General features: G+C 44.5%; 2 protein-coding genes across 2 annotated transcripts in view; both read left to right on the forward strand.

The window, feature by feature from the left end:
- Nucleotides 1-33,225: 33,225 nt before the first annotated feature.
- Gabra5 (gamma-aminobutyric acid type A receptor subunit alpha5) lies at nt 33,226-117,141 on the forward strand. Its single transcript, XM_050140339.1, has 9 exons — nt 33,226-33,311; nt 49,158-49,279; nt 50,878-50,945; nt 51,051-51,271; nt 81,881-81,963; nt 96,922-97,065; nt 100,593-100,745; nt 105,966-106,177; nt 116,842-117,141. The coding sequence occupies exons 1-9, from the start codon at nt 33,226-33,228 to the stop codon at nt 117,139-117,141; spliced, it is 1,389 nt and encodes a 462-aa protein (XP_049996296.1).
- A 23,539-nt stretch (nt 117,142-140,680) lies between these two features.
- Gabrg3 (gamma-aminobutyric acid type A receptor subunit gamma3) overlaps nt 140,681-144,179 on the forward strand; it is a 478,787-nt gene continuing 475,288 nt past the window's right edge. The window contains exon 1 of the mRNA XM_050140520.1: nt 140,681-140,919. Coding sequence (XP_049996477.1) covers nt 140,867-140,919 — 53 coding nt within the window. The 5' untranslated portion in view covers nt 140,681-140,866. The remainder of the gene's footprint in view (nt 140,920-144,179) is intronic.

Below are 144,179 nucleotides of genomic sequence, written 5' to 3' on the forward strand. Positions count from 1 at the left end.
GCTAGCAGACGGACTTACTTACTCTCGCGTACGTCAGTGAGGCTGTCTCTCTTCCCCACCTCATCTCATTACCTCGCTCTCTTGATTGGCATCCATCAGAGTTATTACTTTCACAAGCCAGTAACGTAACCATTCAGTGTTACTCTACCCGTTTTTAATGTGGTAGCTTTGATGTATTTACAAGTTGCTAGGATTCTTTCCATTTTAGAACAACATTCATATTTGATTTTTATTGCCCATTTTAGCCCAAAAGGAGATTGTGTGAGCTTGCAAGCGTGCGTGATTATGTGGGTATCTCTGTGTGTTCACTGCTGTCTCACCAAAGGCTACGAGGTTTACCTAGTTTCACGTTTTTTTACACAGTAAGTTTTGCTGTAGTCAACTCTTTCCTCTGTTGTCTTCCGAGGCGGCCTGTTTTGTGTGCTGTTGGGTGAGCTCGCCTCTGCCAGGACGGCCATCAGGATCTGTCCATCTTTGTACTGTGTTTTCGTTCCGCAGCACAATTTTCTCCCGTTTCATCTGCATTCATCCTGTCTGCTGATTCTGTGCGGGTGTGGGGAGTTTCAGAAGCGCTGTTCCTCATCTGCAGCCAATTGTCACAGCAACAGGCATTGGCCAGGCCAAGGGGCTTGTCTGGAAACACTGTCCCTTTCTGACATGGCCAAGGATCCCCCACACTTCGCTCTTAGTATCCCTAGCCTGGCCCCTCGGCTCCTGAAGTTTTACCTACTTCCGTTCTGATACAGCACCTAAAACTTGGCAGAGGGGCCTCTCCTTCAGGCCTCTCTTTAGCTCAAGGGTTCAACTATAGTCTTCAGTTGTGCAAAGGACCCTTGTAATATAATCCTTGGTGGGGTTTGGGTTTTGGTAAACCATGGTTGTTTTGTATTATATCCTTGGCTTAGCTGTCTGTGCAGGATTTGGCACTCTAGATTCCTGCCCTGGACACTGGTGCTGCCGTCCTTGCTGTGGGGCATCAAAGAGAGTCACAGCCTGAGTCCACCTTTTCATCTTACATCCTTTCTCTTTAACGTCTTCCCACCATCTTCCCACTCCAACTACGACAGCAGGATTTGCGGACTTAAAGGCAACAAATCTAATATTTCCTGTCACCTCTGTGTGTGGAGGAGATACAGTGGGGTTCTAGAGTTTGAACAGACATCTATCTTATATTGATGAATTGATGGTTGGATTTTTTTTGCCTTTTAATAAGCAAGCATATTGCGCGCGCGCGCACACACACACACACACACACACACCCCACCACCACCACCACCACCACACCACACCACATGCTTAGTGCCAGGACTAAGACTATGGTTTTGTGCACTCCAAATAAGGAAATACCCCGCCACTGAGATATAATCTGAGCCTCTTATAGTTTAACATTTTTAAATGACGTTTGACATTTATTGAGTTATACTTTACAGTGGCAAGTAACAGATTGTCAACTCTGTGAGGCGTTCACATTGCCTGTTTTTTTGTGGGGGGTGGCTGTACAAAGTTTGAACCTAGAGCATCACACTTGCTAAGCGTGTGTCCTTCCTCTGAGCTAGTCTACCTGCCAATTTTACCTTGCTGAGACGTGGCTTGGATGTGTTCAAACTGCATTTTGTGGCCATGATTGATGCTTTTGAATGTTGTTTCAGGCTCTTTTTTTTTCTCTCTCAGAGCTGGGGGATTTCCTTCCAGTGTTAACTTAGCTCCTAAAAATCCTCTTTGCAGAGTCCACTGAATATTGGACAGTTTCAAGTTTTCTCTACCAGGAATCTTACAGTTGCCAATAGTGGACATATTCTTTTTTCTTATCAATTCCCCTGTTTGTTTTCCTTATTCAAAGTTTTCTTTGCCTTGCCATACCAAGCTTTATCCAAAGTAAGTGCAGACTTAAATTCAGATAGATAGAGCCTGCGCCGAGCCCCATATCTGAGTCTTCTGGTCTGTAAACAGGATCTGGTAAACCGCCGCTCTCACCCCCCTCCGAACCTCCGTTCCTGTGCTCAATGTCATGAGGCTGCTGCCTTCCCTGCCCCTGCCTCTCAGTCTGGTTGGTCCTAGGCTGCTGGTCCCTCCCTCTGAACTACTGGGCCCTGAAGCTGTTTCATTTCTTCCTCCAGGAAGCTCTTGAGATCCACCAATTTCTGCCAGACCTTTTAGCAAAGCATTTCCATCAAGGGCACTAGTGTAGACACTGTACCCTAAGGTCAGATAATCCTGGTCCCTCCTGTTATACAACTCCATCCTATGATGCAGCTAGTCTGTGCCTTTGGCCAGGAAGTGACCTTAGGACAGAAATTTCTGTGGCCTCAGGGTTCATGGGGCTGGCTTGAATTCCAGAGAACACAGTTCGGTGCCCATCAAAGCCCTCGACGGAGGGGTGGCTGCCAGGCTGCTCAGCAGATCCCCAACTTCAATGTGTTCCATCACAATTTTTTTGCTGAGGAAGGATCCGATATCACAAAGCGACCCAAGATAGAATGTCCAAGCATTTTGTGTTTGGGGAATATTCTTGGTGTCTGTCCTTAAGCATTTGGTTTATGGAGAACTCTTACTTTCACACTTCCAACACAAAATGTACAGTTGGGCAAGAAGTGGGGGGAAATAAAGATGCCAAAGTTGTTATAATCATGATTCTTTTAGCTAATCTAGAAACGCATGCACGCATATTGGGAAGTGGGGTATGGGAGGCACACACCCCTCCTAGACAGAACACTCTCTGTGGGTAGTGCCATAATGTGTCAGACCTACACAGCTACTAAGGGAGCACAGAGCACAGTCTCAAGACTCAGCGCTCCATTTGGGCTTGATCATGGATTTTCTCATCCAGGGTCTCAGAGCAGCCAAACTGCGGGAGGTTGACATTAACCAGAAAGTGCCAATAATGAAGGTAAGGCAGAAGGTGCCAGATGCTGCCCATTTCCCTGACAGAGTCAAGCAGAAGTGGCAGGGGGCTTTGCTAGGTATCGCATACATGTGGATATTGAAAAGAAACATTGGCTCTGTTTCCTCCTACGCGAGACAGTGTGTTGGGTTCTGCCTGTGGTCCTTAAGAGTCCAACTGCTATGGCCTTTCAGAGTGTAAGGATGGTCACTGTTGCCGCTAGGCCTAGATGACACAAGACGAACTGGACGGGAGCAGCACCAATAAGAAGCTGCTCTGGGAATGTGTTAGGAGGATTTGTAAGTATCCTGCATGGGTTTATTTTTCCTCTCAATTTAACACGAGCAGCCAGAGCCAATATTAGATTTTGGCTCATTTAGCACAGCCATTGTCAGATAAAAATTCTGTGGACTTCATTTCTGCTGTCAGTAACATTAGATAGGATTACATCCCGATAAATACAGAGGACACGTTTGTGCCCTTAGGTGTCGGACAACTGATAAGCCTGTCTGCAGAGTCAAAGACGTGCTGTCCTGCCTGAGGTTTAGAAGGCAGAGAAATCCAGCACAGGCGAGGCTCTGTCTTCTCTGCTCACTGCAAACACTCCTTCAAACAACCCACTTCAGGTCAAAGCAGCTCATTGCTCTGCTGAGTTAAGCATCTCTGAAAGTCCCTCCTGTCCTCAGGGAGGGCAGCTCCACCTGTCCCGAAGAACTGCTGCCCACATTGGTCTCTTCCGCGGTACTCACATTATTGCTGCCGTTGCAATCTCTTCTACTAGCGGTGCCCTTCGGGTCACTGATGCGGCTGGCTTCCCTTCTTTGGATTGTTCTTTCCACGAGAATTCCACAGAGTGGTCCCCTGCACGGAGGGAACTGGAATGCTCCCCTGATATTAAAACATTAAATCCTATCTGTGTGAATGTCTTCAGGAAGAAAAGACTACATGATGGAGTTATCACGGTCAGAAAAACGTGGTGACATCTGGGTCGTCAAATCCCTTTTCTGGAGCTCAGGTCATCCTAAGAATGCCTCCTTGCTGAAGTCTACAGAAAGTGCTATCCCTCCTCAGTTTCCTCCATTGCTGTGCACATTCTGAGCTCCCACTGGCAGCCCAGCTGGAAGCCGCAGGAAAGCTAAGTGGGGCATTCGGGGGACTCCTGGGAAAATGCATATGGACACCTCTCACTCAGATGCTTCAGCACAGATGTGCGCACTGACATCAGCATCTGTGCCGAAGAGGGAAACTGAGCTCACAGCAAGCTGGGCACCAGGATCTTCCAATAGGCCACTACCTCCGGCTGGAGTCCAAGCCAAGAACATGGAAAGTCTGCAGGGGTAAGTAAACAGTTCAGCCCAGGCCAGACCATCTTGTTGGCACACTGCATCTTATCCTCGAAGCTGCTCCCGCAGTGAGCATCTGCTGGCCAAGAGCTGCTCTCTTTCTTCAGCTTCTCATTTGAAAAAAAAAATCACAGCCAGTATGGCATCTCAGACCTGGACTTCTAGTGTGCAAGAGACTGAAGGCAGGAGGATTGCTGTGAGTTCCAAACTAACCGTGACTTGCATAGTGAGTTCCAAGCCAGCCAGAGCTACCCTCTTTCTCTGAAAATATAAAATAACACTTCTCCTCTCAAAATATAAAATAAAGTAAAAATAAAAGGAACAGAAATGAAAACTGAAACAAATTGGGAGACCCTTCACTGAAAAGAGCACACACTAAACAGGAAGCGAGTTTGTAGCAAATGCGTGCCTGTCAAAAATTGCTTATGGTCTCCCAAAACGTCTAAATTTAACCGGAACTAACTGAATAACAGCTATCTAAATTTCAAATCAATAAAGTGATATTTTGGTGTCCAGACACATAAATCATTCAGTAAATTACTTTTAGAATCCAGAGTATAATGATCTAGATTTTTACTGTCAGCTCTGGCTGACAAGCTTTCTGGGGGGCGGGGAGCAATCTTTCTGCTTAGAATGTGTGTGTGCAGTATGGGAGGGTGCAGGGAGACATGAAGGTATTTGGGGCTATAGTCCTGGAAAGCAGGCAGGGCAGACTCCCTGTGTGGAATGCGACTTTCCATGCTAGGCTTGCTCTGCTCCAACTTCCAGGTCCACATTCTACTGAAGCAGACTTGAAGCAACCAGCATGTGAAACCAGGTGTCTAACACAGAGCTGATGTGGAAATCCCTTCTGTGTGTTGTCATTACCATTAATGAATAAGAATTAAAAAAAAACTATCTTGGCCTGTTGATAGGGCAGAACTTAGGTAGGCAGGGAAGACAGAACTGAATGCTGGGAGAAAGAAGGGCAGAGCCAGAGGGACGCCATGGATCCACCACCAGAGATAGATGTGCTGGAACTTTGCTAGTAGGCCATGACCTTGTGGTGATATGCAGATTAATAGAAATGGGTTAAATGAATATAAGAGTTAGCCAGTAAGAAGCTAGAGCTAATGGGCTAAGCAGTGTTTTTAATGAATATGGTTTCTGTGTGATTATTTTGGTTCTGGGCAGCCGGGACAAACAAGCGGCCTTCCTGTTACACAAAGCTGTGGGAACTTAGTCAGCTGCTGTTAGTGGAAGCAGATTCTATGCAGGGTGAGAGCACATGGAACACCAGCCATGCTTTTCTATCAAGTTTGCATTGAAAATTGATATGAAAATATAGTTAATGTCACAACTACTGAGCTTGATGCATCTTAAGGGTATGTTTGTACCAGTGCTCTATCAGAGGACTCAGTTCCAGGTGCTACTACAGTAACTTCCCTAATGATAAAACTTTTACTAGCTCCTTGCCCTTCTCTGTCCTGTCTCCCCGTGCCATACCACTGGCCCCTGGCATCCCCCCAAAAATACGTTTTTTTCCTAGTATTTATCTTAAGGTCTATGCTAAGGTGACCCTGCTGATGATATCAGCATAGTGTGGGCAGGGGAAGAACAAAAGGTAGCTGGTAAGGGGCAGAGAGGCTGGGAGACACATTTTAACATCTCACAGGACTGATCGACTAGCTGCAAACTGAGGTCCAAACCACCAGTCAGTATCTGAGGGGTCAGGGTTCCCGAGAATGGGACTGCACACAAAAATGAATCTAGATGTTTGTCCACGATTCATTTGTCCATTGCTAAGGTGCATGGGTCATGGGGCCGGAATGCTAAGTACACAGTGGACAATAACAGGTCTAAGACTAAGTAGTGAAAGCTCTCAAGAGATGACAGCTATCTTTATAAATACACTGGGTTTTAATTTGCAATCCTGGGAGGATAAAAATTAAGAGAAAGATGAAACAGAAGAAGAAGAGGAGGACACTTTTCATGCTGACAGCATCAAAATGAGCTCCTGCTTGGCTGCTTGCTAAGAGCTTAGAACCAAAAGAAAGCAAGGAGACCTACATTAATAAAATGAGACATATACAGGAAAAGGCGGCTCAGAGACACTAGAGAAATGCAGAACATCATTAGGGAATACTTTTAAAACCAGTAAGTTGAGAAAGCTAAAAGAAATGGATGCATTTGGGGATACATCGAAACCACCAAAATTAAACCAAGAAGAGCCAACCACTTAAACAGACCCATAATAAATAAAGAGATTGAAACTCGGGGTTATGAGGTGGCTTCTGACTAAAAACTGCCGAGGCCCAGGTAGATTCAAAGCAGGAATCTACCAAGCATGCAAAAATAGTACTGCAACCAATTCTGCTCAGACAAGCTCTTCCAAATCCTTACAAAGCCAGTATAATACCAAATGTGGGTAAAGACACAACCAAAAAAGAGAATGATAGGCCAATATTCCTGGTGGGCATGGATCCAAAGGTTGTTGATAGAATGCTTGCAAACCTAAGGCAGACATGTATCAAAAAGATCATCTGCCACCATACCGTTGACTTTAGCCTGCCCAAGCAGGGTTGTTGCAATATTCATAACTTGATAAATGTAATAAATCATATAAATGTACATAAAGACAAAAACCATATAATTAGCTCAGAAGCTGCAGGCAAGGACCCTGAGAAATCCCAAATATCCATCTTCTGTTGAAACTACTGTTAAATGTACATTTGTATTGTCCTAATACGAAATTCTCAAAAATTTTCAAAACACAGTATAATGTAGGAGTAATAGATAAAGACATAGGAAACAGAATAGGAGCTCTTGATTAGGACAATAAAAATGTGCATTTTTAAATAGTAGTCAATACATCTTTAGAGGGGGAGCAAAGAAGATTCAAGGATGAAAAGACTTTAACAGAAGATGCCAAAGCAATTGTTATCCAAAACAGGAAGGATACTAAACCCAAACAGAAAGGATGCTAAACCCAAGCAGAGGTCTTACTCTTTTCCAAATATGTCTCAAAATGAATTGTAGAGCTACACATAAAACAAAATGCATAAACCAAGAATATATTGTTTAGAAAAATATGTATGACTTTGAACCTGGTGTTGACATCTTAGAAATCACACAAAAAGCATAGGCTAAGAAAGAAATGATTTCTGCAGTGGGTTTCATTAAAATTAAAAGATTTCATCCAGGGGCTGGAGAGATGGCTCAGAGGTTAAGAGCACTGGCTGCTCTTCCAGAGGTCCTAAGTTCAATTCCCAGCAACCACATGGTGGCTCAGAACCATCTGTATTGAGATCTTGCGCCCTTCTCTGGCAAGCGGGCATACATCGAGGCAGAATGTTGTATACATAATAACTAAATAAATCTTAAAAAAAGATTTTGTCCAATGGAAAAGTTAATATAATTTAAAAAGACACAAACTAGAGCCCACGCCTTTCTTTACACAGATGTGTCTGATAATAGTATTACTGGAAATACCCCAAATGGTTCTTTAAGCTTAAGGGCAAGGAAACAACCCCAATAGAAACAACCACAAGTCTCTGTGTGCCTAGAATGGGCAGACCCACACGAAAGGGCCCTAGGAAAGTTTCTGTATTGCTATTATGGGATGGCCCACACAGGAAGATCTTCAATGGCATATAGATCTATAGGAGCTCCCCCTGCTCCTTGCAGATTCAAACCATTAAACAAGGCACTTTGATTTTTTTTTGCAAGCTAAACACTCTGTTAAATCCAATCACTGTGATTTGTAGCACTTGATGTTCTAACATTATGTCTATGTAATGTCTGTACTAAAATATTTATAGGAGGTTCAACTGTAATTGTCAAACTTAAGAACAGATGAAAGTTACTTCTGCACATAGTCATAAACTCTTATGCATCCATTCAATGGAAGACTGTTCAGATGAGTAAAGGGATGAACTATTAAGTCAAAAAGAGGTGGAATGTGAACATGGCGGCACAAGCCTTTAATCCCATTGTATGGGAGTGTGAGGCAGTGATGGAGGAGGGTCATTTGTCTATATGTTACTTTCATTGGTTAATAAAGAAACTGCCTTGGATTTTGATAGGACAGGAGCTTAGATAGGCAGAGTAGACAGAACAGAATGCTGGGAGAAAGAAGGCAGTGGGGCAGCCACCATGGAGCCAGCCGCCAGGTCAGACATGCTGAGTCTTTCCGGGTAAGCCACCACCTTGTGGTGCTACACAGATTATTAAAAATGGGTTAATCAATATGTAAGAATTAGTCAGTAAGAAGCTAGAGCTAATGGGTCAGGCAGTGTTTAAAAGAATACAGTTTCCGTATAATTATTTTGGGTAAAGCTAGTTGTGCGGGAGCCGGGCGGGACAAAAAGCAGGTCTGCTCACTTCATTACTACAAGGCAGATGAGTGTTTCCTGAGCTTCAGGTCAGCCTACTGTGTGTCAAGACCCTGTCTCAAAAACCACACCAGCATAGCACAGAACTTAAGTTCATCCTGATAAACCCATCATTCACGGTGAAAAGGCTCTCTCATGTAAAAGTCCAGAGGAAGACACGCAACCACCTGGAAGAGGTAAAATGATGGAAACATACAAGGTGGAGTAGGGGGAGGAAGAGAGCTGTGGTGGGGAGACCAGAGAGGCTTCTCCATAAGGTACTTCCATGCTATCTGTAGCTTGAATGCCGATGTGCCTTTGCCAAAGGACATAGAATGTGCAGCATATGGAGCAAACGTTAGCGGAGGCAAAGGACTTTAGGAATGAGCAACACGAAACATAGAAATAAGTCTGGGCAGAGCTGACTGAGGAGGCACCAGCGAAGTGACCCACGGAGGAAGGCAATGCTTGCGGCATTAATAAAAAGCAAGCACCTTTAAATAATGAAATGAGGTCTCTAAAACTTACCTGGTTTCATAAATGGCATAAAGCTTTCCATGTTCTTTAACTGCATTCCTGAAAAAGACAAAAAGAGGAACATGGTGTAAGATTTTTTTTTTGTTTTGTTTTGTTTTGTTTTGTTGTGGTGGTGGTTTTTCGAGACAGGGTTTCTCTGTAGCTTTGGAGACTGTTCTGGAACTCACTCTTGTAGACCAGGCTGGCCTTGAACTCACAGAGATTCACCTGCCTCTGCCTCCTGAGTGCTGGAATTAAAGGTGTGCACCACCACCGCACGGCTATGATGTAGATTTTATACTCTTTAAGTTCGAGAATTTCTCTCAACAGACATGTGTCAGTTTGCCACTACTTGGCGAAATAGTCCAACTGGCTTCTTGCAAAATTTGAAAAATACCAGAAGGCACCCTCTAAGCTTCAAGAGGAGGGAGGCAACACACAGTCTTGTTCTGCTATGACACCTATGAACCATATCTATGACCAGGATGGCACAATAACCCTATGGGCGCGGTCGTGGCACACATACCTTGGCAGTAACCAATAATTCTGTAATGGGACTTAAGGCCCACTCAGTAAGAGCAACACCATGCCTGGTACTGAAAACCTAGCTAAATGCTCAGTGCTAGTAAAGTCATAGTTTCTAGAGGAGAATCTACAACCTCTAATTTCCTAAAACAGCATAGTCCTCACCCCGCATCAAGAACCTTCTATTTGCAACACATGGAGATCACTACCGAAAACCGCAACCCATCAAAACTCAAAGTGTGAGCCCAAGACTTAACGGGTAAATCTACAAAACACGTTCCACATCTCAGGGTCGGAGAGCTTTGCAGAAGGGGAGGAAGAAAGGTAGGAAGAGCCACAGAGCAGAGAATTTTCTGTGAGACTGTGTCTCGCAGTAACATGAGGAGCTGTGTCCTCTACGTCTCACCTTGACTTCCCACGTGTGAGCTGAACAGCGACAACACCCGTGGACGTGTGGGACTGAATGGGGAAACCCCCACAGGGCCTCAGTTCCAACACAATTATTACAGAGGGCTGAGTAACACTGAGAGCGGAAGATATGGTCCTACCTGGTGAAGAACACACCAAGTGGTTGACCAGTGCCTAAGAGCCAGCCCGGAAAACATGCATGCAAGGAATATATGGACTGAGCAAGTTATATTTGAGAATGAATATGTACACATACTCTCTCTCTCTCTTTCTCTCTCTCTCTCTCTCTCTCTCTCTCTCTCACACACACACACACACACACACACACACACACACACACGAAGAATGAGTCCATGAATTTGCAGGAAAGTGGGGAAGGGTCTGTGGAAGGTTTTGGAGGGAGGAGAGTAAAAGGTGAAATATTGTAATTATATTATCAATCTCAAGAAAGAGAATGTAGATATGTGGGTGTGATTTTTATTTATATGGAATAAAGTTCAATGATTTACATACAAGAAAATAGCTGCAAATTAAACTGGTCATAGACAAGTATTTTTCCTTCATGTGTAGTTACTATATTTTACATAGACACAGAAAACATCCGTGCTACATGGCATTAAAGCAGAAGTGTACAGAGGGGAAGGAGAGGCAGGAGGGGGAAAGGGAAGGTGTGGAGGAAGGAAGGCAATGTGCCTGACAGGGGTAAGGTATTTTTGCATACAAATCGTAATAAGGATATTTCTGACTCATCTAAGCAGAGACAGAGCCTTTGACACATCGTCTTTGGGATTAGATGTATCACTCATTGTTTTATCTATGACCATGACTATGGTACACACAGATGTATACCTTTACTTCTGTCGCTCTTGTCTTATTGGCGTCCTTGGAGTTTCCAGTACAGAATGACACCATCTCAAAGAGGGAAGCCCCAGGATGCTTTGGTGGTGATACAGAGCTGGTACCCCACTGCTGCTCACATCCACTGAAGGCAGCCTGCATCTCTCCCTTGCCTTCCCTTCCCGGAGCTGGTACCCACTGCTGCTCACACCCACTGAAGGCAGCCTGCATCTCTCTCTCCCTTGCCGTCCCTCCCCATCGTCTTTGGATCCTCGCTCCATCTCAGTGCAGGTCAGTCTCTGTCCATCTGCCGTCCATCTCCATCCCCTGTCCATTCTGCTGCAGACTGCACCGTGTTCACACAGCCTTTCTCCAACCCCTCTAGGAGGGTTGCAGCATTAGAGTAACAGGCGGTTACTCTATTCTGTTTCTTTGTTTCCTCAGACTGCTTTTCTTATGCCCTCTTTAGTGACACTTAGATGTCTTGTAGAATAACTGCACAGAGGTAAATAACTTTTATTCTGGGAGGGGTACAGCCTGGTTTCCTGGGGCTTTACTCTAATTTGAGTCACCTAGATAGGCACTAAGCTGAACGAGGTGACAAGTCGATTGTGTGGCTTATGTCTGTGAATGAAACCAAGAGATGCTACCATTTGAATGTTCCTTCAAAACCTCATGTCCAAATTCCCTTCCTGCCAGGACAGCATTAGGAGGTGAGACTAAGGTGTGTCCAGCTGTGAGGGCTGTCCCCTTGTAACTGGACCATCACCTCTACCCTGTGGTAAGTTTCACAGGAGCAGGTTTTTCTCCTTCTTGCTCCCTTCTCTCCCCCCTTTGCCCTTGGCCATGCAATACTGTTGTGCCCAGCAACGATGCTGCCTGAGGCCTTGGGTTACCAGCCTCCAAAATTGTGAGGAATCTCATGGGCTGTGGTCACCTAATATAGTAACAGAAAATAGACCAAGCCAATCTTTAAATTTACCTAGGATATCTAGTTGGGGTTTGGGCTAGACAGATAAGCTCCCCCAACCTCCTGTCCCCTCCTCCGAGTCCCCCATCCTTGGTAAATGCACTTTCTATACTGGGCCATAGCAAGGACCTGCCTTTTTCAAGTTGCTTATTAGAGATGCATATTTTCTTGAGTTGAAGAGGAAGGGGTTCTCAGTTGTTCTGCTTAAAGATGATTGTTTATTCTTGTGTGTTTTTATTATACTTCAAGTGTAATACTTCTTTAACCTTTTCCCCCAGTTGCTGGTCCATAACCATCACCAGCCTTCAGTGCATCGGCTTTTGGAAAGACGTTCAGTCTCTGTTACCTGTGTCCTTGACTGTGGTCATCCCTCCCCACTAGTCCTCTCTGAGATTCACTGGTCATTTTTTCCTCTGACACACGGCTACATATTCTGGACTGTGACAGGCAGTGCTCTATGCACATGTGGGCCCCTGTTGTCACTTTTCGTGGACTCTGATGCATCACCCCGACATCTCTAACTGCTTCTGCTATAAATTCCCGAGCTTTGTGGCCTGAAGAACGGCCAATTTTAGCAAACTCGTATTTATGCTTTAAACAAATCTATAGCTGGTGTCTGTGTCTGTTTGTTTTCGTCACAATGGTGTTCTCCCTCTATAAAGCAAAAAAAAAAAAGTGTCGTTTTGGATCACTTCGTTTTCACTCTGCAGATCTCTCAATTTCTATGCTGGGCCTCCTGGCTTCCTGTGATTCAAGATTTCCTGAGATGGTCATTGGGCTTTCTTGGTTTGCTCTGAGAAACAGACCTTCTAGGAGCCAAGCCACGCTCTGTCATTAAGGCCTCTGGCTTGCTCAGCAAGGAGTTAACAATTCACAAAACGTCTGAGGAGCAGAGCACAGCTCTAAATTGGTTGATTGGCAGTTCGCTTGATCAACTGCTGGCCCCTAGCCATTTGGGGAAATTCTTCATATAGCCACAAGATGGCGCAATGAGATGGAGCCATTACCTTCCGGGAAGAACCGGGCCATTTTGCACCTCAGGTGGAGCTGGAATGAGGAACAGATGCAGTGGTGGCTGGAGATGGAGAGATGGAGATGGGGAGGTTGCCAAGAGGGCGGCAGACAGGCTAGGTTATGGAATTTCATTTTATTCTCTGTGTGAGGGAGAATAATTGCTTTGATTTTGAAAAGTGTGTATTGGCTTCCTCAAGGAGGAGAGATCGGGAGTGGACTAGTTAGCGAGGTGATGAGGAAACCTGGGGGGTGGGCAGGACCACGTTAGGACCGGCTGTTCTCAGCCTCTCAGTGTAGCTAAATTACAATACAGGAAGTTAATTCACCCTTGAGAAGAACAATGAGAAGAAGAAAGTCTACGGGAATTTTCTCCTACCTGCCTTCCTTCTTAGGTTGTTGCAATAAATGGCAAAAAGCAGGAAGCAGTATAAAGACACGCTTATGTGTATTTATACACACTCTTAGTGCCGCCACTGGACATTTCGGTATACAGCAAATTAAAGGCAGCTCTCTTCCTCCAGGGAATGACCTGTTTAACGTGGAGTACATGACTCCATGCGGGTACGGCACACCGTTTCCGGATGACAGCAGACAGGGCGTGCTGCAAGGAATATGGTGCCGTTAGCCAGTGCCCGCTCTTCCATTTGGACACGGCAAAATAGAAGTTATGAAAAATTTGATATAACCTAATATTTTTCCTCCATTAAAAAACATGCCATTTCTTCTTTCATTTGGTTCTTTTCTTATACCATCCAACAAAATTCTGTGATCTCATTCACTAAGATTCTTATGCTTTCAAAATACCTCCATTTAAATGCCACAGTATTCTCCAGTCTGTTTGTGTGAAGATTATCCTCTTGTTTGTGTTTTGAGACAGGGGCTTACTCAAGCTCAAGCTGGCCCTGACGTCATACCAATCCTCTTGCCTCAGCCTCCACAGTTCAAGATTAGAGGGTTAGGTCATAGGTATATTTTCACCTTGACAGACTCATCAGTGTTTCCCTTGGAACACACACTTAGGAAGTATCTAGATACTTCATTGCAATGTTTATGCTTGTAAGTCGATTCAAGCAAATTCCAGTGTTTTTTTTTTCCAGTTTATTCTTTTGGGCTTTCTATAACTATAACTACAGCATTTAAAATAGGTAGCTATACTACGTAAAAATACAATTCTCATTTGAGAGGAGTGAGCCACTTTCTCTTCTTCCCTTTCTTGACTGTCTTGGAGGTAGTATTAACTTTAATACTAAAAAAAGGTGGTTGTATTTTTAATAGGAATATGTGAAAAGGAAATTGCATACGCCTCTGTGTTAAATGCAAATTTTCCATGATGCGTAGTAACAGTTCACACAGAATAAAGCCATTTCCGTATTGATTTTTAAAAACATAAATACAAATTTCAACCATATGGTATCTATACAAGATTCACTGATTTCCAACGCGGATCCTCTTTCACCAACATAAACATCACTATTTGGTCATCACGCGATATACACATTTTAAAACATCACACTATACCCCATAAGTATCCAAAATTATATATCAATTAAAAATAAAGCAAAAATTTCAAAGTGGAAATTTCATTTTTTTTAAAAAAGAATCCGTGAAAATAAACAGGGAATTACTGAGGATGTGGAAGGAGAAAATAAGAGGGGGGAATATGAACGAAATTAATCAAATGTATAAAATAATTACTTCATTCAATGACTATTTGTCAATAAAGAGAAAAGGTGTCCACATCAAACACAAACTAACTCAGCAGCAAGGTTGAAGTCACAAACACGGATAACTGTGTCACCTTTAACCACGAGAACTTACATGGGCATATTTGAATCACACTGAACAAATTAAGGCTGATACCCAGAGCAAAGAAATATTTGAAAAAGCAAAATCATCTAATTGACTGTAAAGAAACTACTTGGAAATTTCCTTTCTTAAAGCAGTGTGAGTTAAAAGACTCAAAGCAAGCTTTTGCAGAAACAGGAAAAGAGGTTAATATGTGATAATACTCATAGAGCCTCTACACCTTCTCTATAGCTATCCACAGAAGCAGACAGATTGGCTAAGGACTACAGGAAATTTGATACGGTGATGAGAAGAGCTTATTTCGCACAGGACACGGAATACAGGAATACAGGACACACTCACTGCAGAGGCACACCGAAGATCTATTGACTTGGTGTTACGCTGTCAGCCGGAATTCATCTCAACCAGTTTCCAGCAAGGACACCAGATACACCCCCCACCTCCACCCCCCCCCCACCCCCACAAGAGGCAATTCATTTCAAAATCACTGGCAAAAGGCACAGGAAAATTTCAATCTGATGAGAAATTAACCCATGGATCAAAGAAGAAATGTGGCCTTACAAATCAGGAAATACACACACACACACACACACACACACACTCACACACATGATTAAGCTTTGGGAATGTGGTTGAAATCATTAGAAAATGTATGGCCACACATTTATATTGGAGAAAAAACTAACTAAAAAAAGATGAACTGAATATAATCTACGTGAAACCAGACCCAAAAGTATTTTTCAAAGGAGCCAAGAATAAGAAGTAAATATAACAGCAAATATTGGGTAAATATAATCAAAACACAAAATTGAAAGAAACAGAGCCAAAATTTGGTTCTTTTGTGAGACAAAAATGGAGCCATTTCTGGCAAGATTTTCGCAAGGCTAAGATAAAATAACTAAATTGTAGCAATGCACACGGGGGCAAACTCTACTGCGGGGCTGGCAGAACTATCGAGAAAAACTCCGAGGAGCTGTGTCCTAATAGTTTATAAATTTCTGGAACAAAAGAAACCGTAGGAAAGCAGCCCTAGAATGAAACAGGGAAGAACGTGACTGGCAACTTCACCAGTTCATCCTCCTCCTTTTACGTCTCCTTCTGCATTTGACATCCCTAAGGACAGCCAGGAAAGGCAGAGCAACACAGAGGGTGCAGAGAAGCTGTGGGGGTGTGCACCAAGGCTGCAGAAGGACCTGACCGTACCTGTAGGGCTGTGGGTCTGGGACCAACAGTCGCTCAGGACCGGCAAAATTAAGTTCACTCACAAAATGTTGGTTGTCCCGGAGCAGACACAACCTTAAGTTTTCTGACCTGCTAACCCCACAAAGAAAGTTGCAATGAGCCAAACCTAATAATAATTGTCTGAAAATGCATGCCACTCAGGAAAGCCCCAGAAGGCTCTAAGTTATGGGAAGTGTGATTGATGGGACACATCAATGGGGACAGTATCCTGAAAAGACCAATGAAGCATTTCCTTTGCATAGGCTACAGGTTCACCCCAGGGATTCAAAACTCCCCCTAGGCTTGAGGGAGCTCTTGGGCGTAGGGCAGTGCTTGGTCCCCAGGGACAGAGGGACAAGCACCTCAGTCACACACCTCTGACACACAAGGAGCACTTGAGCTTCCTGACAGGGGCCTGGTGAAGATTTGCACACGCTAAATAGCATTCAACAGAGGACACAACCACCTGAAGAAACGCAACAAGGAAAAGCATTGCACCTGGGAACCCCAATGTGCACCTGGGAACCCCAATGCACACCTGCGAGCTCCTGCCACATGGCTGCTGCTGGGCCGTGATTGCTCTACTCCTGGGAGTGGAAGTAACTGGATGACCCTGTCACTTCCCCTGTCTCTTTTTTTACACCCTCCCCCTTCAAAAGGACCCTGGACGCAACTTGACTTGCGATTAGCTTCTCTAGATAAATCGTTGCAAGTTGAAAGTATTATTAGTCAAGGAGCGTGGAAGCACCCTTGGCCGCAAGGGGGAGGGGTGCATCCGTCTAGGACACGCCCCACTGGAGGATCCTGATGTAGCCAACAGAGGAAGATGCGTGAATTCAAAGTGTGCTGCAGCCTGGGGAACAGTGTTGCAGAATGCACGGGTCAGGACCCTAAGAAACCATGGTCCGTCATTTCAACTCAAACAAACACAATTCTAATAGTATCTGAGAGTGTTTCAGAACGAGAAACCATGTACCTGGGTGGATGCTGTGGAGAACACTGGAGAAGGAAGAGTGTCAGTGGACAGAGGGTAGGAAGCACAGGAGACGATGATTACAAACTGTCTGTGGTGGATGGGCTCCTCGAATTTCCAAGGATGACCAAGGAAACATTCATGCAGCCCAGGTACTTCAGTCCTCTTGTTGAAAACACACTGTAGCGTAATTAGTAAGATCCCAGAGATAGACAGTGGGGCTCAACCTGAAGACAAGAAAAGTCAAACAGCCAGGCACTGGCTCTTACCCCTACTCAGTCTGAAATGGCGATCATACCTCCAAGAATCTCAGAATGAGACTGAGTCTGAGAGCTGTCGCCTCCCACTTTATATTCCTCGCTAGTTCTGGGATTAAAGGCGTGCACCACTACTGCCTGGTTTCTATGGCAAACTTTTATGGCTACTGGGATTAAAGGTGTGTGTCCTCACTGCCTGGTCTATAAAGCTGACCAGTGCAGCTGTTTTACTCTCTAATCTTCGGGCAAGCTTTATTTATTAAAATACCAACAACATATCACTACAACACACTGCATACCTCAAAGAAACCAGTCTGGAAGGCTCACCGTGATGTTGTGGAAAGGCAGACGATGGAGACCCCACAAAGGTGAGCAGTAGCCAAAGACTGGGAGGTGGAGGAGGGCAATAATTTGTAACTAAAGCACAGGAGACTTTAGGTCGATGAGACTGTTTGGCATGTGGTTTCAATGGCGTGCAGCTGACATTTACCAGTAGTCAGGATGCCTACCTCGCACCAGCTGCTAGCAATAGGGAAGCCATTACTGGGGAACCAGCGCGGGTGATCCATTTTCCTCAGTGGTCTTAAAAACACATCGTGACTCTTAAAGATTGGAGGAGTTGGAATTTTGGTCCCAGGGCCTGTATACAATCTAATAAAAAGTACCGAATGAGACAATGAAGATCATTTTGGTATAAAAGGCTACATTCCTCCAAGAAATAAAGTAGCTATTTGTATCGGTGCATGGATTCAAGTAAAATTGTTCAGCACTGAACGTTCCAGGTCCTCATGTTAATAGAAACAGACTCTGGACACATTAACACATCGTGCTCAGGCAAAACCAGAATAAAAACCATGACAGTAGTTAAGATAGAGACTGTGGGCTGGAGGGATGGCTCAGTGCAGCGCTTTCAGAGGCACCCGAGCACAGATGACTTCACCATTGTGTGGGGCATGGCATACCAGCACAGCTGACTTCACCATTGCGTGGGCCATGGCACCTGAGCACAGCTGACTTTCACTTTTAAAACGTCTTCCCTGAATGAAAAATTCAGAGAACTCTGTTTTCTAGGTACAAATGAAAGCTACACTGTAGGGGTTAGATGTTGTAAACAACATACAGGGCTACTAGGTTGAAATAGCTGGATCTGAGTGATGATTTCACTAGTTCAAGTGTCTTTCTCTCCCTTCCTCCCTCCCTCCCTTCCTTCTTTTCCTTCCTTCCTTCTTTCCTTCCTTTCTTTTCTCTTTTCTTACAGAAATATAGATACTGAGATGAGACTCTTGTAGCTCTGCAGCAAGGGACATTGCTTTTTAGGTTCATTTAAAGATCACATGCTTTGGGAGATGGTGGCATGAATTGTTCGTTGCAGCTCAACACGTACCCCTCTCCCTCTATGTTTAAATGGATTGGATATCTAGATGAGCCTGAAGCACCAAGCAATAGAAGGGTGGCCCATGAGGTGGAGAGGCTCAGCAGGCAAATCAAAGGTGTTGCACCTGTGTGGACTTGAGATGAGGTCTTCAGAAGTCAAATCAAGGCAGTTGGGAAAGCACAACCAGGGTTCATTCCTTCAGCAAGGGAGGAGGTGGTGGAAGCATGATCCCCAAGGCTGCAGGCTGAGCAGCCTGGCATGTTCAGCAGGGAACAGAAGACTTAGTCTTAAGTCAAGTGCAAGTCCAGGGCCAGCACCCAAGTTCATTGTCTGAACTTCTCTCTCTCTCTCTCTCTCTCTCTCTCTCTCTCTCTCTCTCTCTCTCTCTCACACACACACACACACACACACACACGTATGCACACACATACACACATGTATGCATGCATACACACACATACACACATGAGTGCATGCACACACACGCACATATGCACACACATATGCACACGCACACACATACACGCATGCACACACATACATGCATGCACATACACATGCATGCATGCACACATATGCACATGCACACACATATACACATGCACACAAGAACACATGCACATACGCATGCACACATGCATGCACGCACACAGGCACACACACATACATACACACAGAAGGGAGACAGAGAAGGAGTGAGGCAGTCATTGCAGCAGTTAGCGCTAACCATCAATAGGTCACGGGACCACACTCTCTCTACACCCATCATTTCCTCCTCACCTCTCCCAGGAGGTTCCCATCACCAACCATGTAAATAAATTCACAAGGCCCGAGTCACCTGTCTGTCACTAGGCTACCAAGAGAAGTGGCAGTGTCAGCCCCTGGCCTCGAACCACTCTAACCCCAAACCCATCTCATGTCCTTCTCCATGGCTGAGTCAATCCAGTTTCTGCAGGCGCACACACTCCCTCCCCAGGAGTTTGGGTTCCGAGGGTGTTATCCCAGGCATGGCGAGGCAACTTCATATGGAAGGAGATTTTTCAAGGCTTCTTTACTGGAGTTAAGAGAAACCATGGTTTCTTTGTGACGGTTGGGTCTTTGGTGTTAATTTCTTCTAAGCACTTAAGTACCTTAATTTATGTTCCAATTAGCAGAGCCTTATTTCCAAAGATTGCAGTAATTCAGAATTCTGAAGCCTGGAAGACGTGCTATCTAAGCAGACTGGTAAGCACACAGAGGTACCGCTGCTGTGTGGTACCTTTCCTCTGCAGGCACACAGACTCCACAGACTCCCTCCCATCTGAAAAGGGAAGATTTTAGCATCTAGCAACTATGGTGATAGAGCCTGAGAGTGAAGGTGGTAACTAAGAACAAGGGAGTTTGGTGAGGGACCATGCTCTTGGGAATTTGACATATATGCTGTCTAGCCCAGCCGGTTTAGAGCAGAGCTAAATTTACATCCTAACACATGGCTGCCGAGGATGATCAAGCACCAGATCTTTCTTTGATCAAAGAAACTCTATTTTTTAAATGTCACAGACTAGGATAGAGAGATGTCTCTGTGGTTAAAGAACTTGCTGGGCAATCAGGAGGACCTGAGTTCAAATTCTGAGCTCCCAGGTAAATATGATCCCAGCTTCAGAAGGCACAGACAAAGGATCCCCATGGTGACATGGTTAGCTCTAACTATGTGGAATTAAGAGACTCCCCACATCAGTGTGTAAGAGGAAAGAGTCATCGAGGATGGTTTACAGCATCCACCTCTGTCTGCGCCATACATGTGCAACTGCACCCACCCTTACACACTTCTAAAAATGGAAAGGAAAGAGATGCCATAGACCTTGGGTACCATCCAGTGTCTTGTGCCTGTGACGTAACAGCTCATGTGTCTTATCCGACTTTCTCTAAAAAAACACAAATCGTTCCAAATTTTCTGGTAGTTTTCTTCTTTAAAAACATGGCTAACTGAATCAATCTGCCTGAATTTGATGTCATTTAATTCTGGAATAAACCCTTTTTTAAATTATGGGCAACATTTGCTCTCTTTCAAACCCTATAGACGTATTTTTCAGCTAAGAAATTGTGGATGTGAGAAATATATCGTTTCAACCTTGAGTGGACCATGAATTTAAGTCCACCTCATCTTGCATCAGAGGGTCCAGAAACGTACTTGCTCAAATTTGGTCCATGACAATATTGAGCAGAAATGAAGACTAATTACATTCTTCAGTAGCTGCCCAGAGCTACTGAAGTTCTTGTAGGGATGATAAATTCTACCTGATGTGACTAAGGGGCTCTGCAGAGCTCCTCATGAATCCTTCATAAAATGGGTGCCCATTAAGAGGAATGCTATTGTATCCTAAGATGCCTGCTCTGTAGTGGCTGAGATATATTGTCACTAACCAGATGCTGCAGGGAAGAAGAGCAACCCAGTTGTTTTCATTGTCTTCTTCTTCTTCTTCTTCTTCTTCTTCTTCTTCTTCTTCTTCTTCTTCTTCTTCTTCTTCTTCTTCTTCTTCTTCTTCTTCTTCTTCTTCTTCTTCTTCTTCTTCTTCTTCTTCTTCTTCTCCTCCTCCTCCTCCTTCTTCCTTTTTCCTCTTTTTCTTCTTTCTCTTCCCTCTTCTTTGTATTCTTCTTCCTCTATTCCTCCCTTCTTTTTTGCTTTTCTTTTTTCTCCCTTTTCCTTTCTTTTCTTCTTTTTGGGTTAGCCTCAAGAACTGGCTGGTTTTGTTGTCAACTTGACACAAGCTAGAGCCATCAGAGGAAGGAGCCTCAGGCAAGGAAATGCCTAGGTGAGATCCAACTGTAAGGTATTTTCTCATTGAGTGATCCATGCAGGAGGGCCCAGCCTATGACAGGTGATTCATTCCTTGGGCTCTATAAGAAAGCAGGATGAGCAAACCAGGAGAAGCAAGCCAGTAAGTAGCCCCCCTTCACGGCCTCTACATCAACTCCCGCCTCTAGAATCCAACCCTCTTTGAGTTCTTGTCCTGACTTCCTTCATATAAAATGAACAGCAATCGGGAAGTGTAAGCCAAGCAACCCTTTTCCTCCCCACCTTGCTTTATGGTTATGGTGTTTCGTTGTAGTGATAGACCCTAACTAAGGCACTATATAACCCAAGCTAGCTTCACCTTGCAATCCTTCTGCTTTCATCTCCAAAGTCCTGGGATTGTATGAGCCCCCACCCCAGCTAGGTCTTTCCAATGGTGCACTCTCCACAGCAGCCTGCTTGCTGGAGCCTTGCACATATATGTGCTCCATCAAGTCACCCCGTTAGAACAGCCTCTCTCCTTACTCACATGGCGATATGAAAGTGGCTTTCCCCTCAGTGCATGTTCTAGAAGCCTGTTCCCCATTGTGGTGATGTCGAGGTGATAGATCCATCAGGTGGTGGGGCCTGGTAGAAGGCGAGTAGACCGTGTTCCTGACATCCTCCGAGGGGAGCGGTAGAGTTCTTGAAAGAACCTGCTTAGTTCCCATCAGAGCTGTCATGAAGAGAGAAACCCACCCTCAAACCCGAACCCCTCTCTGGCTTCTTCTCTTCTCCCATGACTTCCTGTTCCCTTTTCCCACACTTCCACCACGACACTCCTGCCACTGTGTAAGAGGCCAAAACACAGGTCGACAAGTCAACGCCATCTTGGACTCATAACTTGCCAAACAATGAGCTAAATAAATTTCTTTTCTTTATGAAGTACATAGTCCTGTGCATTTTGTTACAGCAACAGAAAATGGATTCAGACATCCGTGTAGCTAGAGCAAACTGTAGTGGAGATATGTGTGCATGTTGTGTGTGTTTAAGTTTCTAGACATTCAAAATTTCTTCGTACACATACCCTTTTCTTATTGCCAATACAACAAAAAAAATCTAATTTTCTCTAGGTGGGTATTAGTTTCTATTTTAAGATGCAAGCTGAAATGGCTACCAAGGAGCACAATATGCAGGACTGGAGACAGAAAACATAGTAAAACACCATATTCTGCAAACAAAACAAAGACAAAGGAAACCTTCTGTTTCTTTTACGAAAGGCAAAACATGTTTACGTCTTAACTCAATGTGTCTGTTTCCAGAACCCTTTATTTGTCTTCAACAAACACAAGTCAGGAAAGAAGCACAGTGCTGTTTAAAATGCCAGCGGAGGGCATGGAAGGTTAGTTTAGCCCTGAAGAGCACAGCTTGCATGTAGGGACCCTAGTCTATTTGGATGCACACCTTCTTAGGCCTGGAGGGAGGAGGGCCTTGGATGTCCCACAGGGCAGGGAAGCCTGCCCTCTCTTAAGGAGGTAGAGGGAGGGAGGTGGGGCAGTTGAATGTGGGAGGGGAATGGGAGGAGGGGAGGAAGTATAAATTTTTGAATGGAAAAATAAAAATAAAATAAAATAAAATATCACAGCTTACTCTTCTGGAGGACCCACGTTCCATCCCCAGCATCCACATGATACCCTGCAACAGTCTTGTGACTTGGAGATAGCATTCCTCTTTGTAGTCCTGGATAGGTAGATGAGCCAACTTCAAACTCACGCATTCTCCTGCCTCTGCCTTCCTAGTGGAGTTCTGGGATTAAAAGGATGCTCTATTATGCCTGGCTTGGAAAACCATGTTTAAAGTTAAGAAACAATACTGAGCTATACAGCAGGCTAGAGAAGAGTGCCGGTACCATAGGAGGCAGAAGAGATAAGTTAGCTCAGGAATAATCTCTCTAAAGGAATTTTAAAAGCGAGATTTAAAACTTTCTCCTCCTCCTCCTCCTCCTCCTCCTCCTCCTCCTCCTCCTCCTCCTCCTCTTCTTTTGAAGGCCACTAGGGATCACTTAGGATTCAGTTTACTGATGACAATGACTTGTAACTATGTTGGTTGGTTTTCGTCCACTTGACACAACCTAAGGCCATCTGGGAAGAGGAAACTGAAAACATTTCCATCCCAAGAGCATACAGGCAAATCTGTGTGATGTAGGAGGACTCAGTGAAATGCGGGTTGTTCAACTACTGGGCAGGTGGTCCTGTGTATTTAAGAAATCAGGCTGTACAAGCCACAGGGTGAAGCCAGTAATCAGCAACCCCTTCCGCCACAGTCTCTGTTTCAGTTAGTTCCAGCCTTCAACTCTCTACCTTGAGTTCCTATCGTGACTTTCCTCAGCTGTAATTCAAATAAACCATGTGTTGCTCTTGCTTTTTGTATTTATTGCAGTAATAGACAACAAACGAGGACCTTCCCTCCTTCTGTCCTTTGTTGTTTGTTTTGTTTTGAGATAGGATTTTACTGAGTGTCCTGAGCTGTCCTCCAGTGCATAGTCCTCCAGCCTTAGCTTCCTGAGTGCCTGGATTGCAGGTGCACACCTCCATGCCTGGCTTTTAAGGAGCTTTCTAATAACCAAAACTAAATAATATAATGGATGTTGATGGATGACAAAATTCCTTTTAGATACCACTGTCAGAAAGACCCACAGGAGAAAATTGCTACATGTGCTCTTCAAATGGGGTGTGTGGGTCATCGTGGAATAATTGTGATGGGATTCCTAATTGTTACCCTCACAAACACCTGGGAAAGCAGACAAAACACCTTAAATCCCTTTCCAGATGCTGGGAAATAGTCCACAGTAACAAGTTCTTGGTGAGAAAATAGACACAGAGAGCAGACACAACATCCTCCTGTTTCCTACCTGCCAGGGGACTCTCAGGACAGATCAGGCAGCAGTTAAGGTCACAAGAGAGACAGTACCGTCACTTGGAAGGTAAAGTACCAGCCAGAAGGAGAAGTAGGCAGTAGTGACTGCAGAAACCTGCGAGGTATTAGCATGCGTAGTCAGGAACACAATGGTACGTATTCATGAAGGAAATCCCAGGAAGCTGAGCGAAACAGGGTCATGAAGCAGTCAGATGAACAGCCGCCAGGAAGCACCTTTCAGTGGGACAGCCATCGGAGAGAGGCTCTGCACACCTGGGTGTTCGATGGAGGCATTGAAGGGACACACTTTAGTAAGGGACGTACTCGTCCCACCCTGAAGCTGCAGAAAATACTCTATCACAGAGCTTAGAGACGCGACCGTGTTGATCTTCAAGTGACTTAATTCCTTTCCATTTTAAAACACATAGTCTTAACGTCTAGAATGGATGTGTAGGTCCATGAATGTGGTGTGTACATATGTGTTCAGTGTCTCTGTGTGAGCATATGTGTATTGTGTGAATGTACATGACACATGCTTGCATGTATGCACATGTGTGGTACATAAGATTTGTCTGCATGTGTACTGTGTGCATATGTGTGTAATAATTGTATGTTTTCGTATGTGTACTATGTGGAATATACAAGTATGTGGGTGTGTGAATGTGCATAGGGATGTATGTTCATGCACATGTGTGTGGTATATGCATATATGTGATGTGTGCATGTATGCGTAGATGTATATTCCGATCCATGGATGTGTAGAACCGGAGGTTGATATCTTCCTCTACCATGTCCCATGTATTTTTTGAACATGGTCTGCCACTGATCCTGAAACTCGTCATTTCTGCCGTGCTGGCTTGCTAGCAAGTCACCAGGAATGCCCGTCTCCATCGCCCCAGTACTAGAGCTTTGGATGGACACCACAGTTTCCTGGCTTTTTACTGCAGATGCTTGAAGTCTACACTCAGGTCCTCCCACTTGCACAGCAAGCTTGCTACCCACTTAGCCATCTCCCCAGCCTTTGGGGACACACACTTTAAAGGAAGGCAATCAAACCAGACACTTAATTAAAAAACTCATAGACCAACAAAAAAACCCAGCAGTTGTAACATATTGCAGAAAAAAAAATATGATCCATAATCCAAAGAGCCAGTAATGCCAGCCTGGAGCATGGCATTGACGAATCCTGTTCAGGGGTGCTGACAGGGCTGGGCTTCAGTTTAAGTCAAAATTAAGGACGTAATGATAAAAAGAGAACATTCCAGAGATGAAGCATGCCATTATTGAAATAAAAGATACACGGGACAGGATCAGGGGCAATCCATGCACCTCAAAAGGAAAGATTAGTAAACTGAGGTCTGGAAATAGGAAGCATCCAGAGAAAGAAGTTAAACAAACGTTCCACGGCCAGCGGGAACAGCAGGAGACAGGAGAATGGGTACGAGTCAGTAACGCAAGACATAATGGACTTTCAGTTTTTACTTTAGGGAAAACTTTTAGATAACATAACCAAAGCTCAAGGTCCAAGTATTTTAAAAATAAAACTGATAGAAGAAGAGAGGGAAGGAAGGAGGGAGAGAGAGATTAAAAATGGGGGTAGAAGGGAATTCTGAAAGCCAGATGCTGGAAAGAGCAGATAGAGAGAAATCTAACAGAATAGCAGATGACTTCTCTTTAGGGGTGAGGTACATGCAGAGGCAGGGAGGGAAAACCCTGACAAACACAGACTCACCTGTCAGACCGGAATCCTACACAGGGAAAGGGATCTTTCAAAAGTGACCCTGAAACCAAAACTCTTCCAGGCACTACACACTCATTGAGTTTATTATAAAAGATCTGTCACATAGGAATGATACATTTTTTCCCTCTGATAATAATTAAAATGATTCTCAGTCGAATTTTTCCTTATTGAAAATCCATTAACTATTGGTTGCTAAAGTAAAAAAAAAATAATTAGTAGAATATAGAATGAATGTTATTAAGTAGGATGGGAAAGAACAGTGGATTCATATAGTCCAAGACTTGTCTCTTCATATACTACCGTCTACACTTAAATATAAGGACATCTGTCAGTTGTACCATAGCAGAAACCAAAAGGCAGAATATTACTTGAGATAAGCAGACACACCTGAAGGGTATCTGTGGTAAACCTTCCAGCCACCATTTTGTAAAAGAAAGCCAGCATCATCGCCGGGCGGTGGTGGCGCACGCCTTTAATCCCAGCACTCTGGAGGCAGAGGCAGGCGGATCTCTGTGAGTTCGAGACCAGCCTGGTCTACAGAGCTATTTCCAGGACAGGCTCCAAAACCACAGAGAAACCCTGTCTCGAAAAACAAAACAAAACAAAACAAAACAAAAAAAAAAAAAAAAAAAAAAAAAAAAAAAAAAAAAAAAAAAGAAAGAAAGCCAGCATCGCTTTGGCCCAAAATAATGGATATAAGACGGATATAAAACAGTACATGTTCCAACCCCCCAACCCCCCTCATTCTCTCTCATTCCCAAGTAACAGAAATGAGACCTGGGGGACAGAAATATAGGCAAAGTTGCTCTGAGGTACTCACCCCAAGGCAAGTGGGCAGAGGAGGGGCAAGAGTGTGGGCTGTGCTCAATGTCATCAAATCTGTGGGGTTTTCTTTTCATTTTGTAAAGGGAACCTAGAAATCCATCGACTCATTGATATAAAAATGTAGCTTTAAATACTCTCTCTATTTTAACACGATTTCGGTTAACCACGGCATGGCTCATCTATCTGTAGTTTTCAAATGACTACTTTCACAGCCCTAATTCAAATGATACCAAAACAAGAGAAACAAATACCAGATTGAAGACAGACACGGTGTGCTTTATCCCCCCCTCCCCCACCCCTGCCTCACAGTCCGTCTTCCTCTGCCTTTGCGGCCCACACTCCCTGTCAGGGTCAAATCCACTGCTGCATCCCTATACATTTTCCCGAGCCTCCTATGTCAGTCTTGTCCTTTCCGTTTCCTTAATAACCAAACCATCTTCCATCTGGTCGAAGTGTTCACATGTTGTCTGCGCAGACCTGTGGTCAGCCTCCCTGTCAGTGAAGGGGCTGCTTCAGAAGTCGCTACAGGGCTGGCGGCCTGTGCTGCCTGGGTGCACCTGCTTGCTGTTAGGCTAGATTTTCCTCTCCGTGCTTCTTCTGAGACCTTCGCCAACCAGATTCTTGCCTACTTATGACATTAGAGCTCCTTAGACGCACCCAGAACTTTCAGGAAAAAGTCATTTCCTTCCACTGTGCTTGTCTCTTACCCGGCCTCTGCACACCTAGCACCTAGCACAATGCATCTCTTGTGGCATTCACCTTGCAGTAGGTTCTTCCTAAGCGCAGAAATTACACCCAGTTCCATGAGTGGGTCTCAGTACACATATGTGGACTCTTAGCTTGTAGTCAACCACTTGCCTTGATCAAGCTCTATGTCATGGGCTTTGTGTGTGTTGTGTGTGTGTGTGTGGTATCACTGATACTTGTCATGCTATGCCTTTAAGATGGTCTACTTCACAATTTGGAATAAGTCTGCACAGCATCAGTGTATGCACTACCTCCTTCAGTCCCATCTTCTTTCCTGGGTGCGGCAAGAACACTTTCTTTTAATTTTCTTTTTACTTATTCTTTGTATCTTTTCATGCCGTGCATCTCATCCCAGGTGGTGAGAACTCTTAAAGGCCACCCCGTTAGCAAATTATAAATGTACAAAAATATTGCTGATTGATGTCACAGTGTTGTACAGTGCGTGTTTATATACTCATGCCCCCACACACATACGCATGTGCACACATGCATCCACACACACAGAATGCATGGTGCACAGACAGCATCTACAGTCCACGCTAATCAAGGCCGCCTCCACCGAGCTACTTTTCTACTTCCTCTCCTACTCTGGGTATCTATCTAAAAGAAATATCATCCCTGCTTTGTACAGATATCTGTGTCCCCATGTCCATTTTAACATTTTTTCCTAACAGTCAAGATATGGAAGGTAGCATAAATGCCTGTGGATTGTTGAAAGTATGAAGACAATGTATAAATTACATGCTATGTTGTTCCCTTGCCTGAACAAGGAAGGAAGTTCTGCTGTTTGTGACAACATGGACGGAGCTGGCAGAGATGCTAAGTAAAATGAGCCAGGCATTGAAAGACAAATGCCACTAGGCTCACTCACATGCTGCCACCTGTCATGTTGTGGGTGACTGTACTATATCCATCTACATGGATACAGCCAGTCACCCCCTTAGCCTCTGCTGAACACGCAGTGTGCACCCTGTATTTATGGGGATACAGAGTCAATGCTTCTTTTGGTAAAACATGTCCATCCATCCATTACACAGCTTCTCTCGTAGCTGCTAATTTTAGGTTTTCACATTGGAGATAAAATACCGAATGAGCCAACGCTGGGCTTAGGTGGAACTGGGGTGCCCTCTACTGTTTCCCAGACTTTAAGCTACCGTGATCAGTTTCGTTCAACAAAAGGAAAGATGCTAATGAACAAATAGGAATGTGGCCAGAAGACCCATTATTAATCAGGACGGACACTGCCTTCAAAGTTACCCCAAACCTGTTGAAAGGATAGTAACAGTACATAGACTTCTAGGATTGCAGGTTTCTCTACGTTTTGGGCTCTTGGTCATCTCCAAGTTCCTTCAGCTCCATCTGTGTTGGATCCTATAAATGTATTGATTATCATACAAACCCTGCTGGGGAATGTGACATCACTTCAGCGTAAGAAGGGAAAGGAACTTAGGCAATATGATCTCATGCAAGGATTTTGTGGCTGATGCTGGGTTTGGAGAGAGTGATGGAACCCAGGCTGACTTCGAATTCACGATTGTGCTTCGGCCCCCAAGGTCCTGGGATTATAGGTGTGTACCCCATGCTCAGTTGGAATAGTTTAAAGGACTTGATCTTATTTGCCATAATCTTTACTTTTTATGCTTAAATATGTCATTATGAAAATATGAACATTTCAAATATAGTCTGTCAGAAGAAAAGATCAGCACATATATGCTACACAGTTCATGGCAACATAATATCTGTAACTGTGATGAATACAGAAATAATCTCTGTGTACCTTCTTTTCCCCAAATAGTCCCAGCAACTTTGTTCAGCTTTCTATTCATTAATTATTTAAGCCTTCCTATGTCCATTATGTTGTTTAGTCAAGAGAATAACAGATGTAAATTTGGTGTTTGTAAATCTAGAAGTAACACACACAGTGAAAAGCATATCAAGCTAGATATAAACCGAAATTAACTCTTTTTAGTCCAGTGATTTTAATGATGCTTTTGCTTCACCAGGGGAAAAATGTCAGGAGCAAATATAACTTGCAAGTAGGAAAGGTTCACTTACGTGGGCAGAGTCCTGAAGATTTTGGTACCATTGCCTTTGAGTCTGTGGCTCTCTAGTTCTCCATGGCTGGGAGGGTAGGGTTTAGGAAGGTGCCCATCAGGGGCAAAGAGCAAGAGAAGAGGTCGGCTCCTCCAGTTCCCTTTAAGGGTGCACTTGCAATGACTCATGAGCCTTTCACAGTCCACCCCTTCTCCATTAGCCTCACTGACCAGAACTCTGCAACCCGAGCCTTCCGGGGACATTCAGAATCTTAACCACAGAATTCTCAAGAGACTTTATCGTAGTGACACATCTTCCAAGAACTCAACAAATGGAGAAAACGCTGTGTTCAATTTATCCCTGTTAGAAAAAGCCGCTAGAAGGAGCATCTTGCTTCTATTTCATGAAGAGCCTCTTGCACCAGAGTTATTCAAGCTCGTGGGTAACAGTTAGTCAAGGTAACTAATTACACACATGGAAAGGCATAACATACTGTTTCTGAAATAATTTTACAGTTTCTGGCTTGGGAAAAACCAGAATTTCTGTAATGTATAAAAGTACCAACAGGGAGCTCAGATTCACACAGTGCCCTCTCTAACATAACTGGAGACTGGGGGAGAGTCTTAGCTCAGCACTACTATGGAAGGTTCCAGCAGAGAAGGGGAGATCTGCTGCTTCTCCTTATCCCTCTTAGAAGTCACTACTCTGTGTCCACAAACTATGGGGCATGGGAACAAACCCCGGGGCTTCACTCTAAGTCTTTTTCTGGTCTTTAATTTTTAAAAGGCAGCGTCTCATGTTTCCCAGGCTGGCCTGGGACCCTCGGTGTAGTGAAGAACAACCTTAGCCTTCTGCTTCTGCCTCTTGGGTTCTGGGATTACATGCATATGCCAGTCAGGTGGCGATTACACAGTGTAGAGGATGGAACTCAGGGCTTACTGCACAGCTCAGCAAGCATTAAAAGCCCTTGCTTACCTCCAGGGGAAACACGCTGCCGCCAAGGGGAGAGCTGCCTTGGTAGTGTTTGAAAGGGTCTCCTTCTGCCCAGCGGTAGTTAGTATGGGCTGTCCGTGCCTTGCGGAAACTGTGCTACAGACATTGGGCAGACACCAATCATGTTAATCAACCCCGTGTCTCTGCTGAGAAGGCAATGTCTTTCTTCCTGGCCGCAGAGGGTCACCTGAAAGCCTGTCCCTGCCTGTGACCTACTTTTAGATCTATGACCCCATAACATGCCTCTGTACTTACCATCCCCTAGTTTATCGGGGAACAAGTCTTCAGCAAAACCCTAAACATGTCCTGCTGTTGTGAAAAGGTTTCCTTACCAGATCCAGCAGTGAATGAATTACTCTCCGTGAATTAAATAAAAAGGGTGCTATTATGTCCGTTTCTTCCCCCAAAAAGAATGGCTGGGTAAACAAACCCAAGGGGGCTACTGAGGACTGAGGAAGAATAGGAGATGCTGGCTACCCTACCTGACATAAGCAGGCCTAGCATCCGCCTAGATTACAGACGCCGCTATCAGTTCACACAGCCGTACCCCCCCCCCCCCGCCACCCGCCTAAATGGTGACCAGTGGTTATTTATTCCAGAGGGGAACAAAACCTTGTGGGCTTCTAAGGCCCACAAGAAACTTCAGCAGAAACATGGTTCACCCCCCAAAACAGCGGTCCCCATGCCCTCCCCCTAAGCTTAGTGGGGGCCGGGCATTTGGTGAGAGTCTGGCGGCCTCTACCGGGCACCTCGGCAAAGGGACGTTCCCCAAACCCAGACACGACATGTGGCGCTCTGGAGAGGTGAGAGCGAGCGCGAGTCCGCCGGGGGCGCTGGGGAATCTGCAGCGGGGCAGCGCGCGGCCTCGGGCGCGGCGTGGAGCAGAGCCGCAGGGCGGCGGCGGGAGCGCGGGGCTCCGGGTCCCTTCGGCGCCGAGCTCAGGGCGAGTTCGCGCCGGCAGCATGGGGCGGTAATTCCGCACCGGCCTGCCGCGCCCGCCGCAGGGACAGCGGGCGGCGGAGAAGCAGGATGCGCCCTCGCCGACGGCTCATCAGCCGGGGGCCGCGCGCAGGGTAAGGAGCAGAGGCCACCAGGGTGGCCGGCGCCCTGGGCTCGGGGCCGGGACGAGCGCAGAGCAGCTGGGCGCTGGCGAGCCCACAGCGCAAACTTTGCCCGGAGACTGCGGAGGCCACAGGCACGGAGGGCAGGGCAGGGGACCCGGTGGCGCGGCTGGACGGGGCTCCGGGCGCAGCGCCTCGAGGTCTAGGGTGGACACCGGGTAGCCGCTACCTGCCGCGCTCGCCGTGCTCTCCCGCCTCTAAAAGCCGCTCCCGCCCGGGAGCAGGGGCGCGCGGTGGGCGCGGGCCCCACTTGGTGTCGCGCGCCTGTCGCGCGGGCTGCTCGAGGCCGGCTCTGGCTGCGCCGCCACTGCACCGCGCGCAGCAGAGGAGGAAGGCGCTGCCTGGCGAGCGCTCAGCCGACCCTGTCCGGGGCTAAGGAGGTCCGGAGGGCTAGGCGCCAGCCCGAGGGCCGGTCCACCGGAGGTGTCCGGCGGCGCTGCGGAGCGGCAGGTGCGGGGTGGCGGAGGCTGCGGCTCCGCAGTGCTACCCCCTCGCCCACCTGCGCTGTGCGCCAGCCCTGGTGAGCTCGCACCGCGATGGGGTGGGGGTGCGCCCGGGAGAGCAGCCTAGCGGTGGGGATCGGGAAGTCGGGGGCTGAGGGGCGGCAGAAGGCTCGCCTGGGTTTCCCGCATGCGGCGCCGCGTGCTCGCCGCCTAGACTCCCAAGCCCCAGGATGCGCCCAGGCGACCACAGCATGCCAGCCTTTTCTGTTCTTGACTGGAGGCTCAGAGGGCCTTCTCCTCCGAGATGGAAGTACCTGTTGTGTGCTTTCTAGTTCTGGACTTTAGGGGGTCTCCCTGGAGAGATGTTTCTTTTGGAACTCTGGCTTGGTGGTGTACGTTGAGCACCTATTTACGTTATGCGCATGCTGAGATAGATGTGCCTTCTCTAAGGTTGTTGCTGGCCCGGGAGCAGTGCTTGCTTGGATTTCCACTGCACTAACCAGAGCCCAGATAAGAACAGAGAGATATTTGCCAAGTGTCATGATTCTAAGTCATACAGCCCTGGGGCAAGATGCCAAGCCAGAAAGTCCGACCCTCACAGACAGGTCTACCGTGGCGCTCCTCTAGAAGATGTGTTTCTGACGTATGCCTTTCCCCCTCTTCCCACACACTTTCAGCACCTTGCAGAACAAGAATCAGCTTGCTGGCTTTGAACGTGTGACAAATATTTCAGAAAGGTAAATTTATCTCACTTGTGGATTTGATAGATACAAAATGCAGTTGCCAAATAACTTTGAGCCCTATGTTAATAACTGGGTCATTTAGACCGTGCTAAAAAAAAAAAAAGTACAACAGTATTTGAGGGATGCAACGAGTCCATCGACTGTGCATTCTGTAAAACTGAAGCAAAACCCGTATTGTCACCTTTTCACACCATCTTGCTGCCCACGGAAAAGTGGTACAAACCGCCGGCCCAGTCTGCTGGTGACAAGAAATAGGTTCCAGGCTTTGTCAGCGTCTCTGTGGCAGCGGCATGCTGGGACCCACTGGAGTGGCAGGGACGTCCGTGTTCATGTGCGTTTCCCCTTTGTGTGCTTTCAGCTTCAAGATCAAGTTGGAGGAAAGAACAGTTTCTCTTCCAAATTCATCTGCTCCAACTATTATTCGTACTGGGAATGGACAATGGCATGGTGTCTAGATTTATCATGACCAAAACCCTCCTTGTCTTCTGTGTTTCCATGGCCTTATCCAGTCACTTTGGGTAAGTTCTCCCCTGTGATTTCATTGTATGGTCTTGGGGTCCTGGGCCGTTGTGAGCCCCTGTAGCGCGTAGGGCAGGACTGCCTTGGCTTGCCACCTCTGCAATCCTGCATCCATCCTTCAGTTGTGCTGAATGTGTCCTGACCCATGCTTTCTTTCCGAACAACGCTGCTCCTGGTGCAGGGTCTCTGAGATGAGTTAGACAGGAGAGAAAAGAGGTTTTTGCAAGCGGAAGCAGAAGGCGGCTTGAGAGAAGCTGTTTCCTCCCGCTCAGGTTGGACGAGATTCAGAAGTTCATGGGCGTTAAGGACGTCTGCTGCTGTTAGACGAGTGTGTAACACACTGATTCCCTCCTAGTGGCCATTAGGCTGCTGATTTTGCTTTTTTTTTTTTTTTTAAAGCCAGGCTGATGCTGTGCATGTGGCATGGAAAGAGATCCAAAATAGTCTTGGCTGAGCCAAGCGCAGAGATCAGAGACTCCACCTGGCTCACCTCCTAGACGCTGGCGATGTCGTTTCCACTGGTCTCTTCATTTGGGCCGTTAGCGTCTCTGTACCAACACTAGCCTTTCCCTAGCACACTAGTAATACCCAGTGTTCCGAATGCAAGCCATTAGGAGGCAGTCAGTGCTCTCCTTCTCTCCTGTGTCCCTCCCTGCCCTAAATTGTCCTGGCTAATCAAAAGGATTGCAAGTTGAAGTGGTCCCATTGGACAGCGCATGCTGCTTGGTTTCCTGTTTACCACTGTTCATCCCCAAGGGAGCACTTGAGCTAGTTAGAAGGACCGCAGCTCGCAACCATCCGTTTCCATTAGTACTGCTAGAGGGTACAAGCTGCTTGGCAGGGGTTCACAGGCCCACTCTGCTGGGGAAAAAAATTTCAAGGAGGGCTCACACTTGTGGCCAGGGTAAGGTACGATGTATTCCCAGCATCTGAGGAAGTCTTAATTGGCCCTCTCGCCCCTCCTCTCTTCTCCTCTCCTCCTCTTGTTTCCTCCTGTCCATCTCTCGTCTCGTCGTTCTCATCTCTACCTCTGTCCCCTCTACATTTCTAGTTGTGTCTCTGTCTCTTTCCTCTCGCCACCTCTTTTTGTTCTCCCTCTCTCTTCCTCTGCTCAAACGGGAAGGGACAGAAGAGCAGAGAGGGTCCAGAGCACAGGCAGGAAACGTCATTCTTCAGCAATGACATCCTTACTTGCCAGGAAAAATGGTGTCTTTGCAGGCTATTGCCCAGTCCTCTGCATCCGCTGTCTGTTTACGATTTACACACATGCAGAATGCACTCTGGAATCCGTTTTTACAGGTCAAATGTTTAGCGACTTTGCTTCTTAAACTGAGCAGCACACACTCTGTCTAACAGGTTGTACTTGCCATGAGGCAAAAGACACACCAGGAAAGATGTGGTAGTCCTTATTTACTGGATGACATTCTTGCCTTGCTCATAGTGACAGAACCTGCTCCCCTCGCCCTCCAGCCCTTTGATTTTCCATCTACTATGCGAGAGATTTTCCTTTGCAAGTTCTTTGTGGAATCCTATAAATTGCGTGTCTGCTGAATGGAAGGTGCGTGTGAATGAAATCCCATGAACATGCACCGGTGCAAATTCATACACTGAAATAGCTGGCTTATTTTTCTGATGTTCTATGCATTACTGAGTGATATCTTAGAACTTATGCCCATGCTGTGCTGTGCTATATTGGGAACATAAGCTTATAGGATTTGGCACAATAATTACGATTATGAATCAAATCAGGCAGGAAGCTATCACTCTCTCTGGTAGATGCAAGACAGAAGTAGGAAGGTATGTGTATGTGTGTAGCTAGTTTCTTATTTAATTCTGTAGCTTGCTAAGGTCTTCTGTGAATTATAGATGGGCTTACAAGTCTCCGGAAGGAAATGCAGATTAAGTCTGAGACTACCCCTCAATTTTTTCAGAAACACTAACTGTTGGAGATGATAGTAATTTTTAGATATGAAGGTTTTAATTGTTTTATAGTCTACCATAAAATAATACCTATAAACTGCAAAAACTACGTGAGATGCAGCTAGGTTTATTTTAAAAAGGGTGCCCTAAATTCCCAGCTCCCATGTCATCACCCTTCCCATTTTGGTTCCTAACACTGCTTGCCCCGTGCATATTTGTGTGTGTCTGGGGTCACCTTGCACGTTCAACTCTTTGTTAGTCTTTGGCCCTAAGCTTCTGCTCTTGCAAATTCTTTTGGCTAGGTGATTTCAATATGGACAGGTAGTGTAGCAGTGCCTGAGTGGGACGCCAGTAGCTACTTCCCAACCTGGGGGCGTTTACATTACTCCTGATCTTCCAGGTATCCATTCTTTTGTGTACAACATGCTTGGTTTGTAAGTTGAAGCATTTGAACTTGTTTCCATGAGAAGATATCCCTGTGAGTGATGTTTTATACACACCCCTGGGAGTGGACATACACAGCAGAGGCTGTGAGCGATGGCTTACACACCCCTGGGAGTAGACTCACACAGCAGGGGCCGTGAGCGATGGCTTACACACCCCTGGGAGTGGACATACACAGCAGGGGCCGTGAGTGATGTCTTACACACCCCTGGGAGTAGACTCACACAGCAGGGGCCGTGAGCGATGTCTTACACACCCCTGGGAGTGGACTTACACAGCAGGGGCCGTGAGCCAATGCTCGGCTTCTTTCGATGGGGTGGGGGAATGGGCGAGCAGCACATGGCGCACACAGAACACACTGGAAGACATATCAAACCCCACTTACTCCTCAGACAAGGTTCTGCTTACTTACAGATTAATTCTATGTCAGAACCACTGTGTTGAAACCCTACCAGTTCCATAAAGTTTCCGTGACTTTAAATCTTGACAGACTAATACAAACTACTACAAGGCAAAGCACCGATTTCCCCAGTGTTTTCAGCCAATCCTGAGGTCAGTGTCATTAGCCCCATCCTGCCGCTGGCAAGGTGGGGTGGCCGAGTATCTACACAGCCTTCACCTGCTGGGACCCCCCACACTGCGCTGCCCTGTGCCCTTCTGCTCACTTCTCTTCTGTGCTCCTTTCTCTGACTGCGAGTTTGCAATCTGTCAAAGCAATCGGGATGCTCGGGGGTCTGAACCTGGAATGGAGGGTGCATTTGGGGCTTTGGAAGAGTTTTCTGTACTCTGAGACTGGGGAAGGGAACGGTTTGAATACAATCTCCTTACCTCCTCCTCCCACCAAAGAAGGGATTTCTGTGATTAAGGTTCAGAGGCTGTTGAAAGGGGAAGTTGTAAAGATCTTAGTTGGATTGTGACCTGGAGCAGAGAATTACCAATGCTCCTAAATTCGCCCAGGAGACTTGTGAGCTGGCAGGGGTGAGGAGATCGATGCAGAATCAGGCAGGGGAGAGTGAGGAGAGAGGCACCATGGACGGTTCTGTACTAGTGCAAGCTGACACATGGCATTTGTAAAACTCCGTGCGTTCGGCATCAGAGGATATATGTGCGAGGAGGAAAGCGTATTTGGTGATTACATAAGGCCGTTAACGCGAACCTGCTTTGGAAATATCATGAGGACTATTTGTCTTTCTCCACGTGTCTTTCTAAATTTAGTCACCGGTAGCTCATTTTCAATCGTTTTGTAATTTTACTATCGGTTATGAGTTACAAAACAGGGCGTGAGTCAAGCATAGATCTGAGCCAGGGCCTTATAGTCAGCTGCTGCCCCGACCCAGTCAGACGTGTGAAGCTATTTAAGCCATTCTGGTTATTTTAATGAAACCGTCTGTCTAAATTACACACTGTAGAAAATTAGTACTGAAACAGGACGGGATCAAAGTGCTGCCCAAGTATATCACATTAAGTTTAAACTGGAATTAATTTGTCACCATTTAAAAACCATACTTTGTTAGACTTGACAGGCCAGTAACAGTTTCAAAACACATTTGAAGATTTTCAGTTCAGTATGGTAATGTCAGATTTCATTCGTTTACTGATATCAACAGAGATTTGTTTAGAGAAAGGGGAAATATGTCTTAATTTTTTACGTGGGAGCTGCAGTTCAAAGAGATGTTGGAAATGATATTTTTTATTGATTTTTTTTTTTGAGCTCTACATTTTTCTCTGCTCCCATCCTGGCCTCTCTCTTCCCCTCTGGCCCTCTCCCAAGGTCCCCATACTCCCAATTTAGTCAGGAGATCTTGTCTTTTTCTACTTCCCATGTAGATTGGATCTATTTATGTCTCTCTTAGGGTCCTCATTGTTGTCTAAATTCTCTGGGATTGTGATTTGTGGGCTGGTTTTCTTTGCTTTATGTTTAAAAACCACTTATGAGTGAGTACATGTGATAATCTTTCTGGATCTGGGTTACCTCACTCAAAATGATGTTTTCTAGCTCCATCCATTTGCCTGCAAATTTCAAGATGTCGCTATCTTTTTTCTGCTGTATAAATGAACCACATCATCCTTATCCATTCTTCAGTCAAGGGGCATTTAGGTTGTTTCCAGGTCTGTATGACAAACAATGCTGCTATGAATATAATTGAGAACATGTCCTTGTGGCACAATTGAGCATCCTTTGGATATATACCCATCCTTTGGATATATACTGGGTCTTGAGGAAGGTTGTTTTTTAATTTTCTGAGAAATCGCCACACTAACATCCAAAGGGGCTGTACCAGCTTGCTTTCCCACCAGCAATGCAGAAGTGTTCCCTTTACCCCACAACCTCTCCAGCATAAGTTGCCATCAGTGTTTTTGATCTTGGCCATTCTTAGAGGTAGTAAGATGGAATCTGAGAGTTGTTTTGGTTTGCAGTTCTCTGATGACTAAGGATGTTGAGCATTTCCTTAAGTGTCTTTCAGCCATCTTAGATTCCTCTGTTGGAAAACGATATTTTTAATTGCCAGTGAAAAGCGGGGTCTTTACAAACATGAAAAAAGGTCTTTTCTTTCCCTGCAAATACATGTGACAGCCTGGCCTTTGGTTCCGTAAAGAGGAATCTTTTCATCCTCATTTCCAACACGCTAGGATAGATGCCTCTCCTCGCTGCAGCAGTGAGCATGTCTGGATCTTGTCTGCACTCGCCATGTGTCCTGAGGCGGGAAGTTGTCTTGAATACCCTCAGATAACAAGTGCATCCCTCTCCAGAGATGCAGGTTCCTGAGGCCCAGGACACACGGTCCGTAGAATAGCTGGAAAAGCATGGCAGAGTGCAGCCAAAGCAGTTAGCAGGGGCAGGGTCAGTCTGATGGTGCTGTATGGAGACTGCAGAGAGGAACAGCTTAGATGAGGATTGTGGTTCCGCATAGGGCGGAGGGTCGCGTCTCAGCAGGGTGATGGAGCTATCTCTAATGTTATTTTAAAAGATATAGAGAGACTATGTTCCCAGACATTCGACACGCCAGTGCTCAGTGAGCAGCGCTCAGAGGGACGGCATGGAGCACGGCTCTTCTAAGCAGGCTGTCCCCAAGTGCCAGCATGAGTCACTAGCGGGGATCAAGGAAGGGGGAGATTTGGGGTACTTGGGTTTTTATGAAGAGTCAGTGACACAAAGCACACATTTTAACTGGTATGGAATTCAAAGGGAAGTATTATAATTAAAAGCAAAAAGATATCTTGTCTCACTGCCATAGCAACAAGATTTACCAAGAGGCCTATGGGGTGCATTGCCCGAATTTTCAGAATGCTGCTGTTAAAACAGGGTGTTTAATTTTCACTGAGTCCTCACGGGGTGCATAAGAAGAGCCAAGGCTTTAGAACTTGGGAAATCGTGCCCAGTGTTTCACTGATAAAAGAGGTAGAATCACCTCTTGCCTTGCGGATGGCTACTGTTCCCTTTACAAAGGAACCACAGAAAAGAAGACAGCAGGAGAGGGAACCTATGTGTTAGAAACAAACGAGCATCCTTGTCTAGAAGATGAATTGGGCCACTCCTGAGCAGCCCTGGCCAAACCCACTATGATGTGAGGTTTCTGGAGCCTAATGCACAGTGAAGGACCACAGGGAAGGCACAGAAAAGCTCCAACGTCGCCCTGTTTCAGAGCTGTTTCAAAAACAGACAGAACCGAAGCGTCAGCAAAACATAAGCCAGTGGTTTTCGGCTTAAAAACGAATTGACCCATCAGTTCACATCCAGTTTGGTTCTACCCCAAGATCACTAGTCTTTTGGATGGCGGGTCCAGCTCTTACCTCTGTTTTGACTCATCCTCTGAGGTCAGAAGTTCCTTAGCCAGCCTGCAGCTCAGTCGCAGAATATCGTACCTGGGAGTAATAATTGCTTCATCCTCACAAGACTGATGCATTCATCAACCCTGCGCAAAATGCTTTAGCCGATCCAGGTGTGTGTCTGTGCATTAAGACACCCTATCCATGGGGTTTAGGGGGTCCAGAGGATAATCCATGTGCCTGGGCAAAGCCTGCGTACAATGAAGACCACATCTGGGGTCATACCCATGCAGGCTTGCTTGCTTGAGTGTGGTGGCAGCCATCTTTGCTGGTTACTCAAGAGCCGGAATGGAACCAGGCTTCCGTGAGGGTGTGTCCAGATATGAAAAGACAGGTAACAAACCAGCCATGGCGATGTCATGCCGACTAAGAGTAATTCGGATGGATGACAGTAAAGGCGCAGGACGAACTGAGACTGCAGGACTGGAGGAAGTCGGGGAGCGGGGGGGGGGGGGGGTAGGAACAGCAGGATGGTGGAGAAGACCAAGCCGGCGTGGGAAACGGTGATGGGTACCACAGCAGCCGTCCCTTGAGGAGATTGGGAGCGCCCAGCGGCTAGCCTGGCATCAGAGGTACCTAGTCCACGGGAAGCACAGTCACACTATAAGGGAGAAGACCGGATTAGACCTGGAGGATCTGGAGAGTCGGGTAACTTTACTGTAAGGGTGTCTGTGGGCCAAAGAGTGGAGTGGAGTTCCTTATTATGTGTTTGTCATGGTTTTTTTTTTTTGAAAAGATCTCATATATCCCAGGTTAGTCATTCATGAACTGTGGGTGAAACCAAGAACAGACTTGCACTCCCGATCGTCTGACTTGGGAGATTACGGTGTGTGTCACCATGCCTGAAGTGTGCAGCCCTAGGCTGCGAACCCATGGCTCTGGGCAGGCTGGACAAGCACTTTACCAGCTGAGTCCAGCTTTATGTTTTGGAGAGGAGGACGTCTGGTGCCATGTGACCCTCCTACTGTAGACTAGAGATGGCTGTGCCAGGTGACCTCACTGAGTAGCCTTGAGCGAGCACGTTCCTATTTAGAGGAAGCTATGGCAGGGACCTCGGTGTCGTACCCACTGTGAGTGCGGACTGAGCAGAGTTGAGCGAGGTCTGGGGTAGGACTGGGAGAGATGCCTTTATAGGAAGAAGGGTGTGTTTTCATCGGTGGGATGTATTGAAGGGATGATGTGTGCGTGAAGGGAAGATGAAGGGTTAAGGAAGCACCATCCACTCTTCCTCTTATCAATGAGTTGGGGAAGAGAGCAGAAGAAGAAGATGTGTGTGTGTGTGTGTGTGTGTGTGTGTGTGTGTGTGTGTGTGTGTAGCTATGGCTTTGTAATCCCTTGGAGAAACCACGTCCTATCCAAGTAGCTGGGCAGGCCTTTGGACATGGGGCTGGAGTCCAGAGAAGAGCTGGGCTGCATCATGATTTAAAGGCTGCTGGGCAGGAGAACAGACAGAAGCTGAGCATGGTAAGGGTGGGAAGAGGCCCATCGATTGTGCCCTTGGACGTTATGGGACTATTAGCTTAGGAGGGGGAGAGCAGGGGCAAAACTGAAAGGGGCAGAGGAGAGGAAGAAGCAGAAAAACATAGACGGACACAGCAGCACTTAAAGGTTAAAGCGAGAAGATCTGAGCTTCCAGCTACGCAGCACAACCCTGTCTTCAAAATAATTGAGTAAGCAAGAATGCATCCAGCAGCCAGAACCTAAAGAGAAGAGTCTTTTAGAGGCCAAGAGGAGAGAGCTCTGTAGCAAGGGGGATGCAGTTGTCTTGGCTCAATGTAGCTACTGGGTCCGTGAAGTTGAACAGCTGGTCTTGACTCCTGGATCCAGCAATTCAGAGTTTACTCCTGGCCTTTTACAAAGAGAGGTCCCTGGGCTATAGGTGGCAGGAGAGAGACAGGAGCAGCGGCAAGAGAAGGGAAGGGAGGTGTGTATGTGTGCGTGGAGTGTGGGTGGGGTGGGGGTCTAATGGATGCAGCGTTCCCGGTGAATTTTCTAAGAAAAAGGGACAATGGGCCAGGGTAACGCATAGGTGCTGTGGCCTGTGGTGGCGCAGTGATAAGCTTTGGAGTCCGAGCCAGACAGCAGTGCCAAGGACACAGAGAACCTGCAGGAAGAGTGGTGAGGAAGATAGCTTTGATCCGGGCAACTGAAGGGCAATACTGGGAAGGCCTGAGGGCACAAGGAAAACTGAAAATCTCTGGCACAGTGCTTTCTGGCTAGGGCTTTAGTTTTATGAAATGTACTCCAAGTTCACAGTCCCACCTAGAGACAGGAGTGCTCTCCTGTGGGAATGAAACCATAGCTACAGCCTGCCTTGTTATTATTTAGAAGATAACTAAAGTCATAAACAATGGACAAGCGAGGAAAACATCAGTGAGCAGTGATGTTCATTTAGAGTTATAGAGAGACCTGAGCAAGCAAAGACAAGACGCGTTTCTTAGCAGTACTAAAAGTCCAAGGAAGGAAAGCAGTTTTAGAAGGTAGGGACACTGACACCAAAGTCAGTCCTGGGAAAATTCAAAAAGACATTCACATCCATACTGCCTGGAGTTATCGTTACTGACCATATATGACCATTTCTGCAAGCATAGACATTAACCACACAGAAATGTACCAGTATGTCTTCTCCAATACCATCTGTGCTAGGACAATGTTCAAATGACCTTCCCAAGGCTGGTGAGCGCATGTCCTCTTTAAAACACCATAGTAGAGGAACCTTACCCGGGTCACTTAACATGACCGAAATTCTTAATAGATTTGGATGTGTTAATAGTAAAATAGCAAAGTTATACTGATGTAAAATCCTTTAAAATTCTTCACCCATGCATGAGCATGCACGCACCAACTCATGCACACATGCACACACATGATTCTTCTAGGTCTCATTGAGAAAGTAACTCTTAGCCAACTCCCTTTCCAGAGTCCATTGTTTCTAGGCAGCTGGTTCCAGAAGCCCCTCTGGGTTTCCCGGTCCCTTATATGAAAGTGCATTTGCATATGACCTATGTACACCCTGCTATGCTACATTGTTTCCAGATTACACACAGTATAAATGGCGATTCTACTCTTTCTCCGTGGGGGAATGACAGAACAAATTCGTGTGTGTGTGTGTGTGTGTGTGTGTGTGTGTGTGTCTGTTACAGATGCTATGTTTTTCTCACATTCTCGGTCAGTGCTTGATGAAATTTCTGCACACAGAGCCTGAAGCTGTGAAAGATCATGACTGCATTCTGCGGCCATTCTAGAGTTCCTGCTGGGTGGGTTATGGTCCATCTGAAGGTGGCTTCCTCTCAATTTCCCATCCTTGATTTCACACCCCTTATTTCCCTTCAGCCTCATTCAGAAATTCTAACAAACACCAGCTAGCTGGGAATCTGCAGCAAAAAACATAACAAACAACCTGCTTTAGACCAGGAGGTCAAGGCCAACTTGTGCCCCATAGTGTGAGACCTCATTTTATAAAAACAAAGTCAAAAGAACTACATCCAGCTAATGGCTCTCGGGTGACCCACCCCTTAGCTCCACTGTTTGCTCCTTAGTCACTGGCCTGTCTATTCTCACGTCTTGCCTCTTCCAAGTCCATGATTCCGAAGAATCCAAGGGCCTTGTCAAAAGAGACATCAAGTTACCATTATCGTCAAAAAGATTTTAAAAGTATAGAGTGGCATCAAAAGTCTTTTGCGATTTTGTTTGTGACTATCTTCTCAGTTGTACATTACCATTTTGAATTTTTAAAAATTTTGTGGTGTTGATGATTAAACCCAGAGGTAGGTCCCTGGTGGTGCTCCATCCCAGTGTTACCCAGTGCCTGGCTCTTGCAGTGAGTGCTCCATTAGCCAGTGCCTGGCCCTTGCAGTGAGTGTTCCATCACCCAGTGCCTGGCCCCTGCAGTGGGTGCTCCATTACCCAGTGCCTGGTCCTTGTAGTGAGTGCTCCATTACCCAGTGCCTGGCCCTTGCAGTGAGTGCTCCATCACCCAGTGCCTGGCCCTGAGTGCTCCGTCACCAATGCCTGGCCCTTGCAGTGAGTGCTCCATCACCCAATGCCTGGCCCTTAGAGTGAGTGCTCCATCAGCCAGTGCCTGGCCCTTGCAGTGAGTGCTCCATCAGCCAGTGCCTGGCCCTTGCAGTGAGTGCTCCATCAGCCAGTGCCTGGCCCTTGCAGTGAGTGCTCCATCACCGAGTGCCTGGCCCTTGCAGTGAGTGCTTCATTACCCAGCGCCTGGCCTTGCAGTGCTCTGTCACCCAGCGCCTGGCCCTTGCAGTGCTCTGTTACTGAGGAGCAGTGCAGCCCTCACGCTGACTTTCTCCGGAGGTCTCACATTCTTTCTTCAAACACCAGTTGCCTCTTTGGAACCACTGTTCATAGTTCGATCCCATGCCCCTTTTACTGGATGAGCCAGTCTTCAATCTCAAAAATTCAGGTCTATTTTCTTCCATCCCAAACCTAGCTAGAGCCATGTTCTCTCTGTCCCTTGTGTTCCTGTCACGCCATGCTTTGTGAAGTGACACTATGGTCCTACCCCGGCTGTGCGCTTCTGAAATTCTCCAGTGCTAAAGCTTCTCATCTCTAGATGTCAGGGTCAACACTCCCTTCTATGTGACCCCAGTTCTCCCCCATTGTACCTGTCATAGGTTCAGACACTGGTCACTGGGTCCCATCCCTGGGATTCCCCGAGGAGCATTTAAAGTCTTAGAGGCTACTGGAGGCTGGAGCAGCCCATCTATCTCCAGCTTATCCTTAGAATGCCCTCTTTCTACCAGGACCACACAGGGAGATCAGCAGGTAGGACTCAGCCTCCACAAATACCGTGTCTTATTCTCTCTGAGGTCAGTTAAACCCGAGTCTCCAAGGACCAGAAATCGAGAAGAAGCTAACACCTTGGAAAGGCCAGAAATGGGACAACAGAGAGTGGGAGAGACCCCTTCACTTGCTGAAGGTGTTCACAGTTTACTTCTCTTCAAGACTATCTGGAAAGCCAGCTTCTCAGTGGGTCAGATTTTTTAAGATGCCGGTTCCTAAACTCACTTTCTCGAAATTAGAAGTTGGACCGCCATGACAGGGATTTCAGGGACATTCGGTACTTTGCAGTACCTACCAGTGTCCCTGCTTGTCCTGCAGGCTCTGTGTCCATCAGGCTGGAAAATGGGGCTCATTGTGCCATTTATCCTTCAAAACAAAATCAGCCGAGTGACTGGGTCACATCCTCGTGCCTTCCATATAAACTGGGAAAGAGAATGCAAAAGGTAGCGACTTTTAGAACAGGTTTTTTTTTTTTTTTACAGTTGGCCCAACATACCCGCAGATTCAGCATCTGTGAAGTTGACCACACATTTTCTGGTTTGGATTAAAAATCTTGGAAAAATTGACTTCTCTGTAGCCGAGTATGTGCAGACTTTTTTCTTTGTGTTTTTCTCTAAGTAATATGCTTTAATAATCATCAGCTCACACTGGGCTAGCGGTGGTTAAAGTAGGCGGGAGGCTGTGTGGAGACGCTAGGCACACCCACAGCTATTGCAAAAGGGATCTGAGCTCCCACAGATTTGGGGTTCCGTATTGAAGGGCATCTCTGTTGTCTTAAGAATCCCTTTTCTAGAAGAAACAGTAAGTGCAAAAGTTGTAGGCCTGGAGCATCGGATGAGCGTAGTACATTTTCATAAGCAATATTGAAAGCCCAATAGGAAACCATGTTTTAAGAGAAGGTAGCTATTTTAACCTCACAATTGGATTGGATTTGTCGTCAGTTATAATCGGAGTAAGTCACCAACACTTCCTTTATGCCCAAGGTGCTTGTCAGTGATAACAGATTAAGCTTCGCCTCACAAAAGACCACTCCTTCAAAGATCTTTTCTGATGCCTAAAGCAGGAGCTCACTCACAATTGTGCTAAGAGTGAGCAGATCCCTTGGCTACACTCAGCAGGGTTAATATGGATGGTGGCCAGGCCTGCCTGGGGAAGATGCGGTGACCCCACCTGAGGCTCCGGTCACCCTGTCTCCCACTGAACACAGATCCCAGTATATCCCCACTGTTTTCCTTGCCCCAACTGTTAGTTGGTCCAAACTAGAGTTTCTTTCTGACTAAGATCTTGCGGCTTGGCAGGAGCCTAAGCAAGACCCCAGATATCTGTGGGGGAAGGAGTCACTGTGCCAGGAGAACAAGTGGAACTTACATAGCCCTCAGCACTGTGGGGACAGGACATGGCACAGCCACGAATTACAGGTCATTCATTCTGGGGTTCATTATGGAAAACAAAGAAACAAAATCCCCCTAACAACAGCTGCAAAGTGTAAACCCAGCTTCTGCCCTAAGAGGCATTTCTGGGGAATTTTTTCTTAATGTCTCTTTTCTATTCCTGGTACACGACCATTTAATACAACAAAGAAACTATTTCAGACCCCCACCCCACCTCCCAGCCCTGAATGCTGTTACATGAAGATCCAAAAATTGATACAGAAGGCAATTATGGTGGGACAGGGAAGATCTGAAATTTTTCTAAGGAAAGTGTCTTTTTGGACAAGTGAAAGTATATATTTTAAAATATATGATAAAAATAGTGTCTATTCTGAGAGATGACTTGGAAATTAAGAGCATTGACTGCTCTTCCAGAGGACCTTGGTTCAGTTCCACATAGTGTTCCTAACCACCCGTAATTCCAGTTTCATAAACTCTAATACCCTCTTTGTTCCTCTGTGGGCTCCAGTCATGTACCTGTTGCACAGACGTGCATGCAGGTGAAACTCCTATGCACATAAAATAAAAATAATTAAGTATATGTCCAATAAACGGAAACAGCTCTGGAATTCATAAACATTGCATCTATCCCTGGCCTTGGGGACAACTTGGGTTGGGGTAAAGTCAGATTCAGACTCAAGAGGCACACCAGTTGCCCAAAACAATGAAACAGCGGGCATATGAAGAGAGAGAGAGAGAGAGAGAGAGAGAGAGAGAGAGAGAGAGAGAGAGAGAGAGAAGCAATATAGTGGCATGCTGTCATGAAAATAGCCAGTGACGTCACCAAATCTTTTTCTCTTGATGGCCAGGTATGTTTCTACCCAATGTGATTGAATAACATTTCGTAATTGATAATGGATCAACTTAGAAAGCCCTTGAAACATGAAATTATTGACCCTTGATTGTGGGGATATATCCCAAACCCCTGGTGGGTGCCTAAAATTTAGGGTAGTGTTAAGTCCAGTATCTGTTAAAAAAAAAAAAAAAAGAATTTCTATAGTGCACACCTGTGGTAAAGTTCAGCCTATAAATTAGGCATACTGAGAGATCAAGAGCAACAATAATAAAATCGAAAGGTTTTAACACCACACTGCAATGAAATCGCCAACATCATTACCCTTGTACTTCAGGGCCATTTATTAACTAAAATAAGTGTTCTTTGACATTGTACTTGACAATGATGTGGCAGTTCTGCTGGTAATGAAGACAGCTACTAAATGGCTAGTTGGCAGGCAACATACACTGTGTGGGTGCTCAGAAATACTATCTCCCGAGTAATAAATAGTTTATAAATCCTGAATGGCCTGCTCATGATGTTTGTATGTTTAAGACTTTTGAATGAAGTTAACTTTGGGTACTTTAAGCAGTGGGAAATGGACTCATGTATGAAAATAGTATTGTTTTTTTCCTACTTGTTGCAGGAAGGGGCTGCTTGTTGGTCCTGGCCGCCAAGCCACAAAATAATCACACAGAAACTGTATTATCTGCAATACTGTTTGGCCAATAGCTTAAGTGTATTTCTGGCTAAACTCATATCTCTATTAATCTGTATATCGCAACCTGGTTGTGGCTTTAGCAGCTAAAGTTCCCAGCGTCTGTCTCCAGTGGCTCCGTGGATTCTCTCTGACTCCGCCTTCATCTTCCCATGCTATAGGTCAAGTCAGTTCTTTATTCATCAACCAATAAAAGCAACACATAGACAGAAGGCCCTCCCACACCACCTACTGTTGAATAGTCTCACACCTTAATTGTTAAATTGAAGAGATAGTGAGGCCCTCCTAACATTAAGCAGCTGGACATTGCCTAAAATTGGATAACCAGATGGACTGAACGTCTTGAGGAGACTGTGAGACCAGATATTTTGTGCCTAGTTATTAGACAGCCAAGCAAGCCCAGAGTACAGAATTCATCTTATGCAGCCCAGATGTTTCAAGTCTTTCCACCCAGCTACTACCTACCAGGAGTGGGGAGCAGCTCCCTTGTTTCTTCCGAAGTCTGAAATTATTATGGGTGCTAGAAATAAGGGGGTACCCGAAATTTTAAAATACTAAAGAAGAGAGATAAGTACATCCATAGCCTCTGTCCTAACAGGACTGAAGTTTAGGTTGTGAGAACTTTCAGCTGTATGCATTGAAACGGTGATGTGAAAATTAGATCACGAGAATTTCATGCTTATTCAAAGTGGACTCTCTTCGAGGCCAGTGATGGGTTGATCTGCTTAGATGCGATCAATGAAAGTGCATGGTTTTCAAGAGCTGAGGGGGGAAAGGGCACACACAGTCTGGCCTCAGCCTCTCACCGAGAGACGGCAACGCTGATTTTAACAACGGCATGAAGTGCTTCTGCAGTTTCCCACAGCATCCCACAGCCAGGCTTCCCAGGGAAGGGACAGGAATCATGCGCTCTTCTTTGCAGTGTGCCAAGAGTACTGAATGTCATCCAATAGTGCGCCTTGAGTCTGTGAAGCCCAGACCAGTTTGTATGCCAAGTGCTGACTGCACCCCTGAAATCATCCGAAGGAAATGGAGGAGGGTCTGTGGTCTCCAGACGTTCTATTGTCTTCCAGGCAACTGTTAGAGACAGTCTTGGTTTTCTCAGGGTATATGCTGAGGTCAGAATTGCTGTGTGTCTAGCGCACCAACTCCTTGGGAATAATTGCTTTTATTGATCACATTTAAGTAGGTCGATTCTGGCTTTCAGCTTCAGCTCCACCAACTTTTGGAATCTAAAAAACTCCCCGCCATTGAATAAAACCAGAATACTCTTGTTCATTTCCTGTTGGCCAGTCTGCCAGTAATGGTTCTTGTCTCCTAACTTAGGTACCTTTTTTTTTTCTTTTTGAGATAGGGTCTCACTATGTAGCTTTAGTTTGTCTGGAACTCACTATGTAGACCAGGCTGCTCTTGAACTCACAGAATTCTGCTTGTCTCTAACTCCTGACTGCTGGGATTGAAAGTTTGTGCCACCACACCTTCCTTGGGTTAAAATTTTTCAGCCTCCCTGTTCTCACTGCTGACTTTGAAATTCAGTTTTTTTTTTTTTTCTGATTTACATCTTAAGCTCTGAAATCCCCTGTGATTTCATGGTCCTGCTCGTCCAGGTACAGAGGTTAATGTTGAGGGCCACATTCTGTAAGAGCAGCCCAGCCTTCAGAAAAGAAACAAGAACTTCCAGATCCTCAAAAAGAGTGTAGAACCTGAAGTTTGATGTCAGGTTGACAACCATTTCACCTAGAGCAGAAGGAAGAATATTCCAGATGAAGGGAACCTAGTAGCCAGCCAAGGCAGAGTGGCAGGCCTATTTATTAGATGCCAGTCCTCCAAGGTCAGATGCCATAGGACTACTGTATGCCTGTCTTGAAAAAGAAATATTTACAAGAAGCAATTGGAATTTTCTCTCTTTTGTTTCTCTCTTTGAAAGTTTCTCACAAATGCCAACCAGTTCTGTCCGAGAGGAGACCAATGACAACATCACGATATTCACCAGGATCTTGGACGGGCTTTTGGATGGCTATGACAACAGACTGCGGCCTGGACTGGGAGGTGAGTGTGCCTCCAGCTGAGGCCTGGGAAAATCCAGGGCGAAAGCACCCTCGGCCGTAATCACACGCTGAGTGAAATTCAGACAGTTCCAGAGAGAACTACTTGACCAGGATTTTGAGTGGAATACTTAGCTATCTTGTGTCCTGTCTTATTTTCCAGATTGGTGGGGCTGGAGGGAAGTGGTTTCCTTATCACATTGCGGAAGACTCCTTGCTTTCCAGATAATCTGACAGCTCGCTCTGGTTCCTTAGAAGGGAACCAAGTTCTTAGGTGCTGTTAAAGCTGAGCACACCGTGTGTTAGGAAGTAACCAACATGGCTCTCACTCACTTTCCTGCAAATGGTTATCAGAATTTCACTGCCCACCAAAGGTTTTCTCTGTGTCTTTGCATATTGGAAGACTGATTCATCACTGAATCCATAAAGTATTTAAAATGCCCCTGCTTATCTAAGAGTGGAGGTCTCTTCCAAACACTCTATCTGCTGCCTTGGTTCCTATACACCAAAACCGTACGGTTTAGACCCTTGGGCAGATGCACACTTGAAGTGAAATGAGTTCTCTAATGTCTGTATCATTAACAAAGATTCACGGAAAGCACATGTCTACATTCATAGTCTTTAGTTCAAGAAGAGTCCTCACAGGTCTGGCACCATCCCTTTACCCCAGGGAAAGACATTATCGGGCTCAGTGCTCAACAGTCCTGTCTCTCTGTGCACCCTCAGAGGGACCAAGCACAGATGACGGCTGAGCTGACATCAAGTCTTGCTGAATTTCGTTCAGGTCGCTTGTGTCACTCACATTCAGCAGAGAGCCTAACAGGCCGCTCCGGCTCAGAGGCACAGTAGGGCTTGTATCTGATCCAGAAGGCAGGCGCTAAAATCACACTACACGACATGGTACATATACACCATGCAGAGGAACAGCACCTCAGCAGGAGAGTTGGGGAACTGTCGCAGCCCCGCATGCCATTAGGCAGCTGGAAGTGGTTAAGTGTGGGTGGTGGTACATTCCCAATGTAGATTCTGCTCATGACCCAGGGAGAAAAAATAACTGGAGCCCCTGTCCAAGTATTATTGACCGTTTTGATACTTCTGTATACCCCATCACTTTAGTAAGTACAGTAGGACCCTGTGATGGGGGTTTCTAACAATTCACAATGCCATACAAGGAGGAGCGGGTTTTTTTTTTTCAGTCTGTACTTGTGTTGGCACGCAGCCAAGCTCTGCTCATCGCTCCTTCCCTGAGTACACCCAGTGCTTCCGATCGGTACCCACAGCAGGCCTTATGGCGCCGGGTTTAGGAGTGTCACTACTCAAGACCTGGCATCCCAGTCCACATCTATAGAAGACCTTCTCCCCAGGGAGGAGGGGTACCACGAGACCCAAACCATTTCCCTAACACGATGGGTACTCTTATTTGATTTTTAGCTTGGAACAGCCCAGCCCATTGAGTATTTTTTTCAAGTATTCCAGGTTCACAAAGCACATAAACACACCAGCTATACAGGATGGAGTTGAGTACCACACTGAGAATATCAGCACAGCGTAGAGAAGGCTCACGGGTGAGGCAGCGCAGAGCAACCTATGTCTGTGTTTCAGAGCGAATCACGCAGGTGCGAACAGACATCTACGTTACCAGCTTTGGTCCAGTGTCCGACACGGAAATGGTAGGTACCAAAGCCTGGTCAACACAGACAGTTCCCACAATGAATTGACCATGTTAAGGGGCCTCTCCTACTGAGATGCCACCCTGATGCCGTCTTCTGTATTAGGAATATACCATAGATGTGTTCTTTCGGCAAAGCTGGAAAGATGAGAGGCTGCGGTTCAAGGGGCCCATGCAACGCCTGCCTCTCAACAACCTCCTTGCCAGCAAGATCTGGACGCCAGACACGTTCTTCCACAACGGGAAGAAGTCCATCGCACACAACATGACCACACCCAACAAGCTGCTGCGGCTGGAGGATGACGGCACGCTGCTCTACACCATGCGGTGAGCAGTTGGGCAGTACTGGGGGGGGCCGGCCAGCTCCGCTGGTGGCTAACATACCTGCACCAGGCCTGGTGCCTCATGGGTATGCAGATGATTTGAAGGCTGCACATGTGTGCGGGGGCACATGTGTGTTGGGGGCATATGTGAGTGTGTACTCTGGTGCACCACATGCCGTGTGCTGGTACACTGAGGTGTGGGGGGGCACACATGTGTGTACTGTGGTGCACCTCATGGTGAGTGCTTGTGCTTGGAGAAGTGCGACGCTGAGGCTTGTTCAGATTGTTTTCCTGAGCCGGCGAGGTCTCCAGACATCGGCATTTGTACTCCTTTTTATTCTTGGTACATGCTCAAGAGCATCCTCTGAAGTAGTGGTTCAGATAACGAAAGAGGAAAATTGCCTTTTATACCAACTGAAGAGCCTAAAATGAACCCATTTTGGTTGCAATTGTACAGCTTTTTCAAGGTTTGGAAACCCATTACTTATGTTTTGGTAAGATTTAAATACTAAGAATAAGTTTTAATCGTTGCAATTCAAAATGACATTTGCCACTCTGAATGATCCATAGGCTTCAGTTAATCAGTGAATTGACCAATGAGCAAGAGTCCTTCATAGCTTTTCCGTATCCATGGTGAGTATTACTGGGATTCAGGAAATGCTTTTAAAGTTACAGGAAACAAAATTATGACTACATTACACACACAAACACACACACTCACCTCGGTATCTGTAGAATTTATTTCATAAATTTTTTGTATAAAAATAATTTCAATACAAAATCGTATTAGAAAATAATGTAGCTATTGTCATATTCAGAGGCTGTGTTTAGAACTATAAGCGCCCAGAGACACAGGGGCACGGGGTCGTGCATGTCACTGACAGGAAGACTTGTCTTGTAGCAGTGACACACACCTCGGTATTTTGTCTTCTGCCCACGCCTTTCACTATCCCTCCCACTGGCCTCAAACCTGTGCCTGTAGATGAACACAGCTATAAGAGTAAGTGTGTCTAAAGGGGAAGTTGAGAAACAGCTGCAAGGTTGAGACTGAGTCCTACAGAAAAGAGGGAGTCTGCAAGGAACTCAGGACAACAGAGAAAGGGGAGAAGACAGAGACTGAGCTTGGAGCATGCTGGGGGCACCTAGCGTTGAATGACGGAATGAGGCTATTGTGGGATTGACTTTTTCATAGAACAAAGTTACCCACCATCCCTCTAGATTATGGTCTGTGATTCTCATCACCAAGAAGCTACTTAGGTCCACAATGTGAGCCGCCCATGGTACAATGTGCAACTTTACTCGGAGCAGTGTGCAACCACACTCGGGTGCACACTTCCTATGTGACGAGTGCAGTCAGCCACGCCACGCTATGGAGAGCGGGGACCAGACGAGGTATGGGAGTCCTCACTGAGAGTCATCTTTAGGGCACAAAGCATCAAATGCTTCTGTCCTCAAAGAGTTTTGCTGGGCAGGCGGCCGGTGACACCTTCCCATTTAATGCTCAGAGCGAGCGCGGCTCTGAGGGATTTGGTAGTCACCTCAGGGTCACAGAGTGGTCCGAGAGCCAGCCACGGTTTCAGCAGTACCCTTGCTCGATGTATCGCGCTTGCGCGCTGGAGCGCAGCCGCATCCTCACTGCGTTGTCTAGGAGTCCTATTAGAATCCTCTTCGTAGTGCCTTGCCCAGAAGGAAGGGTGAGAGGGATGTGAGCCAGAGCGACTCCTGGCAGTCAGGAGCGGTTGTTTATGCAGAGCGAGCCTGGTAATGAGCTGCGAAGTTGATAATGAGTTTTCCTTCTCTCAGCCTACACCATCTGAGAAGTGGAATAGTCCTCAGGATTGCTGTGCATCTCAGTGTGCTAAAGCCGCCCCACGTAGCTGTCTGCGACTGTGTGATTATAAACATCACGACCGAAAGCAAAGGGGGGGGGGGGGGGGGGGGGGGGGGGGGGGGGGGGGGGGGGGGGGGGGGGGGTGGGGGGGGGGGGGGGGGGGGGGGGGGGGCGGGGAGGGGGTGATGGGGAGGAAAGGGTTTATTTCAGCTTATACTTCCAAGTGGCTGTTCATCACTGAGGAAGGGGGCAGGGCAGGAACTCAAGACGAGAACCCAGAGGCAGGAACTGTGTCAGGAGCCAAGGAGGAGTGTGGCTCGCGGGCTGACTATCCCCTTCTCAGTTTGCTTTCTTGACCGCTGACCACCTCCCGGGATGGCACCCCCACAGTGGGGGGCCCTCCTATGTCAATCACAGATCAAGACAGTACCCCACAGACTTGCATACAAAATAATCTCACGGAGGTATTTTCTCGGTTAAGACGGTGCCAAGTTGACAAAAACCAGCCATCTTTTGCTGATTTAACCAAGAGTGAGGTGACAGTAGAAATTACTGTCACTGCACAGGTTACATACTGACAAAGGAGGACCGGGTGCCCATCCGTCATGGGCATTCGGGGGGACAGCTCTTCTGTGCAGCACTGAGGACATTCATCAGCCTGGATCAGTGTGGATCTTGAATGTCCCTCTGTGGCCAGTACACTAAAGGCCTTACTCTCTAAGCAGCAATATTGGGAACAGATGGAACCTTTAAGAGAGTGACCTAGTTTTCAAGTCAGGGCGACAGCCTTCCTTTTCTTCACTTTGGCTTTCTAACATGAGAGGCATGGTGTGACTCTGCCATGAAGTCCTCTCCTTATGTCTGTCTTGCCAAAACTCGAAATGATGAAGCCAACAACAGGTCATTACCGCGATTTCCAAAACAATGAGCCCAAAGTCTTCTTTCTCTTTGTAAACTGATATTTTGCAGGCATCTGTTGCAGGGACAGATAGACAGTTTGCACACCATATAAAACCAGTGGCTTCGTTTCCCTGGGTGCAGTAGTTCCTTGGTGACAGCCCTACTGACGAGGTCATGAGAAACACGGTCTGGGCATCTGTACAGGCCTGTGCTTAGTGATGATATTGCTCGTGGCATCAAACCGGAGAAAAAATGCACAGATGAGTACATTGTTCAGGTAAAATTCTGTCCCTGCTCTTCTGGAAGATGTATCTAATTCAAAAGATGAAGCCTGACTGTGTGGTGAAGGCTAGTACCCGCGTGGTACCCTTTCTAGCCCAACGCATAGAAGTGTTTCAACATGGGAGCCATTGTCTGACAACGTAGCTCCCCCAGTGCAGTAAGCCCCAATCTAAACCAAAGAAGAGTTTGCATTTGGGTAGGGTGTTTATTACAATTCCCACCATGTGGAGCAAACTGGAAATCTTTCTGGTCATTGTTGATGCCAGCTCCCCAAATGACTATCACCTGAGGCTCTTACCTGAAGCTAATTGTCGGTGCTGGGCCTGAAAACCTGTTAGGATTTCTCCAATGGGCTGTTCTTCCCATGTTCTAGAGATAAGCGTCACCAGCAGCTCTAGTAAGTCTAAACAGAGCCACTGACATGTCCCACTGTCTTCAAAAAGATGTCACTCTTGGCCGGGAATGTGGCTCAGGGGTAGATTATGAGTTTAGCACGTATGAGATCCCAGTCTCCATTCCCAGTGCCAAACAATGAAACAAACAAGAAACACAAAGACACATTATAAAACTTACAACTTTTTTAGATTATATTTCAGAAAACGTACTATCAATTAATAGTGTTCTGAGTTGAAGGTACCTTTCATTCCCCCTGACTGGGGGAGCATTTTCACACAAGAATATAATGTATTTTGATTTTATGCCCTCCACCGCTGTCTTTTTTTTTTTTTTTAATCTCTCCTAATACAGGAAGAATATTAGGTCTAAGACTCATTTTGCTGAGTACTGGGTTATAGTAACTATGCACATTGGCCCAATGCCCACTAGAGGGCAGCATACTCACAAATCCAGCATACAAAGACTGCTTGTGATACTCTGTCTCTCTCCCACACCTAATTGCCCTTTCTTGTTCCCCTCCCTACCTTCCCTTTCGGAGCCCTTCTTTCTCCCTTATAGTTCCACTTCGAATAACAATCTATATTATTACACACAGGAATGGATGGACACACATGGTCTTTGTCTCTCTAACTCAGAGAAACTCAACTCACCGTATTTAACGGGGTTGTCTTTCATTCAATGTTTTTGCAAATGACGTAATTTCATTCTTCTTGATGAATGAATGAAACCACAATGCGTAGCTATACCATGTTTTCCTTTGACCCATTTATCTGTTGGTGGGCATCTAGACTGGCGCCCTATCTTGGGCATTATGAGTAGTACTTCAGTAAACAAGATGTGAACGAAGGCACAGGGTGTGCTGACTTAGAGTTCCTTGGATTTGCGTGCTGTTTTCAATTCCCCGAGGAGCCTCCTCCTGATTTCCACTGTGGCCTCGCAGATTTGCATCCTGACTGGCAGCTACTAGGAGTTCATCTTCCCTTGCATCCTTATGAATATTTCTCGTTATTTGTTTCACTTATAGCCATCTGGCTGGTGAGACATGAAATTCCAGGGCCGATTAAATTTGCATCTCCCCGGAGGCTAAGAATTTTCAACTTTTTTTCCCCCAAATATTCTGTGTCCATCTTTCATTCCTTTGAATGCTGCTGATTCAATTCATTGGCACAATTTTTTTCTAAGCTTTATGTGCATGATTGCATTACGTATCTGTATATAACATAATTTGATTATAATCTCCTCTGTCATTCAACCTTATTGACTTCTGCTTCGCACCAAACCACTATTCCCAAGAGGCCCCTGCTACTTCCTTGCCTGCACGAGCATAGGTGAGCTATGGCGATAGGGCCACCTCCACCAACCATGAATTACCTCCTAAGGGAAGAGTGACACTTATGACCTTCTCCTTGCTCCATGGCAGAATGCCGATGAGCCCAGTCCTCTGTTGCTGTGTGCTCATGGGTTCAATACCCAAGTCATGTCTATAAGACAGCATTGTGAGCACTCTTGCCCATTCTCCGGCTTTTACGTTATCTCTACGCTTCTTCTTAGCAACATTTCCTGAGCATCGGAGGGGGTGACGTAGATGTCCGATTAGGGTTGATCATTCCACGGTCTCAGCACTCTCCTCAGTTAAGAATTTCTGCATTAGCCAATGTCCACTTCAAGACTATGCTCCTTTAGCTAAGGCTATCAACCATCTATGGATGTAGATGTGAACATTGAGAAAGCAGTTTGACATTACGTCCATATAGCAAGATGACAGTAGGTTTTCCCATAGGGCCTATGACCTCCACACCCCCGGACTTTTGACCAGTTTTACAGCACCAGGCATGGGTGGCTGGAGGAGCCATAACAGCCATTTTGCGCCATTGGGCACAGCTTGCCAAAAAGTTGTCATTGAATCTCACAGGGCTCGTAGCTTGGTAAAACTGTTGATGGCATTTTTCTCCCAGCAAGTTACACAGCAACTTCCTGAACCGAGAAAGCTAACTTCCAGGGAGGAACAGCACAGCTCCAGCAACAACTTGGTTTCTGTACATTTTGCAACCAAAATACATGCTGGGTTCAGCAGTAATGTCTTATTGTTTGGTTTTGATGCTCTTTCATTAACGGATTGATTGTATGCTGTTGCTGTTTAACTTTTAGAGTTCTTCGTAAGTTCTAGATGTTAGCTCCTTGACAGAAGTAGAGTTGGGAGAGATTTTTCCCATACTTTTAGGACATCTTTTCCATATGAAATATAAGATCACTGTATTTAATTTCTGTGAATGTTGGTGAGGATCATTAAATGTATCAATTGCTTTTGGTAGCATGGCCAATTTTATAATATTGCTTCTAACAATCCATGAGCATTTGGAAGGTTTCTTTATCTCTTGATGTTTTCAGTTCGTCAGTGTTGTGGAATTTTCCTTATATAAGTCTTTCACTTCCTTTGTTCAATTTATTCCAAGATATTTTTAGGCTATTGTGAACGAAACTGTTCCTGCTATTTCTCTCATATGTTTGTCATTGATATGTAGGAAAGGTGCTGAATTCGTTAATTAATTTTGCCACTTTGCAAGGCTTGTTCATCAGCTATAGAAAATTTGTAATAGAATATTTGGGTTCTTTATGTATAAAATCATATTATCTGTCAATACAAATACTTGCTATATTTTTTCTCCTTTCAATTTTATCTTATAAAATTTCAAGTATCATTGAACTTGAGTAGGGAAAGTAACCACCCTGTTTTTGTTCTTGGGCTTAATGAAAATGCTTTGAGTTTTTTCTTCATCTAGCAAGATGTTGGACGTTGGCTTGCTGTGTATTGTCTTTCTTAGGTTGAAATAAGTCCACTGTATCTCGAATCCCTCCAGGACTTTTAGCATGCTGTAATATTGAGTTTTGTCAAAGGCTATGTTTTTTTTTTATCTAATGAGATTATCTGGTAATTTTTGTCAATGTCTCTATTCATGGGGTAGATTCAGTTCATTGATTTAATATTGTGGATCATATCTGTGTCTCTAGCATAAAGCCAACTTGTTCATGCTGTGTGATTTTTTTGATATATTCTTTGCTTCAGCTTCCAAATATTTTATTGAAAATTTTTCTGCCTGTGGTTCAGCAGGCAGATTAGTTTATAATTCTCTTTTTTTTTTAAAAAAAAAATAGGGTTTTGTCTGTCTTAGGTACCAAAATAATACTGACTTCTTAAGGAATTTGGAGACTTCCTTCCTTTTATATGTTGCAGAATCATTTGAGGAGATTAGTGCTTATTCTTCTTTGAAGAGCAAATAGAACCCTGGACCGAATTCACCCAGGTTCGTTAACTGGGAGATTTCTTTCCCAAGTTGTCATCATCACATAGTGTTAGCGAGACTGACGTCTATGTCACAAGAACTGCATTAATCCATTCACAAAAGTCAAGCTCATAGCCTACTGCACTAGCTTTAGGAAAAAAACTTAACATTACATAATATCGATTCGCCTATAGTTTTCGAAATATTGCTTTAATCTCATTGTTTGATATATCTCTACTTAAATGACCTGCTTCAGCTTGACTTACCCTTTGTGGGTGATATGTGTATAGAAGCCCAAACATTTTTTTCAGGTTTTCCAGTTTAGTGTATTTTTAGAGTATGTTTAGAGTATGTTCTTCTGATTGATTTTTTTCAGTTTCGTTAGTGTCTACGGTAATGTCTTCCTTTTTATCTCCAATTTGAGTCTTCTCTCTTTCTTTTTGCTAACTAGGCTAAAGGTTTCTCAATCTTGTCAGAGAAATGTATCTTCATGTCATTGATTTTTGTTATTGTTTCTATTTCCTTAATTCCTATTTTGAATTTCACTGTCTCTTCCTGTCTATGTTTTGAAGGTGTTATCTGTTCTTGGTTTCTATAAGGACTTCAGGTGAATGATTAAATTATTAATTTGACATATCTCATTTTTTTGGTAATAGTTCCTCTTAGGACTCTCTTCATCCCTTCCCATATAGTTTGCTATTTTGCATGCTCATTTTTATTCAGTTGGACAAAAGTTCAAATTTCCTTTTTGATTTCTTCCCTGGCCCATTCATCACTCAGTAGAAGGTTGTCTAATTTAATTAAAACTTGCCCTTGTCTTATTAGGTGGTTGCCTTTAAAAAAATGTCATGGCCTGCAGAAAATAATGTGTATTTAGTATCTGGGTAGGATGTTCTATAGACATCTGTTAGGGTCATTCGATTTATGATGTGATTTAACTCCAGAGTTTCTCTGTTAAGTTAATGTTCAGATGACCTCTATATCAGTGACCTGGGTGTTGAAGTTACCCACGGTCACTATGTTAGAGTTAATCTGTGCTTTAAAACCCACTGGGGCTGCTTGTATGGAATTGGGTGCACCTGTGTTTGGTGGCGCATATGTTTCAGATTATAATATCCTCTTCATTGATCATTCCTTCTGTGAGTATGACATTAGCCTTCGTATCTCTTCTGATTAGTTTTGCTTTGAAGTGTGTCTTTGGGTTTCTATTGCTGGGAGGAGACACCATGACCAAGGCAACTCTTAGAAAGGAAAAAAAAAATGTTTCATTGGGGTGGCTTGCATTTTCAGAGGGTTAGTCCCTTATCATCATACATGCTGGCATGTAAACAGACATCATATTAGAGGGGCTGAGAGCCCTCCATCTTGACCAGCATCCAACAGGAAGGGAACTAGGACACTAGACATGGCTTGAGAATATATGGGGCCTCCAAGCCCATCCCACAGTGGCACAATTCCTCCAGCAAGGTCATACCTATTGCAGCAAAGCCACACCTCCTAACGGTGCCTCTCCCTAAGTTCTTATGGGGCCAATTGCATTCAGTCCCCCACAATGTGTATTTTGTCGCATTAGAATAGCCATGCTCTCTGTTTCTTGGTTTCATTTGCTCAGAATCCCTTTTTTCCACGGTGCATGGGAGAGATAAATTTCCTGCTGGCAACAAAAAGATGAACCCTGTTCTCTAACGCAGTCTGCTTGTCTGTCTCTTTATTGGGGGACTGAGAGTATTAATATTAAGATTTATTGTTGAATAATGTCTCTTAATTCTTGTCATCCTTTTTTACAAGGTTTCTTAGCCCTCTTTTCTTTGACCCTTCTGGAATTATTAATTGATTATTGTGCTTTTTTTGGTTGTGTTTATCCTGGTCTTCAGACTCACGTACCTCCTCTGGTGTCTTCTACACAGATGGATCAGTAGCCATAAGTTTCTTTATTCTCTGGTTATCATAAATTTTTTTTAATTTTACCTCCAATTTTAATAGTTTCACTGAGCAAAATAGTATGAGTTCATAACTGGTCTTTCAAAACTTGGAGTACATCCTTCCTGGCCCTTCTGGCTTTATGTTTTCTGTCAATCAATTGTTATTCTGACATTATTAATCAGATTAATAACCAGGTGTTATTCTGCCATTATAAACTGAGTTGACTTTTCTCTCTTGAAGCCTTTAGTACCCTTTCTTTAGTCTTCACTTTTAATGTTTCAACTCCAATATATCATAAAGAGTTTCTATCTATTTGGACTTCTGTCTTATACCTAGATGGACATTTCTCTGTCTAAGTTTGGGGAAATTTCTCCTATGATTTCATTGAGAATATTCTCTAGGCCTTCACTGTGGCATTCTTCTCCTTCTATGCCCATCTGAAACATAGATCTTCGTGTGGTGTCCCAGAGCTCTGTCGCTTCATGCTCATGTTTCTTTTAAAACTTTTACACAACTTCAGTAAGTGACGCAGCTCCTCCACGTTCCCCTTTAGCAATCCATCCAGTTCCTCTACTTTCTCTTCCATTCCTGGCTTGCGATCCATTCTGTTGATGAGGCTTCCATTGCCATTATTATTTGGCTTATTGAGCCTTTCATATCCATGTTCATTTCAGTTTGGCTGTTATTCAACAATATCCAACTCTGCTTTCATACCGTAGACGGACTGCCTTATTTCCGTTCTGTTTCTCTCACGCACTATTCTGTGGTGGTTTGTCGAGGATAACCGTCGTTTTTCACGGTGTTCCTGTTCTGTGCTGGGATTGTGAATCTAGAGTTAGTTCGCTGGTTGAGTTCTTCTTTCTTATTCCAGTCCTGCTTTTGCTTTCAGTGGTGACCTTTAAAGTGTTGAGCGGGGGACTCAGTCCCGGTAGGAACTGATGTTCAGGGATGGAGTTTCTCTCTGCTGTCTTCCACTGAGCGGCAGGGACCGCCCTGACAGCTGGGGTCTCTCACCAACGTCTGCAGCTTTTGCTGTGAATTGTGGGCTTCACTAATGCATGTGGACCTTAATGACAGTCAGACCTGATCCCCTCCCTGGGATTGCAGCTTCCTCTGAGGCATGACAAGGTGTCAAGACTCGTCTTTCGGGGGGGGGGGATCTTTTCATTGAAAGACTTAATTCTTTAATCGGCTGCTTGCTACAGACCTATTTGAATTATCTGTAACCTCTTGATTTAATTTTGGTTCTAAGTGTGAATTTACCCATTTCTTCTAGACTTCTCTGTTGTTCTTCAAAATATTTGCTGGTGATCCTGTAGATTTCGTGGCTATCTATTGTAAAATCATAAAACACTTCATTTTTAATAATTTGGGTCTTCTCTGTCTTTTGGTTAATTTGTTTATGTTTGTGGTTATTCACTTTACTGAGTCTTTGTATTTTTCTTTTAGCCTTCATTTTACTGTTCTGTCTTCATTATTTCTCACTGTCTACTGCTCATTTTTTTCATTTGTTGGAGTCCAGGAGCGCTTTTCACATTTTGGAGGATGCATGAATGGACTTTCCCTGTTTGTCCCTGTCGCTCCTAGCCCCCCAATGCTATGGATAATCTCGGTATTAATGCGAGAGGTAGTGCTGACTCTTGTTCTTGCCTGGCTGGCATTGTGAGGTCTTTTGCCTATGAAAGACCTTCTTAAGCAGAGTCACCTATTACGGAGGGCTGCGGTCTCACCGGGTTCTAAGGACTCTCTGCTGGGAGAAGGGTGGTGGGCATTGAGTCCCAGGGTGACAAGGGTTTCAGATTCAGGTTTTCAGCCTCTGATTCCCAAGAAAATGCCCTAGCAGTCAGCTAGACTGAGGAGAAGGAACAATTTAAGGTGGTCTGCTTACCGAAACAGGTGCTTCAGAAATACAAAAATTCATGGAAGACTTTGTGACGGCATTATATCTATCTAGAGATAAGGTAAATAGGTCGAAGTGAACTACAGACATCCACTCATCCATAAAACCCAAAGCCCACCTTTCTGTTCTACATTAACAAATGCCCAAGAAACCAAAAGGTAGTGTGCTCTGTTTGGACAACGGACCGAAAATCACTGCCACTAGGTGGCGCTCCGAGTACACGCACTGAGGGAAAAGTAGGCCAGCGGCAGCGGCAGACTGCTGAGCTAGCACGTCTCTGCAGTCATGGGAGGCTTTCAAGGGAAATAAGATGCTGGGTTTTGGAGAGTACCTCCAGGAGCTCTGGTCCTCCCTGGCCAGGCTGTGCCTGTTTCCCAGGCCGTGGCAACTCCAGAGGTCTGGGTCAAGGTCAAAGGTTGCTGAAAAGTCTTTCCCTCTAGAGAAAAAGGAATAATTCGGCTCAAGAATTTAACTAATTAAAGACGGGCCTAGGCTTTCCAAGAGTTGGAAATTGATGAGTATACAACATGCATAGCTCTGTCTGCATTCCATCCGTGCCTCCCCATCCTGAGACAACTTACAAACATCAGCCAAATGATCAGAGGAGGCTTCGCAGTGAGATTTTGAAATGTACCTGAAAATGACAAGCCATGTCCCTGCCGCTCATCAAGAGATATGTTAGGGTCTGCCATACACCAGATTTCTCAAAACAAAACAAACAAATGAAAAAAAAAAAAAAACCTCCTTAATCTTGAGTTCTTTGTTTCTGCTGGTGTTCCTCACAGCAGTCCAAACCTAGCTTCTATTGCATTTAAAAACGAAAGATGGGGCTAGAGAGATGAGATGACTCAGTGTCTGGCCGAGAACCCGAGTTTAGTTCACAGTATCCACATGAGATAGTTAGCAACTTCATGTAGCTCCAGCTTTGGAGAACTGGATGCCCTCCTCTCGTGTAAAAGGGTATTTACACTCAAGAGCACAGACCCTTCCCCCTCACCCCACACCTATTTTAGAAGAATAAAATAAAATCACAAATATTTAAACTAATGTTAAGTAAAATCAGACGTTTTTCTCCCCAGATATTTACCGTATTTCAAGCAGCCGGTCCCTAGATGTGAACAGGGGTTTCTGGCCTAGACAGAACATTCAAGAAAATTAATGTCACTCCACGAAGATCCAGGGGACATTGAGGCAGATGTGAAAATGAGGCCCTGACCGTAGACTTACACACCCATCATAGACAGTAGTCCCCGTGGCTCTGTACTGGACGTATGAGGATACAAAAAGCCAAACGCCTGACAGTCAAGGGGAGTTCCAGACATCAGTGGAGTTGTAGGGGGTTTGAGGGGCATTGAAGCTTTGGTGCTACCGTTTGTTAACATGGTGGGGGTGTTCTAAAGTATTTTAAACACATCTGTGGTCCATAAACCATGAGTACACTCACAGACATCTAACATGGCTAGTGTTTATTATTGAAGTTTGCTTTTTTTCCCCCAATATAAACTGGCTTCTCCGATAGTAGCCCACAGAGTGTAAAGCCAAACAGTCCACAACTCTGTGCCTCTGAGGTGTCTGTGGGCGAGGCTGGTGAGGGAGAGCACCGGCACTCGCTGGGGTTGAAGTAAAGACGCAACGGCTTCGTGGAGATAGTGGCCTGCAGGGTCAGCATCCCAAGGGGAAGTTACCGGGATGATGTGTCCAGACAAGAGGCAAAGACAGACTCCAGGGACATGGGAGAGAGGGACCACATCTTTCTGCCTTCGGGGAGCTGACAAGATTCACTGAAGATGCCAAGCAGTCAGTGTATCAGAGGTGTCAAAAAATAATGCTGGCTTCAGAACATTTTTGTTTCCCAAGGTACTGCCTGGAAGGAGGCAAGGGACATACAGGGACATTCGGAAATGCCCAGGTTCTCACAAGAGAGTGACAGAAATGAATTCGGCTCTAAATTTTTCGTAGGCTGTCTCCGAGACAGCTAAATGAAACTGTCTAGCACAGAGAAAAGTAGACATTTGTGTCTGACTTCACAGAGAGTACACAGCAAGACCATTCTCTGAGTCCTGACCTGCAGAGACTGAGTCCCAGCAGTCTGTGCGTGCGAGGGGGAGGGTGTCACGGGCCTTTCAAATGGCTACATGTGATAAGTGACAGGTGCCAAGGTTTCCCAGAAAGGCCGAGTAATGACTCACCTCAGGAGTGTACCTGTGTGCCATCAGCCCGAAGCAAACCGCCTGCTCTGTCCAGCTAGGTAACCTCCAGGGCTCAGCACACTGGAAGGCAGCCTCTCTGCTTACTTTTCCTAGTCTGTGCTTTGATGGTGAGCAACCAAACTTGAGAACGTATCACTGAGGACGGCTAGCGTAAGAACTGGGTGAGTGTGTGAGTGTGTGTGTATAGCGGGGTGTATGGGGTATGCAGGAAAGTGAGGGCTGTGGTGTGTGGCACATGCTACATGTGGATATATGGTTCTGAGCTTGGCTGGGTATGTTGGGGCATGTAATGTATGAGGCATATAAAGAGAGGCATGTGTATATGTGTTGTATATGAGCGCAGGAAGAAGCAAAGGGTACATCAGGTGACCACTGTACATGACTTATGAAGAAGGAAATGCATGTCGACATGTGTGGTATGGATGGTTCATGACTGTACGGATGTGTGACTCTGTACGTGTGTGCACACATGCACACACATGCATGTTTGTGCACAGAGGGAATGAACCTCCGTCTCTTAGACAGATATCCATCTGGGCTGATCTGCCTGTCTGACAGTTCAGGTCAAAAACATATTAGTTCACTGGAAGACGGGTTTGCCTGCCTCTCTACCATGTTCTCGCTGCCGCAGCCCTTCACAGCCACCGTTCCTTGCTCCCTGTCCCCTGCCCCATTCATTTGGTCACATCCAGAAGTCTTACCCTGGCTCTGTCTGGGGACTTCCCGCCTGCCTGGCTGTCAGGTCACAGTGTCTGCGGGGCTTGCTGTGCTGCAGTTGGGAATGAAGGGCAGGATGAGTTCATACGGAGACATCAGGGCTGAAATGAACATTGACGTGATGGTAAAGCCACCAGGGTGTTCTGGACATAGGGACCAGAATGTCCTGAAGGGCACACAACCGCAGGAATCAATATGAAGCCACATTAGTTTTTACTTGAGGTCGTTTCTAGGAAAAAGAACGAGGAGGAGCCAGAAACGGGATACAATAGGTAGATAAAAACCACCCCAGGGAGCACGGTGTGCAAGGCAATTGCTTGGTGTGGGCCTTGGGGAAATGATGGGACATAGAGGTTCCTCCTTCGCCAGGCAGGTCCTCATACCCGGCCACTTTCCTTCAGAATTCAGTGGGGTAGCTACAATTGCGAGAGGGCAGAGGGAAGCGCTGGAAACAATGGGGACTCGTCCCTCAGACAGCCATGTGCAGGTTCTCTGAGTTTGCGGCCGGATTTGGACTTTGACCAAGCCCCTGTAGTCTTCAGGCATAGACACGATGCAAGAGTACATGCCATTGGGGAAAAAAAATCAAAGCAAAAGCTACCTGGGCTAACTATTTTACTTCTCTTTGAATGTATGAATGGTTTTGCTTCCTTTTTGTGGTGCTATGGTTGAAACTAGAGCCATAGGCATGGCCAGCCAGTGCCCTGCCCTGGAGCCTCCCCAGCCCTGCACACTGATTTCCTTAGAGTGAAGCTAGAAGGCTGTTTGGAATATAACATACACCCCCCTCTCCCGACAGCCCAGGTTGATGGTAGCTTTGTCTCAACACCACACTGCGACCTCTGCCCTGGTCTTCATTCTCATTTGTAAGACCAGGATGGCATTGGGCTGTACGGAGATGGTTCAGGGATGGCCCAGTCTCCTTCCTCTCTGGCATGCCCAGCAGCATATTCTCTTCTCAGAGCCTTGCCTCCTGGGCCTCCTTGGCAACCTGTCGCAGACGCTAGTGTCTAGTCAGGCCAAGGGCATTCCGCTTAAATTCAGCTTCCTTTTGTCTAGTCAACTCAAATCCTTGGCTCCCATTCTTTTTTTTTTTTTTTTTTTTTTTTTTTTTTTTTTTTTTTTTTTTTTTTTTTTTTTTTTTTGGTTTGGTTTTTCGAGACAGGGTTTCTCTGTGGTTTGGGAGCCTGTCCTGGAACTAGCTCTTGTAGACCAGGCTGGTCTCGAACTCACAGAGATCCGCCTGCCTCTGCCTCCCGAGTGCTGGGATTAAAGGCGTGCGCCACCACTGCCCAGCGTCTTGGCTCCCATTCTTGCAGGGGGCTTAGACCCATGTCTCCCTGGACTCTCTCATCACCAGGCCCCTTTCTTCCCTCTCTGTACCCTTTCTTGGTGCTGTTTAGCCTCCGTGTGTTCCATGTCTCCCTACAGGATCCCGGAGCATTTATTTTTGCCCCATTGTGTAGTGAACCCGAACTGTGATTTGGACTTCGTCAAAGCCCCAGTTACCAGGTCTGGCCTCTGCATGTTTTTCTTTTTCTTAGTCTCCATCTGGATTTCTTCAGCCATCACTTATTTCTACATATCCATCTCCTGCTGCCCCTGGCGTGCTTGCGAAGCAGCCTAAGCTCTGGGTGATGTCTGGTGGATTGTGGGTTACTCCCCATGTGTTCTGTGTAGACTACGCTAAACAGCCTAGAGTCCCAGCTGCTGACCGAGAGTTATATTAACCAGCCACTTCTGGTCGTCTCTAGGCCTTCACGCTCTTTTCTCTGCCACGGGGCATGCGACTCTCTTCCTTCCGCCATCTGCCAGAAAACACTCTTACTCATGGCTGATATCCATGGACATCCGCTGCCCGTGGATCATCTTGTTCTCAGCTCTGGAGGGTTCTACCTTTGCTTGGTTGATAACTTCTTTCAGCTCTTCTAGGGTTCTTTCTGAGTATAGATACCATGCCAGTTGGCAAGATCCTGAATTCCTTACGTCAGCCTTGACGTGCTTATACCCAGCCAACCAACTGGCAAACTTTTTACCCAGCACTTGTTCCTGTCCAGGATCTGAAGCTATTCTACATGAGTTGAAATCTCAGTCTGCAACTAATTGACTTCCACGTTTATCTTGCTTTCTCCTCTGTGGCTGTGAGGAAATACTACGACAAAAATGGCGTCAGGGAAGAGGAGTTTCTGTAGGCTGCGGCTCTAGGTTGCAGTCTGCTATGGGAAAGAAGCCACAGCATCAAATTTGAAGCAGCGGGCGCGTGGTGTCTGTAGCCAGAATACAACGTTAATGCATGCCTACACGCTAAAGTTCAGCACGCGTTCTGCGCTGTCATCTCTAGTCCAGGATTCCTTGCCAAGGGCACAGTGTCACTCACAGAGGGTGGGTCTTCCCAATTCAGTGGATGTGATTAAGATAATATCTCACACCGTGCTCAGTAACTTATCACCGTGGTGATTTGAGATATTACTACTCTGACAAACAACACTGACCATTATACCCTCTCTTAAGGAAGTAAATAATATCTCTGTTTCCCAGAATGATAAATACAACAGAAATGAGTGTTTTACAGTTCATAGCACAGACTTGTTGGCTATCCTGAGTGCAGAGTCTTCCAAAGAACTCACACATTCTCTCTCTTTCTCCCTCTCTGTCTCTCTCACTCTCCTTCCCTCTATCCCTCCCCCTCCCTCTTTTCCTCTCTCTCTCTCTCTCTCTTCTACCCCATGTTCCTTTTATTCTTCCCCCAGGTCAGCCCTTCCCATTGCTCCCATTCCTTCCTTTAAACTGTTGCTTGTATATGTGTGGATATCATCCTCAAAGAATCAAGTCATCCATTGGTGTCTCTTGTAAGGAAAGCAAAAGAAAGAGCTTTGTAAATAATCCCCTAAGAGCTGCACGGATAGGGCACCATTTCTCATGGGGACTAGGCTTTCACCCTTATAAAATGTTATCAGCCAATAATTGCAGTTGAACTGACTTGAGTCTATTTATTCATCGCTTCTTTTCCGGTTCCATCATTTGTCATGTCAGAGAGCAAGCAGTTCCACAGCGGAGGGAACATGGCTTAGTTACCGAGAGCAAAATTATGTCAACCAAAAATTCTCACGTGGAAGCCTAAAACCCCCTGGTACTTCAGACTGTGACTATATTTGGAAACAGTATCTTTAGCGAGAAAATGAAGGTTTAAATGGGGTCCTAACCAGTGGACCTTCATCCAGTCTGGAGGGTGTCCTTGCTGGCAAAGAAAAGGACATAGCCACACACAGAGAAAAGAGCTTTTGAGGAGATGGGAGAAGGCTGCTTCCTACAAGCAGAGGGGAAAGGCCTCAGAAGAAGCCAAATCTATGACACCTTCAACTCAGACTCGCAACCTTCAGAGTGCTGGGAACATATCTCTGTTGCTATGGCAACGCCAGCTGACTAATAGGAGCACTGGGGGAGAGTCACTGTGCTGTTCCCTGAGGAAGGGGATGGTCGTAGGGGAAGCTGCCTTCATTCGTACTGTGGTTCTTTCCCCTTCTTTGGCTGCCAGACAGAAGGACAGGTTACCCAGTGTTATAGTAAAATCTATGAATTTTTTTGGGGGGGTGGGAGTAGGCAGGACAGTTTTCTGTGCTAGGATGGAATCTCAAGCCTCCCAAACTCTCAGCTCCATATTCCTTTGACTGGCAAAGAGCTGAGTCTAATGCCTGCTGTCACGGTCCCGGTCACAGCCACAGGGCCTCCACAACACATATGTCCTCTAAGGAAACCATAGCTGTATGGTCTCTTAGGAGGTACGGCCTGTGTTAGAGGAGTGGGTTGCAAGACTGTGAAGGATCCATCTTGTCCCTGGACCCTTCCTCTCTAAGTCACCTGCTTCCTGGCTGCCCTCAGGTGAACACGTGTGACTCCAGCCTTCCACCTCAGACCAAAACAGAGGAGAGAGCCAACCATGGCTAGAAGCTCAGAAACAGTGGACCATGAGGAAATTTTCGAAATCTTTAAAAACATTTTGAAAATGTTTTTCTCTCAGCTGTTTTCTAGCACCAATAAAAGAGCGAAGTAGTGAACTTAAAAATTTAAAAACAAATAGATATATTTGCTCATATATTTTAATTATTTTGCAATTATTTCATTTATGACACATAAATATTTTTATCATATTAGTAAATACACTAACTTTTTTGGAAGGGTAAGTTGGCTTCACAAAGTAGAATTTATTTTATTTTATTTTTTAAAACAATCTTTTTTTTATTTTACATACCAATCCCAGTTCCTTTGCCCTCCCCCTTTCCCACTCCCCCTACTGTTCCCCTACACCACCCCATCCACTCCTCAGAGAGAATGAAGCCTCTCATAGGGAGTCAACAAAGTCTGCCACATCACTTGAGACAAGACCAAGGCCCTCTCCTGATGGAGGTGGGTCTTGTATCTTATCTGTTGATTTCATTGGTTAATAATAAAGAAACTGCCTCGGCCCTCATAGGACAGAAAATTAGGTAGGTGGAGTAAACAGAAGAGAATGCTGGGAAAAAGAAGCTTAGTAAAGGAGTCGCCATGATGCTCCCACGCCAGACAGATGCAGGTTAAGATCCTCCCTGGTAAGCCAGCTCGTGGGCTACACAAAATATTAGAAATGGGTTAGAACAATATGTAAGAGCTAGCCAATAAGAAGCTGGAACTAGCCGGGCCAGGCAGTGTTTAAAAAAATACAGTTTCCGTGTAATTATTTCTGGGCATAAGCTAGCCATGTGGGCGGCCGGGTGCCGGGGACGCAGCCCCGCCGCTCCTACTTCAACACTCTCCCCTGTATCTAGGCTTGGCAAAGTATCCCTCCATAGGGAATGGGCTCCAAAGAGCCAGTTAATACAGTAGGGATAAATATTGCTTCCACTGCCAGTGGTCCCACAAGTTTCCCAAGCCACACAATTATCACCCACATTTAGAGGGCCTACTTTGGTCTATGCAGGTTCCCCACTGTCAGTCTGGAGACAGTGTGCTCCCACCAGCTCAGGTCAGCTGTTTCTGTGAGTTTCCCCATCATGGTCTTGACCCCTCTACTCATATTTTTGCTCCTCCCTCTTAACAGCTGGGCTCCAGGAACTTGGCCCAGTGCTGAGCCAAGGATCTCTGCATCTGCTTCCATCAGTTACTGGATGAAGGTTCTAAGATGACAATTGAGGTAGTCGTCGATCTGATTACAAGGGAAAGGCAGTTAAGGCGTCCTCTCCACTATTGCTTCATAGCCTCTTAATGTGCATAACCCCAAGGTTCTGTCTTGGACTTACACATGTGAAAACCACATCCACCGATTAAATACAGGCTATCTTTATACACCCCCACACCCAAGCATACACCCCCACACCCAAGCATACGCCCCCACACCCAAGCATACACCCCCACAACCAAGCATACGCCCCCACAACCAAGTATACCCCTCGCAACTTCTGTTAATCACTGTAGAAGAAAATCACCTTTCAGACCAGTTTCAGGTTTACAGAGCATAGAAAAATACACAGAGATCACCAATGCTTCCTTGACTCATCCATGCACCACCTCCCCTGCCCGACCGCAGCTACAGTAGTGTAGTGCTTACAACATACGTAGCCCCAGGCCCCTGGTTCAGGACAGAGTTTATGCTTTGAACTGTCTGTTTTATGGGTTTGGATAAAGTTGTAATAACATGTATCTAATATGGTACCACCCAGAAATTCCATAGCTTAAAAATCTTATGGACTCATTTCTGTCTCCATGTATGTACCCATTTCTGTCTCCCCTTCGTTCCTGACAATTGCTTATCTTTTTATCATCTCCTTAAATTCGATTTTTCTTTTCTTTTAAAATACATTCATTAATTCTTGGAGAATTCATGCGTTGTGTCTTGACCATAGTCATCTCATTCCCCAACTTTTCCCAGGTCCAACTCCCCTTCGGTATTCATCCAACTTTGTATTAAAAAAAAAAAAACAGACAGCAAATAAACCCTCATCAAGCCCAGTCTGTGTTACCACTCTCTGCAACTTGGTAGGCCTAGCAGGCCTCACATCCTTAATGAAACTATTCTTCCAGTCCCAGGAGCTGTAAGATACCAATAGCTAGTCCCTCAGCTAAGGGTAAGACTTTCTTCCTGCCTCTCCATTCCATGGATTTTCTCTGGCTTGAGCTTGAGCAAGTCTTATGGATGCTGTCATAACTGATGTGATTTCCTGTTTTCAACGGCCTTGTTGTGTCAAGGAAACCTTTTCTTTGTCCCCATCCACTGCCTCAGGCTCTTACGATCCATCCCCTCTTCTGTGATTGTTTCTGAGCCTTGGGAGTGTGTGTATGATACAGAGACCTCATTTGGAGTTGAGAATCCTACAGATTCTCCTTGTCAACTACTACATAGGAAACTTGTCTAATGAGGCTTGAGAGATGCACTGATATATAGACAGGTCAATAAGGAAGCCAGTAGGAGTCAGTTTAATAGTATGCCCAGTTAGCCCAGCAATAGTGGCATGTTATATCCTAGGCCTATGACCTGTCTAGGCACAAGTTCTTGGTGCCAACAAAAGTGCCAGGTATGGGCTCCTCAAATCCATCCAGAAGGTGGTGAGTTACTACCATAACGTCTGTGCCATCATTGTACCAGTGGGTGTGGTGCAATGGTTAGTGGTTATTTTAGCTCACAGGGCAGCTGGCTAAGACTGGTGATTCCTTTTCTCCTCTGCTGGCATGCATAGCCTTTCCAGCACGGTGACAGATGGCCAATGGCATGACTCTTCCAGCTCAGTCCCCGCTGACTGCTCCATCTCCTATTGCTGAAGATGCCATACACTTCAGTCATAAAACATGGAGTTTTGCCTTTCCCGAGAGCGCCAAGAAGTTGGAAGCTATGGATGCAGGCTTTCCAACGGGCTGATTCTACTTAGCAGTGTGCACTTGTTCTTTTTGTTCCATGTATAATTTGTGGTATGAAAGCTCATTTCTTGATAGTGCTGAATAATGTCTGGGTAGAGTTTAGCCATTCACATATGGAAGGATGTATTTGTGGCTTCCCATCAGCAATTAGTCCTTGGTGATTAGGAGCGTAACTGTAAATGTTCCTGGGGCTATTTGTGTAGACGTGAATTTCCAGTACTTTCGGATAAAGACCGAGAAGCTCAACTCTGGGTCGTATGGTCGATTTGTTCTGTTCTGTAAACGTTGCCAAGCTGTCTTGGAAAACAGTTGGAGCATTTTGTATACACAACATTGATGAATGAGATCTCCTGCTTCCCTAGCTCTTGGTACCATAGAAACCGTGGATTCCGGTCATCTTAGTGACTGCAATGTTATCTCATTGTTCTACCTTGCTTTTCCACGATGAGATGTCATTGGGACGTCTTACGTGTGGTTGGCACCACGGCATTTTTTGGTGAGGTATGTTGAAACGTCTTCTAACACATTCTAAAATCGATTTTACTCACGTTGCCCTGCACATTCCTTATGCATCTTGAATGACAGTTTTCTTTCTTCCTTTACTTGTGCCTAGTCCTTGACTTTAATGATGTCCCGTAAGTTCCAGTATACTGGGGGACTCTATGGTCCTTGCCTCTTACAGATCTTTCTAAGCTCTTACTTTGCAAGTTTTCTTTTTATCTACTGACCGGCCACCCACCCCTAGCTTCTTCCCCTAGTCCGGGGGGGGGGCGCATTTGCACAGAAGTAAGCACTGCCCAGACTACTGTGTCAGCTCGGTATATCTCTGGTGCAGACAAAACAAAGGCAGCTCTTGAAGCCATTATCAGAGCGAGGCACGGCACCATTATTCTTTGAGAATATCAGACACTTGCTTGTGTTACCAGTCAACTGCCCTGGGAATGTGGCTCCTACTATAGCAAAGCTGGAGAACAGGGTAGGGCCAGGAAGTCTTTAAAGGCCACCGATCTTGCTTACTAAGGCCCGAGTACTTTTTGTTCATTAAGCAATCTTGCTATGGGTTGTAAGGTTTTTAATAGATTACAGAGAGGTTTTTTTCTGAAAGCCGTACTGAAAACTTTTGCTAAGCCATTGTTTTTATGAATGGACAAACTATTAGAATCCTGAATGTACAGGTTTTGTTCGTGTCATCTTCTTTTCTAGAATTTTTTTAATTTTTATTTTATGTGTATGTCTTCATGCACGGTATGCATGTTAAGTACATGCTGTGCATGTATGCAGATCAGAAGAGGGTCTCAGACCTCTGGAATTAGACTTCCATGTGGTTATGAGTCTCCATGTGGCTTGGGACTTAACCCAGATCTTCTGTAAGAGCAGTAAGCGCTCGTAACCGCTGAGCCATGGCTCTAGTGCCTTCCCTAGAGTTTTAAGACCACCTACTATGCGTCACACATAGTACTGCTCACTTTATACTGGGGCACTATAAGCAATACCGTACAACAGGCTTTGCAGTCTTCACAACGGTTTGAGCTCCGCACTTGTGAGGAGCGGAAGCTCTTCCCTCTAGCTCGTGCTTTGGGTTGTCCGTGCTTTATCTGTAGAGAAATGCAGGTTCCTAAGCTGAACTTTGAGTTGGCCTCACAGCAAGGAGCTGGTTTGCATACTTGTGCTCTGTCTGTTTTGCAAGCATTATTTACTGCCTAGGCTTCCGTTTATATCCCCACATTTCCTCGATTATGGTGTATCTATTGCTAGATGTGTAATACGCATAAAATTAAACATCTCTACGCCTTCGTTCATTATTAATGCCTTCTGGAGAATATATATTTTTTTAAAAAAAATGAAGTCACTAATTGAAATGGAGCCAGAGTGATCTTGTCCCCTTTCGTTAAGCACCGCACCGGCTTTTTTTTGAGAGGGTGACCTTTGTGCTGGTTTTCCCAACATAAACAAGAATTGCTGCCATCTTCTCCCCAGCAGCTGAGCAGGAACAAAAATACAAATAAGTGTTGCACAGCTCCACGGGTGCTTATAGCTCAGTGCAATTCTGGTCGTCGGATTCATGTGCATCCCCACTAGGCCCAGCAGACAAAAGGAGTCCGTTATCCTCAGTAAAACCCATGAACTCGGGAAGGAAGTTGTAGAATCTGATCTGGGGCATTCATTTCTAAGAATGTGAAGTTGCGCTGTCAGTAGTAAATGTTTGAGGGCAGAAGAGAGATCTTGAGACAGGATCTTGCTATTTAGCCCAGGATAGCAATGACCTCCCAATCCTCCTGCCTCCGCCTCTGGAGTGTTGGGATTATGGACTTGTCCCGCCAAGCCTGGATATAATATTTCTAGAGGATGCAATTCTACAACTGTACCAGTGAAAGCATGGATTATTTAATGTCAGAATTTAACACTGGGAGGATTTTAGATTCCCAACGACAATTTAAGATTTTTTCCCCCGAAACTTGCTTTCCACTGAGTTCAGATTTCAGCGTGTTGTGCGGTAGCTCAGTGCGCATGTCACTCCTCTAGGTCCGATCCTTTGCCCATCTGTGGGTGTGCACGAGACGTGGTTAGTTCTGAATCTGCTTCATGAGCACAAGGCTTTGGCTGGCCTCTGGTAGTTCTGGGCAAATCAAACACGGCTACAGTGTATCTACAGTAGTCACGGGATGGGATGGGAACAGTTCATGTGACCAGTGGTGAGCTGACCCAGCCAGCCATGACTTTCAGGGTTCAACAGGCACTCCTGATTCACCAGTCCTATATATGCAACACAATCAAGTTTTGCATGGCTACTGAGCGTTTGAAGATAGTTACCTCCAGCACACAATTATATATACGACAGTTCCAGGAATGTTTACAGAATCGGTAACCACGGCACACTGCACTGTGTCTGTGGTTTGTTCATGAGAAACTCATGCATTTGTGCTTTCTGCTGCTTGAAGAGGACTTGGTTTCCTTCCTCCTAATGCAGCAGTACAGGGATGCTGAGCTTCTCCTGATTTTGCATTAGGCTAGGCTCATGGAAGTGGGTGTTTACACACACATACACACACACACACACACACACACACTCACTCATAGTAGCAAAATCTCTGTGTTACTAAAGCCACTGCCCTGATCTGCTTCTGAGATTGAATACACTCCAACAGTCAGAGAACCTGATATCTGATGTATAGAAGAATAGAAAGAATCGTTTATCATTTTGGCCAAAGCTGAGAGGAAAGAAATTTTGCATTTCTCCCCATCTTGTCCATAATAATGAAACAATGTATGGTAAAGACGGGATAAAAGCCAGGATATACACAGAGGGAGACTGAGCTGCTGGTCCCGGGTGGCAGAACTGGAAGGCCATCTTTGTCCTGGTGTCAGGACTCCATGGAGGGCCATGTTAACACACACTAGCATTTCCAGCCGAGGTCAGACATATCCTGCTGCCTTGAACATTCAAGGCCTTGGTGTGTGCTGCATCCTATCTATGGCATCTTCAAATCCTGCTAGTGTTTAGATGGGTAGCATTCTGGTGAATAAAGAGTTATCTGTATATTTGGTTCATCTTTATATGGACTACCGGGGCTAGAAAATTATTATTGCCAGATTACCTTATTTCTTTTCCGTGGCAGCAATCATTAGCTATGCAGTGAAGCTTTAAAATGTCCCCAAATGTCCTATCTATTCCTCGGGAGTCACATTTGCATGGGTGGGTCATCTGCCCCTTCATAGTCCCTGCTGGTTTGTATGTCAGTAACTGACCACACACCTCTTTCAAGGCATCTGCTTATTACCAAGTTCCGAGTTTCCATTGTATTGAGGACTCTGTGCTAGGACACTTGCTTCACACTGTGCTCGGGTTGAGCTCCCAGCATAATAAGACACCAGCGTGCAGGGTCTGCTGCCCCACAAAGAGTTCAACTGGCTGTTTCTTTACTAACATCACTGATGTTTGATTTCGCGGCAGCTACTTCGTTATCCCCCTATTCTGCTTTTAAAAGTCACCTCAACCTTGGTGGCGTTTTTACATGAGTTTATGATCTCACAGCACCGGAGGCCAGAGTCAGGAGTGAGGCTTCCAGTGCCAACGTCGGGCTCCTTGGCGCATTTGCTTTCTCTTTGCATCTGTTTAAGCTTCGTGCTATCCCTTGACGCATGGCTCTAGTGCGTGCCAACTTTTGCTTATATTACTGTGCCTTTCTTTCTGACACCAATACTGTGGTCCCTTCCAAAGAGAAAGCTTATGATTGATGGGACTACACTCACCCGGATAATCCAGGCCCAAGTTCACCATACTTCAAATATCCCCACTGCTCTGTATGGAAACATACAGAAAGGAGGATTAGAGCTGAGGTCGTTAATCTGTACCCCCATTTGTTCTAAGTCATTGGTCTCTGATCTCTGCTCCTCTATTCTGATCATTTGGAGGCTCTTGCCAGAGGGCGTCCAATCACAACTTTGGGTTTTAGCTTGTACGTTCTAGGTAATGAATATATTAATTGTAGCCGAGACGAGCTAAAAGTGTCAATGCCGTCAAACGTGGCTTCATTGTTGGCAGCTTTCCCTCCATCTCTTTTCTCCTCCTGATTTACCATGAGAAGCAGGAGGAAAGGAGAGTAGGCAGCTTCTTCCAGATGAGCCCCCAGTTTCCTCATGGTATTCACATTCTGTGACTGCTCTAACAAGTCACTAAAAGCTAGATACTTAAGCCAGTCCAAGTGCATTCTCTTAAGTCTCTTAAGGCTTTAGAAACCATGAGCCAGAAATTGGTTCCGCGGGCACAAAATGAAGATGTTGGCAGGACTGTACTCCCTCTGGAGGCTCAGGTAGGCACTGCTATCATTTAGCATTTCTCAGAGCTGTGGTTTTTTTTTTTTTTTTTTTTCGTTTCTTTACCAGAGCTCCTGCCTGAGTCCTCATGCAGGCAACAGAACAACTCACAGTCTTCTCGTTTCATGTCTGCTCATCTGCATGGCCTCATCTCCCACTTCTGTTTCCCAAGAACTCCCATGATTACTTGGGGTCCTCCTTGATGGCCCCTTCATCTCAAGACAGCCTATTCCCATCCACAAAGACCCTTTCTTGCTCATGGGAGCATTTACGTGCAGTGGGCATTAAGACCTTACAATATTTAGCTCATGGCAATCCTGTACAAATTGTGCTTCCCTGTTACTGTAGATACAATTCTCCTGTGTGTTCTGCTGCCGGACAACAGGACCTGCCTTCTCAGTCCCCAGGAGCTCTGCATTTGCTTAAGCGTCTGCCCAGTGGTGCTTAGCTCTCCTGTTTCTACCCACAGTGACCACGGACAGTTCTCCACCTGCTTCTCACCGCTTGTCTCAGTTACGTCTTAATTATATGGCCAAGGCAACATAGAAAAGTTTACTTGGGGCTTACAGCTTCAAAGTGTGAGTCCGGGAACATCCTGGCATCAGGGAGGCAGGCGTGGTTCTGGATCAGAAGCTGAGAACTTACAACAGATTCACTAACAGGAGACAGAGACAGCTAACTGGGAATCATGCCCACCCCCAGTGACCCTAGTCCTCCAGCAAGACCATACTCTCGAGTCCTCCAACAGTTTCAGCAACTAGGAACCAAGTATTCAAACAGGAACTGAAGGGGGCATTCTCATCCACCACAGCACCACTGCAGAGCCATTAGCTACTCACAGTCTACCCATCTCCGAAAACCTAGTCTTTCCCTGTCAGCCCATCACCAAAGCCATTTTCATATTTTCAGAACTTTGTTACAGTACCACGTCTTGTCTGGGTACCACATTTCTGTTTCCCACTGGTACTGCCACAAATCATCACAAATGTGTGTGCTTAGACCACAACAAATTCTATCGACTCATACAGTTCTGGAGTCTGGAGTCACAAAAGTCTCACGGGGCTAAAATCAAGGTGCTGGCTGCTTTCATTGGTTCTGGCAGTTCCAGGGGAGACTCTTGTCTCATCCAGTTCCTGGAAGCTGCCTGCATCCCTGAGCTCTGGGCCTTATCCTCAACATCTGCTTCGGTCCCAGCATCTCCCTTGAGACTCTCACGCTTCCACATCCTCCTGAAAGGACCGGTGGAATTAGACCCATCTACTTGGACAGCCTAGGGCAATCTCCCCACGCTGAGAACTATAATTAATTACATCCGCATCCAGGCTTTTGCCCTATGCAGTAGGTAGTCCTCAGTCTGGGAGAGCTGTGCATCTTCTTGATGTTTGCAGTGCTGTCTGCCTCTTTGCAGCACATCTTCTGCTGCAGTATTTCCATGGAAACCAGAAAGTCTTCAGTCTGTAGTCACCTTGCTGTCATTGAAGTTCCTACCTCGGTTAACCCTTCGTTTTATTCCCATGCTTTCTCAGAGCATAAAATCAACGGTTGTTTCTTTTCCAGATGGGAAGACTGGACTAAAGAAGTTAGGCGTTTTTATAAATGTCACTCAGCGAATGATGATGCTACTCTGGGATCTGGTTGTTTAGACTAAAGCACCTTGTACATGTGAGTGACTCTCTGGCCAAACAGGAACCCAAGCTAGTGAATGTGGGGTCCCAAGCTCTCAGTTGAAACATAAAACCAATTGGGAACAACGATCTTTACCTGCAAAGTTCTCTTTCCCTCCTATTAAGATTCAGTTGTCAGGCATCGGGTCCCACTTGTTAATGCTTGCATCGCGTTAGCAGAATTTATAAATAAAACAGAAATTGGATTTCTGGAAAACAAACACCCTGTGCCTGTATCTTTCAATAATTCAGAGAATTTTGGCCAAAGGCAGGGTTCTGAACGCTTTGAGCTTCATTAACTGTAGCTAAAATCATTATGGCTTTGTATAGCTCATTTACCTGGCTCCTTTGGTCTATGACAGCCAGGCCTTCTGGAAGAAGGTCTGAGCTGAACTCCATGTGGCGGTCAGTTACCTTTCAGGGTCCTCTCTGTGTCTAAAAGCTCAGAACAGAGGAGTCCCTCTATATAGACAAACCCAAGCTATTTGTCCAGTGTGTAAAAACAGCTTTATAAATGTATTGTATTTGCTCTCGGTCTGTTGTTGCCTGTTAGCAGGTGGGAACCATTACTGGGAAAGCAGCTGCCCCAAGGCTTCCTTCCGAATGACTAGAAGGCACTTTATACAAATAAGGTATGATAGACTCATACCAGCATCTTAGACAGATGCTGGTTGTATTATACAAGCCACTGTTGCATATAGGTTTGATGGAACTGTTTATACAGAGTCTTTAAAACATACCTAATGAAGCCCTGTCTGCTGGGCTCTGCACGCATTTTTCGTATCTTCTGGCCCCTACAGTGTAGATGGGACATCTCCACTCTCCCAACATACTACAAGAAGGTTCCGGTTGAGCATCTCTTGCCAGAATAGTACTTTAAACTGTGCTAGTGCGGTGATCTCTGCAGCCAGGCAGTTCTTGGGAGCAAGCACCTTCAGTGAACCCCACAAAGGCAGCCGAAGCAGTCTGGTCCACCTTTATGGCCCTGATCTTGGCCAGCAGCAGAGAAGAAATACACCGGGGATAGACAGAGTACCCAAGGTGGGAGTCTTGTTTCTGTGGCGTCTCTTTTGAAACTGGAGACACACTGCAGAAATTCTATGTTCTAGACCCACAATGGTCATATGAACAAAGCCAGACCAGCACAGAGGGATGGGAAATGGGCCTGTAATATTTGCCACATCTAAACCAGGCTGTGGACTCCGCTTCCAGGCAGCATGCACAACACTGGGAAACCGAGTGTTTGCTGGAGGAGGAACCAGTTCAGAGAGCTGGCTGACAAGGAAATGACCAAAGAGAGAATCCGTTATTATCTTAGCTACCCCCTTGGAAAGGAAAAGGGGGCCATGAAGATATCAGTCATATTGTTCACGTTATTAAGGGGTGATAGAGATCTGGGTATGCTAATTGAAGTCTTTTGAACTGTAACTGGCTCACCTGAACCTCTCTCTCTCCTCACGCAGTTCCCAGTGATGGAACCCCAGTGTTCCTGGCATAGCAGAAGCCACAGAGACACACGACTCCCACGGTCCTCTCCTGTCCTGTGATCGCTATTGCATGGTCTTTGGTGTTCTTCCTGTGCCATGTGGCTTCTAGTTCTACTACTGAGTCTGTCTTTTCATTATTGCTTTCTGTAATACATCTCCTAAATTATGTAACCATCATGTACAGTAGCTTTATGATCGCTTGATACTGCTCTCAGTGGCTGTGCTTTTTAAGTCCTTATCTCCCTAATTTCTGGCAGGTTCATCTCTGTTTATAGCACCATTCCACAGGCCTGGACATTAGCCCCCTTTCATAGTTTGCAGCCGAAAACTTTCCTTTCAGTTAGCAATCCTGTAAAAATAAGTTTTAAAAAGGTTTAAGGACAGTCCGTTGGTTATGAGCTATGCTGACAGGCATGCGCTCCATACACATTAGAGTTTTAAAATGAGTCTCTCAAAATCAGGACTGTGAGAGGGATTGGTGATGTGGGCGATGGTTCTGCTCGAATGTGTCGAAAGATGCGGTTTGTACCAAGACATATACCAGCTGAAACATTAAGTGAAGTCTGTGGCTTTATGGGTATCCCCTGCTCTATGACCGTGTGCAGAGGGTCATCTTCTAAGTCATCTCTCCATCTGAACCTGGGAATGAGAACTGGCGGCATATCCGGCCACCCTGTACTCATGGCCCTTGGTGACTGACTCTTTCCCTGGAATTATCCTGCAGAACGGCGCCAAAGAATTTTCTCTTCTGACGGGCATCCGCTATCACCCTGCTTGCTCAGTGAATGGCTAGATTGGCTCTTCAGGCTTCAGTGGCCACCGGTGATTGATGTTACCAATTTAAAACACCAAACTAATCTGTTTTAACAAAAGGAAGTGATAAAGGCAAAAAAAAAAAAAAAAAAAGAATGTCTTTTGCATTTCATTTGCATCCTGTGAGCACGGACAGCATCTCTACTTAATTGAACAAGCAAAGTACCGCAAGAAGTTATTTGTTTTCTGTGCTAGCATTAGAATTATTAGAGTATGCATCAGAAGTCCAATGTTTCACATTTTATGTAATTAATTTAATTTTAAATAATGGAAAAGAGCACAAGAAACAGAACATAAGCTCATTAGTACAATTTAGAATTTTGCTAAAATTTTGGGTTTTTAGTAAAAACTCTGTAGAGGCATAAAAGCATGAGTATTTTTGTTTTCGTTGTATAACAAAATGCCCAATGCCAGGTCATAGACAAAGAAAAGTAGTTAGCTCTTGCTGTGGAAGCTGAAAAACCCTCAACTCTCTAGTGAGGTCTCTGTGGTGACGATATAACAATGGCAGAAGCATGTGTGGAAGAAACCCAAGGTGGGGTGGGAAACCAAAGGAAATGGGAGGCTGGCTTGGCACTCGATAGGAACCCAGTCATTCAAGAATTAAATCAATCCTTCTTAAAGCAGTCCCCTGTGTGACCTAATCTTATCCACTGGGTCTCACTAAGACACTTAGGATTTCTACCATATAAACCTCTGGGGAGCTCACTCCACCCTCTCTGGGCCTCAGCATCCACACACTGTGCCATACTGTACCTACACCATCTTACAGAGCAGAGCCTACAGTCATAGGCTAGGAGCTAGAGGCTAGAAGAGCCTCTCTGTAGGCAGGTTGCACTCCACTCATGACTCTGCCACTGAGTAGCTCTACATTATGCACCTCACTCCATCTGTGATCCCCTGGGGTAGCCATGGTGATCTCTGTAGGCTACTGTGGTGATGATAACGTGGCCAGAACACTCCCACCATGCCTGCCATGGCATGAACAGCCCTCGGCATTGTGGTCAGTGGCATTCTTAGGTGGAAGGCTAGATTTGAATTAAAATGGCAATGGCCAGGTTGTGCGAGAAAGTTGCTATTGCAATACAAGTTCCTTTGTGGCCCGTTGAGTAATGAAACAAACAGGTTCTGGTAAAGAGCTGATTGTGTATGTATTTACCTTATATTTGTAGTCTTTGAATGTGTAAATTATTTGAGAAAATAAGTGTATCTGTAGCCTTGTCGAAGCCTGTTAGATGACAATAAGGGGTAGGAAGAGGGAAACCATTAAAAAAGCACTATGGTCAGCTTTATGAGCAATGATGTGTGTAGGCACATAATCAGGCCATAGGGTTCCTGAGTGCTCTGGACCCGCCCCTTCACTCCCAATGATGCTTACTTAGAGCACAAACATGGAGTTCCGTGGGTACCGTAAGACAATTTCATAAACATATTAATTAGAATTTTAATCCAAGTGGACTTATGAGAGGCAGAGCTGGGCTGTTGATCCATCTCTTTTTTTCTTTCCAGCCTGACGATCTCTGCTGAGTGCCCCATGCAGCTTGAGGACTTCCCCATGGATGCCCACGCTTGCCCCCTGAAATTTGGCAGCTGTAAGTTACTTTTACACCTCAGAGCTGTGGGTGTGCTTTGGGGTCAACTTCACATGCATTCAGAACAGGCTCAGTCCGTGACCGCACGTGGTGAGATGCAGTTTATCTCGAGGTTCTGGGGGTCTTTTATTCTCAACGCATGGTCCACATGAGAACTGGAACGGTGAGCATCCGTCGTAGACGGAGTAAAGCGGTAATGTCTGAAGACGTGGAACAGTCTAGAATGTGTGCATCATCATATCATTGTTGACAGTCCCCTCTTCTCAGCTTTTCTTTGCAGCGGTCCCACTTCTTTGTGGTTTTCATGCCTCAGGTTATAATCCTCACAGTCTCACATACCCAACCAGTGACTTTTTTTTTTTATTATTGCATGGTGATGCTGACTCTCTTATAGACTGTTTGGTAAGTGCAGTGATCTTGTCTTTCATGGGCATGGTCTCTACTCATTCAGAACACTCAAATTATAAGCCAGTGTTATTTGAGTAACTGCTCAAATCAAAATACATTCGGTATGCACTTCTCAAATCTGGTGGACATTCCTGGGTTCCAGCCACTCTGACAGAAAGTGTAATGCCCTCACCCCCATTCCCTGTGTGTGAGTGTTGGAACTGAGCTGACCTGAACTTCCTGCCCTTTTCCCGTCTACATTCATATGGACTTGACACTCCTCTCATTTACTGTCTTCCTGCACCCCAGTGCCCTGCAGACGCTGGGCAAGTACTTTCCCATGGGATGCAAGAAACCTCTAGTTTTCTTTTTCTTTTTTCCTTTTGACACAGATCTCCACCGAGTAGCCCCGGCTGTCCTGCGTGAACTCTCTCTACAGGCTACCCTTGACCCCGTAGTTTTCCTGCTTTAGTCTTAAAAGTTCCTGGCATTAGAGGCCTGTGGGCCAGATGGTTTAAGGCTGCATTTTCAAAAACAGACTGTTCTTTTTCAGATTCAGCTTGAAAAGTAGGAGGCATTGAATCTTGGCTACTTCACCCCTTGGCCACGTACCTGTGCCATCATTCAGACTGCCAAGGTCCAGGGTCATTGCATCTATTATCCTGCCATAGGATGCAAGATTTGGACAGGAGTGTACTCAAGTCAATTTGGTTTTTGCTGCTTTCAAAGATCTCTTTGTCCTTTTACTTTTGATAGATAACTTTTGATGTGATTTTTTTGTTTTGTTTTGTTTTTTTTTTTTTTGGTGTGTGTGTGTGTGTGTGTGTGTGAATTTCTTTGTCTTTTGAGAGGCTGGGGCATCTTTTTGGCTTCCCGGGACTGTCTTTTACATCTTTTTCTCCACATGTAAGCATTTCAGAGCCCCTTCAGTCTTCTGAAGCTTCACCATGCTGGTCCACTTAATCGTGTCCAAGGAGTTTCTTATATGTCTTTCCCTCTCACTCTTTTGTGTATTTTCACTTTCGGTGGAACAATTCCCAATGACATATCTTCAACTTCAACCATTGTTTCTTGTACTTTACCCAGCCTGCTGTTGATTCACTTTATTGAATTTTCCGGTTCAATGTTGTAATCTTTCTCTCTGTTATTTCTGGGTAGTATTCTTGTACTCTCTGTCTCTGTTGAAATTTGACTTGTACATGTGTTACTTCTCTGACCTCGGTGAACACTGTAATACAGTGAATATTTCACAGACATTTACAGGTAAGCCATCAACTTCATTTCATTAGAGTATGTGTTTAATCTTGTTCCAGGCTTTGAACTTATTTCCTTATTTTCTTCATTCTTTATTGTTTCTTTATTTAATTATATTGGTGAATACTTTATACAAAGTAACAGGTTTTTTATTATTATTCTTTAGATTTCCATCTCTATACCAAAACATTTAACATAACGAACTTATAAACACATGAAGGCATATTTTGGATCACATTTTTCAAGGTTGTGTTCTGTTAGCAATTGTTTTCTTTGGATCTATAGCAAGGTGACATGTCCTACTACAGAACATGGTAAATCAGCACCGTTCATATCACAAGACAGAGAACAAAGAGAAAAGGAAGTCGGTGGATCCTTCAATTTCTTTACCATCAATGACATTTGTGCTTCACTTGTACACCTTCCCAGCACAGCACCCCAGGAACCATGCCTTTAATTCATGGGCCTTTGGAGGATATTAAAGATCTAACTAACTGTCCACCGGTCTTCCTGACCTGGCCATGTTCACCCGTCCACCTGGACACATTCTCTGAGTCTCACCACACTTGGTGCTGGTCTAAGTCACCTGCTTTGCTTTATGTAAAGGGTACCTTGAGTATGGTCGGTCCTCTTCAGACTCAGAGACAAGGAAGATCAAGCCTGCTCCTTAGGCAGCCTTTCGAAAAGAAGTTGGCTCATTGGCATCTTCACCCAGCTCCTTCATTCTCCAGGGGAAGCCAATATTTGATATTTAGACTCTGATGAGTCAGGGAGGGATCATGCTGGCCAACTGTGAGCTTCATCAAGACCCTGACTCTTTACTTCCCACAGACGCTTAAGTAACCCACCGTGTAGCCCCTAGTGGAGTCAGCATGGTGAGCCTGTGTCGTACATCACCCGGTTTGCGGACTCTCCTTTGTGCGTACATACTTGTTTCTGTTTTTGCCATCTTGAACTCAACTGAGTTGTCAGCAGCAGCAATAGCTGCTGTGGCTATGGCTGCCACCAGCCCAAGCTGCTGTTTTTGTGCTCACAGGCCCAGGACCTCCCTCTTTGCTCTGAGGTGGCTGCAGGGTTCCTAATTCCTCCTGTTCACAGCACTTAATGTCAGTTGAAACAAAAGCCTGTCCCTGGGGAAGCACATAGAAAGATCTGGATGCATGCTCTTATGAGTTACATTGCAGAGGATATGACATCTAGACTGAACACATATATTATACCTACAGTGTAAATATGATATGTATAAAAGTTATATATGTAAATATATTTTGCCTTCATATTAAAGGAGAATATGTTTTATGTTTAAAATATTACACACACACATACACATGCACATGCACACACACATTTGTATGTAGCTACTTGGCAGAATTCAGGCTTCAATCTCAGCCTTTCCTGGCTTCAGAGTCTTAGTGAGGTGGAGGTTTGGGGTGACTGTGTGCATCTGTGTACCTCACACTTCCAGCTCCTGCCTGGGGTTCTCCCAGCTATGGGGCTCTGGAGGCCGAGACGCTTCAGCAGCACAGAGGAATCCTGCCTGGATTTAGCAACCTTGCAGCACTGGCTCACAATTTCCTTCCAGGCGTCCACTCTCCTCAGATTTCCAGTGCCAGTCTCCCTCAAGTGCCCTGAGAGTGATTTCTAGTGGGGATCCAGACAATAGTAGCCGCTGTCTGATCTCTGCCCTCTGCCATTCCTGGAAGTCAGCCTTTCTGACCCAAAGGGTTTCATTACGGATTCCTCTAGGCTTCTAAAAGGAGGCCTGCTTAAGGGAGATAAGTATGTATGATAAATGAAACATTCGGTGGAAGGAAATCATTCATTTTTTTCAAACTTTTAACATTCAGTGTTATATTGCAGTAATGGTATCCATTTCCTTGGGGGAATGATATAAAGAATGGTCATCACTCTTTCTCAGAGTCACTTGCCCATGGCAGTGAACACCAGTGTTTATGATGAGGTGCCATTGAGTCTGACGTTCCCCAGGTAGGTCACCCGAGACTGCCGAGTCCCATGATTGAAGGAACAGTAATTGTTCATATCTCCAAAAGAACATTAACTGTAGTTTAAATTTATGCCGCTCTCTCCATGTGAAGATTAGGCTTTGATTTGATCAAAAAAAAAAAAAAAAACAAAACACCAAGGCTATTTTTGCCACCCTGAGAGACTGTGGTCACTGGCTAGATGAATTCAGTCCGCTGTGATCCCAGCTTAATGGCAATAGCGTTCAGGGCAGGCAACTCAAAAGCAATTCTGGATAAAGGAAAGTATGTGACAGCCTAATTTTTTTTCATCACTAAAATTATTTCATACTTGTCAGGCAGCCAGCGGCAGGGAAATCACTCACACTCAAAGAGGCATACACACCTAACAAGGGAGGCACCCCGCTCTCCACCAGGACAGTGAATTATATGAACGATGCACACCAAGCAAAGCCAGCAGGGACAATTCCTGACCCCAGCAGAAATTTCAGATTGCCTTGTCGGGTTTAACGTCCTGGATATTATGGAAATGGATCTTATTTGACTTCAGTGTTGAGTATTTATTTACATAATCTGCTATCATCGCCTCTGCCCTATGCAAACCACCACATAGCATGTTTATTTTTAATTGACTGGGCGCTAGCAACTTCTAGAAAACTTTCCATTCCTCAGCTCATAAGCTTCGCATTCAGAACACGCTCATGCTAAGAGACAAACTGCTACCCAATTAAAGGTGTTTCTATTTGTCCTTTATCTTTTAGATTTGCTAAAAAAGAATAGCTGCTTAGCCAACTTGTTCGCTTATACTGCTTATGCATGTGAGCACGCAGAAGCTAAATGCGCAAGCATAATGAGCTTAAATTACCCAACTCAACAGTTCTTCGCTATTAGGAGACAAAAGAATGCCAATGTGTGTCTCTCTGCTGCTGAGCCACATGCTCAGGTTTCTCTGGTTTGTGTAGAGCAGAAGGGAGCTAGTCACTTAGGGCTACTGCCTCTCCTGTCAGTGTGGAAATGAGTCCTGGTTTACAGACAAGGCTTCCTAGACTGTAAGGAAGTCACTTGGGGATAGTGACATGTCTTCCCTCCGCAGTGCTCCAGTGTGAAGTATTTGAAAAAGAGAAATTATCTTGTTCATTTTCTTCTTAGAATAGCGCATTAAGTACTAGCTTAAATTATGAGGATAAGAACTGGAGACCTGCACACATACTGCTAGAAGCGACTTCCGTGAGGGAACGGGCTGTGCATCTCCTGCTGTGAGCTTTTAGTGCATCCTAAACATGGATTCCTGCCTGACCCTACTCTTGCAATCCAGGATACCCCAGGCAGAGTGAGTGCACAATTTCAGTAAGCCTGGTATATATGAACATCAAAATTCATCAAATCCTAACCTGGGTGTGTCAAGTTCAGATTTGCTAAGTCGTCACGCTGACACGCTCGTTAACCTTGACGTTCAGTGTCTTCTGAATGATTATGTCTCCTTCCATTCACGAGCGGAAAGCTAATTCCCAGTGTGCCGGGTGGTGTTGGGAGGGTCTTCGGGAGGTGATTATGTCATGAGAATGGAACTTTGAGGAGTAGGATTAGGGCCCTTCATAAAAAGCTCCAGGGAAAGCGCTTATCCTTTCTGCCCCATGAGGACATAGCAAGGAAACCTAAAACACTCCTTAAAAGAGGCTTTGTATGTGACCTTAATCTGTCTGAGATTGTCACTAGTCACACTGTTGATTAACAATATTTATACTTTCAGTGTTTATGAGGGCCCTGTTACGATGAGTTGTTTCATCTCTACAAATTTGTGTATTTACTAGAAGTTTTGTTTGTTTGTTTGTTTTTATTTTACCTGTCATTTTTAAGTTTACTGCATGTGGTCAAACAGGATACAAGGAGTGAGTTCAATCCTTTTTTTATTCATAAGTGTTTGCTTTGTGTCCCTGGATGTGGGCTATTTTGAAAGCCTTCCATGTGCTGTTGTATTCTGTGTGCTCTTTGGTGTTTGAATTTGAATAGAATATTCTGTAGATATCAGCTACATCCCTTTGGCGTGTGATGTCAATCAATTCTAAAGCTTCTTTGTTTATTGTTTGATTAGACAGCCTTCCTAATAGGGAAAGGGGAGTACTATTGGATTGATATTAATCTGTGACTTTTGATTTTTTTAAGGAAGTTGCATCACTTGGGTTTGGTACATATATATTTAGAGTAGTAATATCTTCTGTATTAAGGTATTAACTGTACCTTAATTGGAATGAAGTATCCTACTTTGTCTCTTCTGTTTAGTTTTAATTTGAAGACTATTTTGCCAGATATTAGAAGATCAACATCTGCTTGCTTCCTGGTTCCATTTGATTTAAGTATTTTGTTTATTCTTTTACTCTAAGGCAATGCCTATCATTAAAACTAAGATGTGTTTCTTCAAGGCAGTAGATGGATTTTGCTTCCTTATCCAATCAGCCCTTCTATGTCTTTGGAGAATTGAACCCATTGATATTTAAAGTTTTTAAAGATTTTTGTTTGCATTAATTGGGGTCATCTTGTTGGTGACTTTTGGTGTTATTCGTTATATTGTTAATAGTCATTTTTGTTTAATAATTATGTTTTTTTATTTCCTTCCACAATCTCTCTGATATGCTCATTCTGATATGCTTCATCCTGAAATAATACACCCTGAATTTTCCTTAGGTTTGGTTTGTTGGGTACTTTTTTAGGTTGTTTATGCCATGGAAATATTTTCTTTCCCCTTCAATCATGGCAGATAGTTTTGCTGCATATATTATTTTAGGTTGACTGTCATCGTCTTTTAGAACTTAGGATATATTGCTCCAGGACCTTCTTGCTTTCCAAAGCTTCCACTGAGAAACAGAACTTATTATGATGGGTTTTCCTTTATATGACTAGGTTGCCTTTTTTTCTCTTGCAGGATTCAATGCACTTTGCTATATCTTAGTGTTTTAACTATGATATTTTGTGGGACTTTTCAGGTTTTGTCTATTTAGTGTTCTCTATGCTTCTTATATTTATATGGGTGTGTTTTCTTAATTCTCTTTTCTCATTGAAAATCTGGTATATGCCATTGACTTGAGATTGCCCCCCACCCCAACTATGCCTATAAATCAAAGAGTTGGTGTTTTTTTTTTCAAGATAATCCACATTTTTGTATGTAAAAATTATTATGTTCTTTTCTAATTTGGTCTAGAAACTCCATTTTATCATTGAGATCTGATATTCTGCTTGATATAGTCCACTCATAGTCTTTTCTCTTACCCCCATCTCCATTTCTTTCTTCACTAGCTGACCCACAGAAGCACTCTCTATCAGGAACTCCCACAGCCAGCACACTTGGCTAGCATCCAGAGAGGGCAAGAGCAATCCAAGATGAGGCACTTACCCAACAAAGATAGAACCAGGTATTAATACCAAAAAATACCTCAAACATCATAGTTCATAGTTCCAGATGCCTAGCTTCCATGTTGACAGAGGATTCTGTTCTGCCTGGTACCGCAGCCTTTCAGTGCCAAAGAAACATACGGAGACTTATATTAATTATAAACTGGTTGGCCTATTAGCTCAGGCTTATTATTAATTAACTTTTACATCTTATATTAACCTGTAATTCTTGTCTGTGTTAGCCACATGGCTTGGTACCTTTTATCAGTGAGGCATTCTTATCTTATGTCCTCTGCATCTGTGTGACAAGTGCATACTGAGCCTTTCCTCTTCCCAGAATTCTTTTATTTTGGTTACCCTACATATACTTCCTGCCTGGCTACTAACCAATCAACATTTTATTAAACCAATACAAGTAAAGAGATCTTTACAGGGTACAAGACCATTGTCCCACAGTCCTCCCAGAGCAAAAATAAAAACATGAGCAGTTAAGCCAATAATATCTCCATCAGAAATCAGTAACCCTGACACAGTAGGCCCTGAGAAACACAATATAGCTGAAACACAAGGACTTCAAATATATCAATTATTAATATTGTCAAGGGTTTTTAAGGAGGATATGAATAAGTCTCCTAATGAACTTAATGGACACACAAAGAGTTGAATGGACTAATGAAAACAATTCAAGATATGAATAGAATCACTAATAAAAATCCAAACAGAAATAAAACTAGAAATTAAAAATTGAGGATATAAAATATAAAACCTCAGAAGTAAGAATCAAAAACAGAGTACAAGACAGGGAAGAGAGAGAGTCTTGGGTGTTGAATATAAGATAGAAGAAGTATAAAAGGTCAGTCAATGAAAAAGTTAAATATATAAAACACCCAGGCACAAATCTGGGATACTACGACAAGACCAAACCTTCAAATGACAGAGATCTAGGAAAGAGGTAAGACTCAGGTCAAAGGCACAGAAAATATTTTCAACAAAATCATAGGAAAAAATCTTAGCAATCTAAAGAAAGAGGTGTTTATTAAGGTATGAGAAGCATGTAGAATGCCAAATACCAGAAATGAAACAAGACAAAAAATGAAATTCCACATAATGCATCATTATCCAAACACTCAATGTACAGGAGAGAGAAAGGATATTAAAACCTACAAGGGAAAAAGACCAAATTGCGTCTAAAGGCAGATCCATTAGAATAACAATTGACTTCTAAATGGAACTCTGAAAGCCAGAAGGGCTGATCCAGATGTTCTACTAACTCCAAAAGACTATAGATGACAGTCTAGACTACTATACCCAACAAAACTATCAATCACAATTGACAAAGAAGGAAAAAATTCCATTATAAAAACCAAATTTAAGCAATTTCTATTTGTCAACGAATCTCTATAAAAAGGAAAACTTCAGTCTGAAGAGATTAACTACATCCAAGAAGACACGAGGAACAAATTATTAAAGATCAGTTCATCAAAATGGGGGGAAAATTCACACCATAACAAAAATTAACAGAAATCAATAAACATTGCTTTCAATATTAATGGTCTGAATTATCCAAGAAGAAGCATATGCTAACATATTGGGTAAGAAAGCTGGATCCATCTTTCTGCCGCATCTAAGAAACTCACTTTAAAACCAAGGATAGGTATCTCTCAATGTAAAAGGATGGGGGAAAGCAGATACATAAAGCAAATAGATATAGCCATTTTAATATTACAAAAAGTACTTTAAACAAAAAGTAATCGGAAGAAGTAGGACACTACATGTGCATCAATGGAAAAATACATCAAGAGGATATTGTAATTCTAAACATTCATAAACCAAACACAAGGGCACCCAAGTTCATAAAAGAAACACTATGACATCTAAAATCACAAATTGAATATCATGCAGTGATCGTGGTGATTGGTGGCTTTTAATACGTAATTCTCCCCAATACACAGATTATCTAGACAGAAACTAAATAGAGAAATTATGAAATCCAATTGCTCCTAGAAAACATCTACAAAACTTTTCACCCACAACACAAAAGAACACAGTTTCTTCTCAGCACCTCATAGAATGTTCTCGAAAAATAACAACATATTTGGACACAAGACAAGTCTCAAAAGATACAAAAAATTGAAATAACACCTTATATTCTGTCTGATCACTATGGGTTAAAACTGGAAATCAGTAACAGAAACAATAGAAAACTTAAAAACTAATGGAAATTGAAAACTCGCTTCTGAATGAATAGTGGCTTTAGAAAGAAATCAAGAAGGAAACTTAAAAAATTTAGGATTAAACAGAAATGAAAATACAATATATCCAAACTTATGGGACACAATGAAAGCAGTGCTAAGGGGAAAGTTCATGGCACTAAGTGTCTTATAAAAATTTGGAGATATCTCATATTAGTAACTTAGCACACATGACAGATCTAGACTCATTAGAAGAAATACTGCTCAAAAGGCGTAGTCAGCAAGAAATGATCAAACTCAAGATTGAAATCCATGAAATAAAAACAAATAACAAAAAGACAAGAACCAATAAAAAAAAATGTGTTGATTCTTTGAGAAAATCAACAAGACTAACAAACCCAAATTCACAAAAATATGGAGAAAGAAGATCCAAATTAATAAAGTAAGAGATGAGAAGGGTAACATTACAACCGAAATGGAGGAAAATCCAAGATTCATAAAGATACCACCAAACTGGAAAACTTAAAAGCAATAGGTGAATTTCTTTATATATATGACCTATGGAAATTAAATCAAGATCAAATAAATAATTTAAACAGACACATAAACCCCAATAGAATAATTTAAATAAGTAATTTAAATCATTTATTATTTAATATTTAATTATTAAATAAATAATTTAAACAGACACATAAATCCCAATCAAATAAGAAATTAAACGTCTCCAAATGAAAATCATCCAGGGCCAGATGAATTTAGTAGCAAATTTAACCTGCCCTTCAAAAATGGATTAATGCCAATACTCCTCAAATATCCTGCAAATTGAAAATGAAGGTACACTGTCTGATTCTCTTATGAGGACACTCTATCTCTGATACCAAAACAACACAGAGACCAAACAGACAACAACAAATTTATAGCCCAATAGGCCAATAGAACATAGTTGTAAAAATTCTGAATAAAATACTGGCAAACTGAATCTGAGAACACAGCAAAAAGATTATCCACCACAGTCAAGTTGTTCTCATTCCAAACATGCAGTGATGATGGTTCAAAACACATAAACTAATATGCGTAATTCACAATATAAGCAGACTGCATGACAAAAATCATATGATCATCCCATTAGATGCAGGAAAAGGCCTTTGACAAAATCCAACACCTCTTCATGATAAAAGTCTTGGAGAAACTCAGAATACACAGGACATATCTCTATGGATTAAAGGTAATATACAGCAAGCCCACACCAATATCAACCTAAACAAAAGGAGTAAAAAAGCATTAACACTAAAGTCAAGAACAAGACAAGGTTGTCCATTTTTTCCATACCTGTTCAATGTAGTATTTAAAAAGCCTTAGATAAAGCAATAAGAAGACTGAAGAAAATAAAGAGTATTTAACTAGGAAATAAAGTAGTCAAAGCATCTTTATTTTAAGATGATATGATTTTATACATAAAACAACCTAAAAACTCCACAGGAAACTTCTACAGCTAACAAAAGATTTTAGAAAAGTATTATGGTTGCAAAACTAACACACACACACAAAAAAAAAATCAGTAGCCTTTCTATCTACAAATGACCAACAGGCCGAGAAAGAAGTCAAGGAAGCAATACTTTTCACAGCAATCACAAAATATAAAGTGTCTTGTGGTAACTCTAACCAAGCAAGTAGAAGACATATGAAAAACAAACAAACAAACAAACTCTCAGGACACGGAAGGAAGAAATGGAAGATGACACCAGAAGATAGAAAAAATCGCCCCGTCATAGACCAATAGGATTGATATTGTGCAAATGACCATCGTACCAAAATCAGTCTATAGATTCAATGCAATCTCTGCCAATATCTCAATACAGTTCTTCACAGAAATTGAAAAAGTACAAGTTTTAGCTGCATATGGAAACACACACGAAGACGAACAAACAAACCAACGAATAACATGATACCTCAAACAATCCGGAATAATCAAAGAATTTCTGGAATTTTCAGCATCTCAGATTTCAAGTTGTATTACAGAGCTGCAGTATTGAAAATATGGTACGGGCATAAAACATACATGCTGAGCAACGAAATCAAATGAAGACACAGACGTAAGTTCACAAACCTATGGACACCTGACTTTTGACAAAGAAATTAGAAATACACGCTGGAGAAAAAGACATGTTTAGCAAATGGTGCTGGTCAAACTGGACGTCTATATGTAGAAGACTACAAATAAATCCATATTATGACTGTGCCCAAAACTCAACTCCAAATAGATCAATGGACTTCAACATAAGACCAGAAATGCTGAATCTGATGAAAGAGAGATTGGGCAATAGGCTTGAAGTTGTTGACCTAGGAGAGGATTTTTCTGAATAGCACATTGATAGCACAGACATTAAGACCAACAGATAGTAAAAGGAACTCCATGGAGCTGGAAATCTGTATGATAAAAGATCCCATCAATCAGACAATGTGACAGCCTACAGAACTGGAACAGTTTTCTTACAAATTACACATCTGATAGTATATGAAAGAAAAAAGCACACAAAAAAAGAACATCAAGAAAACAAGCAACAATTTAAAAGGGTATACATCATTAAAGAGCGAGTTTTCCAACAGTGAAATAGATATGTCTGAGAAACACTTAGAGAAATGTTCAACATCCTTAGCCATCAGGGAAATACGAAATAAAACTAGTTTCAGATTTCATGTCGTATCTGCCAGGATAGCCAAGATCAATAAAACATACGGCATTCTCGTGAGAACGTAAAGAAAGAAGAGCACTCACTGGTGAGGATGCCACTACTTCAAGATTAGCTCTTTGGGTTCACTTTCTTATTTAGCTTCTCTAGGATCACGAATTATAGGCTCAATGTCCTTTTTTTATGGTTAGAAACCAAATATGAGTGAGTACATCCCATGTTCCTCTTTTTGGGTCTGGCTTACCTCACTCAGGATAGTGTTTTCTATTTCTGTCCATGTTTGAAATGGCATGTAGAAGCTTTCTGCTGTAGAACTTCCTAAGATAAATACATATGCATATATTTAAAGTTTAAATGAATTTACCCCATGACGTGGGGACAGTGCCTCCCAGATGCTATAGGATATCAAACAAATAGCCCAGGGCAGATATGGGTTATCTCTCTTTGAGCTGTTGTCCAGTGGGAGCCAACTGACCACCTATATATGCCTGGCTATTATCTTTGCTCGCGGCTAACCACTAACACTTGATGCAAGATCTACTTCTGAAGACGCCACATACCTGAGTTATAGGACACGAGGAAATCAAGCTGGTAAAGTCTAGGGAGCGTTATCCTTCTGGCTACCGTTCACAGTGCTGAAGCGCTGTGCGCGGTACTGTTGGAGAAAAGTACTCCCTCCCCTGTCTTTACCAGATGTGACCTCCACACGTTACAGGAACTACTGACCTGATAGGAAGTGTCCCCTGGTGAAATGACGTCAAAGGTAACCAAATGCATTTCTGATTAGATTTATGTTTTTTTCCCATAAGAATTCATGCCTAGGACTGTTAACTGGGCCAAGAACCCATGGCCAGTTAGGCCATAGGTCCTACAGGGAGAATGTGGTGTTATTATTCTGCTAACTGTCCTTAAGTACTAATCTTAATTCCCATAGATTAGTGCACCATCCCCTCCTCATCAGAGTATCTTCTTTCTGCAGACACCCACATTGGCCAGTGTGGTCAGGTTAAAAAGACTCTGGCATGTTTGGCCCTAGACGAGACATCTCCTTCATACCTCCTCCACCCAAGGCTCATGCATGACTCACCATGAAAGCAGAGTGGAAAAATGTCTTTGTTAAATCAGAGGCAGTGGGTTGACTGCTGTGACATGAATGTGCCACTGCAAACACGAACTCATGGCGACCGGGACTGCCAGCAAAACCCATGCCAGCCAAAAGCCCAGCAAGGCTGGGAAAGGTGCCGAGTCCCACCCCTAGCTGAGGAATTGTTGACAACTGGGGGAAGGGAGTCTGTTTTCTTTGGGATGTAGACTCTGAGAAGCCACCTATACTCTAGGCTTCCTCCTCTCAAATTCTAGACCCTGAAGTGCCGGGGAATGAAGTCGGTAATCTCATAGGCTGTGCCTTGGGCACACCATAGCCACAGCTGGGAACTCTGGACTTCTTAGCACCCTAAGAAAACCCCTTCCCCGTTCTCTTCCTGAGCATGGGGCTCTGTGTGCTTTCCTCAGAACCCAGGACCCTGCTCAGCAGAAACAACCACGTCTCCCCACAACAGCACACTGATTTCTCATCTTCCTCTCACTGCTGAACAAGATGGTTTTAATGTTGCGTGTCCTTCTCTGTCTTTTCCCTCCTTACACAGGTCAACAGATCTTGAGATCGCCTACATTTGAGTAGGTCACATATTTGCTTTAAACCTTTCTCCAGGGTCTACCTGGCTTAGGTCGAAAAGTTCAATGCCTTAGAGTGTTCCCAAGGCTCCACTGTCTTGCCCCACCCTCTTCATTATATTCCTAGCTTCTTTCGGGAATCTCTGGATTGCTCCTGCTTCCGGACCTGTCGCCTGCAGCTTCCCTTCTCTCAAGAGACACAGAACCATGCCTGAACATCCCTTAGATACCCGGAAGGAAGCCTCAAGTCATCTCATTCTGTCACATGCCTCTTCCTTCTCCTCAGTCGCCTTCACAGCACTTCCTGCCCCTTCTCTGTCTGCAGGCCTTTCCTGCCATAGCTCTTGCTTTCCTCAGAGCATGGATTTCTTGAGGGAGGTACTTGGGTTTGCTTTCCATCCTATCTGCCCCAATTCTATTTTGTTGCTGATATGGCAAACTCTCACCAACCTCACAGATTAAAGTGACACCTGTGCAGCCCAAGTGTTCTCTAACCAAAATCCCAGGAGACTTGGTAGATTTTTCTGTCCTCTCTGTCTCACAAGGCCTGAATCGTGGTGCTGGGAAGGGCTGCGTTTTTCTCTGGACATTCTGAGTGGGCCTCAGGTTTTTGAGTGGGGCAGCATTCAGTTCCACGCTGCTGTGGGTAAAAGTCCCTGTCTCCTTTTCAACTGCCCCGAGACTCATTCCCTCCCTTTTGGTGCTGTGGTCACTTCCGCCAGCTTCAGAGCCAATTAGTGAGCCGAGTCCTTTCTGCATTTGCGAATCTACTCCCGGGTCCTGTTTTTGATGGGATCGATGCTTGGCCACAGTGATAATCTGAGATCATCATTGCCCTCATTTTATCTGCAGAGCAGCTTTGGTGGTGGAAGTGACAAGTTGGCGGCCTGGCATTTGGGAAGATCTGCTGTCTCCCTAAGCAGCTGGTCACCCTGGACAGTGCGGCCAGTACACAGGAAAGATTTGGAGTAGAAATAATTGATTGTTGTGCTTACAGCTGAATGTCACCATGTGAGTCGGGCAGCTCTCTAAATCTCAGCCATCTCAAGCCACCTCAGTGTGGGCCTTGTCATCAGCCCATCCCACAGATGAAGGAACTATGGCACAGAATAGGTGACCTGTGAAGGTCACACACGGATCTGCTGGGATGGCAGGCACTTGTCTCAGAGATGAGACTATTCTTTGGTCCATGGGAAGAGAATACATAATATGTAAGAACTGGCTTAATGGGTGGCATAATTGGAGCATCCGGTCTTTTTGCGACAGCAAGGATCTGACCCACATGGCCCTGGAGGTTGATTCCCAACATCTTCCCCCAGTCATCAGCATCTTCATGTTTACCCCAGTGGAAACCACTCTGCGCTTACCCACTTTCCTTCCCTTTCCCTACAGATGCTTACCCTAATTCTGAAGTCGTCTACGTTTGGACCAATGGTTCAACCAAGTCTGTGGTTGTGGCAGAAGATGGCTCCAGGCTCAACCAGTACCACCTCATGGGGCAGACAGTAGGCACTGAGAACATCAGCACCAGCACAGGTAAGAGATGCGTAACTTATTGTCTATGGCTAAAGGGCATCCGACCTTCCATGGCTCCGTGTCCTACTCGGAAGGAGTACAGACCCCATATAAGTACTCTGGCTCCTGGAGGACCTCTTGTGCTTGGCGAAGCGGCACCAGCTGCAGTGACCTGGGAACGGAGAGGCCACTGATCTGTGGTGCGTGTGGCATCTGCAGTGGACATGTGGGTCCCATCTGGAGGCCCAGTGATCTGATTGTATAATGTCCCTCCCCACTCCTGAGAAACAAGGCGGTCTCTGACAAGAGGGGGATGCCTCCTGCTGCCTGTTCCCCTGATTCCTTCTCTGAACATCTCAGCGGTTTCCCTGTGGTTCAATCTGGGAAACTAAACTAGCAGAAAACAACGAGCCGCTAAGGTGGTACCAACAAGGTGGCAGGTGCTGTCAATCGTACACAAAGCAATAGTCTCTGTAGGGCAGTCCAGCTTCGATAGAGGAATACCATGCACATAGCCTGCATGACCTTGAAGTTCTATGGCCACACCTTTCCTGGCTGAGGGCAGGCATGGCTTAAACTACCACCAGTGGTGGTATAGGCAAACAGGGGGTGCAGCCTGTTTCCTCGTGTAACAGAAGAGGAAAGTCATAAGGAATGAGCCGAGCCATGATTGTGAAACGTGGTCTGAGCTTCAGAGAAGCCTTTGGCTCGTTACCTGTTTGTTCACAGTCAAGAAACTGGCAGGATACACACAAGACACCAAGGCCAAGCTCTTTTTAATATCGCATGCACCTGCCAGGGCACCGTCATAACAACCAGCAGTCCAATTCCAGTGCACTGGGCATCCCTGAGTGATAAAGAGAGCCTGAGAGGGGAGTACCATGCCACAGATAAAGAAAGCAGAATTTCACATCTGGTTTCATGGAAAGGAAAGGTATATGGCAGAATTTGGGGTGCAGACACAGGGCGCTACCTTTGGAAATAGCTTCATACAGTTCCTCAGTATTTCATAAGAGAGGCTGTGTTTCAGCCTGCATCTACACAGACATCAATTTAAAAGCATTGCCCAGTTTTGTTACTCATCTAAAGTAAACAAGCAAGAAGAATCGAGAGGATAGTAGTTTTGCATCCTACTGTATTTTGAATGGCATTTCTTGTCTTCCAGTGCTATAGAGGAACAAAATTTGACCTTTTCAAAGGCACTAGACCTTGTAATTAGACATTTATCTATCTTTATCGCTATCCCTGTTTCTCGCTTCCATTTAGAAGCCTGCTTGACCTCTCAGCCGCTCTCAGCTGCGTGAGGCTATTGGAAAAGCGCCCATCCCCAGCATGTGTAGGCATTGCTAAGAACGCTGGCTTCTTTTCTGTAAGAAGGCATTTCCCCCCTCTCTCTGATTTATGACATCATAAGCACATGTGTTGGGGCATCTGTAGCACCCTTGTTAAGCTATGGGTTTGGGTTTCAGAAGTCTCCAACATGCCAATGCTCTGTCTACGCAGTCAGAAGACTGCTACCCCCTCGCAGGCAAGCCCACAGCTGGAGTGTGCACCAGGAACTTCTCCAGGACAATGCTTCCATGATCATAGGAATCCGGCAGTCTGGTACCCAAGCCCCAACGCCTGCTCTGTATTACCCACTGATGAACAATCCAGATGGTCTAACGACCTACACTTGACACACAGCATCCTTTCCATCTTTAAGGAGACACACAGCATCCTTCCCATTGCTAGAGAGACATACCCTTGTCCAGACAGCCTCTCTTCCCATAGACCCATGGCACGCCCACCCCAGCTCCTTACCAGTTAACCATCAGGACGGCATCGTTCTCGGCAAAAAATGGAAGATCCCCATTTGCTTCCCACACAGCCAGGCAAATCCACAGCAGGCAATGGGACATTGCCCAGGAAGTCTGGTTTCGAAAAACAGAGGACGCTGGTGTCTCTGCTGTGTGGCAGAAAGAATGTACTTCTTCTGTGACCTTGTGTGGTTGTTCCTCCGTCTCTACCTGAGCTGAGAAAGCATTAGGCCTTGGCAGAGAGTAGCTGTCCTGCCTCCCTTGGAACTCTCCGGCAGGGCTCTGGATGCCTGGATTCTATCTGCAAGGCTAAATCCTCAGGTCCTGATTGCTATGAAGCGGTGAGGGGGGCAGGGAACATGACACAGATTGATGGGGGATTAGTGAAACACACAAATCTGATTTTCCCCGAAAAAGCAGGCACCAGCAAGGTCCCTTTAGGGTTCACAAGATTTGCTTATGAAATGACCTTTAAGAAAGCCAGCTAGCCAGTCCCACAAAAACCCAAAGCTAAACAATCACAGCATATATGCAGAAGACCTAGCACAGACCCTTGCTGGCTCCATGGTTGCCGCTTTAGTTTCTGTGAGCCCCTGTGAGCCCTGCTTAGTTGATTCAGCCAGCCTTGATATGAGGGTTTGTGCCTAGTCGTATTGCATCTTGCTATGGCACATTCCACTGATATCCCTGGGTGGCCTGGTCTTTTCTGAAGGAAAATGGAGAAGCAGTGGATCTTCGGGGAGAGGGGAGGTGTGTGTGTAAGAAGAGTGAGAGGGATGGAGGAAGGGGAGGTGGTGGTTGGGATGTATTGTATGAGACAATAGATGGATAGATAGATAGATAGATAGATAGATAGATAGATAGATAGATAGATAGATAGATAGATAGATAGAACAAATAAAAGCCAGGCAGATTGCATGGTGCCCAATCCCAAATGATACATCTCCAAAACAAACCCCTCCCCCTCCCTCAGGGCAAATCACAGAAGAGGAAGCAGAAAGATTGTAAGACTCGCAAGTCCAGGACACTTACTCTGATGTGCAAGTGTGTTCTTTAGATGATGGGGAAGTTGCACTGACCAACTCTCCACACTGTTGATTGCCTGAATAAGATCAGCATATGATGATAACACCAATTGGCATAACAACGGGGGCAGGGAAACTCCCATCCCGAGATGAAGAGCTCCAGGTGGTCAAAGGGTGTTGAGAGAAAGGTCAGTTCCTCCAGAGGGGAGGTCCTAGATGGGTTGTCCAATCCCATTGATCAGTCCTCAACACACACACACACACACACACACACACACACACACACACAAACACATCTATCTATCTATCTATCTATCTATCTATCTATCTATCATCTATATATCTATCATCTATCTGTCTATGACAATGCTAAACAGGCACAATAAATTGTACATATGCATTTGCATATACATTTATGTTCATACTGTAACAAAAGTAATTAAAGATGATATCCTAAATTTAGGATGAGGACGTGGGAGGAGGGGGCTAAAAATGAGGCAGTGCTCTTGTATGAAGTCCTCAAAGACATTATTACACAAACAACAAAAGTGGAATCTGCAAAAGCCCTGGCACCCCCTGCTACCAGCTACCTAGACAAATAACCCAATTTAGCACTGGCTTGATTGAAGGCAGATGAAGAAAGCATTGTGATCGCCTCTGGGGAGGGCAGTAACCCTGGCCCAGGGGGAGAACTGATCTGCATGGTCTCCATGTATGTCTGCAGGCGAATACACAATCATGACTGCCCATTTCCACTTGAAGAGGAAGATCGGGTACTTTGTCATCCAGACCTACCTTCCCTGCATCATGACGGTCATCTTATCCCAGGTGTCCTTTTGGCTAAATCGAGAGTCTGTCCCAGCTAGGACGGTTTTTGGTGAGTACCCACAAATCAGGCCTTGACGTTGGTCTGAACAGAAACTAACGCTGCAGCTGCATTTGAACTGTGTGTGTTAAAGGGATGGTCCTTACTAGGTAGCATCGTAGGAAAGGAATCAGGACATGGTAATGGGCTCACCAGGGCAGACGGGTTTACTCAGGAAAACCTGAGAAAGGCTTGGCCCATGCACATAGTGAGAGCACCTCTCATACGGACTGGGGGGGGTCTTTTATTGGGTTAGGAGGAGAAAGAGGAAGTAAGGGCTATGTGGGATGGCAGCTGGCTAAGCTCTTCTTCTGCAACATAGTTTTATGTTAGTTAGGTTGTGTCTCAAGAGCTTAGGGTGTTCTGCACAGCCCGCTGCGGTTCTCAGCTCTTCACAACATCTGTTTGTCAGGGCACTGTGTGCTTGTTCTGCAAGCCAGGTGTTCAGGTTTAAGTTGTACCATTTCCCATCTTGGCACTGTGCAGGGGAGCTGGGGCTTTTAGATGATGGAGCTAGTGTAAGTCAGACCATTAGAGCTATGGCCCTGAAGAGGACTATGGGACTCTAGTCTCTTTGCTTCTTGGCCACCACGAAGTGAGACACTGGACCAGTCCATGTTCCTGCCATGACTCCTGTTCTCCCTCAGCCTTCAAGTCAGCAGAACCAGCTGACCATGACCTAAAACCCCCAAAATGCAAACCAAAGCAAACGTTTCTTCTTTTTAAGTTAAATATCTCAGGTATTTTGTAAGAGTGACGGGAAGCTAACTGTTATTGTGACCACATTAATATCGTGCCTGCCCACTGTGACCTGGGGAGCAAACTGAGCAATTAGTTTAAATTTTAAGATTAAGAAATGGGATTTCTCTTTGAATGAGAGTTTAGGGAATGACATTCGTTCTGCTTGATAATTATTTCCATTTTAGAAGATGCTTTGAAGGTGTGAAATTATAAGCATACCCCTTCTCCTTTCTTGTCCCTACCCCCCTTCCAATGGAGATCAAGTCCAGATCCTCACGTACAGTAGGGAAGTAGGTTTACACCTCAACTACACTCCTAGGCTGGGCACAGTGGTATTTTCCCAAGCAGATGATTCGTATACGAATTTTCACGCGGTTCCCTTTGAAATGTGCAACCCACTTTAAGATCCTCCACAAAAAGACAGTCATTCCACTGTCAGAACACTAGGATGTCCCCCAGAGGGGAGATGGAAACCCACTTCCAGCCATCAGTGTCTGCAGGTACCGCATTCTCAGTCTCAGCCAACCACAGGTAGAAAACATTCAAAATGCCACCACAGCTGTACTAAACGTGTACAAACTGTCTCACTATTGTTTCTCAAAAATAGAGTGCCGCAAGTCTTTACCTGATGATAACATTAAATAAGTTATTGTGAGGTATCAAGATATGGCTCACTATACGTCAGAGACTGCCTGAAGGTTCCATGCAGACACTGAGCCATTCTCCGGGAGGCTCACGTGTGTATGGGCTTGGGAACCTGACGTGGTCCCCGAACCTGTCCTCAACAGATACCAATGGCAACTAGCGAATGCCTTTTCCTGGGAGGCATGAGACATGTCTGTCTATCCCAGGCAATACACCAGGGACAGACTCAAGAAATGATTCCACCCAAAGCTATCTTGGTGAGCCAGTGAGTTTATCTCATCAGGGTAACTTACAGGTTCACAGGTGCGAGTTTCCGTGCAGAAGCGAGCTGCTGACACATAAGAGCTGATCCCCTGTCAGCATGCAGCCAGGTCCGTCATGAGCCCCCTCTCCCCTGGCAATTGTCCTCTGCTTATATAACCCGGAGAAAGGGCCTTATAACCTCTAAGCTTCCCGAGACTTGTAATCTGAGGCAAATCCCTGAGTCTTATGGGCCTCCCAGATATAAATGTTTCAATTCAGAGGAAATAGCTATGGAAGAATGATACTACCGAAGAACAATCTAGAAAACCGTCATTATGTGTCTCTCAGATATTAGATGCAGCGGGATCTCTCTTAAGGAGATTCTTTGCCGTAGTGGATGGTTTGATTCTCTCACCTTGAAGCTCACTGCCCTGCTCAGATTTTTGTTATTGTAACATAGTTGCTAATCTTAAAAAAATTATTAATCACTAAAGTAACTCTTTACTAACCTTAAAAGAAGAAAGAGTTCTTTTGGCTCAGAGTTTTAGCCGGTTTTAGTCCATGGTCATTGTCCCTGTTGATTCTGGTCCTGGGGCAAGGAAACACATCATGGCAAACATCTTCACCTCATGGCTAGTGTGTGTGTCACGGAAACAGAGAGATAGACAAAGATAGAGACAGAGACAGTGAGAGGCAGAAACAGAGACAATGAGAGGCAGAGACAGAGTCAAAGGCACAGACATTGTCTTAGGGTTTGGACTGCTGTGTAGAGACACCATGACCACAGCAGTTCTTCTAGAGGGAACATTTCATTGGATGGCTTGCTGATAGTTCACAGGTTCAGTCCATTATCATCATGGTGGGGTGAGACGTGGCAGAGTGCAGGCAGACATGGTGCTGGAGAAGGAGCTGAGAGTCCAACATCTTGCAGGCAACAGGAAGCGGTCTGAGGCACTGGGCATGGCTTGTACATATGAGCCCTCAAAACCCACCCCTACAGGGACACACCTCCTCCAACAATGTCGCAATTACACCTCCTAATAGTGCCACTCCCTTTGAGCTCAGGGGGGCCAGTTGCATTCAAACTACAACAGACATAGGGATGCTGAAAGACAAAGAGACAGAGAAAAACAGAAGCTGGACCCCATTGTCCCTTTTTAGATCATGACCCGCCCCATGACTGGAAGACTATCTGCTACTCTCTACCACCTGGGGTTGGGGACCTAACCTTTAACACTAGGGGGTCTTTGGACTGAGACTTGTCTAAGCCTCCCATTTAAGAAGGCATAGGACAGGCAATTTTGCAGGTTAGCTGTGACACAGAGTCTCCTACCTTTGTGTGCAGTGAAGTACAGTTCACACACTAGCTCCTACATCTAGAGCTTCCCTTCCACAGTAGAAAGGTGTTTGCATGCACCGTATCCTGATGGTACATGAAAAGACCAACAGCCCTGGGACTCCCTGCTCATCACTCCACTCCTGGCTGTCACCTGCCTTACCACAGCTTAACTTAGAAAATGTAACCAACATGTAGAGATTGGCTCATGTCCAGGAGGCACTCATTCACTAAGGTGATGGGCTTAATAAACTCTTTAGTGGACGTGTCTTACAGAGACCGGGGAAAGTGTGAACAAAGCTGCCTGTAATAGTCCACTGACTTCCTCTTAGAGATTCCCAGCACATGTTCAAACATTAAGCGGCCCAAGAAGAGGTCTGTTTGAGCCTCTGCACGGAACTGTCTCCTCAGCATAAGCCATTAGCTGAGTTGCTAAGAAAAATTAAGATGTCAAATCAGGATGCCTCCCCAGGCATTAATTCCATATAGCTTCCATGTCCTGGGCATTGCAGGCCTCCTACCTGCTGGCCTATCATTGGCTCGGTTGAGTTTCTTTGTAGTAATAGTTCCACGTGACATCTGTAGAAAGTTCTAGCACTGGCTGGAACCCAAGGTCAAGATGCTGGCAGGGTTGGTTCATACTGAGACTTGAAGGAGTCTCTTTTAGTTGATTTTTTTTCTCTTTGCGGGCCCACCACCCAGCTCTCAAATAAATACATGGAGACTTATTCTTAGTTATGAATACGTGGCCTTAGCTTGACTTGTTTCTAGCCAGCTTTGCTTAACTTAAAGTATCCCATCTACCTTTTGCCTCAGGGCTTTTACTTTCCTCTATTCTATATGTCCTTTTTTATTTCTTACTCCATTGCTGGCTGGGTGGCTGACCCCTGAAGTCCTCTCCTTTTTCTTTCTCTCCCTCCTCTTCTCCCATTTCTTCTCTTGGCCTGCCAGCCCCACCTATCCTTCTCCAGCCTCGCTATTGGCCATTCAGCTCTTCAGTAGCTCAATCAGGTGTTTTAGGCAGGCAAAGTAACATAGCTTCACAGAGCTAAACAAATGTAGCATAAAAGAACGCAACACATCTTTGTATCACTAAACAAATGTTCCCCAGCATAAAAGAATATAGCACATCTTTGCCTAATATTCCACAACAGTCTGTGATCCAGGAGTCTGCTCTGGCCTCTGACAGGCCTAGGGTTTGTGCTTGTGCACTGCCGGTGTTTGCCCTGGGTGCATGCTTAGTCAGAATTTCCTCTTTTAAAAAAAAATGGCATTGGCTCTCTGCTGACGTCATTGCTCCTTCAGAGTCTAGTTTTCTTGCAAGTTCATAGTCCTAGGTAGTTGAGATTGGGACTTGAGTGTGCCAATTTGAAGGGCAACACAGTTTGGCTCATACAGGTCCGTTCCAGCCACATCCCATACATGGGTCCCTATCACAGAAGTGTGGAAGAAGAGAGACTGTCTAGATTGTAAGAGTCCCCAGTCCTGACTCTAGCTATCGACTGTTTCTTCGCAAGGTGGGAATTAAGGTACACAAAGTGCCTGTAAAATTTCAACTCTTCCTGCATGGTGGGTACAGTACTCCCTTAGAGGCTTAGGTAAGAGACTGGCACTTGGCTGGTCACATTTATCTCCCCATTATAAAGTCAAGCAACCTGACTTTTCGGTGAAGCCACCACAGTGTCTCTCTAGAACCACAGCAGGCTCAAGCAGATACGGTCACTGCTTTGAAGGAGTGAAGCTCCCGTCCCAATGCAGGGATACTCAGGTATCACCGACATCTCTGTGCAGTCATTGTATAAGAAAGAAACACAGAGCATCATCCTGTCGCAGGCCCCTGCTTTCAAGGTATACAGGGAATCTCTAAGAAGCACACCGAGTCCTGGGTGAAAGGCGTGCTCACTTTTCCAGTATTCTTGCTTGAGTCCCACAGAGACAGAACACTCATCCAGAATCACTTTGCCAGTATCAGTGATTTCCCACACCTATTCATATAGAAGAGCATAGTTATAAAGAACTCAGACCAAAACCCATGCTCTCCTCAGTTTGTATTATAGAGGAAGGGGAGAGCAGGAGCAATTAGTAAAGCAACGTTTTCACTGCAGAAAATGTGATACTCACGGTGCATTCAGGGGAAAAGGAGTCAGCTGAGGCTAAGGAAAGAGGCCTTGTGTTCTGTTGTGTTCAGGGAGGGGGTTCTGGGAAAGACCACTGGTCTCTTTTCCCACGTTGTCTTCTGCCCTCTCCCTGTGTCCTGCTCTGAGCAGGAGTGACCACAGTGCTGACCATGACGACACTCAGCATCAGTGCCCGGAACTCGCTGCCCAAGGTGGCCTATGCCACAGCCATGGACTGGTTCATCGCTGTCTGCTATGCATTTGTCTTCTCTGCTCTGATTGAATTTGCCACAGTCAACTACTTTACCAAGAGAGGATGGGCCTGGGATGGCAAGAAGGCCCTGGAAGCAGCCAAAATCAAGGTAACAGATGGCTTATTACCCTTCCTTGTTTCGGGTTCCATTGACAAAGGAAGTGGGCCTGATTTGGGGGCCAAATGACCAACAAGGGGTTTCCTTTCCCAGCTCTCCCTGCAGAATGATCTTTCCACTCGGCTGCAAGCCTTTTACAGGTTCTTACAGATGGTCTGATTTATTTGCAATCAATTTCATCCAAGCCAAATGTCTGGTGTTCAGTGAATGACTCCAACTTACTTCTTATATTCAAACCGCTCATTTTTGTACAAATAGTCCTGTCTCCCTAGAGATGACGTGTCAGGGTGTGAGCCTCAGGTCACGTGGTCTTTAGTCACTGGGCCGTGCACCACATCCTCTGTGAGGCAGCCATCCCGTCTCGGAAAGGATGGAGAGATTAATGAAAGCTGTCCATCAGGTGAAAGACACAGCGCTCCAAGGAAATGATCTGGCCCACTCAGGCAGGCAGTGGTGTGAAGCGTCCCACAGTGGAACGGTCTCCACACATGACTGTGCCCAAATCTAAAGGACAGTTGAGAAGAAAGAGCAGCATAAGGTCCCCAGCTGGATTGCTTCCTGTGTGTGTGTGTGGGGGGGGGGATAAGAAAACGTATGTGCACAGAAAATCAAACCACCAATGATAACCTGCTAATCAGACCATGCACACATCTGATATTAAAGCAAGTTCTTTGTACTGAGAGAAGGGTAGAGGGGAGGGGCAGTATCTTCATGGGAATTTTGAGAGGAAATCTTAACCTTTCTTCTGGGAAATGATCCTGAAAGGAATTCAGACAGGATTATGCATGGATAGAATTAGAAGTCCTGAACCGCACCGGCTGGTAGACCTGGGCACTTCCATTCCATGGAAATCATCTGGTTCTACCCCATCTTCAGTTCTTGCTTGTCTGGGATTGTTGTCTAGGATTGGATACTATATTTCTTTTGTGAAAAAAAAAGTCCATAGGTTCTGACTTTACCATGAACTCTTGTCTTTTCCAAGTACAATATTCCACTCCCCATGCCCTGTGCCATTAAGGCTTGCTGGCTTCCTGAACTTTTTTTAAAAAATTATTTATTTATTTATATATTATGTATACAATATTCTTTCTGCGTGTATGCCTGAAGGCCAGAAGAGGGCAGCAGACCTCATTACAGATGGTTGTGAGCCACCATGTGGTTGCTGGGAATTGAACTCAGGACCTTTGGAAGAGCAGGCAATGCTTTTAACCTCTGAGCCATCTCTCCAGCCCCCTGGCTTCCTGAACTTTTAAGGGCCACATGGTGATGGAGTGGAGTTGGTCAAATCTGAGTGGAAAAACTCTTGAGATGCCATTGCACAATCAAAGGGTAAGACCCCCCTGAGTCCAGGTGGCCTGTGAGGTCTTGGGCTGATATGCTGTTAGGTCCAGCGCTGATACAACCAGTCCAGGTTCCATGTGACTTGTCTGTTGGTCTGTGTGAGGGCCTGGATGGGGCAAGCGAAGGCAACATGGGTTGGCTAATCCGACACACATGCATTGGTCATCCCTATGGAACTTCAAGTTGAGTTTTTCGCCAGTGCTGAGCCCTACCCCGGTGCTGGGAAGGCTCTTTGTGTTGAGGTATCCTGCCATTGGGCAGGTCAGCACACTCTGTGACCCAGGGACTGAGTAAGAATGAGCACACCCTAGTGGTGTTCCCATGAGGTGGGTATCACAAGAAGTAGAGAACACTGTCAGAAAAAGGGCTCTGTTCTCCACTGCTTCCTATCCCCAAGAAAGGAGGAAGGAGTGGGATGAGGCAGAAGATGATGATGCTTGCACCGTGTGATGATAGTTTGTGTACAGGCTTCAGCAGAGCCTCAAATGGCCCATAGTTAAGCCCTGAAGCAAGCAATGGCAGGGAACTGATGCTCCTGCCGCATTAGTTGACATATGGGCATTGAGTGACATTTTTCCTGGGGAGACCTGAAAAAGCATCACTAACTCCAGATAGGGAACCAATCACAGAACAAAGTGCACATAGCTCTGAATCCAACACAGTGAGCCTGCAGATAGCCCAACAGCTCAGGAATTGTTTCCAGCTGGTTTAGGTGGCTGGAGTCTTCCAAGCAGCCTGGCTGGTGTCTGCTGCTTATAGGTTGTCCATATGGTTTGAGTTTACGAGGCAGCTTGTCTTGACTGATAGTGACTCTTAGCAAACTTTTTTTTAAATTTTGTTTTTACATCCCAATCGAAGTTTCCCTTCCTTTCCCTCTTCCGAGCCTCCCCTGACACCAACCAACCACTCCTCCTCCACTGTTTATCTTCAGAGACAACCGGTATCCTATGGATATCAACCAGCCATGGTATATCAAGTTGCAGTGAGACTAGGCTGAATGAGGCAGTATGGTGAAAGGAAAGGGTCCCAAAAGCAGGCCACAGAGTCAGAGACATCTCCTGCTCTCATTGTTAGAAGTCTCACAAGAAGACCAAGTTGCACAACTCTAATGTATATGCAGAGGGCCTAGGCTAATTCCATGCAGGCTCCCTGGTTGTCAGTTCAGTCTGTTTTCAGTTTCTGGCTGTTATGAATAAGGCTGCTATGAACATAGTTAAGTGGTGGAGAATCCTTTGGGTATATGCCTAGGACTAGCATAGCTGGTACTTGAGGTAGACCAATTCTTAATTTTCTGAGAAACCACCATATTAATTTCCAAAGTGACTGGGAAAGTTTGTATTCCCACTATCAAAGGAGGAGTGTGGCAGTGGTCCATATCCTCTCCAACATAAACTTATCACTTGGGTATTGATCTTACCCATACTGACTGGTATAAGATGGAATCTCAGAGTTGTTTTGATTTGCATTTCCCTGATGGCTAAGAATGTTGAATATTTCTTTAAGTGTTTCTTGGCCATTTGAGATTCTTATGTTGAGAATTTTCTGATTAGTTCTATAACCCGTTTGTTAATTGAATTATTTCATTAGTTGATATCTAGGTTCTTCAGTTCTTTATATGTTTTTTGATATTAGACCTGTCAGATGTAGGGTTGCTGAAACTCTTTTCCCCATTCTGTAGGCTGCCCTTTTGTCCTATTGATAGTGTCCTTTGCCTTACAGAAGCTTTTTAGTTCATGAGTTCCCATTTATTAATTGTTGATCTTAATGCCTGCATGATTTGTGTTCTGTTCATGAGGTTTCCTCTTGTGCCAATGCATTCGAGACTGTTCCTACTTTCTCTACTGTCGGGTTCAGTGTATCTGGTATTATCTTCAGGTCTTTGGTCCAATAGGACTAGAATTTTGTGCAGGGTGAATCTGTTTTCACTGTTCTACCTACAGACATCCAGTTAGACTGGCATCATTTGTTGAAGATGTTTTCTTTTCTCTGTTGTGTAGTTTTGGCTTCTTTTGTTGAAAAATTGGGTGTCCATAGGAGTGTGGATTTACACTAACAGGTTATTCAATTTGATTCCTTTGATGAACCTGTCAGTTCTTGTGCCAATACCATGCAATTTGTATTAGTATTGCTCCATAGCACAAATTGAAATCAGGCATGGTGATAACTCCAGAAGTTGTTTTACTGTGAGGGATTGTTTTAGCTATCCTTGGGTTTTTGTTTTTCCATATGAAGCTGAGTATTCATCTTTGAAGGTCTGGAAAGTATTGTGATGGAAATGTAGTAAGGATTGCATTGAATCTGTAAATTGCTCTTTGTAAGATGGCCATTTTTTTTACTATATTAATCCTATTGATCCCTGAGCATAGGAGATCTTTCCACTCTTTAATATCTCCTCCAATTTCTTTCTTCAAAGACTTTGAAGTTCTTGTCATACAGTTTTTTCACTGGCTTTGTTAGAGATATACCAAGATATTTCATATTATTTGTGGCTATTATGAAGGATGATGTTTTCCTGATTTCTTTCTCAGTCTTTTGATAATTTATATAAAGGAGGGATACAGAATGTTTTTTAGTTCATCTTGTATCAAGTCACTTCACTGAAGGTGTTCATCACTGTAGGAGTTCCCTGGTAGGATTTTGGGGGTCATATATAGTATCATATCAAATGCAAAGAGCAATACTTTGGCTTCTTACTTTCCAATTTGTATCCCCTTGACCTCTAGCTAAAACTTCAAGTACTTTATTGAATATATATAGAGAGAACCAACAGCTTTTTTTGTCCTTGATATTCATGGAATTTCTTTGAGTTTCTCTCAGTTTAATTTGATGTTGGCTATTGACTTGATACATATTGACTTTATTGTGTTTAGGTATGTTCCTTTTATTCCTGATCTTTCCAAGACCTTTGTCATAAAGGGGTTCTGGATTTTGTCAAAGGCTTTTTCAGCTTCAGTGAGATGATCATGTGGGGTTTTCTTTTCAGTTTGTTTGTATGGTGGACTACATTGATAGAGTTTTGTAAGTTGAGCCATCCCTGCATCTCTGAGATGAAACTCACTTTATCATGGTGTATGGTATTTTTGATGTATTCTTGGATTTGGTTAGTTTGAAAAAAAAATGACCCCCAAAGAGAGTCACACTGTCAGGAAGTGTGGCTTTGTTGGAGTAGGTGTGGCCTTGCTGAAGGAAGTGTGTCACTGTGGGGGCAGGTTTTGAGGTTTCCTATGCTCAGGATACCACAGAGTGTCTCAGTTGACTTCCTGTTACCTGCAAGATGTAGGACTCTTAGCCACTACTCTGGTACCATGACTGCTTGCATACAGCCAAGCTCCCTGTCATGATGATAAAGGACCAAACCTCTGAAACTGTAAGCGAGCCACCCAAATTATAATTATAATCATTATAAGAGTTGCCATGGTCATGGTGTCTTCTCACAGAAATAGAAACCCTAAGACAGTCTGCAAGTATTTTATTGAATATTTTTGCATCGATGTTCATGAGAGTACTTGATCTATAATTCTCTTTCTTTGTTTAGTCTTTTTGTGGTTTGGATATCAGCGTGACTGTGGCCTCATAAATGAATTGAGTGCTGTTCTTTCTGTTTCTACTCTGTGAAATAATTTGAGTATTGTATTCGCTCTTCTTTAAAGGACTGGTAGAATTCTGCAGTTAAACTATCTGGCACTGGACTTTTTTTTTGGTTGGGGGGAGGGGCTTTTAATGATCATTTCTTTCAGATTTTTCAGTCTTGTGGAGTAAAGGTTTTTGACATTTATGACCTAATGATCCTTTGGATTTCCTCAGTGTCTATTGTTATATACCCCTTTTCATTTCTGATTTTGTTCATTTGGATATTTTTCTCTCTACCTTTTAGTTAGTTTGGCTAAGGGTCGTCTGTCTCTCTGATTTTCTCAAAGAACCAACTCTTTGTTTCATCGATTCTTTGTACTGTTTTCTTTCTTTCTACTTTATATATTTCAACACTGAGTTTGATTGTTTCACTCTTTCTATCTCTCTTGGATGTGTCTGTTTCTTTTTACTCTAGAGCCTTCAGATGTGCTATTAAGTCTGTTGTCTGAGAATTCCCTACTTTCTTCCCACAGGCACTTAGTGCTAGAGCTTTCATCCAAGCACCACTTTCATGTGTTTGGTCCATAAGTAGGCGCACTTTGTGCATCTATTTCCATGGAATTCTAGGAAGCCTTTATCTTCTTTCATATTTGTTCCTTGACTCAGTGATAATTCAGTAGAGAATTGTTCAGTTCCATGAATTTGTAGGCTTTCTATTGTTTCTATTGCTGAAATCCGACTTTAATCCATGGTGGTCTGAGCATCTGGCTTAGTGCTTGATTTTCCTCTATTCTCATCTGCACCCCCACTCTCTTTGCTCTCTACCTGTTATCTTTCCACATCCTTAGTGGCTGACGTAGTCTTTATAACTTACAATGCTATGTTTTACTTAAACTTTGTTTAATAAGATGGTATTATTTCAATAATGAAATTGAAATGAACAACTTAAGCCAGCATTTCATTATGCATATTTTCAAACACAATCAGTGTTGAAAATGTTTCTTTTTGGCGACCTTTTGAGACTTGCTTTGCGGCCAAGTATATGATCAGCTTTGGAGAAGGATCGATGAGGTGCTGAGAAGGTATATTCTTTTGTGTTTGGGTGAAATATTCTATAGAAATCTGTTAGGTCCAGTTGAATCATAATATCTGTTAGTTCTGTTATTTATCTGTTTAGTTTCTGTCTAGAAGTCCTGTCCATTGGTGAGAGTGCAGTGTTGAAGTCTAACACTATTAAAGTGTGGAGTTTGTATAATGTGTAATTTAACCTTTAGTAATGTTTATTTTTACAAATATGAGTACCCTTGTATTTGGGTCATAGAGGTTCATAATTGAGATGTCATCCTGGTGGATTTTTCCCTTAATGTGTATGAAATATCATTCTGCATGTATGTCTTAGTTAAGGTTTCTATTGCTGTGAAGAGACATTGTGACCACAGCAACTCTTTTAAAGGAAAACATTTAACTGAGGGGGCAGCTTACAGTTTCAGAGGTGTAGTACATTATCATCATGTCGGGTGGGGGGAATGACACCATGCAGCATGGTGCTGGAGAAGAAGTAGGTACATGTTGATATATAGGAAACAGGAAGTAGACTGAATGCCACAATCAATGAAGCTTGAGCAAAAGAGACCTCAAAACCTGCCACTACAGTGACAAACTTCCTCCAGCAAGGTTACACCTATTTCAACAAGGCCACACCTCCTAATAGTGTCACTCCCTTTGGAGGCCATTGTTTTTCAAATCACCACAATCTCTTTTGATTAATTTTGGTTTAAAGTCTATTTTGTTAGACATTAGGATAGCTATACCAACTTTCTAGTTATGTTCATTTGATTGGAAAATTTGGGCCAATCCTTTATTCTTTGATGTTGAGGAGTGCTTTTTTTTATGCAGCAAAAGGATGGATCCTGTTTTCATATGCATTCTGTTAGCCTTTGTCATTTTATTGGCAAATTGAATATATTAATATTGAGAAATATTCATAACTGATTGTTAATTCCTGTTATTAAGTTGTTGTTACTGGTAGTTGTCATTTATGTGTGTTTTGTGTGTGTGTGGTGTATTTCCCTTCCTTGGGTTTTGCTGATGTGTGATTATCTATTAACTATGTTTGTGTGTGTATAGTTAACTTCTTTTGACTGTAGTTTCCCTTCTAGTACCTTATATAGGGCTATATTTGTGAACATATATTGTTTAAATTTGATATTGTCATGAAATATTGTGTTTTCTCCATCTATGGTGACTGTAAGTTTTGCTGGGTATATTAGTCTGGGCTAGCATCTGTGGTCTCTTAGAATCAAGATATCTGTTCAGGCCCTTCTAGCTTTTAGAGACTCCATTGAGAAGTCAGTGTTATTCTTATAGGTCTGCCTTTATATATTACTTGAACATTTTCCCTTGCAGCTTTTAATATTCTTTCTTTGTTCTCTGTGTTTAGTGTTTTATTATGTCATGTGGGGAATCTCTTTTCTGATCTAATCTGTTTAATGTTCTGTAAAATACTTTTAACTTTATGGGCATGTCCTTATTTAGGTTAGGGAAACTTTCTTCTATGATTTTGTTAAATATATTTTCTTTTTTGAGCTGAGATTCCTTCTTCTATTCCTACTATTCTAGGTTTGATCTTTTCATGGTGTCCCAGATTTCCTTGATGTTCTGTGTTAGGAATTTTTGTGATATGACATTTTTTTTAACCAATGAATCTGTTTCTTCAGGTGTATCTTCAATGCCTGAGTATTCCATTGAATATGCTTGTGTCTGTATTTCCTGAATTTTTTCTATTTGTACTTTCTTTATTGCTTCTATTTCCTGGCATGGGTAGTTTCCTTCACCTCTTTTGATTCTTTAATGGTATTATTTACATTCTTAAAGAGAGTTATTGATTTCCTACGAAATTTTTTTGCCTTTTCCTCAATTTATTTAAGGGAATTTTTCATTACCTTTTTAAGGGCCTCTATTATCTTAATAAAGTTGTTTTTAAGGTAATTTTTTTTTTGTACTTAACCTGACTTGGAATAGTTAGGTCTTGCTGTTGTAGGATAGCTGGGCTCTGGAGTTACCATATTGCTTATTGTATTACTTATTGTTATTGATTGTTTTCTTAAACTAGTATTTACTCATCTGGATTTGGAATGATTAGTTGTAACCCTTGAGTTCTGATTTTGTCTTTGTTGAATGGGTATTTTATTCCTTGGTTTCTGTTTCCTCTTTGGTTTTCTAGTCTTTGTGGGCCTGAATTTCTGGCAGCTAGAGTGACCGCTAGTCTAGTTGGGAATCTCTGTCCAAGTTGGGAATTGGCCTTCTGGTAGTTAGTTTGGCCACTGGTGCAGCAGAATGTCTCTCTTCTTCTGATTGGTGTGGCCTGCACCTGTTTTTCTGACTGTTGCAGCCTATGCCTGAGCTGCTGAAGTCTACTCTAATGGTTTGTCTTGTGCCTGAGTGGCCGAGAGCCTAGTAGGGTTGGAGGCAAGGTCTAGCTCTGGGACCAGAGATGAACTGGAAAGGCTATTTTATCAGAAGATCTTGGAATACAGAATCTAAGGACTGGGCAGATCCACCTACAGGCAGGTCTCTTACTGGTTCTGATTGGTGCGGCCTTCCCCTGATTGGTGGAGGTCTGTTGAGAATAGGGGCAGGGACCAACAGTGAATTTAGTGCTGAACTGAGATGGAGTGGGCCTTAGGAAGGGCACCAGAGAAAGTGAATTGAGGGACAGAGTCAGTTTCACCCGTAGGTGGGGCACTACTTTTTCTGGCTGGTGTGGCCTGTGCCTAAGTGGCGGAAATTCACTGGGGTTGGGAGCCAGGCCCAGCAGAAGAGTCAGGGACTAGCTGGGAAAGCATTGGCCTGGGAAGGGTCCCAGGGGCCAGAATCCAGGGAAGGTTACACTTCTTCTGGCAGGCTGGTCACTCACCAGTTCTGGCTCCTGCAGGTCAGAAGTCCAACAGGGCTGGGAACTAAGGGGCCAACAATGAGCTGGGGTGTTGTGGGCCTAGGGAAGAGACCTGGGGAACAGGGACTATTGGCAATTTTTACAGCTTACATATTCTTGGAGAGGGGAGGCCTTGTGAATCTCATCAGCTTCAGGGACTTCCTGGAGATGTTGTGAGTTGTTTTCTTCTTGTGGCTTTCCCTCCCTGTAAACATGTTGTGTCTTGATGACGACAGAACTCTGAGTTGGAAGGTTTTAATCTCAGGTAAACCCTTCTGCCTTCCTGGAGTCTCTAGAGGGTCCTGGACTCCCTGCATCTGTCTGAGCGCTTGACTTTCCTCTCTTCTCATCTGCCCCCCCCCCCCCCCGCTCCCTTCTCTCTCTGCCTGTTACCTTTGTGCATCTTCAGTGGCTGACATAACTTATACCGCTATGTTTTACTTAAACTTCATTTAATGAGTTGATATTATTTTGGGAATGAAAAACTTACACCAGCATTTTCATATGTTTATTTTCAAGCATAGCCAATGTTGAAAATGTTTCTGTTCCTGCTGGTAGCTTTGTACTACATTTATGTTATAAAAATCCATGTAGCATATCTATCTATTCATCCTTCCACTCATTCACAAATCTATCATCCATTCATCCATCTTCTATCCATCTATGGATCCACGCATCCATTTATCATCTGTACATTATCATCTGTTCATTGATCTAGCTTTCATTCATCATCCATTTTATTTTTATACATATCAAAATAGATCCCATCCATACCGTTTTAACCCAAGTTCAGTCTGGTTTAGCATTGATTTTTATTCTCTTAAAGGAAAATATGCCCTAATTGAAGTACACAAACATTAAGCATTATCTTTGTGGAATTCTTGCAGATACACAGTCCTCTGTCCCCCACAGCCCTGTCAAGCCATTCGCTTCTAAAAAGCTCACCATATCTCTTTCAAAACAGCTCCTGTCCTCCCTCTCTGAATGTAACTACAGTTCTGATTTTCTGATTTTTTCCACATTAAGTTTATTCCCTGCCCTAGCATTTCACATGTAATTTAACAAACAAAATCAGAACAGCATGAACAAGGGTGTTGACAGTTTCTGAGTCCGGGATGGTCAAAACAGGAGACAGCACACGTGCTCATCAACAGGAGGTAACTAGTGACACATTCTTAGGAGGGAGCACTGCTTCCCAGTGAACGGAGGGAGCACTGCTTCCCAGTGAACGGATTAGCACTGATTCCCAGTGAACCGAGGGAGCACTGATTCCCAGTGAACGGAGGGAGCACTGATTCCCAGTGAACAGAGGGAGCACTGATTCCCAGTGAATGGAGGGAGCACCGATTCCCAGTGAATGGATGGAGCATTGTTGGAAGCAACGGCGTGGATGATTCTTAGGGGCCCTTTCTGAGCTACAGCTTACACCAAGGACTACTTACCGTAGTGACCATCTTTCATCTCTTTTTAATCTCCTTTTAATTCTAGTCTAGAATGTTCCTTACAGCAAGCCACACAGAGTACTCACTCCCTCAGGCACACTTTAAGAAATGATGGTTGCTGTGTGGTGCAAGAGAGATCTTAATTCATTTGACACTAGGTTCCTGAGAAACAGCCAACACTGACAGCACCAAAGGACTCTAGCTTAGCCACACCTATCTGCTGACTCCCAGACTCTTCTAGGCTTACAAGTCTGTGGATGTCCACCCTCCTCCAGAGCTGAGTTCATGTTCATTGGTCTCTGCTGAAGATAGACCATTACCAGGAGCTAGACGGTGACATAACATTACCTTCTTGTCATGTTTTGCAGAAAAAAGAACGCGAACTCAAACTAAATAAGTCAACAAACGCTTTTACCACTGGGAAGTTGACTCATCCTCCAAACATCCCAAAGGACCAGCTGCCCGCAGGGAGCGGGAATGCATCTTCCGCTCCCGCCAAACCGGAAGAGAAGACGGCTGAGAGCAAAAAGACCTATAACAGCATCAGCAAGATTGACAAGATGTCCCGGATCGTCTTCCCTATCTTGTTTGGCACTTTTAACTTAGTCTACTGGGCAACGTATTTGAATAGAGAGCCCGTGATAAAAGGGGCCGCTTCTCCAAAATAAGCTAGGGAAGACCCAAACTTCTCGGAAACTACACTCCCAGAGAAATGGAACCGCAGAGAGCCCAAGCCCACAGAGACTGACTGGGCACTCTCTTTCAGGAAGATTTTTGCATGTTTAATAATCTGTACAAATAAGATTGCCTTGATGTTTCTACGTGTAACTTCCGATGTTTCAAAGATGTCCCCTTAATAAATAAGGCAAACAACCTTCTAGAAAAACGGGAGGCAACGACTGACACTCAGATGCTCAGTGCCCTAACATCAATAGTTTACAAACAAGATAAGTCTATTTTTAACTGTTCCAAGTCTATGACGTTTTTCTACTTCGAATGCCATTTCATACCGTTTTTCCCAGCTGACAAACCATTTTCAGGAGCCCCAGTGATGGCTACTTGACAAAGAACAAACATCACGGGGTGCACACTGTCCATGAAGAGCAAACTGTGGACATTTCAGTCCAGCCCTAATTGCCTTTAATACTTCCTGTTCTGAAATTAGTAACATATACTGCATGAAGTGACATTAAGAAATAGAATAAAGCAAACATTTATGCAGACAAATTTAATGAGAAGCACATAGGGTGTTAGATTAGCAGAACAAATATTTCCCCCAGGGGAAAAAAAAGTGAACTGATTCAAAGTTAACTTTGATTTTAGAGGACACTAAATTTATTCCTACAACCCTAACAATGACTAAGAAAGAAAAGAAACTTAAAACCTTAAAGCCACAAGGTCTCGGTCCTTCTCAGCCTCAGCACTCTGTGTCCGTCGTCTCTGGAACGCCAGCTCCTCCTGCTGCTGCTCTAGTGCTGAGAAACCGGACTTGAGTTCTTTTCCGTTTCATTTCCCTGTACATACTTCATGATTGGATTATCGCTCTGTTAGCTTTTGTATATGAATCTTAAATGTTCATTAAAAAAATTTAAACATGAACTGACCTTGTGGGCATCTGTCATTTATATTTCAAACTCGGTGCTTGATGAACTGACTTCCTGAAAAATGGCATAAAATTCTAAGTATGAACTTGCTTGGAGAAAAAAAAACAACAACAAAGAATTAAAGCTTAGTGGGTGATCCCCACTCTTCAAACCTAATCAGGCAGGGGAAGGCTTTGTGAGGATACTTCTTGATATGGCGAGCACAGACAGGTACGGCAGTCTCTCTTCCTACCCCGATCTCTGTGTGTTTCCTTCAGCACGTTTTCCTACAGGCATGATGACCACTGGCCCTGTCTCTACACCCTCCTTCACTCTGTCTCCTCCCTTATGGGCCAGGTGATAGCTTTGCTGTGTTTTGGCTTCGTTCCCTTCTTCCTAGGGTCTGGCCATACACCCTCTCTTATGGGCCCGGAGACTGCTGATCCTAGCTCTGCACCTGCCTTCAGCTGTCCATGAATAGTCTGGCCAAGCAGGGCAATTGGTTCACCCGCTTACTGTTGGAGGGAATATCAGCAGGTTGGAAGGAACACGCTCTGTCCTAGATATGAAACTCCAGAATTCTAAGCGAGGAGTTGTAACCCTCAAGGATATCAAATTGATGATGAAGCCTCTTTATACAAGGTAGGTGCCAAGTGAATACCTCAACTCCCCTTCTTTCTATGTCTTTTTGTACATGCGTGCATGAGTACATATGTGTTCACGTATGCACACACGTTTGTGTGTGCCAGTGCCTGTCTGTGCTCACATGCAGGCAAGATGGTTTCTTTAGTCACATTTTTTGCCTTATTTTTTGAGATAGGTTCTCTCACTCAGCCCGGAGGTCCCCATTTCCAGTAGACTGGCTGATCAGCAAGCCCCAGCTATGCTCCTCGCTCCACCAGGGCTCCTGTGACAACCACACAGAACCACACCTGGCTTTCACCTGGTGTTCAGGTTCAAGTTTAGGTCTTCACGCTTTACTGGCTCAGCCATCTCAGCAGCTAGCTCGTCTACTGTTCCTTCCACAGCGATGCTCAGGATCTCAGAAAACGGTGACTCTGATATGCCGCGGAAATGTTTTCCTGTTGTACGAGGATGGCATCCATAGGATGACGTGTTTCCGTTACACCAGCATGAAAACCAACATGAAGGTTCCACGTGAAGGCTGATTCTCCACTACTTTTTAATTCTAGATTGTTAGACTCTCTCGCTGTGTAGCATCACACTGCAGTTTGAAGAAGACAGAAAAGTAACATTCTGTCTTACACCTCTCGCTCTCAACCGAAGATGGCACTGTCCTCACCGGGCTGCAGGCAATATTTTAATGTCTGGGTTTTTCAAAAGTCCTTGCTGAACTTGTTCGGAGACTACCCATTTCATTATGTGCCGCTGAGCCTGGAATCTGATGACTATTTACCAAAAATAATCACATTTGTTTTTCCTTCTCTGATTTCATGTTGCAGGCATTCTCGGAGTTTGTTATTTTTAATGGGAACATAATAAAGAATCACCTTGGGGAAATGGTGACGAGGCGAGCAATAACGTTTCTGGAGATAATTATAAATTATATTGCTCTGCCTTTAGAGCTGGAATGATTAAAAAGTGTCTTGTTTATATCACCACAAATATAAAGAGAGGGTGTTCTCACAGTGCACAGCCAGGACTTTCTGTGCACTTTCTGATGAGCCTAAAGGTCTATCCAGGGCAAGTCTTAGTGGCAAATGCACTCTGTTGAAGATGGGCAAGGGGCTGCAAACCTGTCCTTCACTGACTTGGTGTTTCCTAAGAAGCCGCACTTTTGATCTCTACTGGAACACACTACGGGAAACAGCAGCAAGTGAGAAATTTCTGAAACACGGAGACTGCAACTCAAAGACATTAATCCTTTGCCTGAAATCGCAGGGCCTGTTAGGGGAAAATGCAGGACTAGATTTGTGTCTCCTGCTTTCTCAGTCTGGGTTCCCCATATCATAAAACTCCTTTTTTTTGTGAATGCGGATTAAAAGCAAATACGACCCAGATGACAGTCTGTCTCCTCAGGCCTGGGCAAATGCTTCGATATCTTTCCCTCTGAAAACATGGTCCTTACATCTGTACTTTATAATTCTGCAATCCTGGGATGTCACAAATTTGATGCCTATGTTAGTGTATGGCTCCTTTCATAATATAAAGGGAGGGAGGCAGGTTCTGATGGAGGGAGGGGAGAAAGAGAAAGAAAGGGGAAGAGGAGAGAATGGGAATGAATGAAGGAATGAACGAATGAATGTCACTAAATAAGAGACCATGTCTCCTTAATTGGATTTTTCCTTCCAAAACCTCGGCTGTGAGTGATTATGGTGATGAACCAGGAGAGATGAGCCTCGAGGGAAATCACAATGATGACACTGAGTCTTCAATCCACATCAGTCTCCACTGGAAGAGCTAGTGTCAAAGCGAAGAGAAATTCTGCAGTCTTCTCTGCCTTCTAAATATTTAAAAGACTTAATGTTTATTTTTATAACCATCAGAAGAGGTGGAAGAATGATTCTAGGGGTCAGGGAGGGGGTGGAAGGAGGCTACCAAAAGAACACGGCCCATTGAGACAAATAAGCAGGGCATATAGGGGCTCACAGAGACTGAAAAGGCATGCACAGAGCTCGCAAGGATCGGCACCATGTCCTCTGCATGCATATATATANNNNTACACACACACACACACTATTGCTGTTAAGTTGGTGGTTTTGTGGGACTCTTAACAGTGGGAGGGAGCAGGTGTGTTTCTCACTCTTTTGCCTGTTCTTGGGACGCTTTTCCTCCTATTAGGTTGTCTTGTCTAGCCCCAGTATGAGGACTTTTGGCTTGTCTTACTGTACCGTATTTTGCTATGTTTGGATGTCATCTCTTGGAGGTCAACTCCTTTATGAAAGGGAGTGGATCTGAGGGAGAGGGAAGGTGGGGACAGAGCTGGAAGAAGGGGTGAGAAGGGAAACTGTGGTCAGGATTTGAGAAAAATCCACTTTTTAATAAAAAATATAAACAAAACAAAAATAAATAAATTCAACATACAGAACCCAATTGCCTTTATATATACAAACAACTAACTTGATGGGGAGTAATTTAGAAAAAAAGTCCCATTTACAGTAGCTCAATGAAAAAATTCCAAGTGCCTAGTAATAAACCTAAAAGTCGGAAGTAAAATGGAAGACTTCTGCAATGAAAATTTTAGCCACTCAAAACAGAAGTTAAAGAAGATACTCAATGACGGAGAGCTGCCCGTGCTTCTGGACAGACAGAACCAATCCTGTGAAAATAGCTGTAGTGTCAAAAGTGATCTACAGATTCATCGCAACCCCCTCATAATTTCAATGACACTCTGTACATAATTAGAATATTTAGCTCAGAAATTAATATCAAGTCACAAGAATAGCTGACACAATCCTTAAGCCAAAGAACACAGCTAAAGGCACTGTGTTTCTGGACCTCAAATTATACCACATAGCCACAGTGATGAAGAAAATATGGGGCTACCACAAAAACAGACGTGTGGACAGATGGAACAGAGTAGAGGATCCAGCAATAAACACACATGGGTATGGTCACAGAATTTTTTTCACAAAGGTGTCAGAAACACATATTGGAAAAAGTCAAATATTCAGCAAATGGTATCGGTAGAATTAGTTATTGATTTGCAAAAGAATGGCAGTAAGTAGTCTCTCATCTCTCATTCTGCACACAAGTCAGTTCAAAGACTTTAATTAAAACCCTGAAAATTGAAACTGAGAGAGCAAATCACAGGAATACACCCTCAACATGGAAGCACTGACAAGAACCTTCTGCCATAGCCCAGAGACACATGAAGAAGTAGAGACGGTGGCATTTCAAATCAGTTGCTAAAAGTGGTACTTTCCACTTGCGTGGGCACTCAATGAACATCAAAGTTCTACACAAACCTCATCTCAGAAACACAAGTGTTAAGATAGAAACTGAACAGACATCAGAGTGAGAACTGGATGTGTTTTTATCACGTGGGACATTGGGAAAATTTCCTGTCTTCAAATCCAGGTGTAATAAGATATTGATAAATTTGAGTAGAAAAGTATATTTAAAACTATTTCTGATAATTTTGGACAGGATTCCTGTGCAGGCCTGTTGGGTATCTTCTTAGCGATTGATGTGAAAGGGCCCAGCTTACTGTAGTTTGTACCATTCCTAGGCTGGTGTTCCTGAGTTCTCTAAGAAAGCAAGCTGAGCAAGTCATGAGGAGCAAGCTGGTAAGCAGCACCCCTCCATGGCCCGTGCATCAACTCCTGCATCCAGGTTCCTGTCCTGTTTGAGTTCATGCCCTGACTTCCTTCTGTGTTTAATTGTGATGAGGAGGACTAAGCCAAATAAACCTTTTCCTCCCCAAGTTACCTTGGTCACGGTGTTTCGTCATAGCGTTTGTAACCCTAAGACAAGGCTGTATTTATATCATCATTTCCACCATTCCTGTTCCCCACCAACCCCTCCTTTGTTCCCCCACTCCCATTCCCCACCAGACAGAGGAAATCGAGACCCCTAACCAGTTATGAACTAGCCCCCTATTGAATACTGTAAACACCGCTGTGTAAAGAACAGAGACATGATCAAAACATGTCTTTGACTAAAATCTGTCATATTACTCATAGAGGAGCACATCTGTCATTACCTGTTCTTTTTTAGGTTGTTGACAACTTGACACAAGCTGGAGTTACCTTGGAAGTGGAACATCTGCAGATAAACACCTTCATCATATTAGACTGTAGCCAAGTTTGTAGGGCATTTTCTTAATTAGTGAATGACAGTGGAGGGAGGGGAGGGTCTCAGCTCACTAAGAACAGTGCCACCTCTGGGCAGATGACCATAGATGGCATGTCATGAGCAAGCCAGGGACAGCAAGCTAGAAAGCAACATTCTCCTGCAGCCTCTGCTACAGTTCCTGCCTCTGGTTCCTTCCTTCACTTCCTGCCATGACTTCCCTTCAAGATGGATTAAAAACTGCAAATAAACCCGCCCTTTCCCAAGCAACTTTTGACCAAATAGAAAGTAAAACAGAGACCACCTGCTGTGTACCAGTTTCCTCTGAGATTAAACATGCCACCCTGAAAGGAAGCTCATTAAGGTAGGATGTAAACAACTCAAATTAGCTTCAGGAAGTCCCTGAAATTGACCAGATTCACTGAGCTCCATCTCCCAAGATACATAAACAGAAAAGACTGCTGAGGGTCACTCTGGGACAAGGCAAACTGCAAAGAAAGACTCTCAGACAAACAGAGCAGCCTTAAGAAGCAGAGACAAGCAGGGACCAGCAAAGATACTTACAGAGGATCAGACCAACTAAGCTGTCTGGCGGGAACAATTCCCAACCTGTTAAGCTCCCTTCAGGCTGTACAGTGTGCCAATTTTTGTGAGCTGTCATTCAGTCTGGGGTGGGCTTTGGTGATGCAGCTGTCTGAGGCATTTCAGATACTGTAAATAACCACCCATGTTCTTATAAGTGACTCCAACAATACCCATTGGTTCATGAAGGTGAGCATTGGGCCAATCATTACAGTTACTTCCGTCTGTTGTGGGTTCCCTTTCTGGAGTATTAGACTTGTATAGTGTTGCTGTCTCAAGAAGTCTGTCATAAAACACAACGTTCATCAGAGAAACTGCTTTCTCTCTCTCTCTCTCTCTCTCTCTCTCTCTCTCTCTCTCTCTCTCTCTCTCTCTCCCTCTTTCTTTGTGCAGTAGATGGCAGTTAACACAGAGATCAACAGATGGCCAATGTACACAGAATAATCGACTTTGGGATGATTAGCCCCAAAAGAGACCCTTACATCACAATGCTTTCACTTACATTTAAGATTCATTGCAGAAAAGGGGGTAGAAAGTAGCGAAAGCCAGAGGTGCTGGATGACTACAAGAAAAAAGTGTATTTTTCTTGACAATGTACATCAGTTGCACATTTGAATTCACGGCTTTTGTGATAGCACAGCCAAAACCTTTGCAAGCTCCAGACAGCTGAAACTCCAGCCTGGAGGTGGGAGGAAGACCAGAAGTCCCAGAAGGCCTCTACCAGGCAAAACCATGGCAAACGTGGCACTGGTTAGGCCTTATCCTTCCTCCTCCCCTTCACCTTGCTCTACCATTAGATTACATTCCTAAAGCTAGCCACCAACATCTGTTCCCTTATTTGGCCACTCACTCCTCCTAAGGCTGATGACCAAGGTCCAGCTATCTCAGTATTAAAGTCCAGCAATCAAAAGTCCCCTTCAAAATTAACCAAGTTTTCCTAGCACAGGGTTTTCCCCCCCTTCCCTTTATAAATTACCATTTGCCCATGGGCCACATCTGCTTCCTCTTTACCCAGAGGAAATCCTTTGTCCCTCCGGCTGGGGGGGGGCAATTCTTCTTCTCCCCTTTCCCTTATCCTTTCTCCTATTTTTGTGTCGATTTCCCTGACCTTTGTCACTTTGGGGCAAATAAATCTTTGTGTTGAGAACTTGGTCTCAGGGTATCTGGTGCTGGTACTGGTCCTTTCATTGGTTCTGAAACTCAGATCTGTCTACAGGACTAACCACCCCCAGCCCCCACCCCATAAGCCAGGTCTCACACATTCAGACCTTCCAGGGTTTACCTTCTCCAACCAACAGTGGCTAACTGATGAGTCTTCCCCTACACTCCCTCACATAGCTGTACGGCAACTAAAGAGTCAATGCTGCTTTGACATGATAGTTGAAGACTGACCGCTTCAGCCTCTAATATGCCACGTGGGCCTCAAACAACTCTCTAAGCAAGTCTCTGTCATTTTGATTTTATAAATCTTAAGTACATTTTATAAATTTTGGTAAATACAGAAACTGTTTAAATTATACTTCCTACTGTAAACAAAAGTTTCCTGTCCTAACTGCCCAGTCCCAAAGAACTAACTCAGAGACAGAATGGGAATTACAAATGCTTGGCCAATAGCTCAGGCTTGTTACTAGTTAACTTTTACACTGAAATTAAGCCATATTTCTAGCTATACTTGCCATGCGGCTTGGTACCTTTATTAATATGGCAGGCACATCCATCTCCTGTTCCCTCTGTGTCTGCTGGCAACTCCTGATTCTGCCCTTCTTCCCACCATCCTTAGTTGGGTTGTCCCACCTATACTTCCCGCTTGGCTACTGGCCAATCAGCATTTTATTAAACCAATCAAAGTGACAAATCTTCACAGTGTACCAGAGGATTATTCCACAGCATTCTACCCAAGTTTATCCTTCACAAGTCTTTCATGTTATCAGTGGCTAAATGGAGCTTTAACAATAAGCACCTATGCTCGGTCAGCTCATTTCATATTTACAGTTTACCTAGCTGACAGCGTCACACAAATAGAGATCTGTAGTTTCTAATGGTTATAAAAAGTAGACAAGTAGGTTATAAAAAAAATCACAAAATGATAAATTATATAAGTTATAATGGTCTAAGGACACAGAAACTTAAATAGGTTATGCAGGTCTAAGAAAATAATTTAAAGTATATAAAAGTCTGAAAGTATAAAGCTTAAGTAAGTTGTGAGTGTCTGAGGACGTGACTTGAAGTATGAACATCCAGAAAATGACTCAAGACAAATCAAAAAATCCCACTCAGTCCCTCAGGCTCTTAATGTAGGCCCTGCTCCAATATACCAGCCTTGACCCTACCCTTTCAGACCTCTTTAAATTGTGCCTTTCACAGTTTTTTTCTTTTCTGACTCCTTTTTAATAACCCTCTCAGTCCCTACTCCCTTACTAGAAGAGGATGTTCTCCAAAATTGGCATAAACTTTACCTTCTAATCGGGCAACAGCTTCCAAAGACACCTCTGTGTCATCCCTCTTCCTTTCTTCAGACTTCATTGGTATACCCTCTCACTCTTCCAAATCCCGGAACATGCTGGAGACTATCCTCTCACCATTTGCCAAGAGCCTCCCCAATCATTCAGGTTCCAAAAGTAGCTCAACTTTCGAACATACCTGGCCACCCCAGGAAAGACGATTCTAATACAATGGAAGCCACTCAATCTGTACCCTCCCCAACACAACCTGACTTTGCTTTCAGAAAGCAGTTGCTCCCCAGTTAACCTTATAAAGACAATCTAAATCTTCCTGGATCCTCTAAAGAACTCCCAAACAGACTCCAGTAAATATTCCTGCCAACAAACAGTCTAAATTTCCTGCCTATTGCCTATTCCCAGTGGTGAGATCTCTCCCCCTTTCTCTGATCTTGTGACTCCTCTTCCCAGCTACACACACTATGGGCCTAAAAGTTTAAATTTTATATCTAAGAGAAAGACTTTCTTCTAAACTCCTTAACTTTACCTCTCTCCCTAGTCTGTCTGTCTATCTATCTATCTATCTATCTATCTATCTATCTATCTATCTATCTACCTACCTACCTACCTGCCTATTATCTATCTATCTTTCATTCATTTATTTTCTGAGACAGGATTTCTCTGTGTATCAGCCCTAGCTATCCTGGAACTATCTCTTGTAAACCAAGCTGGCCTCAGATTCACAGAGATCCACCTGCCTCTGCCTCCTGACTACTGGGATTAAAGGTGTGGATCACCAATGCCCAGTGACTTGATGGTTTGAAAGAAAAATAGGGCATAGGTAGGTTGGGAAGGGAGATGGATCTGGGAGAAACTAAGGGAGGGAATGAATATGGTCAAAATACAGTGTATAAAATTATCAAAGAACTAGTAAAATACAAGATAAAATAGTCTGGTAGAATTCTGCTGTGGATGCATCTGGACTCCGGGCTTTTGTGACTGGCAAGACTTTTTTTTTTTTATTAGTTTTGATCTCCTTATTTGCTATAAATTGGCTTATCCTATTCACCTCCTCCTGGCCTAACTTGGGGGGTTTGACAGAAACTAAAATTTAATTGCTTTTAGATTTTCAACTTGATGCATTAGAAGATGATGAAATATTTCTTTATAATATCTGAATTTCCATGGTGGATTTTGCAATGTTTTCCTCTTTGTGTCTGAGCCCATGCATTTGGGTCATCTTTCTCTTGGTTCATTGGCACAAGGTCTGGCAATCTTGTTTATCTTCTCCAAGAATCAGCTATTAGGTTAGTTGACTTCCATTTTTTTCCCTTGTTTCTATGTCACTAATTTTGTCTCTGGCTTTTCTTATTTATTTCTGCCTACTAGACGTGGGTTTGATTTGTTCTTGTTTTCCCAAACTCTTGAGTCAGATCATGAAGTCATTTTATTTGTGTTCTTTCTGATGTTTTAAAGGCAGGCTTTAGTGCTACAAATTTCTCTCCTAGAACTTTAGTTACTGCATGTCCCAGAGGTACTGCTGTTTCCATTTAGAGCTCAAAATGTTTTGATACCTTTTCTTAATTTCATCTTTGACTCATTTATCATTCAGTAATGAGTTGTTTAATCTCCATGAATTCTTATAATTACTCAAGTTTTATTTGCCGTTGATTTTGAATTTTGTTGCTCTGTGATCTGACAGGGTACATAGAGATGTTTCAGTTTGGCAGAATTTTTTACAAATTCAAAGGGTTTGTTTTTATGTCCAGTATATAGTTACTTTTTAAAAAGGATTCCTTGGGGTACTGAATAGATGGGGGGTTCTTTGGTGTTTGGGAGGAATAGTTTGTAGGTATCTGTTAGGGCCATTTGTTGCATGAAGACATTTAATTCTGATATTTTTATGTTGGCATTTTGACCTGATGATCTGTCTATTGGAGAAAATGGGGTGATGTAATTGCTTACGATTACTGAGTGGTAATTAATTAATCTGTGTTTTCAGTCTAATAGCATGATGGCATGCTTTTTATGATTGATAGGCTAGAATTGGTGCCGAAGTTTAAGGTAGTAATTTTAAGACCTGTTTTCAAAATCAAATTTCCAAAGTTAACTTCTTGGTTAACTGATCCCTTAATAAGGATGAAATGACCTTCTTTATCTCTTCTAATTAGTTTTGATTTGATGTCTACTCTTCAGGTATTAACATAATAATGCCTGTTGGCTTCCTGGTTGTATTTGCATAAAACACCCCCCCCCCAACTTTTACTTCAATGTGGTATGCATTTTTGAGGTAAGTGATTTTCCTTTAGACTAGAGAAATATTTTTTTTTGACAGGACCTCTTTATGCAATCCTGGTTATCCTTATCCTGGTATTTGCTGTATTAATCAGGATGAACTTTATCTCACAGATATTCCCAGGCCTCTGCATCCCAAGTGGTAGGGTAAAGATGTATGTCTCCCCACCTGGCTGAATTTTGTTTCTTAGTCCATTCTGTTAACCCATAGTTTTATGGAGGAGTTGAGGTTACTAATACTTAAAGTTATTGTTGAAACATGTGTGTTAATTGCTGTTATTTTATTTTATCACTGTTTGTGTTCTTAGCCTTGCTTTGTTGATCAGTGATTATAGTTTCAATTTTGTTTTGTTTTGTTTTGTTTTTCTATGGCCACTTGGATTATTGCTTTGAGTACTCTCTGAGATTCTGGTATAGTAGACATGAGTTCTTTTAGCTTGTCATATGTGGGAAAGTTTACCTTCATATGTCTGTCTTACGGCAGACAGCTAAAAAAATAAAAAACAACAAGCAAAAAACTATGGCAGCTTTTCGGGTACAGTGTGTAGTTTGGCACATTGGTCTTTTAGAACTTGGAGTCCATTGCCTCAGGCTCTTCTGGCTTTTAAAGTGTCCAATGGGAGCCAGCTATTAATCTGATGAAATGTCACCTAACTGTCTTTTTAAATTTTAGCCATTCTGATATTTCACTGTGGCTTTTGGTTTCATCAATTGCTCTTTAGATTGACACAAGAAACTAAAATTCTTCCTTCTGTGACATTAGTCATCTGAGTCCTTGACCAGCTTCAAACTTGCTTTTGCATTTTTGGTTCTTTTGGAAATCTGATTTTGAGAACAGGTCTCACTATATAGCCATGGCTGGCTTAGAACTCTCCAAGTAGAGTTCAAGAAGACCAAGATGGCCTTGAACTCACAGAGATCTGCCTGCCTCCAGTCTAGAGTGCTGGGATTAAAGGTGTGTGCCTTTAGTCACAGGCCTCTTTGATTTTTTTTCATGTGTCTTTAATGCAAGCACAACAAACCTCTTCCTTCAACCCACTTGCCTTGTATGTTGCGCTCAGCATGCAGCACTGCAGCAAATGCCTGCAAAGAGTCAAATGGGAGCAGTGTGTCTTGACTCATGGTTTTGGAGTTTTCAACTCATGGTCTCTTCTGAGAGCACAGGAAGCAACGCAAAGCTGCAGCCAACGCACTTCGTGGCTAACACGAAGAGAAGAGAAGAGAAGAGAAGAGAAGAGAAGAGAAGAGAAGAGAAGAGAAGAGAAGAGAAGAGAAGAGAAGAGAAGAGAAGGAAGAGACCTGAGCTTCTCTCACTCCCGGAAGGGCAAGTCCTCAAGGACATAAAGCCTCTCACTTGTCCCTACCTCTCAAAGGTTTATTACCTTCCAAATGCACCAAGCTGAGGCTCTAGAGTTACCGCATGGGCACTTGGGACATGTTCCTGCTGCCAATGGTAGTGCCCTGACTTTATGGTAAGGCTCTTGTGGGCATCTCTGCTTTGTATTTCGTTTAATAAATCATTGCTTGCCCGCAGGTCATAAAGGCTTCTGCTGAAAACTTCAGAAGATCATCTCTCTTCTTCTTAAATTATTTATTTTACATCCTAACCACAGTTTCCCCCTTTCTCCTCTCCTTGCATTCCCTCTCATCCACCTCCCCTCTGCCCACTCCCATCCACACCTCCTCCATTTCTGTCCAGAAAAGGGCAGGCCTTCCATGGATGTCAAGAAAACATAGCATATCAAGTGATAGAAAGACTACACCCCTCGCATTATAACGGGTAAGGCAACTTAGTACAGGAATAGGGTCCCAAAGCCAACAAAAGAGTTAGAGATCCCCCCCCCCCCGTTCCCACTGCTAGGAGTCCACAACTGCCACATATATACAGAGGTACTTGCTCACATGTAGGTTTGCTGGCTGTTAGTTCAGTCCCTGTGAGCCCTATGAGTCCAAGTTAGTTGATTCTATGGTTTGCTTATAGTATCCTTGAACTTTCTGGGTCCTAAAATCCTTCATTCCTCTCTTCCAAAGGATTCCCTTAGCTGGGCCTAATGTTTGGCTGTGAGTCTCTGTATCTGTTCCCATCAGTTGCTGAATGAAGCCTCTCTGATGACAACTGGGCTAGGCAGCCATCTTTGAGTATAACAGAATATGGTTAGGCATCATTATATTGACATTTTCTTTTCCCCTCATGCTTGGTTCTACCCTAAGTCTCTGAGTCATACAGCCTCTTTGTCCTGGTACTCTAGGAGTGTAGGGGTGAGCTCACTCTCAAGGCATGGGTCTCAGGCTTTGCCACTTCCTCAATTTCCACGCTACCCTTATGCCAGCACATCCCATGGAGAGGGCAGAATGCAGGGTTATGTGGCAGGGTTGGTGTCCCAATCCCTCTACTGGAAGTGTTGCCTGATCACAGGAGATGGCCAGTTCAGGCTACTTATCCACTATTGCTAGGTGTCTTAGCTGGGTTTATCCTTATAGATTCTACTTGGCCCCCCTAACTGCACCCCACTTCCAGTCATCTCTTTCAGTCCTCTACCCCCATCCTTCCCCACCTTATTCATCATGGGATCTGCAACCGCCCCCAGTCCACCTATGAAATCTCCTCTGTTTCCCCCTTTCCAGGGAGATCTCAATGTTCTCCCCTTGAGCCCTCCTTGCTACCTAGCCTCTCTGGGTCTGTGGACTGTAGAATGGTTAACATTTCATTATAGCTAATATCCACTTAGGAGTGAGTACAGGCCATGTTTTTCTTTCTGGGTCTGAGTTACCTCACTCAGTATGATCTTTTTTCTAGATCTATCCATTTGTCTGCAAATTTCATGCCATTGTTTTTAACAGCTGACTCATATTCCATTATACAAAGGTACCACACTTTCTTTACCCATTCTTTGGTAGAGGGACATCTAGGTTGTTTCCAGTTTCTGGATATTATGAATAAAGCTGCAATGAACATAGTTGAGCAAGTGTCCTTGTGGTAGTAGGACGGAGCATCTTTTGGGTGTATGCCCAATAAATGGGTTTTGAGGTAGATCGATTCCCAATTTTCTGAGAAACCATCACATCAACTTCCAAAGTGACTATACAGGTTTGCACTCCCAGCAGCAATGAAGGAATGTTGCCCTTACTCCACATCCTCGCTAGCATGGGCTGTCTAGGGAGTGGGCAGTCCAGATGGCAGACATGTCCCTCATTGGCTCCTTCCACTGGTAGGTCTTGTACCCAAGCAGTCGATCAACCCTCCTTTATGGCTGAAATACAGTTCAAATTAATTTTTATAATTTTAAACTTATACTTTTAATATCACTCATGAGTCAACTCTGATATTCATAAAGATAAATAAGTGATCACATGTGATTTATGTAAGACACTGTTCTCTCTAAACTCTTGACAAGCCAACAGAGAAACCTGTGAGAATAACATAAAAGTGATTCATATCTTCCAATGTATGATTCAATCTAATTTTTCCAATAACATCTTTAACGGTCTTTTCCCATTGAATCCAAGACATCCGTTAGACTGTCACATTTTATAACAACAGTTTCTGCTACTGTTCCTCTTGTAGATCTGAGAAATTCTCTGGCCTTTCTTCATATTCCAAAACATCACTATACTTTAGCAAAACAAGTTCTAGCAAAATGTACCCCCAAGGTCTTGGTCTGTTTGCTGTTTCCCCACAGTCAAGTGCGGTGGTCAATGTATTTTTGGGCAGCCACTGCTTTTCTTAGCCCTGCAGACTGGTAAATATACCCTGTTGGATCCCATTGATCTTTGCATTAAGCTGCAGTCTGCCAGCTTTCTCCACGATAAACCTACTCTTTTTATTCTTTTAAATGTTAACTGTTCTTTGGGGAAATTATTTGAGAGCGCTTAACGACGTTAGTTTTATGCAATAGCAGCAATAGCGGCTTTTGCAGCTGGCTGTACCACAACGATCTTCTAGCTCAAAGGCTGCTCCGTATTTATTAGTTGGTTATGTTATAATTGGGAGGTGCTTTCCCTCAGCTCTGCTATTATCTGCAGATGAGACTCGCGCTTTCTTGTTTTATCCAATGCATTTGAATTCATAATTGTCATTATTTATTTTTATTCTGAAGTGATCCAAGATTTAGACAAGGGCCTCATCAAGCTGGCTCTCTGTAGAGTTTAGAATTCATTATGTCTTTCTCTATTTTTAATCTAAACCCATTTTCTGACTTTATTTAGCTACAACAGGCAAAAGCGTACATATTTGGGGCATACACCACGACGACTTGAATTCCTCTGCACAATCACATGATTGCCACACTCAAACTGGCCACCATGCCCTTCACCTTTGCTTGTCTTCCTCAGGTTTGCCGTAGCGACAGGATTTTCCAGGATCTTGCATTCTTTCTTTTAACTCCTTTAATTCAAAGTGTATCCCTAGGTTTTGTTTGCACGAACTGATTATGCTTCTGAAGTCTTACTGGCTGTTGAGAGACATTAGCCAGCAGGGCTAGAATATGTAGCCATGCGCCGCCATTGCAGAGTTGTGTCTACAGTGTACGAGAAGTCATGAGTTCACGTTCCTGTTTCCCACAGAGTTGTTTCTTGCCATCTTACATCCAATATCTTTCTTCCTTCCTTTTTTCCCTTCCTTCTTTCCTTTCTTTCCTTCCTTCCTTCCTTCTTTCTTAGTTTCTTTATTTTTCACTGAAAACAGCGTTTTTCCCCATACAATATATTCTGATTAAAGTCCCCCCCATCTCCCCTAAATCTCCTCCCTGACCCATTACCACACCCTGTCCTTCCCTCATTAGAAAACTAATGGCATCTAAAATTTAATAATAGAACAAAGTAAAAATAAGCCGGAATAGGACAAAACAAACAGAAGAACAGAGCCTAAGAAAATGCACAACGAACTACATACAGAGACATACAATGCGTGCACAGGGAGAGATCCCATAAAAACACAAAACTGGAAACCATATTATATTTGCGACTAGAAAGACCTGAAAGGGGAGAAAATTTCCTGATGAAACATTATGTGAAAAAGAACCTCCAGAAATACCAGTGAGCTGGGCATAGAACCTGCTGTACGAGGGGCTTCGAGAGCCAGTAAGAAGAGAACTTATTTTTTCTTTATGAGCAGTTGACACTTAGAGATAGCATCTGGGTTAGGGAGGGGGCTTGTGTCTACTTCTCCTCTGGGACCCCACCTAGCTCTGACCTGTCGGGTCCTGCAGCTGCAGCCACAGTCTCTGTTTCTATGTTCTTTTCTCGGTTTCTATGTGTATTTGTCCTCTTGTGTCTAGCAGATCATCTTTCCTTGGTCTCCCTTCATTCCTGCTGCCTCTTACAGTCTTTCTGCCTCCTTTCCGGAGAGAAGTTCACTGAGCGCTGAGCAGAGGGAGTTGAGGGAGATAGCTTAATTAAGATTGAATGTTCCAAAATCTCTCACTCTGTGTACGGTGTCCAGCTATGGTTTTCCGTATTGTTCTCATCTGCTGCAGGAGGAAGCCCCTCTGATAATGGCTGATCCGGACACTGATCTGTGAGTATAGCAGAATGCCATTAGGAGGCATTTTATTGCTCCCTTTCTTTTTTTTTTTTTTTTTAAAAAAGATGTATTTATTGTGTATGCAGTATTCTGCCTGCAAGCATGCCTTCAGGCCAGACACCATATCTCATTACAGATGGTTGTGAGCCACCATGTGGTTGCTGGGAATTGAACTCAGGACCTTTAGAAGAGCAGGCAGTGCTCTTAACCACTGAGCCATCTCTCCAGCCCCAAAATACCATCATGAATTTTTATTGTTTTTGTTTATTTTTCGAGAAAGAGTTTCTCTGTAGTTTGGGAGCCTGTCCTGGAACTAGCTCTTGTAGACCAGGTTGGCCTCAAACTCAAAGAGATCCACCTGCCTCTGCCTCCCAAGTGCTGGGATTAAAGGTGTACACCACCACCACCACCACCCAGCAAAGATTTTTTGTTTTTGTTTTTGATTTTATAAACAGGGTTTCTCTGTAGCTTTGGAGCCTGTCCTGGAACTAGCTCTTATAGACAAGGCTAGCCTCAAACTCACAGAGATCTGCCTGCCTCTGTTTCCTGAGTGCTGGGATTAAAGGTGTGCACCACTATTGCCCTTATTGCTCCATTTCTTAACATAACAGCAGAAATGGCGATATCTGCTTCTTCCCTAGGTCTGTGACCTATCTAGTCTCAGATTCTTGGTCACCTGAGCTGTGTTAGGCATAGGTTCCATCTCATGAAGTGGGCCAATCAGGTAGTGGTTGGTTACTCCCACAAACCTTGTTCTCCTATTGCATCAGCACATCTAACGGTCAAGTAACCGCTGGAGAATGAAGGGTTGGTAGCCTGGTTAGTTTTTACCTTGTCTCCTTTAGCAGTGTGAAAAGTATGTCCCAGTACTGTGAGCACTAATGAGCTGGGGTGGGGGGAGTCCTTGTTAGGCACCTGTTCACCTTCTCCATGTTCAATGAGATATGTAGGTATTGTCTCCAGCAACAAGGCTTTACCATCAACCTGCACACAGCAACTAATAACCTTAGCAATAGCCTGCATGGTTTGGGGGTTCCTATGGGGTCCATTTAGTCAACAACTCAATTAGATGCAACCTATTCCTGGAACTTGGGATTTTATTTGGTGATGAGGGATGTCTAGTGGTTGTTTTGTCTCCCCCATTATTTGGTGATTGCACTTAGATTTCTCTCTTTCTCTCTCTCTCTCTCTCTCTCTCTCTCTCTCTCTCTCTCTCTCTCTCACACACACACACACACACACACACACACACACACGTAAGCTTCTATGGTATTAATTTCCAAACAACTGCTTAAATGGTCCCCAGTTTTAGCTGTTCCCCCACCCCAGTATTTCCTCCCTTACCCATCCATTCCCTACCATTCCATGTCTGATCCTTTCTTTCCAGGTCTTCCTTGACCCTGATTTAGGTGGTATATAACTATTCTATTTTCTCTTCCAAGGGAGATCGCTCCCTCTTCCTAGTCCCTTCCTCTGTAGCTATCCTCTATAGCTAGACTGCCTGTAGTCTGCTCATTGAGCTCCCAAAAACTAACATCCACATATATGGAATACATACTACATTTGGCTTTTAGGGTCTGAGTTTCCTCACTCAGGATCATTATTATCTAGTTTCGTCCATGTACCTATGATTTCACAATTCCATGTTTTAACGGCCAAGTAATATCCCATATGTAATTGTACCTTGGTCACTTTATCTGTGAAACATGAGGGCCGGCTTGTGGGGTTTCTGTCTTCCCACCAGGTCCCACAGTCAGCAAGTACCAAAGAAAATTACACAGATAATCTACATCAGGTTATAAACTGATTGGCCTATTAGCTCAGACTTTGTATTAGCTCTTATAACATATATTACCCCATTATCCTTAACTATGTTAGTCACATGGCTCAGTACCTTTCTCAGCCAGATAGGTTACAACTAGCTTCTTGGTGGTCTAGGCAGCAATCGGAGGAATAGGCTTCCTCCTTCCTAGCATTCTCCTGTTCTCATTTCCTGACCTCTACTTCCTGTCTGGTTGACCCACCTATTGCCTGGCCAATCAGCGTTTATTTAAAACATGATTGACAGAATACAGACAATTCTCCCTCACCATATCCATTTATCCAGTTCTGTATTTTTATAGGTTTCCTCTATGTGTGAATGTGTGTGTCTCTGTGTCTTCAGGAGTTTATCATGCTTTTCTTTGGTTCTTTTTGTCTGCTTATCTGTTTTGTCCTATTCTTGCCAGTTTTTATTTTTGTAGATGCCCATTTGTATTCTAATGAAAGGGAATAAAGAGTGTGGCTTTGGGCCAGTGGGGGATGGTGTGGGGAGGTTCTGGGATGAGTTGGGAGAGGGGAAACTGTGATCATAAGGTATTATATGAAAAGAAGATATTTTAAATAAAAGTTAAAATTACACATACACATACACACACACCAGCAAGGTTACCTTTCTTAGGGTAACCTTTTTCTGACATAAAGTGATGGTCCAGGGACACACTACATTATACATTTCTGGTGTTATTTATTATTATTATCACCAGCTAACAAATGCCTTTCTTTTGACCTGGAGATTCTGTTTGAGTCAAATAACCAGAGAAATGAGCACTTATTTGCCTTAGAGGACAGAGGCAGGAGTGTCCTTCATACTAGTAAATAAAGGGCTGAGTACTCTCGCAGTCAGCTAGTGCTATGCCTAGAGACAAAATGACTGACTGTTGACTTCACACAGCATGGGCACAGCTCACAAGGTACTAAGTAGGGGGTTGTTTAGAACCTGGTTGTTTAATGTCACGTGCAAAAGCAGTCATACCAGTCCCTTGTAAAGGATTGAATGTTGGTTAGTCTTTGGAGCCTGTTATGCCCAAATCCACAAAGTTCCCCAAAAGCCAACAAGGAAACCGAGTCCTGTATGCAAAAGCAAAGAGCTTTTATTTTATTCAAGTTTGTAAACTCGGTTTCTCCACATGTCCAATGTATTGGAATAAATGGAAAGCCCCAAGCTCAGTTAGAGTTGGGTTTTTATAGTAGTAAAGGTGGGTGTGAGAGGTTTCTGAGATTCAGGACCCCTGATTGGCTGACATTTGTCTGGGTGTGTCCTGGTGAGTATGTGCTGGCAGGTGATCCTATCTACAGCAGTTGGACTGTTAGGCATTTCCTTTGGATGGTCTGTTTTTGGGTGGTGCTCGAGTAATCTCAGTTTGTGGTTCTTCCTGCAACCAGGTATTGCTTCAGGGTTAACTACGGAGACTCAGGCCTCCACTAAACTTATCAATGTCTGAGTCCTACTCTGGCAGGTGATAATGGTTGGAAGTAAAGAACTTTCTTTGGGTGATCTCTTCATATTTAGCATATCATGGCTGGCTCCTACAGAGCCCGGTCACTGAGATGTAGTATCATGTAGATGGTGGACAGGTGGGACTTGCGTACCTATTGTACAAGTATGTTTAAAAGGCAACAGGTACATGCTATAAAGATTGGTGCCTTTTCTCATACGAATCTCACTAATAATTTTTGATCGAGTGGGACATTTGTTCATAAAGTATAAAACATGACAATACAATTTAAAAGTCTATGTTTTGAGCCAGGGAGGTTTGGTTTAAAACGAAAGCCTCAGAAAGCCACAAAGCAATGACGATCTGATGATGGTCTAGGTACCTGGAATGTCAGGCTGGCTTTGCTCCCTGGCACTGGAAGCTGCAGAGGGAATCCTGAGAGGTATTTCTCCAAGAAACCACAAGAGGATCTCCAAGCTCAGGCAGCCAGCTTCCGCCTCTCAGGCTTTTCCACCTCCTGCGGAGAGGAGCTGTAGCTAGGCCCAGGCAGGAGCTGCACCAACCCAGCCAGGTCTTCCCCATAGATACAGCACTGCCGCGTGGATGCGTGCACTGTCTGTTCGCGAGTTTTGAATTTCGCAGATCGACTCTCAAGCCTCGTGTCTTAGGATGAAGCGCCCCCCCCCCCCCCACCCAGCTCAATGTTTTGGTATTTATTTTCCTTTCTTTCTCTGCTTAGGAAGGGAAAGTGAATTCTGCTCACCCAAATGGAGCTGGTTAGTTTCTCAGGGACTGAAGAAGGAAAGGCGGACCAGCAAGGAGGGTGAGCATGCACTGCGCATGCTCTGCAAAGCACCCCAGCCTGGCCAGCTTAGGCAAGGGAGAGAAAAAAAAAAAAATCAAAGGCTAACAGCTGGTGTTTGAAGATTCTTGACCTTGCATTCTGCTTTCATACTTATGCTCAGAGAGCTTGCTTTGAATATGTCATTCCTCCTGACTCATTTAGCATAAAGTATTTTTCCTAGGCGGTGCCATGAGGCTTTCTAAAGTAAAATATTCAGCTCTGTTGAGCTTGCCCATTGTGTCCTGTAAGTGGAGCAAAGCACTCCAAACTTCAGAGGAGGTAGGGTCGCACTCATTCATAATAATAGCACATCAAACCTGTGCAGGCAAGGAAAGAATAAACTCCGCCAGCATGGGGCCATACAAAGGTCTCACGCCTTCTATTCTGACAGGTTGCAATAAATACAGACACATGTAATCCCAGGACATGGCTCCTTATGCTGACGTCTTATAAAAGTATCCAAGTGCCTGTCTGTCTGTATTGTAACATAGATTATAATCATGTTCTGAAAATCAAAAGAAATATGGCGAGAATACAGCGTTGCAGGAAGAAGTAGTGAGTGTCTGCCCAGCTTCCTGCTCAGGGGCACAGTGGACACAGTGACTAAGGACAACTAGTTAACCTCCTGGGACTTTTTCCCCACCCGTGCAGTGGAACTATGCCGAAAATGTAAATGACTCAATCCCAGGGACTCTCAGCTCCTGTGGAACCATGTCTGGCGTTGTTTTCACCTGGGTTCCTGAAACTATGTCAGAAGTGGAAGCACGAAAGGACTGTTACATTTCCTTTTAGTTTTCTTGCAGAATTAAATAAAAAATTCACCGAGTTGACTTGCAGGTGGCCCTCCTGCATGTGTGGATTCTGTATCCTTGGGTCCAAATGAACTTGAATGGAAAATATTATCTTAAAAAGGTGTATCTGTACCAAACAGGCATTTAGCTTATTCCTTAAATAATTATAACAACTATTTACATAGCATTTTTATACAGTAGGCATCGCAAGTAGTCTGGAGCTGACTTAAACCATATGGGAGGTCTATGAAAATTTTAGTGCATTTTCTGTGACAGATCCCCAGGGACCCAAGGAACCAGTTTCTAGAGAGGAAACTGAGATACGACTACACTGGTAAAGAGACTCAAGATAATAGTGCACCATGTTTTGAGTGGTTTTTGAAGCATTCCATTGTACGGTGCAGAAACTGGAGATGAAGGAAGAGTTTTGCAGAAGGTTGAAGAAGTGAGCCAAGAGCTGGCTGGTAGGAATCTCCAGAGAACACAGACCTTTGTACTTACATAAGTGTGGGCAAAGAAGGATGCTAGAAACAGGCCTGGTTGGGCTGAGCAGGGTGAGCCCAAGTCCCCACCCAGGTTGGTAGTGGTCAATGGCCTCATGTTAATCAAGGCAGCATTGTGCTTAGTTAAAAAACTAGACTGTTACCAACCACTGTCTCCTGCCTCCTGCTGGCTGGCACTCCCCATCTGTGAATTCAGAGACCAGGGAGGGAATTCCCAAGAGCTGCAACCTGCTTCTCTCTCTGTTTTATGAAAAGATTTATTTGTCAGAGTGGCTAAAATCCCTTTTCTCTGCAAATACGCTCCACGTCCACACCCTCCTTCTGGACACTAACAACAACCTAAGTCCCCCCCCACCCCCACCCCACACACACAGTTCAGCTGATGGAGCTGGAGTTTATTGGCCATGCTTACAGAGGACAGGTAAGAGGTTACTGACAGGATGTCACGTGAACACGAAACAGTCAAACTGCAAAATCTTCACTTAACATAGTTAATTGCTTCCTTATCTCCTTGCCCCACTGTCCCCAAGCCTGTATGTTCTAGCACCCCCCAACCCCATGCAGACTATTGACAGTGAGGCCACATGCATACAAATGGCTGGGAAGAATGGCTGGAAAACAGGTGAGGGTCCAATGGCATCTCAGACCCGTTCTTCTTTGAAGGAGAGTCAACAATCCACAGGCCCAGTCCTGATGGATTCCTGAAAGCAGGCATAGCGCCTCTCATAATCATCGTGGTAGCCTGGCTGGAAGGATAGCACCTTAGAGCAATCAATATTAAAGAAACTGTCGTGGTTCCATGAATAATCATAGTTGAAAATGTATTTTCTATCAATGATTTTTTCCATTAAGAAAGCAAAATTCTTATTTGTGTTGAAGCAAAAGATTAGCTTTCTAAGGGGTCATGCAAAGAAAAATAGGCAATTTTCAGTTTGGAACATGAAAATAGTTTCAGTTCCACTCCACGGAGAGTTCCTTGCTTTCTAACTTTGAACCCTTTCTCTCTGGCCTTAATCATTTCTCTTCTGCTAATTACCGATATGCTCTAGCCTCTCTTTAGGAGAAAAAGGGACATGGTTGGGACTTCCCAGCAAGCCACAGTTACAAGCACCAGGGGGAGTTGAAGGAAGCAAGCACCGCGCTAGAGAAGATCGCCTTTGGGCAAAACATTTCGCCTCCTTGCAATGGCGTCCCTAAGAGAAGACGTACGGCACGGGAGGCAACTGGGGTGGGTGCGCTGCAGAAAAACTACCAGTACCCAGAGCTCCATCTGTGACACGGGCCAGTCCCCGGGCCCTTTCTGTGCCTCCCCGCGGGATCCCCAAGCTCTCCTCCCCAGCCCCGCCCCCTTTCCCGACCTCCAACTCCGAGTCCATTCAAACCTCGCTGCCTTCGCCCGGCGTTGCCAAGCGTGTTAATTGGGGAAACTCCTCCCCGCCGCGGCTGGCGGGCGCCGCCAGAGCAGCCGCGACCTCCTGCCCCGCCTCCGAGCGCAGCGGCCCCAGCTCAGAGCCCCGAGCCAGCCAGGGTAGTGGGCGGGTGGCCCGCGGGTCTCGGGTTGCGGGAGGAGGGCGCTCCGCCACCTGCCGCCCGTCCCCATCCCCCCCCCCCCCCCGGCGCGCCGAGAGCGCCCGGGAGCGGACACGTCCCGCGTGCGCCCCGCGGAGCCGGGACCGTCGGGGCCGCGGCGCTCGGAGCTGACACTTGTCCCTCCGGCCCGCCGGATCTGAGGCGCTGCAGCCCGTGGTAGCCTGGGCGCCAGAGCCTGAGGAAAGGCGGGACAGCCGCGCCCGGAAGAGGCTTCGGACCCGCGCCCGGCGCGCCATGGCTGCGAAGCTGCTGCTTCTCCTCTGCCTGTTCTCGGGCTTACACGCTCGGTAAGTAGCTGCCAGGCGTTCCCCCGAGGCCGGCGGGGGCGGGAGGGCGGCGGGGGGCGCTGTCTGCCGGCCGACAGTCCCTGGTGCGCACCGTCCACTGGGTTGCAGGAGATGGCTGGTTCAGGCACCTCACCTGTAGGTCTCCCCCAGGACCAGACCCCCTCTCCAGGGCCGCTTCAGCCCCTCTGCCACCCGATGTGTGTGGGGTCTGTTCAGGCGATTTTAGGATGTGGTGCTTTTAAGGGAATTTGGAATTCAGAATGATGAGGCAGTGGCTTTATCTTTCTCATCTCTTCCCGGTGCCAGCTATCCAAGGGCTTACTGACACACATGGGTTAACATTCTATATCCCATTCCATCATTGAGAAGAAATCCCAAGACCCAGGAATTCTGTTTTCTCAATCACCCTGTGCTGGAGGGGGCTGGAGCAGGTGGTCAGGAAGAGTCCTGCATCTCCCCCAGCTCCTACACCACATACAAGCACTTCAGACTCTATAAAAGAATCATGTTGCGGTTCACACGGGCGCTTCTTCCTGAAACTGTGGGAAATTACCTCACCGTGAATACCCCAAACCAGCACCAGTCAGCTCACAGAAACTCAGAAGCACTCCAGAGACAGATAAGGGCTCGTGAAAAGGGCGGTGGCACTGGAAGGGTTAAAGCCTGTTGCCATAAACACAACCAGAGATGTTGACATGGTTTAATCCCCATCTCCCAGACTGATGCTCTGGCTCCAGCTTGTAGACTACCCTGCACTTGGGAAATCCCTGACTGCATTTCCTACCCTCACCCTAGGAGTCAGAGGGCTCCCCGTCCCTTCCAGAGAGCGCACTTGTTTGGACGGTTCTCAATTTCCTGAATCAGAAAGCAAATTAGAAAGCATTCATCCCTGTGGTTCACAGGTCCTGTAGCCCTCACCGGTGTCCATCCTCCTTCACATGTGTGAAATATCAAAGAACTATGAGGTCTCATCAATAACTCCCCAAAACTGTGAGAGGAGGGCTTCCCAAATGCTTGCTCCATCTAACCAAGGTCCTTACCCTAAGGAAGAAATCCCAGTCCCTATCCCCCAGGACTTACTGAGTTAACACTGGAGACTTGAACACTTAGGAAGGGGAGGCCTCTCCACCAAAGTTTCTTCTTGTCCAAGGAGGCAGCTAAAACGTGCGATGCACAAGTGTGTTTTGAAGGGGCTTGTGTCTGGAGGGACCTTGGTTCAGAGCAGACGCCACCAGAAGCATCAATAAGGCTGCAGCGGCATCAGCAAGTCCCTTCCTCTAGCCAGCACCTCAGAAACCTGGCTTCCAGCCTGGGGTTGGATCATGTGTGTAGATTTATAGATAGTTGCACTTCTGCAAGAAAAGATACCAGGTTCTCTCATCGTTCTGTGTACGATGGGGGGAAGGTGGAGCAGCAGTCTGGTTTCTGCAAACTCCCAAACATGAGACTCCCTTGGGAGTCCTCATCTTTCCTTCCCAGCCAAGGTACATGTATTGATGTTACATGTTCTCTGTCAGAGCCTCCAGTCGTGGCAATTATAATTGCTTATCAGCTTAAAAGAATCCATTTGGTGCCTATTTTATTGCTGTATGCCTCAGTTTAAATGGTGTTTACTTTTTTAATGGGTTTAGTGTCTCTGAGAGGATTCTCTTCAGCATTCAAGATTCCCTGCTGGTACTGGTACGAATGCTCCCTATGTAGACTCTGACAGGATCCCTTGTGTCTCTGCAGTGGGAGAGCCTCCCCCACCCCTGGTACCCATGACAGAGCTTATTACACGGGAAAACGTGGTACCTCATTTCAATGTTTGGAACATGCTTACTAATTTCCTAGGTTCAGGGATTCGTTTTAAAGTTGAAAACTCCTTTGGAGGTTGCTCCTGTCATTCTGATGAGGAGAAGGTGTATGAACAGAAGGAAATGTCTGGGGATTGGGCATGCGCTTGCTTTACTTTTAAGGAAAAGCTAATTGCAGCAATGCTGTTTAGGAGGCAGCAATCCAAGCAACAGAGTGCTCAGAAGGTTATATATAACCCATGTAGAATTCTGGAGAGAAAGGAAATCCCATTCCATCCACCTGCTAGTGGGTCCTCTGAGGTGAGACTGGTTTTCTTCAGGGCACAGCAGAGGGCGAGGGTTCATTTTTGGGACTGGGCGAAGCTCAGTGCTGGCGGATGAGGAGCAAGGACCTCCAAGGCCAGATCCATAGCTGGGGTTCCATGGAGGAGAGGGAGAGAACGCATCTGCTTTTCTGGCCCTTAACCCCAGCACTCCCTCCTGACCAGCCTCTCAGGAAGAAGCTTATGCAATTTCAGGTACCGCCTCTGACCACTAGAGGGAGAATGAGACTCTTTATAATACCCGCCCTAGAAGTAGCGGACTTTTCTGGGACTGTTCAGGGTCTAGGAGTACAGTTAACAGGGAGGGCTGAGTGTACTGACGATGCACACGTGACTGATGGGCCAGTGAGGACCGTGAGTGGAGCTGTAGACCAGTGGAGATGGCAGGGCAAGAGGTGGCCAGAGGAAGACAAGAAAGGGAGGGCAGGAGAAAGACAGACATGTAGCAGGACACCCTGGAGGCCTCATGTCACTTGGAGGAACTATCTACCCAATTTCACAGCCCCCAAGTATCTTTGCTCTGGGATAATTTGTTAGGTCCTAAAGGCAGTGTGTGGCTAACCGTTGTCCAAATGACTCGTGCTTTTTCTTGTTTTGTTTTGCTTTCATAAGCCCATGATATTTTAACATTGCCTGATACAGCTTCCAGCTACATAAAATACCTGGACATTTAAAACTCCACCACATTCTTTGTACAAATGTGTACACTTCACAGCCAGTGAAGTGTATTCCCCTTATTGGGTGGAGACACCAACTATCCCAAGTTCCTCTTGGTGGTGAATGCTCTGCTTCGGTAAAAAGCCACAACAGTTTCGGCGTCTGTGGACGGCTTATTTCAATCCCCTAGCTCGTGAGTTATTCATGAAACAGAATTCACTTCCAGATCGGTTTAGGAGAAGCTTAATTGCAAACGCTATTCCGCGAGACTCATTATCAACATCTCACACTCACGTGGCTCGCTGTCCTTTCTCGTCTACACCTTCCTCATTTGCGGCTCTGAGCAGCTGTTGATTGGAGACACAGTCCCGAACACGTCCAGCTGTCTTCTTGTCCTCATTCCCTAGCCAATACCTTGTCATAGCTGTTGACATAGCAGCTGTGGACATTATGTGTAAATAAAGCACCATTACATGTGTGGACT

This window comes from Alexandromys fortis, unplaced genomic scaffold (genome assembly GCF_014885135.2).
Source record: "Alexandromys fortis isolate MF-2015 unplaced genomic scaffold, M_Fortis_MF-2015_v1.1 scaffold_39, whole genome shotgun sequence".
Lineage (NCBI taxonomy): Eukaryota > Metazoa > Chordata > Mammalia > Rodentia > Cricetidae > Alexandromys > Alexandromys fortis.

What these genes read in the sequence shown, in the direction of transcription:
- Gabra5 (XM_050140339.1), top strand. Translation starts at nt 33,226, where the DNA reads ATGGACAATGGCATGGTGTCTAGATTTATCATGACCAAAACCCTCCTT. An exon ending in ACTGCGGCCTGGACTGGGAG is followed by an intron (nt 49,280 to 50,877) that starts GTGAGTGTGCCT and finishes TCTGTGTTTCAG; the next exon opens with AGCGAATCACGCAGGTGCGA. An exon ending in TGGAAGCAGCCAAAATCAAG is followed by an intron (nt 106,178 to 116,841) that starts GTAACAGATGGC and finishes CATGTTTTGCAG; the next exon opens with AAAAAAGAACGCGAACTCAA.